This window comes from Rhinoderma darwinii, chromosome 13 (assembly GCF_050947455.1).
Source record: "Rhinoderma darwinii isolate aRhiDar2 chromosome 13, aRhiDar2.hap1, whole genome shotgun sequence".
Taxonomy (NCBI): Eukaryota; Metazoa; Chordata; class Amphibia; order Anura; family Rhinodermatidae; genus Rhinoderma; species Rhinoderma darwinii.
The window spans coordinates 46,912,894-47,057,072 of NC_134699.1; the positions used below are offsets into that span (position 1 = coordinate 46,912,894).

Consider the following 144,179-nt stretch of genomic DNA (forward strand, 5'->3'; position numbering starts at 1 on the left):
CTCCTGGCTTAGTTTTGCATCCTGTTACTTCTACAAAATTCTGATAGTCTTCCTGGTACTGACCCTTGGCTGTCCTGGAACCATTATCTTCAGGAATGACTTGTCTATTTTAGTAAAAACTTGTATTCCCTATAAAATAACAATTCGGGAACATATTTTCTTAGAACTCTGCTTTGTGCCATTACTCTGTTATTCCTCCTACAAATTCAGGAATAAATTCACAACGGGTGATACCATTCCTCTTTCAAAGGGTTGTGTCCTTACACAGTCTCACTCGGTCAGCATTGATTGGACATTATTGGCCTGTGTAGGGACACCTGCCCCAACTAGTAACACTCAGTTATCAATTTATTCATACATTTCTAGGAGGAATAACAGTGTAACAGTACAACATAGAGCTCTAAGAAAATATGGTCTCTCTCCCCACTGTTACTTACAATGGTTCCATAGTACACACTCTTCCTCTGCCTCTAAGGGTACCAGCATCGCGATTAGGAAATCCCTTCACTTTTCTCCCCCTCTAACCCACTCAGATCCCGAGGGCCATTTCATTTTTGTAAAGGGTTGTCTCTCAGGGACCATGGTTATGATTGCCAGGGGGGTGGACCCACTGGGCCGTACCACGTAGCGGGATGGCAGCTGGCCAAACAGGTAAAGTACAGAGTCTATAGTTCAGAGAGGATACCTGAGGCAATGTAGACAGTAGCAAGGCAGGCACGGCTGGGACCAGGCGGCAGGCAGATGTCAGGCATGGCGTAGCAGAACAGGCGTGGAACACAGCACAACACGGCAACAGCTCAGCACGGCACTAGACCAGGATTGCATGGGAACAGGATACAGGATCAGGGAACACTAGGAAGCTGGAAGACACTAGGGGACCATTAGCACGACAAAGTTTGGGTAACAACCAACGCTCTCGCAAGGAACAAGAGGGCAGAGCCCCTTTTATAGCCCAGAGCATTCTGGGCTAGATTGCAGACTTCCTGCAATTATGCGCACACTGGCCCTTCAAGGCCGTGTAGGCCCTCCGGAGACAGTCTCGATATCCGGAAGTGAGTGCCGGCGCCTCACAGGGGGACGACGCTGCAAGCAACTCGGATGTCCATGGCCACGGCCGTCGAGGGGTAAGTCAGAATGACGGGCCGTGGCCATAGACATTACAATAAGGACTACACCTTTCATTCTGCTGTCCACAACACTTACCATAGACTGGATTACCTGTTTATGTCTACAACCCATCTCCCTTTAGTTCACTCCACCGACATTGGCAATTTGACGCTCCCGGATTACGCCCCTATCCACATGAAACTTGCTATTGCTTCCCTTCCCTCTCGAAGCTGGTCATAGAAACTCAATGAAACGCTTCTAGAAATGATAAAGACATAGCGCAACTGGAAGAGGACCTAACGAAAAAATTTTTTTATAGAAATGAGACTCCTGATGTCTCTTCCCCTCTAGTGTGGGAAACCCACAAAGCATTTATTGGTGGATCTTAGGATCAAGATTAATAAAAACTTAAACAGTCCAAATTAAAAACTTATTACTAGCTCAGATTTCCTCCTTAGAATCAATAGGTAAGGGATCTCTGGCCCTTTCAACGCAAGATGACCTCAGTGAACTGAGACCTCAATTAAAAGATCTCCTCATAAAGGAGGAATTCTTGCGGCTATAAGGGCATTATACTCGAGTCCCTCAGCGAAGGTGTTCACCAATGGAGTCCTCTCGGACAGCTTTCTTATATCAAACGGCACCAGACAGGGATGTCCTCTCTCTCCCCTAGTGTTTATCCTATCAATGGAACCACTGGCACAACTCCTTAGAACACATCCTGACATTCATGGAATTGGAGTGGGAAATAGAACTCACACGATTTCTCTATATGCAGATGACATTATTCTTTCGTTACCTTCTCCGGAAGATTCTTTGGAAGCAGTTATGGAATGTATCCGAAAGTTTGGTCAGATTTCCCTATACAAACTCAACACACAGAAATCTCAAATACTTCCACTAAACATTTCAACCTCAACACTACATTTTCTCCAAAATAAACACCCGTTTGACTGGCAGGAGCGGCATATTAAATATTTAGGTATCTCTTTGACACCATCACACAAATCTTTATACCAAGCCAATTATGAACCCCTCTTACAAAGTATACAAGCAGAAATGACCAGACTACACAAAACAGAAGTTTCATGGATAGGTAGGATTGCAGCTTTCAAAATGCTGTTATTACCCAAGCTTCTATACCTGTTTCGAACGGTTCCAATCGTTATTCAAAAAAGTTTTTTCAAATGTATTCAAAAAGCCATGCTAGGATATATATGGTCGTACAATAAACCACGTATCACAGCACATACCCTGATCAGAGATAAGAGAATGGGAGGTCTGGGGATTCCAGGCATCTACAATTACTACGCATCCACGTTGATAGCCCTACTGGGCCCAAGTTGGAGGGAGGACCTCATGACTCATTGGGTTCAGATAGAATCGTCCTACGTCTACCCCTCCAGTCTGAAGGCACTTTTGTTTCTAGAGTTTTGGAATATTAACATACCCCACAACATTTCTCCCTTAACTAGAGCGGCTTTGGACTGCTGGTCCTATATCCATAAAAATGCGGTTGACTGTTGTCCTCTGCCAAAGTCATATATTCCTATTGACATCCTGGAACTAGCGATACCTGATCTAAACTTAACAAATTGGAAGATAGGAGGATTATCTAAGATGTCACAGATATATAGCAGCTCAGGCCTTGGATCCTTTGAATATTTGAAAAATATGTTTTCCCTTCCACAATCTGATTTTTTTAAATACCTACAGATCAGACACTTTCTAGCTACGTTACATGAGGTACATCCAATATGCAACCTCGCACTGTTTGCTACGATTAACAAATCCGCCAAGTTGCTGAAGGGGGTACTAAATACTTTGAGAGTTAATACAGAATTCTACAAAACGCGTAACATGCGAGCATGGGAAAGATCTCTAGATATAAACTTCAGCGAAACAGAATGGAAAAAAGCGTATAAACTAATTCACAGTACCTTGCAGTGTAGCTCGCAGGTGGAGGCCGCTATGAAAACTAACTTGCAATGGTATTACACCCCTGATAAGTTACACATAATGTTCCCAAACGTACAAGATACATGTTGGAGAGGATGTGATAACAAAGGTACGCTTCTTCATATACTATGGGAATGTCCTAGAATAACAAACTACTGGCAAGGTGTGTATAACCTGCTGGAATCACTGATTTATATTAGGATCCCGCAATCCCCTCACCTAGCTTTACTCTTTCTCCGTATGGATATTGTGCCTGCAAAATTTAGAGGGCTAACTTGCAAAATCTTGGCTATGGCTAAATTGGTAGTGACAAGATATTGGAAGAGTCCAGAATCACCAAGCCTAGAAGAATTAATAACTTTAATAAATACCTCTTATGCATTTGAAAAGATTATAGCGTATGGAAATTTCTCATATCCTAAATTTACTGAAATTTGGCAATGTTGGTTGATAAACCCTTTATGTATTAAAATATAGGCCTAATAACGATAACAAAGAAATAATACTAAAACGAATAAAAAGTAAATACAAAGTATATATTTGGTGATGAATAGATTTATTAATAAAACAAGTCTGCGGAAAAAGATATAAAATGTTATACTACTGCTTTTCTTTTCTGTAATGTTCCTTTTGTAATGTTGCTGTAAAGTTGTAATGTTGATGTAAATTCTTGTCTTCTTTTACCTTTGAAAACAATAAAAATGATTGAACCGAAAAGATCTCCTCAATGTTCGATCAGCCAAACTTTACCAACCTAGTCGATTCAAATTCTACGCACACGGAGACAAAGGCTCCAAAGTTATGTCCTCCCTTGTTAATAAACGTGCCGATGTGTCTCACATATCTGAGATTAAAACTAGATCTGGATCGAAGGTCATAGATATTAACAACATAATCCGTGAATTCCTGTCCTTTTAGAACTCCCTCTATAATCTCCCTGTGGATACCAATACACCTGCTCATATAGAGGATTTTCTAAAATCTCTGAGTTTGCCTTCCCTTTCCGAAGTTGACAACAGCACCCTAATGACTCAGTTCACTTTACAAGAATTGATTCTAACATTAAGTTCGGTGCCCAACGGCAAAAGCCTGAGACCAGGTGGCCTCCCTATTTCTTATTTTAAAAATTGTAAACGACTCCTTCACCCTAAATACCTAACGGTCTGTGACGATTTACTTCAGGGTTCCCGATTATTACCCCAGGCTTTCAAAGCTCACATCACTCTCATTCCTAAAGATGGAAAGTCCAAACTGATTGTGGTAGATATCAGCCTATTTAATTGTTAAATGCAGACCTGAAGTTATAGGCTAAACTAATCGCTAAAAGGATTAAACCCCTTTTGAAGCCCGGATAGGTCCCGAGCAGACTGGCTTAGCACCTGGAAGGGAAGGCAGACACAACTACTTGCTTAATACACCTTATACATTATGGAAAGAAAATTATCACACCCTTAGTGTTATTAAGTACAGACGTGAAAAAAGCTTTCAACCGTGTTAACTGGGACTATATGAGAGCGGTTCTGATAAAGTTTGATTTTCTTCCCAGTTTTGTTCAAGTTATCGTCTCGTTATACTCCTCCCCTAGAGCCAGACTAAAACTTAATGGTACCCTTTCACCCTCTTTTAACATCCTTAATGGCACTAGGCAGGGATGCCCCCTTCCCTTTTCATCTTAACAATGGAAACTCTAAGGCCCTGTTCACACAGAGTTTCTTTGCAAGCGGAAAAATATGCCTCAAAATACCTTGAGCGCCGCAGGAAAAAAACGCGATCTCTGCCTCCCATTGATGTCAATGGGAGTTCAGAGATGGAAATGCCCGAAGAAAGGGTATGTCGCTTCTTTTTCCCACAAACGTTTTTTACTGCTCAAGGGAAAAACTCCTCCGCCTCCCATTGGTTTCTGCATCAAAAACAGTACCAAAATACTCCATGTGAACTAGCCCGAATACAGAAAATCTGATGGAATCGCGGGTCTAAGGGTAGGATGTTTTACTCACCACAGTGATGCCTTTGCGGATGATCTGTTATTAACCATCAGCAAGCCTAGCCCTGCTTTCCCCAAAATTCTTCATATATTTCAGAGTTTTTTTTAATCTAATTTTAAAATTAACTTTAGCAAATCTGAAGTTCTCAATGTTTCCACCCCTTCCTCAGACATAGGCCCTCTAAAATACCTAGGAATCTTACTACCTAGTGACCCCTTCCTTTTATACTCTCTCAATTACCCTCCATTCCTGCTGAAAATCAAATCCCAATTATACAATATAAACCTTCCCTTCTTGGCTTGGATGGGTAGGAAAAACAACCTTAAAACATATTTATTACCCAAGTTTTTATATATAATTCAGACTGTGCCCATTTTCCTCCCTCAATCCTTCTTCATTAAACTGAGAAACTTCTTCACTTGCTTTTTATGATCAAAAAAACATCCCAGACTATAATATAAATTGTTAGCCCTAAAAAATCATCAAGGAGGAATGGGTCTGCCAGACCCTTATGATTACTATCTAGCCACTCATTTAAGTAGGTGGGTTTCTCTCTGCAGGAGAAATGAGACCCCCTCTCACATAGAAATTGAACGTTATCTCCTAGGGAATACACATTCCACGTTGTTATGGGGACTCTTCACACACCTCTCAGTCACAAAAGGCCTTAATCCACTCTCTAGGGTTACTAATTTGGATTTCCGCACATACCGTACCTAACTTTGTGATTCTGCATTGAAAATCATTCTTTCTATAAATAAGGAATTGGAAAAAAAATAAAAATAAATTCATTTTATCTAACACCATAAAATTCAAACACACACAATATCCTAATACTTAAACCTAGGGTCTTGCAAGACCTCTGGACGATTCCTTTATCTGAGTAACTGAGAATGGGACAAAAATCTATAATCCGAGATTATATCTTATTTGATGCTAAACATGAATTTACTGGCTCACTTTTTGAGTAGACCTAAAAAACCCTAAAACAGCTCATAAAAGTCACCTCTTTTTCAAGGAGCATTTCCTCTTAGAGCTAATTATGCCATGAACAACATTGTCGAAGGCTGGATATCATTTCCTACAGTGCACTCAAATAGACACTGAATAGCCTCTTTATTAAAAGGCACCTGCCCTTTCACGATAGGAGCTTTCCTCTATGAAAATTAGACATGTGACCCTGGACTGCAGCATAAGAATCTACCTTAGCATGGCAAAATCAAGCAATCCGATCGACTTCGAATGAAGCCTGGTCATCAGTGCCAGACTAGCCAGGGCCAGAATTTCCAAAAACTGCCAACTTTGTGGGGCTTTTTTTGTGCAACAGGGTATACAGAGAATGGTGTGATCGAGGAAAAACATCCAGCGAAAGGGGACCCTGTGGACGTCAACAACTCATCAAAGGAAGAGTCAGAGGAGGATGTCAAGAATCGTTCTGACGAACAGGCGACGCACAGTCAAGGAACTTGTAGCCGAATAAAATGCTGGTGCCCCAGGGATTGGCTATAACAGCAGATGACCAGTTTAAGTGCTATTGCTGTCCAAGGAAAACAGAAAGACAAGACTCCAGTGGGCAAGAAAGTGCAAAATTCAATCACTGAGCTGTGGAAAAACATCACCTGGTCAGATGAATTCAGATTTCTGTGGCACCATGCTGATGGGAGGGTCAGAACTTGGCATTTGCAGCATGAATTGATGAACCTTTCCTGTCAGGTGTCAATAGTTCAGGCTGGTGGAGTAACGGTATGGGGAATGTTTTTCTTGGCACACCCTCGGTTCTTTGATACCTGTGGATGGATGTTTGAACAGTAGAGCTTATCAAAGCATTGTTGCCACCAAGTTCATCCCTTCATGGCAGCTGTTTACCCTATGGCAGGACATTTTAGCAGCAACTTTGTGTGTTCTGCTACAGTATATAAGGGAACTTTAGAAAAACAAAGAGAACCCTATTAACAGACTGCTAGGAAAATCATCTGATACTAGCAGAACAGAATAGTCCTATAGTGGGATGTTAAAGGGCTGGAAGAATGGTGGATTTCACCTACTTGTGTCACCCACCATTGCTACCTCCTTTATATTCAGGGTCACTAGGGTTATGCCTAGTTCCCCTACCTTTTCCTTATGCTAACGTTAGTCTACTTGCTTTGCTGCTACTCAAGGGAATAAGACCGTACAATAAATACAATTGTATAGTGAATAAAGGTAATATTTATTACTAACAATAATACATCCCCAATTACCTCTCTGGCCCCTGCAGAGTAAGGAGACAGGCTTCTTTTGCATCTCACTCTCTGCTAATCCTATGACCAAGTCTGTGCTTGTACAGACCTGGCTCCTGGGACACATATATATATATATATATATATATAAAAAATCCCAAAAAAATGAAGAGGCAGCACTCCAAGGAAATTGGTGAAAAAAAGCGGTGTGTTTATTCACCCCAGGCAGGCAACGTTTCGATCCGTCTCTTTGACAAAGATCCCATAGAGACGGATCGAAACATTGCCTGCCTGGGGTGAATAAACACACCACTTTTTTTCACCAATTTCCTTGGAGTGCTGCCTCTTAATATTTTGGGGATGTCATTAACAAGGGTTCCTAGCCTCAACCTAGGAGGCCTGCACCCACTGCTGTTGCTGTGCGGCTTTATTCTTTTTCTCTATATATCTATATCTATAGATAGACAAATGGATCCAGCAGCACCGGTATAGTGTGGGTGCAAGCCCAAAGGGATAGACCAAGATCCCAATTTCATATAGAGCAAAAATCAGGCAGCACTCCGTTCGTGAAGGCGGGTACTTTTTTCACCTTCACAAACGGAGTGCTGCCTGATTTTTGCTCTATATACATATATATCTATATACATATATATATACATATATATCTATATATCTATATCTATATACACACACTACACATACCCCCCCCCCCCCCCACATTGAAAGGGAACACTTCCTTTTACATTCCCCCTGTTGTCGGGAACACGACAATGAAATTTGTGGAAGGGTTTGTTCTGTATTACCCCCTCAACCTTGTTGCTGGTAATGGTCGTAGATGGAGTAAAGTGTAATTTTGGATATAGGTACTCCAGACATCACTTATCGCCTCAAGGACACCTTCCTGCCAGTCCTCAAACTCAAAAGTCCATATAATCGCAAAGCCCATTGAACTAACCTCAATGTCCATAGACAGAACCTCAAAGAGTCCATAGAAACTCAAAGTCTATAACCAAACTCAAAGTCCTTGATCTTCTTCTTTCTTGGATCTTGATCTTTCTTATGAATCTTTTCCTCTTTAGCGGCGTCAGCAGGTCTTTACAACGGCCGATCCCATTTTAGCATGGCGACCAGTGTAAGGCTACTTGTGCTCTCACACGGTCAGCCTTGGAATGGCTTAGTCCTGCCTTACGACAACTGTCCTTCAACACCGTTCGTTAGTCGACCCTTGTGGCACCACCTTCAACTGGGTGTCTGGTCAACTTTACTTCTTCCAAATCTCCCAAGCACCTTGATTGAAGACGCAATCTTTGTGGGCATCCATGTATCTATCACGGCAGGTTAACATCTCTGAGGAGGAGGTGATGTCTTGGTACCTAGAAATCTAATTGTGGAGCGGAACATTGCCTTCCATTTCCCCTCTAACATTCAATCCATCATCGTATGGACCATACCAGTTCTAAGGTTGAGGTGGCAATTACCTACAAGGGTGTGTGTGTCCCTTACCTGTCCCTAAGGGTTCCTACACACTACCCAATCATACATACAAAATGTAAAATAATCAAACATACAAAATATATCTGTACAGACAGATATGGATGACTGCCCTTATAGGTTAGGATATCTGAGGAGGGCTGTAGATGAAGTACCATTTTGTGGTTCTTCACATTTCTCATGTTTGTGGAACTATATCCCCATCTTACCAAACCCATTATCTTAAAATCAAAACATGGGTGTAATGCCAGTGTTACCTCCTCTGTCAACCTTTCCTAAAGGACCACTCCAGTTAAACACAAAAGAATCAGCCATGCTTTTATTCGCTGCTTTTAATTGCACTTGCAGAAGGCCTCAGATGAAATTGTGTTAAATAACAATTCCAACGTTATTATCCCAAATAGAGAGCAATTAAAACATTTTGCTATTATAGATGTAAATGCGTTAACATCCTGAACTCCAAGGTCTATGTGCGCAGTATAACATAACACTATAAGTGAACTTTTGTTACCTGTCCGCACCACTATACCGAATAGAAGTTCACAGAACAAGCAAATACATCACTATTCATTGGCTGATTCTCCAGTGGTTTTCCTGGAGTGGCTTTCTTATGTATTATAAATACAGGCAACACCCATATAGTATAACTACATAGCTACTGATAACCAGGTATACACCACAATAGAATCTGTGAAGGAACCACATAAGAAAACAAATCACAACAAAATAACTGGGAACAAACACAACAAACCATAAACACACAGTACAGACATCAAAGAGAAAAACACCTAACTGTGAACATGTAAATTAAGGCCTACTTATAATTCACAGCTGAACTACATCCCAGTTGTGGTTCGTTATTCAGATCTTTGAACATATGGTTTAGCAAAGGTGTGAAGGAGATTCTCATGTAGCCATTTTGTCCTTTCCTAAATCCACCATTTGATGTAATGTGGCCATTTTCTATAGCTTCATTACTAGGCTTTCCACGGTTGCTTATGCTGTGGCAGTTCCTAGCAATATGTCCCATCTGACTACATTTAAAACATTAAACAGGACCACATTGCTTAGTACCCAAAGACTTGAAGTACTTCGCAATATGGCCTGAGCCGGAACATGCAAAACATTTAACAGTACATGCTCTGCTGGACTTAGGGCAGTCACCAGTGCATGATCTCTTAAAGTTCTGCATGGCTAGGGACGCACTGATTATCATATGCTTACATTTGCGTAACACTTTCGTAACAAAGTTACCATCAGGTTTCTGGATGGGATCACGATTTGTGACATCTGGTCCATCACTCTTTCTACTCCCCCCCCCCTTTTTGCCCTGTAGAGGGCAAACTTACAGCAGAATCAGGCCTTGAAAAAGACAAGGCCGGTAACATTTTTGAGAAATCTTTTATTATGTTTTGCATACTGGCAACCAATTGTGACCTAGTAGCAAGCTCATCATTCAACTTGGCAATGATGGCATCCATATATGCCGCCTTGTCCTTAAACGCATTGATCACATCATAAAACCCAGTCAGCTGTGCATCAATATCATCACCATGATTTTTCAAATCTATCACCTGCGATTCCAGCATGCAAATTTGCTTATCACTATCAATTTCACATTGGGCATTTTCTACCAGTTGTGTCTGCAAAGCACAAACCCGCTTCACATTTTTGACAACACTGGCAGTGAAGATTTGGGGACTTACTCTTCATTTCTGAGTTCTCAGGCTTGGACGTCTCCTCATACACACATATCAGTTTAGCAAGCATGTGGAGCCTTTTGGAGGTTTTGTTAAAAACACTCCTCTTGCTGATGCGCATCTTATCATGCGCATAAGCCTCGTCCAGCAGAGTGGACCACAACATTCCTAATGACTCATATGTAGTGGGTGTTACTGGGTTGAATGAACTATGTTTAGCAAGGTGTTTGAGTGTGGCGAAGTCCATACTTACTCTATCAGAAGTAATCTTGGTTAGTGTTGTCCTCCTTGTTCCTTGCTGCATGAAAAAGGTTCTTTTACGCCGGAACACTTTTTCCCGACCAGCTGGATTTCACACGAAGGACGCCGACGTCGATACTGCTGAAGACTCTAATGTGTTGCTCGATCGCCCGACGATTTGTCGCCGTCGAGCAGCACGCCGCAAAGAAAAATAAAAACGTTAATACCTTAGGGAAAAAAAAACAAAAAACAACTAGGTTTGCTGTTCTCAATTGTATCCTGTATTAAGCCTTAAATAAAATTGTGTTACTCGTCTAAACTTGAAGGTCTGGGCGCATAGTATAACACAACACTTCACCATGTACGTATGTTATCAGTCCACGCCTCTCCGCCTATCTTAGTTCACGTTTTAACACAATTGTATTGTACAAAACACAGAAATAAATTTAAAACAGTTTGGGCCTCGGCTCGCCATATGTTAAAGAGGAGATATATAACACACACACACATATAGCCTCCTGGCTGGCTCGCCATATATGGCTGGTAGAATGGTGGATTTTACCTACTTGTGTCACCCACCCTCTATATTCAGGGTCAGTAGGGTTATGCCTAGTTCTATTACCTTTTCCTTATGCTGACCTTAGTCTACCTGCTTTGCTGCTACTCAAGGGAATAAGACCGTACAATAAATACAATTGTATAGTGAATAAAAAGGTAATATTTATTACTAACAATAATCACACTTACACATATAAAATACACCAAACACAGAACACAGTAACTGTTCACTGTATAGTATCAGTATACCCCAATACACATAAGTTAATATATACTATGTACAGTATATATATATTATGTACAGTATAAACACGGTATCACAATCCTACATTATACCACCACCCACTTAAACATACATAGGAATTCAGTTACGTTACAATACAATGCACATGCTCACTGTTTCTGTCCCACTTCCACCTAGCAATAACTATCCCTGTACACTAAGGGTTAATCAGGGACAGCAAGGGTTAACTTAGGAACTCAGGAGGAAAAAGGGTTAACAAGGGGAATGGGTTGCTGTATACCAGGGGATATGCAGGTAACTCAAGGACAGCAAGTTACTGCAGGGGTTACTCAGGGGTGCAAGGGTTACTTAGGGATTACTCAGGGCTGCAAGGGTTAACAGGGAACTTGTGTTAGGGGGGAGAAGTTGCGTGTAGCTGCTGCTACACGTGGATACTTAGCGGTTCATCTGGTCCAAGGTTGGTGTGGTCTCAGGAGGGGAGAGCCATGAGGCAAGAGCAGACCAGGAGGGAAGGGGAGTCCGTTGGGAGCAGGAAACAAGAGCCAGAAGTGTGGGACCGTTTGTCCCTTTTAAACCCTCCCGTGCACATCTGTGTGACATCACATGCTCATGCATGTGCAGGGGGGCATGGGCTTATGGCTACCTCATGGAATCTCATTACCTGGTGAGGGGGATGGAAGCAGTTGGAACTTTCTGCTTCCTCCCCAGAATCTCGAGGGGGAAGGGAGGTAAGTTAATCAGTGGGGATGTCCTGTGGTACATGAGTGTATCACAAGATACATCCCCTATTACCTCTCCGGCCCCCTGCAGAGTAAGGAGATAGGCTTCTTTTGCATCTCACTCTCTGCTAATCCTATGACCAAGTCTGTGATTCTACAGACCTGGCTCCTGGGACATCAAGATATATATATATATATATATATATATATATATATATATATACACACACATACACACTCCCCCTCCATCTCCAATGAAAGGGGACACTTCCTATTACATGGGACAAAATAGTTAATTGGGAAATTGATCCTAAAAGTATGTATACTGTGAGCGCTCTAATGCCCCCCCCCCCCAAAAAAAGGACAAATTCCCATATGGTAAACTTGTTGCCGTTCTCCATCAAGTTAAATGTCAGAACATTTTCCATTGAAACTGTCTGACAGCAAAATGAAGGATTTTTGAAAGGTAGTTTGATTTTTCCACTACTTACTGGGCCAGTGCCACCTCCTTGTGTAGATATACCACTGCATCCGCTCTCATAGGGTTACCCTTATGCGGTATTCTCTGCATTAACTCTTAAACGAAGACTGGTGCTTTCATCTCTAACCCACAAGAGATTACCTTCTCTCTCCACACTTACGTTCTCTCTCCACACTTATAATTGTGAAGTATTTCAAACTCTCATAAATCAACATGATTGCAGCCTCTAACCTCAAAGGGAAAATGAGAGCTCATACGTCTTATACAGCTGGGAAAAGAAGATTCACTTACCACAACCGCTGCTTCAAGGAAACTGTAACCTACTTTAAGATCAAAATGATTACATATAGAGAACACGTTAATATTTACTTGCCCAAGTAGTGATACGGACATGTATAAGTGTTTATATTAAATTATTAAAGAACTTTCCCCTTACAAAATAAAACCCCATTAAATAAAGTATCTTTAGTCATCCTTTTCTGCCACCTTGTTAATAAATCTCAGCCTTTTTCTGCTGCATGATATCCAATACGACCACTACTACAGGGGTTGCCAACAATTTTTCAAAGGCTTTTAAGGCCTTATGCTCATGAGCACAATCAGGGGCGGATTGGCTATGTACTTCACCGGGAATTTTCCCGGTGGGCCGAACACTCCGGTGCCCAGGTGCTGGCTGGCTGGGCCGGGGAGGGCAGGGAGGCTGCCATTGCTGTAAAAAAGTGTATTACAAAGCTGGGGCAGCACAGGGGACAGGAACCACGTAATATGTTCTCCTCACAGGCATTATACGTCACATGTTATATAATATAATGCAGCCGGGCCACACTCTGCCTGTGAGGAGAACATCGTGGAATGTTTAGCGTTTACCTAGCAGACAGGCCGGGAGGATGGGGGAATAGGGGGCTGGGGAGGAGCAGTTACACACAGCTTTCCTCCTGCCTGCAACGTGTGACCGCTGACATGAAGATTCCCTCCTGGTGAGTATAGAGGTGTATATGCTGTGCAAGTAGTGTTATGTGGGAGGGATATTTTTACACATAGTTTTTGTTGGGAGGGGGACTTTACTGTAAGTGTTATATGTTCGGGGAGGGGATTTTGTATAAATCGTTTTTTTGTGGGGGAGGGGGGACTTGACTAAATATTATATTTGGCGAGTGGAGACTGTATAAATTGTTTCTGTAGGGGTGGGAGGATTTGACTGTAAATGCTATGCGTTGGGAGAGTGGGACTTCATAATACATTGTTCTGGTGTGGTGTGTGTGTGTGTGTGTGTGTGTGTGTGTGTGTGTGTGTGTGTGTGTGTGTGTGTGTGTGTGTTGTGATACTGAGTGCTGTGTGTGATACGCAGGGGCATAGCTGGGAGGGGACACAGGGGCTTTCAGAGACTAGGCTGCCTGCAAACAGTGGGGACAGGTAGTTAGTCCAAAACAGCTTATGTTTTTCAGTGCACCCTTAGGCCCTATTTACATGACAGGTTTTAACGACCGTGTGACTGCCATTTTTTTTATGGCTGTCACACGACTGTATTAAAATCTGTTAACCCCAATGGGGCTATTCACACGGCCTGAAGTCCCCAAGCAGAGCATCAGCTAGCACTCTGCCCGGTGCTCGAGCACTGCACCAGACGTCTCTATCCATAAATGTGCAATGATGTCAGGAGTTTCTCATCCAGCAATAGAGCCAGGAAATGCCAGAATAATAATTGTTTTGCTTTTTTATGTGTTGCTGATAATTTTTTTGTGTTTTTTGACAGGTCCGCTTGTTGGATTACTTCGGATTCAAGGACTACGATGACAGCGTTTTTTTTATTCTCAATAAAATGGTTAACGAGGGTTGTGTTGGTGTTTATTTCAATAAAATATTTTTTGTTAGGTCTGTGTTTTTTAACTTTTTTTTTTTTTACTACTGCCTCAGTAATGGCCGCTGTTTGATTGACAGCGTCCATTACTAGGGGGTAGGCTTAGTGTTAGCCGGTGAAAAGTCTAACACTAACCCCCCATTATTTCCCCGTTACCCACCGCCACCAGGGGTACTGGGAAGAGCTGGGTACAATCCAGTACCCGACCATCTGTAGTGATGGTGGTCGGGTACTGGGGTGCCGCATGCTGGTGTTAATAGGCTGGGAAAGGCCAAAAACAGTGGGCCTTTCCCACCCTGGTAATGCTAGGCTGTTGCTGCTTTGTTGTATCTGGCTGGTTATAAAAAATGGGGACCCCATGTCACTTTATTTTTTTTTAAACAATCAGAAACTACGTGGAGTCGCCCCCCCCCCATTTTTCATAACCAGCCAGATACAACATAGCAGCAGCAGGCTAGTAATCAGTTAGCGGTCATTACTAAGGCAGTAGTAATATAGTTTAGAAAACACAAAGACAAATATATTTTATTGAAATAAAAACCCTCACAATTAAAAAAACGCATTCAGTGAAGTAGTCCTCGAATCTGAAGTAGTCCAACAACCGAGCCTGTCAAAAAACACAAAACACATAAAAAAAGCAAAGCCATTATTATACTTACCTTTCCTGGGTCTTGCGCTGCTTCCGTAACTTCGAGAGTTATAGGGGGCTACAGAACTAAAAGTGCCTAGGATCCCATGAGATCCCCCTGCCACTTTGTTGCCCATAGTACCCCTACCATTTGCTACCCAGCATTTTACCGGACAATATTCACCGCATGCTGCACTATTTTGCGCACAATTTTTTTTTTTACCTGCAGTAGAAGCTTCTAAGGCTTCTTCTACAACATGGTATTTATAGCAGTTTACTGTATGTGGCCCCATACACCCAACAGAGGCGAAAAAATATTTTTTTGCTGCGTGGAATAGCTTCGAAGGCTGTGCTTTTCCATGCATATATATGTACTTTTTTTTAAATTTTTTTTTTTTTAAACATGGGCGCCTATGGAGGACGGATAGCAGAGACATCCATTTTTTAAACTGTTTAATGCATCTCCTGGGAGCTTTATCAGCACATACATTATATTAATAGAAATACTGTGGTGTGAAAGCATCCAATGCAGATGTGAACACAGCCCAATGCTGACAATAATAATAAGGCTGCATTATTACTTCTATCACCAATGTGGCTACAGCTAATGGTTTGCTGACTCCGCCTACTTGTGCTGGCCACACCCACAACATGGGGCCACTTTGATTTTTTCCAGGGCCACTAAGCTCCCAATCCGCCCCTGAGCACAATATCCAGTCTTAACTTTGTTTCAGACGTAATGGGGCCGCATTTTAGTGTCAGTATTTGGTTTGTAATAACCAGAAAAGTTTGGGTACCCCTTAAAAAATAAATTTGTGGTATTGATTTTCTAAGAGAAAAGTAATGAACATATGTCCGCAAATTTGAATGCACTCATAGCAGGCGTAAAAAGAAATTCAAACAGTCAGACAATTCCAAATGCATTAAATTTATTAATGGCTTTACGCCTTTTAATAAATTCTAACTTTAGACAACCCCTTTAATCACAAAGTTTTGAGCAATTTCTATGAAATTCTTTAAGGTCTTTGAAATTAACCATTCCTGAGGTCAGATTCATCTATTACATTTTAACATCAGTGACAAGGGCACACCTATTGGGGGTGCAGAGGTAGCAGTGTCCCCGAGGGGGGCCCAAAGGTCCCTCTCTGTGGCATAATCAATATTCTAAATAGCATATGGAAGTAACAGATCTTCAAGTTATGCCTCTGCCAGTGCCACAGAAGGGACATGTTGAACCAGCCTTAGGTACTTGGTGATTTGACGAGAATAAAACTATCTATATACACACACACACACACACACACACACACACACACACACACGCAATATCTTAGGCGTTATGGAAAAGTCTCAGGGGGTAATTTATCAACATTTCTACACCAGTTTTCTGGTGTAGAAAAGTAAAAAAGGGACCACTTTTTAGGAAAGGGGGTGTGTCTTCATATAAAGGGGCGAGGCCTTCACGGTCGGTCAACTTTTTTGTAATGTATGCCAGAAAACTGGCATAAGTTATAGTGAAAAAACTACGCCAGTTAGTGCCCTTCACTCTGTGTGGAGTGACAAGCTAAATGGCCAGTGCTGGGTCCCGACTTTGCTCCCTCCCGATTAGATTCCCCCATTGAATAGTTAAATGAACGTAAAAATACAATGCTTATACAACGTAATGATAGTGGGCAGCGTCAGGACGTTGTATGTGACACAGCACGGCTGGCATTGAAGTGCTGCAGCGTATACAAGGCCCTGACGCTGATGGGGGAATTTCTGGCGAATTTCGTTGCGCATGTTCCGGCTGGAAGATGCAGCACATTTATTAAGAGGTTGCTACTAAATAAAGTGGTTCCACCCCCTGCATCACCGCTAATAACTTTTGAATTGTGGAAGAACAGAAAATGTTAACTTGAAAGGACATTGATCATTAATAATTTATATTCTGCTGCTTCTCATGACCAATGTGTTCAGCAATGTAGGAAGCATATCTGCAGGTCTGAATAGCATTCCGGGTTTTAGCTCTGTATGTCTTGAATTAAGTTTTCCGCTTCCCAGGGTTTGGCGTTCTTTGTGTAGATTTATGAAAATCTTAGTAGTTTATCTAAAAAGACTCCCAGATGAACGGTGAAACGTGGGGGAATTATATATTTTTTTAAAAGCTGTATTTTATAGGAAAAGCCTACAAACTAGTCTAGAATGAAAGGAGCACAGACTATTTAAACCTGGAAGCTTTGGACGTGATTCTCTGTAACTCAGGATAAAAGATATTCAGACGTGATTGCTCTCAGAAATAGCTCCTGTAAAGTGGTCGCCAGTAACACTCCATCTGCAATGTGAAGACGTTCATGAATAGTAAGTATAACATCCTCCTCATGAACGCTGCTGGTAGAATCTGCAACTTAAATGCATTCTTTTAACTATTGTAGGATATTGATGCAAATAACTTGACCAGAATCTGTTCTAGAAATCATTTTTTAAGAAGTTTTTCACAATAAAGTTGGACGAACCCACTGTTCCTGGGATGGGACGACAATATAATGTGTATGGCCTACACAGGATCTCCCCTGCTAGCGGATGAGGCAAATTAAGATCAGGCATGTTAGATTTGAAGGTGTCCAATTATTTATTCCTGCGGCAGATAAATTGATGCCGCAGGGGTCTGGCAGTGGCATACTCCTCTGCTTCCCATTGAAATAAACACGTACACTCAGCTGAGCAGGCATGTTTCAGAGCGGTCCGCCAGATGAACGGTTATCTCGTGTATGGAAGGTCTAGTTTATATCTTGCCTAGTCTACTACCCTAAAATGCTAATTCTCCTTTTAGGTTGAGACTTGTGTAATTTAAGACAGACTGGTTGCCATGGGACGTGCTGCCTGACAACCCCATGGAATGGTCTGTAGTAGTTAGGAAATTATTGTGCCTTACTATTAAGTATCCTATACAGTTGTACTGTACCTGCATAAAGAGCGCAAATAATAGGGAATTATGCAGTACATTCCCCATTACCACTATTTTCCACTATTACCACTATTTTCCCTATACAGGTACACATCATAGATGGAACTGGTCTTAGTTTAATGATGCCGTGTGGCTGGAATGTATTTTAAAGGGGCCCTTTAAAATATATACATTTTTTCCAAAAACAGTGCCACGCTTGTCCATGGGTTATATCTGATATTCACTAGAATGGGGCTAAGCTGCAGATAGACATAGCTCATGGACAATAGTGGCACTATTTCTGATGGGAGCAAAGAATTCTATCTAAATATTTGTCTGTAGCCACTGTAATTGCAACAAAGGTCAAGGATCAACCTCTCAAGACAATTCAATCCTGGTTGTCATTAACCCAATCGTGGGGCGGATTGGGAACTTAAAGTGGCCGTGGAAACAAAATCTAAAAAGGCCTGGATATTGCAGGTAGGTCAAAATTGGTAGCAGACAGGGCAAACACAAGGGGGACGGCAAAAAAATCATTAGCCGTAGTCACATTAGTTGTAGGTTGACCCAATGCAAAAAAATTTTGTGCATTTACAGTAGGGGGGCGATCACAAAATTAAGCCAGGCCTTGCACTGGTAGACAAGGCGAATACTACACAACAGTAGGTGGAGCAAACAGCCGAATCACTAACCTCAGCAGTCCCGTGCCGCACATACTGGAATCATCGCTGAGGCCAGTGACTGTCTGCAGTGGTCATATGCCGAAACGGCACGTCATCAGTCCAGACAAATAAACTATGAACAAATATTACCACAACATAGTGACTGAATAATACTAATGTAACTGAACAAAAATCCCATACAAGGATCAATACACTAGAGAGTAGCGAATTTCCCAAAATTAATTTTGGGCCATCAGATTTAAGCAGAATAAATTTGTTGCTAATTGAGTATCAGCCATCGGCACCTTATCCGCACCAGGATTTACATTTTAATTCAAATCTATTTTGAAAAAAAAAATGAGCAATACGTGTGAGACATATCACAAAAGTTTTAGATTCGCTAAAATTCTAAACTTTTTGGAAATTCGCAACCGATTTGTGTTTAATCGATTCACCTATCTCGAATTAGCACTAAATGGAGACTAAATAATACCACCATGCAGTAGTGTATGTAGTCTGCAGAGTATTATCACACTGCAGACTATACAAGGGAATACGGGGCTGATTCAACACAGTGTCAGAGTAGATTACACGAAGGCCCAGTTCACACCGTTTTTGTTACACTGAACTTGACACGGAAACCGCGTCAGAATCAGCGCCAAAAACAAAAAAACAAAAACAAAAAAGGCCGCACCCGCCTCCCAATGATTTCAATGGGAGGCAGAGGAGTTTTTTCCCTTTTTTTTTTTTTTTAAATCAAGTTTTTAATAGAACACAATTTTTTTTCTCCACAATACATGCACACACAAGTACAAAAAAAGCAAGCAGTACAAAAGAAACACACATTAACAGATAACACCGCCCCACCTCCCTCCCCTCCAACCTAGTACACCTGGGAAAGAATCCACCCTAATCCACCAGAACAACATGTCATGTCATCAAGCAGTATACACCACCCAGCAGTCATAAACGTAGTGACATCCATCAGCAGTATGTTAAACCGTAACATATTCATACCGGTCTCATTATATCCCTATATTTCTCCAACAATGTTCCTAAATATCCCCCTATCTCTTACTAGCTCCACAGACGCTAGACCCGAGTCATCCAGCTATAATGCCCACATCTCCTCCAATTTTTTTTAAGGTACACCATTTCGAATATATAGGTTTTTCCATGGATACAAGCCAGTTCACTTTGGCAACATATTCTACCCTTGTAGGAGGAAGCTCTCGCAACCTTTTCTGAGCAATTAATTTCCTTTACCATGTATAGCAACCGAGCTACAGCAGTTTTAAATACCTCAGAACCCATTAGATCGGTCACAGCCCAACACACACACATATGGCGTCATTGTAAGATTAGCAGAATACACCCCATTAACTATCTCCACCACCTCCCTCCAGAATGTTTCCAGATGTGGGAACTACCACATCATATGCAAGAGATCCGCATTATGAACCCTGCACCGATTACATAAAGGATTATCCTCAGTCCAATGTAGAATAAGAACTGAGGCGTTTTATATACCCAGTGTAGAAGACACAAATGCGACAACCTATGTGCTTCACTCATAGACAATCTAGGGATGTACTCCACTATCGCCTGCCATTGCCCCTCCTCTATAGGACCCATATCTCTTTTCCACTTTTCTTTAACCCCAAGAGGTAGTATAGAGTACTCTCTATCCATGAGATATTTATACACCAATGAGATAAGTCCCTTAGATTTTGCCGTATCACCAACAAGAGTAACAATCGGATTCGTAGTGAACATGACTATCTCCTATATTGGCTTCTGTGCACAATGCATGTCTCAGTTGTAAGTATTCAAAAAAGGAATCATTAAACAAAGCAAAATCAGATTTCAAACCAAGAACAGTTTCAAAGCTCCTTCCTTATAAACCTGCGCCAACGAGAATATTCCCTTATATTTCCATCTCCCAAATCCTTCCAGGCTCGCAACCTCAGGTAAACAAGGGTTATTCCTTAGAGGAGTGATCTGGGTATGTCCTTCAATTCCCAAAAGATCTTTTACCTTCCCCCATACTCTATGTATTTGATATAACGTGGGCAATCTCTTAGTATGTGTCTTAAATTTACCAACCTCTAAAGCTTCAAAACCTCTCACACTGCGTGAAATGTCTTAGCATACCCTGCACAGAGTCTGACTCTTCAAACCCCCACCCCATAAGGTGTTGTACCTGTGCCACCACATAATATATCCCGGGATTAGGGGCCGCCAAACCACCATCCAACTTTCCTCTCTGCAATGTGTCTAGTTTTATACGTACATGCCCTTTCTTCCAGATAAGATCCCTAAACAGCCGATTAACCATCAAAAAGAATCGTTGGGGTATCCATACAGGTGAATTATGCAAAAAGTATAACAGCTGAGGCATCCACAGCAACTTAATCAGATTGGTACGCCCTATTAATGAGATAGGTAACCCACACCAGGCCACCAGTTTATGTCTAAAGTTTCAATCAAGGGGTCCAAATTCAGGCGTTCAAAATCAGTCAGCACTGTTGATATTTTTATTCCCAAATATTTGATAACAGTAGCACATTGCAGCGGGATATGTTCCCTATCCAACTCCATTAGAGGTTCATCTATCGGGAGCAAATCTGATTTAGTCCAATTGATGGGTAACCCAGAATATGAGCCATATCGTCTGATGACACCAATTGCTTAACCAAAGTATACCCCGTGTCTCCTAAGATGAGAAGCATGTCGTCAGCGTACTGGGCTATCCTTTCCTCTATCCTACCACAACGAAAAACCCACAATCCCCGAATGTTGTCGGATACTGGCCGCCAGGGGCTCTATAGCAATCGCAAATAGTAAGGGTATGTGCACACACACTAATTACGGACGTAATTCGGGCGTTTTTGCCCCGATTAACGTCCGAAAAAAGTGCCTCGATAGCGCTGACAAACATCTGCCCATTGAAAGCAATGGGCTGACGTTTGTCTGTTCACACGAGGCGTATATTTACGCGCCGCTGTCAAATGACGGCGCGTAAATAGACGCCCGCGTCAAAGAAGTGACCGGTCACATCTTGGGGTGTAATTGGAGCCGTTATTCATTGACTCCAATGAAAAGCAGCGCCAATTACGTCCGTAACTGACGCGGCGTTCAAGCGCCTGCACATGCCGTTACGGCTGAAATTACGGGGATGTTTCCTCCTGAAAACATCCCCGTAATTTCGGCCGTTACGGACGCTGCCGTGTGAACATACCCTAACGGTGATACAGGACATCCCTGCAGAGTACCCCTACCCAGCCCAAACGGTTCAGTTGAAGCACCATTTACCCGTATCCGAGCCACAGGAGCCGAACAGAAGCAATAAACTTCTCCCCAAACCCAATCTTCTCCAGAACTCTCCAAAGAAACTCCCACTTTATACTGTCAAAGGCATTGGCCGCATCTAAGGAGAAGACAGCTCGTTTCCCTGGATTATGCACTGGAATCTGCATGTTTAAATACAAGCGTCTAAGGTTAATGGCCGTAGACTTTGCAGGCATAAAGGCAGTCTGATCCGGATGTATCAGACTAGTGATAACCCTAGAAAGACGTACAGCCAAGGCCTTTGCAATAATTTTAACATCAACCGGTAGTAGAGAAATTGGCCTATATGAATCCGGCATAAGCGGATCTTTTCCAGGTTTCAGCAGTACGACTATTATGGCTTCTTGCATAGTGCTCGGTAGGGATCCTGATGTCAAGGCCTCTCCAAACACCGTCAGTTCCGGAAGCAAAACATCCCCAAATGGTTTATACAATTCCACTGGCAATCCATCTAGTCCTGGCGCCTTGTTATTGGCCAAAGATGCAGCAGCATTTTGTAACTCTTCCAGAGTCAACGGGGTCTCTAAGAAAACCCTATCCACATCTGACAGTACACTGAGACACGTTCCAGAAAGAAAGTGCTGAATCTCTTCATTTGTGACCGTAATTCTAGATTTATACAAATTCTGATAAAAAACAGGTGGAAAACCTAAAGTATCTGTGATGTTTCGGACACCAAGGCCAATTGAGAGGTAGAAATAGATGCCACATATGAAGACCCTTCCTGTGTTTTGACAATAGTAGCCAGCAAATGGCCAGCCCTATCCCCTTCCTCAAAATGAAACGGTCTAGAAAAGTACCTTTTATTTTCTGCCTCTGTCAAAAGATGCGACTGCAGAGCCTCCCTAGCTTCCCTCCAGTGTTTCTATTCCTACGCTCGGGCATTGAATAAATGCTGTTTCAGTTTCATCCACCCTGCGTCACAGAACTACCCCCAGCTTTCTAGTTTTCACAGACTAATAAGTTTAATAAGGATCCCCCTAACTGAAGCCTTCATGGCATCCCATACCACATTGCAAGATGCCGTATCACTATTAAATTGGAAATACTCTGTAATATGCTTATTGATATAATCTTTATTCAACAACGGGAGCCAAAATGCATTTCCTTTCCACATCTGGATACCCGGTCTAGCTGAACGCGAGAAATCCGTTCTCATAAGGATAGGGGAGTGATCCGACAACGTTCTAGTTAAGTATTCTACAGACCGGATCCTAGACAAAAATATGTCATTAATGAACATAATCAATCCTAGACATGGAATTAAATGCAGCAGAATGACAGGAAAACGCCCTAATCTGGGGATGTTTATTATGCCAAATATCTATTAACGAGGATTCCATTATCAGATGTCCGAACCGCGTTAGGTCATCCCTCCGCAATCGTACATCTGTATGCAATTTGTCCCAACATTCATTCATCAAGTTGTTAAAATCTCCCATCACAATTAGCGGGAGTCCTGTAAACCTACTAGTAAAGGCCAGAACTTTACTGAGAACCACTCTGGATTAAAGAGGTGGCACATACACCGCAGCTACAACACCGTAAATAGCACAATGTAGACATATCTACCTTGAGTATCTATGTCATCTTCCATACAGCTAAAAGGAATCAGTTTATGAATAAGAATACAAACCCCTTGGGAAGACCCAGTGAGAGTAGTATGATAGGCATGCCCAATCCACACTCTTTTTAACACTTGTATCGTATCTTTGGTTAAATGCGTTTCTTGAAGGCTGACAATAGATGGTTTATGATTCTTAACATATTAAAAAATGGCCCTTCCCTTAACCGGATCACCCATACCCCTGATATTCCACGATATAAATCGTTATTTGATCAGGCATCAGCAATACAGATTGAAAAATAATGCACATATCTATACATCCCACCTTTCCTTCTACGTCCCAATAGGAGAAATATACGATCTAGATAAGCAAACATAATAAAACAATAAAGCAGTAATCCATCCCAGGTGTACCCTTCCCTTCCCCGACAAATAGTATCATCAATACCATCAAGAAAAACATATACAATAATATGAAACCACCAGAGATAAAATCCCAGGCTAGAGCACGAGTCCACCTTACACCCTTCAAAAGAGCAACGTCGGCAAGGTGTCCACATAATAGAAGATGGAAATCCATCCCCACTCGGCGAAACATAGCAACTAGTAGTGAACTTTCAGCACATCAGTTCCAATGCACATAAACAATCTTCAAAAGCCAACGACGAGTGATCAGCTTCATCCATCATTCCCGTTGACTCCACGACCTTCTCGCCTTAATCTTTGCTCCCGTCCATCCATCCATTCCAAGGCCACCTTAGGAGTTTCAAAGAAGTGGGTAGAACCCATAGCCACCACACTCAGACGTGCAGGACACAGGCATTTGAAGAACACGAAGATGACGCTTGACATCCGTAAATTTAGCTCTCCTTTTTTGTATGTCCGTAGAATAATCAGGATAGAATGCAATCTTGCAGCCATTAACAGATATATTAGGCGTTTCTCTTGCCTTCCTCAGAATAACATCACAATCTCTGTAATGCAGCAGTTTGGATAATACTGTCATGGGCGGAGATCCTTCAGGCAGCGGCCTTGTTGGCACCCTGTGTGCACGTTCCACTGCATATAATGTTGACAGTTTCTTTGCCAAAGGTAGTCAAAAGCCAGGCTTCAAAATAAGTAGTGGGATCTGGTCCCTCCACCTTCTCCGGCATTCCCACTATACGCACATTATTCATACGAAGCCTGTTTTCAAGGTCATCAGCCTTAGCTACCAATCCTGCAATAGTGTGGTCATGGCGGCGTATGTCCTGTAATGCAGACGAGAGGGCATCCTCCATATCACTCACTCTGCCTTCCACCTCTGTCGTCCGGTCAGAGATTTTTTTTAACATCATGACTCAGAAATGTGATATCAGCGGTCACTTTCCCCATCTGTGAGACCAGCATAGAAACATTAGTGTTGCAGGTAGTAACCGCCAGCATAATATCCCTTAGAGTCGGTTCTGGGGCAGAATTCAACAGGGCATGTGCTGAAGGCCTAATAATGGCTGGGTCAGCATGCTCCAACAGGTCCGTCCCGGACCCCAATATATCCTAGTCATAGCCTGCCTCCTTCTCCTCCTCCAGACCAGTGTCGTCCGCTTCATCCACCAATATGTCAGCCACTGCCAGCACCTCTCTATTCCTGCATGCTGCAGAGAATTGAGAGAGAAAAGCACGGCGCCACATAGTGTGAGTAAGCCCAAGAAATAACAAACTTAGTTTGACAGATGGAGGCTTACCACAGGTGAAAATGTCAGGAGCGTGTAGTAGGTAGATAAGTAATGGATGAGTGCTGCTGCCGAGATCCCAGCCGGTCAATCTTGAAGGACCACCGCGATGTGAATGTATAATTTGTTTGAAAAAACGGGACCCCATACGGCGCTGCTACTCAGGAACGGATACAGTAGTAGTTTAGAATTGAAACTTTATTGTAGGCTACGCGTTTCAATGCCGCACCGGCATCTTCCTCAGGCCACAAACATTGTAGTCTGAACAACAGCCCTTTAAATACACCACGCGGGAGAAAAAAACCGCCAATGTAGACAGGGTTAAAGTGCAAGATGACGTAATCACTGTGAACAGTTCAAACATGACAGGTACAAGAAAGAAATCCAATTATATATAATGCTAATTTAAACTAAAATCGGCAGAGTGGAAATAAAATGCGGTATGGGATCTTGCCATAAGAAAAAAGGGGGGGGAGGGGGGACAATTGCAGACAATCTATAAAACATTAATATCCATATCGATGAATTTAAGCAGTTGCTAAAACACAATAAAATATACAGAAGTTTAGCGATGTATCGTACTTGCAATATTTCGCGGTAATTCACCATTTAATTAGGATGAAAACGAATTGAAAGAAAATAAACTGAATAAGTGAAAATCATAAAAACTGCTATTGAACCCATATAGCTGGGAACTCAACTGGACGTGGAAACCATAAAAATAATGAATATTTCAGTGAAAAAACAACAATCAACCAATAAGTTGATCTGAATGTCATTTATATTTTTATTTCTAGTAATTATCCTATGGAATAAAATAAGAACATTCCATCATATAAAGATGTAGGTGTCGAGTAATTAATTTGAATGAAAGGGAGGGCTATTTTAGACAATCTAAAATATGATTAAAGATAAAAGTTTAAAAGCTCAAGAAAAAATACAGAAGTTTGTGCTGTATCAAAACAGCGATATTTTGCGGTAATTCACCAATTACTTGCAATCAAAACGAATTTGTAAAAAAATGGATTCAGGAGGAGAAAATGATTAAAAATACTATAAACCCGTAGCGGCCAGACCCCAAAATAATCAGGGAAATTACACCCAATGATATTAATATTAATAGAACCATTGCTCATCCTTTACGATGATCATGATAGTATTAACAGTGATTACCCTGTGTAGTAAAATGTGGAAAATTCACTACAGATTCTACCAAAAAAATATATAAGTATTAAGTATACATATATAAGTCAGAATTGGGTCCTATATGCTAAAAAAACACAAATGTAACTGTGATAAAAAGGGGCATTAATCAAGATTAGTTTCCGAAATGTCATTCAAACCGTTTGGATGTAGGGTCAATAATTTAAATATCCAAAAATTTTCTCGTTGCTTGAGTTTTTGGAACCGGTTGGGAACGTCACAAGGAATTTGCTCAATAGGCGTAATGATAATTCTATTAAACTGGCAGTTATGGGATGAAGCACAGTGTCTCGAAACACTGTGTTTTAAAAACCCCTTAAGGACGCTATATCTATGTTTGTTGATTCTGCTTCTCAAACATTGGATGGTCCTCCCAATGTACTGTAAGTGGCACGAACACTCAAGGAGGTAAATTACAAAATTACTACCACAATTAAGGAAAGCCTTAATTGGGAAAATTTCTTTGGTTGTATTGGAACAGAAGGTCAGTTTTTTGTGTGAGATATTATTACAACACAGACAACGTACTTGGCTACACTTATAGGATCCATTCAAAACTGGTAAAACTCTGGGAATAGAAGGTTTAAGATTGTTAATACGACTAGGGGCCAATATATTCTTCAAATTAGCTGACCGTCTTTATTGACCCTACATCCAAACGGTTTGAATGACATTTCGGAAACTAATCTTGATTAATGCCCCTTTTTATCACAGTTAGGCCTCATGCACACGACCGTAGTGTTTTTCTGGTCCGCAAATTCCAGGACCGTGTTCCGTGAAATGTCATCCGCAGTTCATCCGTATGTCCTCCGCAGTTCATCCGTATGTAATCCGCAAAATGCGGATGAAAAATAAAAAGCCTAGGTAAAACATGATGACGACAGAACTCATTCCCGGTCGTCGCCTAGCAACACTTCCGCAAATCCGCAAAACTGCGGATGACACACGGCGGTGTATCCGCAATTTCCACGGGCCCATTGACTTCTATTGGCATGTCCGCACCGCATTTGCGGCCCATAATAGGACATGTCCGTAGTTTCTGCGGCACGGATGTGCGGACATGCGGAGAGCCGTGAAAACACGGATAGTGTGTATGGGCCCATAGAAATGAATGGGTCCGCAATTTACCCGTGGATTTGCGGTTGAATTGCGGACGCAAAAACACGGTCGTGTGCATGAGGCCTTACATTTGTGTTTTTTTAGCATATAGGACCCAATTCTGACTTATATATGTATACTTAATACTTATATTTTTTTTTGGTAGAATCTGTAGTGAATTTTCCACATTTTACTACACAGGGTAATCACTGTTAATACTATCATGATCATCGTAAAGGATGAGCAATGGTTCTATTAATATTAATATCATTGGGTGTAATTTCCCTGATTATTTTGGGGTCTGGCCGCTACGGGTTTATAGTATTTTTAATCATTTTCTCCTCCTAAATGCATTTTTTTACAAATTCGTTTTGATTGCAAGTAATTGGTGAATTACCGCAAAATATCGCTGTTTTGATACAGCACAAACTTCTGTATTTTTTCTTGAGCTTTTAAACTTTTATCTTTAATCATATTTTAGATTGTCTAAAATAGCCCTCCCTTTCATTCAAATTAATTACTCGACACCTACATCTTTATATGATGGAATGTTCTTATTTTATTCCATAGGATAATTACTAGAAATAAAAATATAAATGACATTCAGATCAACTTATTGGTTGATTGTTGTTTTTTCACTGAAATATACATTATTTTTATGGTTTCCACGTCCAGTTGAGTTCCCAGCTATATGGGTTCAATAGCAGTTTTTATGATTTTCACTTATTCAGTTTATTTTCTTTCAATTCGTTTTCATCCTAATTAAATGGTGAATTACCGCAAAATATTGCAAGTACGATACATCGCTAAACTTCTGTATATTTTATTGTGTTTTAGCAACTGCTTAAATTCATTGATATGGATATTAATGTTTTATAGATTGTCTGCAATTGTCCCCCCTCCCCCCCCCTTTTTTCTTATGGCAAGATCCCATACCGCATTTTATTTCCACTCTGCCGATTTTAGTTTAAATTAGCATTATATATAATTGGATTTCTTTTTTGTACCTGTCATGTTTGAACTGTTCACAGTGATTACGTCATCTTGCACTTTAACCCTGTCTACATTGGCGGTTTTTTTCTCCCGCGTGGTGTATTTAAAGGGCTGTTGTTCAGACTACAATGTTTGTGGCCTGAGGAAGATGCCGGTGCGGCATTGAAACGCGTAGCCTACAATAAAGTTTCAATTCTAAACTACTACTGTATCCGTTCCTGAGTAGCAGCGCCGTATGGGGTCCCGTTTTTTCAAACAAATTATATATGCATGCTGCAGAGGCAGACGGTCTAGCATACCGCTCCAGCCTCGCCACCGCATCCGCAGCTCTTTCATTTTGCCTCACCTGCCTTTGAGTGTTAGAGCCGGCGCCAGTGCCATTTTGAGCCATGCGGTCTCCCCTTCAAGAAGGGATTTCTTGGTGCGAGTCATCACGCCAACTCTCCAGAGTCACCCCAGCAGTCACTATGCCTTACTAGCACTGTGGGTGAAGTTTGTGTGCATAAACCGGCTGTTATGTACAGGATAAATGTGTTCAAACATATCGCCGAGCGGGAGCTCCTACTCCGTGCGACTGCTCACATCAAGGTCCAGGCCTCTGCAGCAGTTTTTGCCCGCAGCGTTCAATGGCAGCAGGCGACAAAATGGCACGAAAATCGCAGCAACAAATTGCTGGCAAGTCAAAATCTGCCTCAAAATTCCTGAAAGGCAAAAAAGAAGGACCAAAACTGCAGCTTGAAAAACACAGTCTGAGGCTAGGTTTTCCTGGCGCAGTCAAGTCAAAATGGTGCGTATTTGATGGGATTTTGGGGAAAATCCCAGCAAAATGGTGCAGTAAAATAAGCATTTTGATCGTGGCTTGTGAAACCAGCCTTATGAATGCGGCAAATTTTTTTGAACTTTTCTTCTCACCTGCCCCAGCACATTAAAGATAATCAGACATTGCCCCCCCCCCCCCAACATTACTCTTACTTTTAGTAGTACCTAGCAGCCTCGGCTCTTTCACTAGTTCCTGTAATGAGGCCGCCCTCTCGTCGTGGCTCTGCCCACGGTCACTCCATTGGTTCTCAAATAGCTGCAAGAGGACATGCGGATTCCAATTCCAAGTGGCACGTGCAGGGGAGCTGGCAATTGGAGGTATGGGGGTGCCCCACTGACTGACCGGCCCACCGGAAATCTTGCCAGTAGGTTATATTGCCAACAATTCCCCATGAACAAAGCATCACAGGCTCCTACGACAGATTATTAGACATTTCCTACAGAGACGGATCAAGTGTGGGGAAATCAAATGCATTTTACAAGCTGCAAATCCCCATAATCTGTAGAATTCTTCCTCTCCAGAAAATTTTAGGTAAATTATCTTTACTTTCATTTAGTTAAGAACTCTTAAAATCAAAAGCTGATGTTGTTGTGAAGTGGTCATCTTACTGCGCGGAGTAAATGATCTCAATGGAGAGGTTACAGAAGACAATAGTTTACTTCCGAGTCAATAAAAATATGTTTTAATTTTTACAATTGTGATAAAGATGTCAAAACAAGAATTTTGTTTAATATCGATTCATGGTAAGAAGAAACATAATTCAGCTGTAGATGATTTCTACATTTATGACGAAGTTTTATTTCCCTGTCACATCCCAGAGATGACGGCTTCCGCTTCAAGATTAATCTCCTCAGGTGTTGAGCGGTTTTCTATATTTTGCTCATGGCACTGATAGGAGATAAGCAGAGTTATAAAACCAGTACAGTTTTCAAAAGAACCACCTCCAGCAAGGAAAATGGACTATCACATGGCTTGAGCAGCCTACAGGGCATGATGAAGCTTATTCAGAGAATGAAAATGCTGCTATGCCTACTTGCGTGACCATGTCACTGACCATTGGAACCTGGGAGGCACACACAGCTCAACTGTGCGTAACAATGGAAACATGGTCTGATGCATAAATGGAGAGAAAACAACAACACCAGCAGTTTAAAAAGACCTGAGTACATAAAAAATGCTGGACATGTGGGTACCATGCCAATACTGTACTTTGGCGTGAAACTAAAATTTAAAGGGACACTCCAGGAAAAACCCGATACAATTGGTCATGCCTAGTGCAGGGACGGAGTATGGCATCTTTCTTTACCGGTCTTGGAATACATCAGTCATGTTCCGTTCCTGCACTAGGCACAACACATTGCATCAGTTTTGCCTGGAGTGTTCCATTGATAAGGTACATCAATTCATTTCATATAAAAGCCAGCTCCTGAAGCAAACAGCAAGCCTCTGCTTTTTTTGCTCTGATTTTTTTTTTCGTTTGGCAGAAGAGGACAAGGAGTGAAATGCTCTTTAAGGCTAGGGCTGCACGGTAACGTGTCGCACGACAAGTAAAATGTAACGTCGCTTGCAACATTGCAGCTAATGATTGCCAAGGTAGTCGCGTAGTGACAACTTACTGGATTTTGGGTCACAGGTCGCACGAGGCATAGTTTTCCATAGACAGCAATGTGTATTGCGTGCGACTTGTGTGTGGAAGGTCATGACAAAAACAAAATCGCACCCAAAAAAACATTGCACGACTTTAAGGCAACATCAAAATGGCATACAATTCGCATACCTTTTTTGTTGCACGACGCTCACGCGATTTGGCGTTGCTAGCCTAAGGGTTGTAAGCCGGGAATGTTGATGTAGCAGCGCTAATTTGGCACGAACAAAAATTCAAAAAACAGCAATCTTTTCTGTGCACAGTATTTTACCTATGTCACTAGTGAGTTATGCTATAGGCCCTTTATAATAATCCCCACAGTAAAAACTGCTACGTGTATTTTCTTAAAAACAGCAGGCTGGGAGTGTGTGAAGACGTGAATCGCATTCAGCAGCCAGAGAATTGTAAACCTCCCCGTCCAGTGAACCTCCCAGATTCTGTAATTGTCATGCAACAGTAATGTGAACAGAGGACAGCAGGCCAAGGAATTTAGCAGCTATTGTACTGGCAATGCCCAACAAGTCCTGCCACGATTGTATTTTTATTTTTTTTGGCCCAAATGTCACTTGGGAGAAAGTGCATTGTGGTCAAATTGTCCTAAATTTCATGATGAACACAGACTGGCTCTGGGGAATGCCCTGCGGCCAGCACAGATATCATTGTTCCTTTCTTAACCTCTGGTACCAGACAGATGTTGGTCCTGGCATCTTGTGAACCAGCAGCTGTGGAACGGAATTGGCATAATCAAATGCTGCCATAGCGAGTCTCCTGAGGATCCAAACTGACCACTCCCCATTCCACGAAGAAAAAGGAGATGGTGCCAAAGAACCCGAATATCACCATGATTAACAGCTGCCACTGCAGGAGGAGGTAGTTACAGTAGAAGAAGGCAACAGCTGCACTGATGGACTGAAAACAAGGAGAGAAGAGCGGATTATACACGCGGTGTGTTAACAGGCATCGGTTTGCCTTGAATCACTTAAAATGTCTATAAATACTTGCAGAAAAATCATTAGCAGATACACAGTCAGAATCAAATTGCTTATTACTAAGTCCATAACGTAAAATTACTATGGCGGCTTATGTACAAGTCAGCTATAGTCCATCTCTCAGCGTTACATTCAACTCTTGCAGCATATAGTGACGTCATACATGCGACAATCCGTATGCACTTTCACTTCTAAGGCTATGGATAACTGGGATTAAACTACTCAAATAACGGTCAGCGGATTCACCGACCATCTAATGCGCATGGAGTCAATTCGGTAGCCCCCCAGACATCTCCCTTTGGAGGGGAATGAAGATCGGATGGGTTGGATTTCTGTGTGTCAGAGATGTCCCTCTCTCCCTATTGAAACAGCATGTCCTCTTGGCCAAGCTAAATGAGCATGTTTATGGTTAATTTGGTAAAGATAGCCGTCGGCCAGCATGTGGTTATATTTAATTTTTTTTAATAATTCAGTAGTACATGTGAATATATGAAACTGTGCAATATATCTTATTAAGGGAAAGTGGAATTTTCCCCAAGTAATCCTAAATGATCCTGCAGTGTCCCTTTCCCTGCAGGCGCTCTGTACAGAAACCTCTTTAGTCAGTAAAAAGCTTGTGAGACGGAGAGGAGAGGGGGAGGAATCGCGCTGCACTTCTTGTCTCACTTACCAAAACGGTTATGTTCATTTAGCAAAACGGTTGCCTATAGCAACCAATCAGGGCTCAGCTTTTCCAGAGCAGTTTACGAAATGAAAGCAAAGCTCTGATTTGATGCTTTATTTAGGCGACCGTTTTAATAAATTAACTTATGCTGTGAGGGGAGGGCAGCGGATTGGTCAGCGCGGACGGCACAGGTCCACACGAATGACCGTTATAGAGAGAAAATGAACATTTGCAGAAAAAGGAAACAACATTTCTGGCTGCACTATATCTAATACACATCTACAGCTGCTTGGGATTTTTTTTTTTTTTTGTAACCATAGGAACCTGTCACATAAAAAAAAAATCAGTCTAATCTGCAGGCAGCGTGTTATAGAGCAGGAGAAGCTGAACAGATTGATATATAGTGTTGTGGGAAAAAAATTCAGTAAAGTTCATTTAAACCTCTGTTAATTCTGGGCTAAGGAGCCAAGTGGGCGGTCCTACACAGTGAGTGACAGCCTTCCCTGCATGTGTATAAATGCAGAGATAGCCGCAATCAGTGCTTCAGACCGCCCACTGGACTCCTAAGCCCAGAATGAGCAGAGGTTTAAATGAATAAATTACAAGTTTACAATCTTTTCCCACACTATATATCAATCTGTTCCGCTCCTCCTGCTTTATAACACGCTGCCTGCAGATTGGACTATATTTCCCATGTGACAGGTACCCTTTAAAGCTATCTACAGAGAACTGTGACATCAGAGGTTTAACCCATTCTCACCCTCATCCTTTCATACAACGTTATGGTAATATTTTCATTAACTTCAGAGTGTGACTGTCACACGAGACCTTACGAGAACCAAATACATTTGCAGAAACAAACAGGAACTGTCAAAGCTAGGAACATTCCGAGGGAAGCTTTGAGGTTAGGACGGCATATGTCATAGATATGCCCATTAGTCTAATAAATAATGCGAATGATCAGTTGAATCTGAATAGACTTTGAAATGCAAATATACGTGCCCTGACAGTCCCACATCTAGCTCTGCCAAGCCATGAATAACTAGACAGCAGGGGATCCATGATGCAGAACTGGGTCCTGGTCACCATCTATCTCCCCTGCCAAGGAGGACAAGATCTGTACCACGAGCCCTTCTACTGAATATTGAATTCCAGATCACGAATTAATAATTACAATGGGAAGATCCAGGCTTCCTACTAGGCTTCTTAAAAGGGAACCCGTCATCTTCTTTTTCCTCTCAAACCGCTCACACTGCCATATAGACACTGGGATCTGATATAATGATGTCCAATACCGCGACAATTATATTATAAAGTCTGGCATACTTATGAGCTTCTTATGGAACCCCCCCCACCCCCAGCCCGTTGATTGACGCGCCGGCTTCCCGGATGAAATCTCGAGTCAATCACTAATTGATTTTATTATTTTTTTTCATATTGTTACCTGCACAAATTTGAAGATTGCAAAAGCAGGTGCACTGTCATCTGCATATAAGGTCCCCAAGATGCTGAGGAGTTGGGTGTTGAAACAGCTATCTCCTAAGCCAAGTAGAAAACTGCAGAAGACGGCCAGGGCTTTACTGGAAGCAAAAATAAAAATCATATGATTACATACAAGTATCTGTTCACATCACGCTTGGCCGTAGGCTGTGACGGATGCCCTAACAGTGGCATTCACCATAGAAATAATAGTATACGTTAAACGGATACATCTTGAACGCTCATGACCCTTCTCATGACGTATCGATTAAACGGATACCATTATAGTCTATGGGTGACTGATGCCATTTTATGGACGGGAATGCGTAGTCTACCACGCTATTCTATCATTTAAAAAAAAAGAAGTTATACTTATACCATCCTGATGGAGGCCAAAAGGACACTATTTTGGCCTCCATCAGGCTAATGGAGCCCTATAGGCTTGCTTAGTGTATACGTCAATGAGCTTTCTTGACACACACGCTAAAAAGACATCACAAAACGTGATGTGAACAGGGCCTAACCTTGCTCATTCTCTTATCAAAAGGAAAAGGAACCTCTTCATGATATGATGTTTAAGGGTTTGTATAGTTTGGAGCTTTTATAGGTTCATTACAGACACGACTATAATAATGGTGTTTTGCAGCACATTCTACTTAGGGTTCTGGCTGATAGACTATGTTGTCATGGTCTTTCTAGAGCTGTCGAAGCAGAACATCTCTAGTCATCCCTTAATGTTTCTCAGTAAAGTGAAACAGTGACCCCTGCTGTCTGCATGATGGAGCTACACGGGGCCCTAAAATATCTTCATACGTTTATTACCTTAACTACTAAAATAGGATAAATATTCTTGAACATGTACTAATATTTTGGAGGATTCTGCTCTATGGCGTTCATATGCTCGATCAAGACATATGGACAGTGGTTGCCTTGGTGAGACAACCGCTTTAAATCAAAATAGGACAACATTCTAGGCAGCCGAGGGTCAATAGGGGGGTCTCTCTCTTTCTCTCAACCAAAAATAGAGACTGATGTATAAAACAATCATGAAAATATTTGGTTTAAACAGAGGCATATCTATATGTGGTGAATGTAATACCTAGGGTCTACAAAAGCCCGACTGTATGTTCCCTCCCGGGAAGCAATAGGGGCATCATTTGGTACGCTGAGAAATATCAAGTAGAAGGCCAAAAAATGAACCACAAGACCCAGGAGGAACACTGGATTTCTCCCAAAACGACTGTTCTTACTGAGTAATCCAAAGACCGCTCCACCTGAAAATAAATGAATAATGTTGATTAAGGGGGGGAACGAAGAGAGGAATACTGCGGTCAAACAACCAAAAAATATAAACTCAAGAACAAACCTAAAACTTCTCCAAGTCCAACAAATATTCCAGATAGTCCAATGAGGCTTTTGGCATCATCTCCAAACCAGTTAATAGCTCCTATGCATGTCCCATACACACCAGAATAAAAGGTGAGCTCGAAACCTGAAAAAGCGAGAGACGGAACTTGTTAAAAAAAAAATAAATGCTATACAATATATTTAGATAAAATAACTCATACGCATTTAGTGTTCCCATGACACCTCCAAAATGAAATATAAAAATGAAACGCTAATGTATACCAACACCAAAACGGTGAGAATATAGAATAGAGTTTGTCCTACAAACAGGGCCTCATTCAGCTGCATCAACTCAAAAATGAAAAAATCTGCATGAACCAGAATACGAAGATGAAATAATAGCTGGGTCCATAAGGGGGTTGCATGGCTTAGAAAACTCATTGTCAGATGCTCGGTTAGGGAATTCTGCGTTAATAGAGGTGGGTCCCTTCATTCAGGACCCACGTCTATTATCCAGAGCAGAAAGCAAATCCAAAAAGTGGCTCTGCTCTGAAGAAGTATTACATGGACAACACATGGGTTTTTATAGGCAACTTTGTAATACTTAATTTCCCCTGTGGTGGCGCTGCAGGCAAATTGAACACTAACTTGCAGGTTTCCTCACAGTTTACAGCTGATCAATGGGGTCCCAGCAGCAGGACAATCTGTGATCAGTTCATCATGAGGGAAACTTTTTAAAATAAAGGGACCGTCCAAAGAGAACAACCACTGTACGGGGTTAAACACAGATTTTTCAAAGTTATGTAATGCACTGGACACGGTGGAGAACGTATACAAAGAGCATCTCCCACTCTGGAGGACCTGTCCTGTATAACAGACAACCCATTAATTTAAATGGACACTTTGTAATGCTCAATTTCCGCTATGGGGGCGCTGCAGAGAACTTGAACACTTACTGCCAGGTTTTCCCACAGATTAAAGCTGATCTCTGGGGGGTTCCAGTATCGGGACATTTTGTGATCTGCTTATTGTCAAGGGACCCTTCTAACAAGTAGGGATTGTCCAAAGCGGAGAACCTCCCTTAAAGGGAATGTGTTGCCAGAAAAACATGTTTGTTTTTTTTTAATTAAACATTTAGTGTGTAGGTGATTAAACATTGTTCAAATTTTTTTTATTTTTTTCACGAGTCAGGAAATATTATAAATTAATTCTAATTTATAATATTTCCCATTGCTGGTCACTAGATGGAGCTATTCCCAAAATTGCAGCATTGCAAAATTGGGTAAAAAGCCCTCGCTCTAGTGAGCTCTCAGCATCCCCCCCCCTCCTTTATCCTGGCTAGTGCCGGGATAAACGAGGGGTTTGAACGGTCTAACCTCCTACACTGTGTGTCGCCATTTTTTGAGCTAACACACAGTGTAGAAGGTTAACATACAGTAGTAAACACACACAAACACGAACATACATTGAAATCTCTTACCTGCTCCTGCCGCCGCGGCTCCCTCCGGCCCGTCCGCTCCGTCTGCTGCCGCTGGTCCAAGTGCACAAGTCCGGAAGCCGCGACCGGAAGTAGTAATATTACTGTCCGGCCGCGACTTCCGGTCCACAGGAAAATGGCGCCGGACGGCGCCAATTTCAAGTTGGACTGTGTGGGAGCGGCGCATGCGCAGTTCTCACACAGACGGCGTACACAGAAGTGGATGGGACGGGACCCGTTCGCAGTCTCTATGGGACTGTGGCTGCCGTATTCCATGTCTGTATGTGTCGTTAATCGACACATACAGAAAGGGAACAAAAAATGGCAGCCCCCATAGAGAAGAAAAAGTGTAAAAATAAGAAAAAGTAAAACACAAACACACAAATAAATATAAACTTTTTTAATAAAGCACTAACATCTTTAACATATTAAAAAAAAAATTGTGATGACACTGTTCCTTTAAGAGCAGCCGGTCTCATACTTATTCTTGTACAATTAGGATACATAAATAGATCTACGAATCTATGTGTATAAATATATATCCATCTGTATCTATCTCATATCGATCTACCTATCTGTACCCGCCTATCTATCCATCTAACTATCTATATATCTTTTTATCTATCCATCCATCTTTATATCCATACATACAATAACTAGCTCTAATAAATGTAAAAAAAAAAAAAGTGATTCCGCTCTTTACTAAATTTGACAGAAAAAAATAAAAAGATGATAAAACCTATTATCCATAAAATCTGAATTCCCAGTCTTGCGTTCCGCCACACCAATAAAAGTGCCGCACAATATATTTTACAGCATCTACACAAAATTAAACGCATAACGCAAGAAGAGGTAGAGAGTAAAAAAAAATAAAAACTATGAAAAAAATCTCAAATTGTATCATTTCACATAATAAAAACATGAAAGGCAGTTGCTGACAGGGGCACTAGAGAAGATAAAAACACCAGTAACAAAAAATACGACTATTTGGGGGAGAAAACACAATTTCAGCCTGGCAGAATTTGACGCTTCAAAGGCAAGAACATTTCATGTCTTCCGTGTAACCTCCCTTCTCATTATAAGCAGTGAGTAATGGATTGTGAAGATGGCCGTTTACCGCAGAGAAGTCTGCCCTCCCATCCTACAGACTGCAAAGCTTTTTCTATTAGCCTACTGGCCTCTGTCTGTTACATTAAATGTCTAGTTAGCGGCTTGTCCTATGAAAAAGGTTACAGCTGAAACCGAACATAACCTCGCAGGTATTCATTAAGATATGACAACGTGAGAGAATCCTTTGCCATTTACCCGATGCTTCTTTCACTGGGAGCTAATCTCTACGCTGTCTTGCTGGTTGCAATCCGTGGGGCATTTCAGGTTAGTGAGGCTGCTTTGAAGGAGACTGTCCTGTAGGTGGCGATAATCAATAACCTGCCTCCTGCTGTGACTTTCTCCTCTACAATCATTTGTAGAAAAAAAAAAGAGCATTAAAATGTAATTGTACAGCAAGTCCGCGGTTTCTTTTTTTTCTTCTCACACAAAAAATAAATTAAAAAAAAGTCCAAGTGTAAATGCAGATATACAAACGATACATTCACATCCGATTACCGCCTTCCCTGTGTCAGCTGGAATTTATATTCAGACAGAATGAAAGGAGGCGTCGTGAATCGACACGAAGCAACAGAGAAAATTTATTGAACCCAGTTCAATGGAGAGCGGGAAAAAAAAGGAGATGCCAACAGAAACCAATCAGGTAGCTGCTTCTATTTTCCAAAATGCCTTTGAAAAATAAGATCCGGAATTTGATTGGTTGGAAAGGGCAATTTTCATTATCAAAAATTTTAATAAATCTCACCTAGTATTGGGTAGATGGCGATTGCCTCTCCAGAAGTCATGAAAACAGTGAAGGGATAGCACTAAAATGTTCCAGTGACAGGTAAAGCGGTCACAATGGTTGGGGTCCAGGTGGTGTTCTAATTTGCGGAGAGTTGGCTATGTATGTGCTGACACCTCTTTGGGAATTATGTTCTTGCTCCCCCTCATTTCTGCTAAAAGGTGGACAATACATGGGCAATAGTCACTGCTGTAAAGCGTTTGTCCGCCTTTGCATTGCCCCAATTCATCTAAAGTAAGAAATGAAGCAACTCTTCTGATCCAGGTGGTCATAGTCAATTTGTCCCCAACTTCTTAATAAACATGCATTCAGTAGGTTACCAAGAAATAGTCGACATGTGGAAGAGAGTAGGAATACAGGATGAGATTAAGAAGGGTTTGTCTGTAATGTGTTACCGTGGAGACACATAGCTCTGTATAGGAGCTGCAGACACGCAATGGTAGGAAATATTTAAAGGACAACATAAATATAATTATTTTGGCATAAGATACCCAACATTAGTGTCAGTGGAAGCGCTCCCTATGGTTTCTGCTTTCCCTGCAATCCATGTCCACCTTTTCCATCTGCCTGCGGTAGACACAAAGACGCTTCCTCTCTCTCTCTTCCGCCGCGTTCTGCGCCGCGCAGTGATCCATCAGTGAAGCAGTGCAGTGTCTTTTCTACTTGTGCATAGACAAGGGAGAGAAGAAAACCAGGACCGCACATCCGCTTGCTATACTTCATCTATTGTGGCTCAGCAAAATTATAAAAATTATAAAAATGTACGAACATGAAGTTTTGATCAAATTGTATAAACCCACCTGCCACTTCACGGCGACCACTTTCAAGTGAGTCCCTACTCTACCAAGTGTAGTATCCCATGGCAACAAATGCCACTGCAACCCCGCACCTGCAGAAGGAGCCACCCAGGAGACCAACAGCCCCCATGCTGCCGGTCTAAGCCACCTTGTAAACTAGGAACCATACACGAGCTGAGCAGCAATAGATCAAATATAGCCAGTGGATGTGCGGTCCAGGTTTTCTTCAGTCCCCTTAAGAATAATTAGGGACATGCTTGGATTATAGGATTACTCTGTACTTATTTTACAATTGTGATGCTTTATGTGAAACGCGTCTTCATATACCTTGTTTTTTATGAATGCTAAAGATTACATTGATGGAGACAGCGGGGAAAAGAAAATTGGGGAACACTCTCACCATATTGATTTTTATTGGGTCACTGGGGCTGTACATGCACTGGGACTATTTTCTTGACGGCCTGCGGTAGAAAACAGCACTACTGATCAATAGGAGGATGGAGAGCTACAGAAAGCCGGACTGTAAATGGGCCCGGAAAAAGTGGGAAAAAAAACAAACAAAAACATTTGTGAAAGCTGATTTGGTGGGCGATAATAGAATATTGCAAAATACTAGAGGTTTAGATTTTTTTTTTTGTTCATGGTTTTGTGGGATATAGCACTGATTGTGACATTTCATAGAGAAAAAGGGCTTTTGGCGAAACTCAGGGTTACGATCACCGGAAACATCGAAAATAACATTCTGAACAATTGGTAATTGAATCAATGTCGATTTGCTTAGAAATTTTTTGTTAGATATTTCCAGTTCTAGAAACTTCTGAGAAGTACGAAAGGGGTTCGGACAGGCTATAGAGCACGGTAGAAGCTGCTCCTTTCTGGATAGGAGTGGTGGTCCCAGGTCACACGACTTCTACGTGTGACATATTAGAAGAACAAGGTGTCTGGATTTCCCCTTTAAAAACATAACGTACCAGCATACAACTTTGTAATATCTGGTGAGATGTCTGCAGAGAGGCATCGCTGCGGTAATCATGACATGTCAATATACTAACTCTTTAACCTCCGGATAATTGTTCACGAACAAAAAGAGATTTTCAGCCTTATTACATTCTTTTGCTATTGTGAAAAACGGAAAAGCAGCTCCGGTAAATGTGGAGCTCAGCAGTATCCCCGCTAGAATGTCAAAACATCAAATCAAATTGGATGAGCAAACCGCTTTGTGCTTCTGCGCTATTGTTTTTCGTAATAGAAAAAAAATCCTTACACATTGTGGAAGAAAACATTACCTATTGTGTAAACTAAAATAACACTTTTCACCCACCCACGTACAGTAATCATTACAAATAAGCGGCCGTATATTGCACAGCTGCAGAGTACATTAACCAAACAACCAGGAAACCTTTTCTACAACATAAGAAAAACAAAAAACGTACTAAACATCAAGAACAATGCACACATTTACATACGGTCTTTCATCATTTCTGTAATCGGCACTCAAATCCGAAAAAATAACCAATAATCAATAACCACCTAAATATCCCAAGGCCCAGTGACATGTATGCAGGAAGCAGAGATATAAAAAGAGTCGTCTGTTGGGGCCATCATACTTTAGACTTGCTATATAGGGTTTTCGGATATTTTCACGATAGGCCATAATTTACTGCTTGGTAGGGGTCAGACAGTGTAACCCCCACAATCTCTAGAACGAAGTGGCCATAGCGCTAGTAAAGTGCAGCAGGAACTATGGATTTTTCCCTGCACAGCGCCACTCCTGGTGGCCTGGTGTTTTGCAGGTACTAAGACTCATTTTCTTCTGCTTAGCACTTGGTCTGGAGTGGCACTGTACTTAAAAAATGCCTTCTACTTCTCTCCAGGGAATTCACTGTGCCGGTCTCCCCTGAGATATGTGCTCACTAGTCATTTTTTTTTTTCCTGACTGTCAAGTTAGATGTTTTGTTGTTCTGCAAGATCAAGGACTCAGGATATATTTTCTTGATCCAGCAAAACCATTTCCAAAAATAAAAAATGGCAACATTAAACAGTAACCACAGCACCCCCTCTATGTCACAGGCAGTCACAGGGACAACTAAAGCAGCTCTGCAGTATGAGGTTGCATGGATAAATGCAACAGTGACATGGGAAGGGAGAGGTTAATGGGGTTTACAAGAGCCACAACTGAATTTTAGGATTCGGAGCAGCATTAGGTTTGAAGGCATTACGGACCATATAAAGCAGGGGTCTCAAACTCGGCCGGGTAAGTGGGCCGCATATAGAAAAAATGGGAAGTTGACAGGCCGCATTACTTTCAAATTTGTGCCCTCTGTGGGTGCTGCCACAGTGCCCTCTGTGGATGCTGCCGCAGTGCCCTCTGTGGATAATGCAACACACCCCTAGATAAGGCCACAGTGCCCTCTGCAGATAAGGCCACAGTGCCCTCTGCAGATAAGGCCACAGTGCCCTCTGCAGATAAGGCCACAGTGCCCTCTGCAGATAAGGCCACAGTGCCCTCTGCAGATAAGGCCACAGTGCCCTCTGTAGATAAGGCCACAGTGCCCTCTGTAGATAAGGCCACAGTGCCCTCTGTAGATAAGGCCACAGTGCCCTCTGTAGATAAGGCCACAGTGCCCTCTGTAGATAATGCAACACACCCCTAGATAATGCCAGTGTCCTCTTCAGATACTGTCACACACCCACTTGTAGATAACGCCACAGTGCCCTCTGTAGAGGCTGCCACAGTGCCCTCTGTAGAGGCTGCCAAACTGCCCTCTGTAGAGGCTGCCAAAGTGCCCTCTGTAGAGGCTGCCAAAGTGCCCTCTGTAGAGGCTGCCCCAGTGCCCTCTTTAGAGGCTGCCCCAGTGCCCTCTGTAGAGGCTGCCCCAGTGATGTCAGGGGCTTGCCCAGAGCTGGAGTCCCAGGCAGAGGCTAGTAGGCTCTTCCTGGGACTCCAGCTGTGCTGCTGACAACACTGGGACTCCTGCTCTGGGGAAGCCCCTGACATCATTGTCGATGTATGGACAGCAATGTCAGAGGCTTCCCCAGAGTCCCGGAGCAGAGCCGATAATAGCGCTCTGCCCGGGACTCCGCTCTGGGGAAGACCCTGACACACTGTCCATATATGGGCAGCGATGTCAGGGAATTACACAGAGTCCCGGAGCAGAGCCGACACCAGCGCTCTGCTCGGGACTCCGGCTCTGGGGAAGCCCCAGACATCGCTGTTCATATGTGGACAGCGATGTCAGGGAATTCCACAGAGTCCAGGAGCAGAGCCGACACCAGCGCTCTGCTCCGCTCTGGGCAAGACCCTGACACACTGTCCATATATGGGCAGCGTTGTCAGGGAATTCCACAGAGTCCCGGAGCAGAGCCGACAGCAGCGCTCTGCTCGGGACTCCGGCTCTGGGGAAGCCCCAGACATCGCTGTTCATATGTGGACAGCGATGTCAGGGAATTCCACAGAGTCCTGGAGAAGAGCCGACACCAGCGCTCTGCTCGGGACTCCGGCTCTGGGGAAGCCCCAGACATCGCTGTTCATATGTGGACAGTGATGTCAGGGAATTCCAGAGTCTCGGAGCAGAGCCGATACTAGCGGCTCTGTGTCCCACGGGCCGCAGATGACAGCCCCAGGGGCCACATGCGGCCCGCGTGCTTGAGACCCCTGATATAAAGGGTTGCATATGGGATTATAATCATTTTATGTGCATCTTCTTAGGGGTGTGTATCGTTTTGACAGGAAGGCAGCTGTTTTCCCATCTTAAGTTGGGCAAAGTTAAGGTCCAGCTGGCAACTCCAGCTGATTGGGTCAGGACACGTGACCCATGTGACTGGGTTGCGGAGAAAGATTTTATGCTCTGCCCAGTCACATGTGGGTCATTGGATTGGTAAATCCATGTGACCCACCTATCTTAATATTTAAAGAAGGGTCCTGAGGCTGGGAGCTGTCATCTCCCAACCTTTCAGGAATACTGCCTACTGTGCTCATCCCTTAGGACTTGAATTTAAAAAAACTGAAGAAAGATCTAAATTAATAATTGGTGTGACCACTCTTTGCCTGCAAAACAGCATCAATTCTTCTAGGTACACTTGCACACAGTTTTTGAAGGAACTCGGCAGGCAGGTTGATCCAAACATCTTGGAGGACTAACTACCGATCTTCTGTGGATGTAGACTTCCTCAAATCCCCTGGTCTCTTCATGTAATCCCAGAAAGAATCCATGATGTTGAGATCAGGGCTCTGTGGGTTCCATAAGATCACTTCCAGGGCTCCCTGTTGTTCTTTACGCTGAAGACAGTTCTTAATGACATTGGCTGATACGATTACAGTGATCCCATATGTATATATTTTTTTTATATGTTTTGCAGCTTTTGCACAATAAAATTATTATCATTTTTTTTGTCACCATATTCTGAGAGCCATACCTTTTTATTTTTCAATCAAAAAAAGGTGTGTAAGCGCTTGCTTTTTGCGGGACGGGTTGGGTTTTTTATTGGTACTATTTTGTGGTACATGCGACTTTGTATTCTATATTTTGGGAAGAGTGGTGACCAAAAATATATCCATTCAGGCATTGTTTTTTTTTTTTGCTGTGTTCACCGTGCAGGGAAAACAACATTATAGTTTGGGTCGTTACGAACGTGGTGATACCAAATATGTGTACTTTTTTTTAACGGTTACATTTTTTTCCTATAATAAAATACTTACAGTGAAGGAAATAAGTATTTGATCCCTTGCTGATTTTGTAAGTTTGCCCACTGTCAAAGTCATGAACAGTCTAGAATTTTTAGGCTAGGTTAATTTTACCAGTGAGAGATAGATTATATAAAAAAACAAAACAGAAAATCACAGTCAAAATTATATATATTTATTTGCATTGTGCACAGAGAAATAAGTATTTGATCCCTTTGGCAAACAACACTTAATACTTGGTGGCAAAACCCTTGTTGACAAGCACAGCAGTCAGACGTTTTTTTGTAGTTGATGATGAGGTTTGCACACATGTTAGATGGAATTTTGGCCCACTCCTCTTTGCAGATCATCTGTAAATCATTAAGATTTCGAGGCTGACGCTTGGCAACTCGGATCTTCAGCTTCCTCCATAAGTTTTCGATGGGATTAAGGTGTGGAGACTGGCTAAGCCACTCCATGACCTTAATGTGCTTCTTTTTGAGCCACTCCTTTGTTGCCTTGGCTGTATGTTTCGGTTAATTGTCGTGCTGGAAAACCCAGCCACGAGCCATTTTTAATGTCCTGGCGGAGGGAAGGAGGTTGTCACTCAGGATTTGACGGTACATGGCTCCATCCATTCTCCCATTGATGCGGTGAAGTAGTCCTGTGCCCTTAGCAGAGAAACACCCACAAAACATAATGTTTCCACCTCCATGCTTGACAGTGGGGACGGTGTTCTTTGGGCCATAGGCAGCATTTCTCTTCCGCCAAACACGGCGAGTTGAGTTAATGCCAAAGAGCTCAATTTTAGTCTCATCTGACCAAAGCACCTTCTCCCAATCACTCTCAGAATCATCCAGATGTTCATTTGCAAACTTCAGATGGGCCTGTACATGTGCCTTCTTGAGCAGGGGGACCTTGCGGGCACTGCAGGATTTTAATCCATTACGGCGTAATGTGTTACCAATGGTTTTCTTGGTGACTGTGGTCCCAGCTGCCTTGAGATCATTAACAAGTTCCCCCTGTGTAGTTTTCGGCTGAGCTCTCACCTTCCTCAGGATAAGGGATACCCCACGAGGTGAGATTTTGCATGGAGCCCCAGATCGATGTCGATTGACAGTCATTTTGTATGTCTTCCATTTTCTTACTATTGCACCAACAGTTGTCTCCTTCTCACCCAGCATCTTACTTATGGTTTTGTAGCCCATTCCAGCCTTTTCGGTTTTGTTTTTTTTTATATAATCTATCTCTCACTGGTGAAATTAACCTAGCCTAAAAATTCTAGACTGTTCATGACTTTGACAGTGGGCAAATTTACAAAATCAGCAAGGGATCAAATTCTTATTTCCTTCACTGTATATAAAACATTTTTATAAACATTTTTTTTTTGACCCACTAGGGGTCTTGAAGACCAGCAGCACAGATCGCTGCTAGAATACATTACACTACCTAGTAGTGTAATGTATTCTGTCATTGTGACGGTAACAGTCCCTCTGACAGGAAACCTATCAGAGCATCCGGCGGGTCCTGATAGGCTTCCATACATGGCAGACGGAGGCCGCGGTCTTGCCTCCAGTTGCCATGACAACCATCGGAAACCCCCCCACGATCGCATCATGTGGGCTGCCGATCTGCTGCAAACCCCTTAAATGCGGCGATCGCAATCGATCACCGCATTTAAGGGGTTGATTGCCAAAATCAGCAGCGATGGACCGCTGGCCGGCAACACTGTACCGCCAGGCTGCACCGGGAACCACTCAGTAACTGTACGTCCTGGTGCACGAAGTATCTACCCGCCAGCACGTACAGTTGTGTCCTGGTTCGCCTATGGGTTAAGACATGAAGGTTAGTCAATCTGGAAAATTTCAAAGAACTTTGATGGTTTTCTTGACCGCACTTGAGAATATCTTCAAACACTATGAATAAACTGGCTCTCATGAGGTCCTCCCCAGGAAGGGAAGACCAAGCATTACTTGCTGCAGAGGATAAGTTAATTAGGGTTTCCAGCCCCAGAAATCGCAAATTTACAACACCTCAGATTAGAGCCCACATAAACGCTTCCTAGAAATCAAGTACCAAACACATCTTAAAGGAACAGTGTCATCACAAATTATTTTTTTATATGCTAAAGATGTTAGTGCTTTATTAAAAACGTTTATATTCATTTGTGTGTTTGTGTTTTACTTTTTCTTATTTTTACACTTTTTCTTCCCTATGGGGGCTGCCATTTTTTGTTCCATTTCTGTGTGTGTCGATTAACGACACACACAGACATGGAATACGGCAGCCACAGTCCCATAGGGACGACGAACGGCTCCCGTCCCATTGACTGCCGTGTACGGCGTCTGTGTGGGAACTGCGCATGCGCCGCTCCCACACAGTCCTATTCGAAATTGGCGCCGTCCGGCGCCATTTTCCTGTGGACCGGAAGTCGCGGCCGGACAGTAATATTAATACTTCCGGTCGCGGCTTCCGGACAAGTGCACATGGAACAGTGGCAGCAAAGGGAGCGGACGGGCCGGAGGGAGCCGCGGCGGCAGGAGCAGGTAAGAGATTTCAATGTATGTTAGTGTTTGTGTGTGTTTACTACTGTATGTAAACCTACTACACTGTGGGTTACCTAAAAAAATGGCGACACACAGTGTAGGAGGTTAAACCTTTCAAACCCCTCGTTTATCCCGGCACTAGCCAGGATAAAGGAGGGGGGGATGCTGAGAGCTCACTAGAGCGAGGGCTTTTAACCCAATGTTGCAATGCTGCAATTTTGGGAACTAGCTCCATCTAGTGACCAAAAATGGGTAGTATTATAAATTAGAAAAAATTTATAATATTTCCTGACTCGCGAAAAAAATAAAAAAAATTTGAACAATGTTTAATCACCCACACACTAAATGTTTAATTTTTAAAAAAAAAAACATGTTTTTCTGGCGACACATTCCCTTTAACATCAACTGTTCAGAGGAGAATGCGAGAATCAGGCATTTATGGTCAAATTGGCCTAAAGAAGTCACTACTGAGGAACCAAAAAAGAGAATTGCTTGAGCCAAGAAACCTTGTGTAGACATTAGACCAGTGGAAATCTGTACTTTGGTCTGATGAGTCAAAATATGAGATTTTTTTATTCCAACCACCATGTCTTTTTGAGACACAGGAAAGGTGAGCAGATTGTTTCTACATCTGTGGTTTCCACCTTGAAGCATGGAGGAAGAGGTGTGATGGAGTGGGGGTGGCTTTACTGGTGACACTGTTGGTGATCTATTCAAAATTCAAGAAACACTTAACCAGAATGGCTACCATAGCATTCTGCAATGACATGCCATCCCACCTGGTTTGCGCTTCGTGAGACCATCATTTGTTTTTCAACAGGACAACGACCCCAAGCACACCTCCAGGCTATGAAGGACAGTGATGAAGTGCTGCGTCAGATGACATGGCCTCCACAATCACTCGACCCAAACCGAATTGCGATGGTTTGTGATGAGTTGTACCGCAGAGTGAAGGAAATGCAGCCAACAAGTGCTCAGCGCCTTTGGGAACTTCTTCAAGACTGTTGGCAAACCATTCCAGATGACTACTTCATAACGCTGATTGAGAGAATGCCAAGAGTGTGCAAAGCGGTCATCAAAACAAAAGGGGGCTACTTTGAAGAAACAAAACTATAAAACATACTCATAATTATTATGACTTAAATATGATTTTACAATGTAGAAAAAGAAACCAAGAAAGACCATGGAATGAAAAGGTGTGTCCAAACTTGACTAGCACTGTATAATTATATTATTACTGAGCGCATACTTAGAAACCACTGGAGACACTTTTTCCTTATATATAAGCCATGTTGTTACCTGTATATGCCATTGAAACGCTGAGCAGCAACATTTCTTTGGTTATAGATAACCTCAAAGACCTCGCTGTAAGATGAACATGAGAAAAGGATGAATAAAAGAAAGCTGGTGTGCTCAAGGAACTATTTTCAGGATCTGTAGATACTTACTGAAGGCATCTAGTGCTTTAGTCATGTAGCTTTGAGAAGATCTGTGTAAAAATAAAAATACATTATTTTTTCTTTATAGTTAATAAAACAGTATGAATATTAGGGTCAGCGTTGTTAGTCTAAGTTCACATATCGTTTTGGGCACACGTTTGTGGTATACGACGACTAATAGGTTTTTAAAGTTAGAAAAACATATGCATTTGTAACATACGCTTAAGTTTTTTTGTAGTATACGTCATATACGTTTGTGTCCATTCTTACTTCTAAAAATGTATACGTGTTTTGTTCTTGGGCTGAATAAAACTTTGTAAAGTCAGGATTTGTCAAAATATAAAGGAAGAAGTAGGGAGTGGCTGCATTGTTTATGGCACCAGAATTGAGGGGCTTGGCAGGGAAGGCACTGTTTTATCTCATAATCTGTTTTACATATGCAAACGTAGGGTTAAGATTGCATATGTCGTCCATACGTTGCCATTGACTTCAATACAAATAAAAACATACGTGTGGTATACGTTTTCGAAAAGTACTGAAAAGCATAGTAGACTACGCTTTCCAGGACATGGAAAAAAAAAAAAAAGAAAGAAAGAAGGATAGATACAAAACTTTCCTTTATTGCCTGTATAAACCACTGAATTAAGATGCACTCACGTGCTCCCTTCCAGGACATCTGAACTTCCATCATCCTCCTCATTGAGCTGTGATACATTTGCCTTTGGTGTCCTGATGAGAAAAAATAGGACGGTTCCAACTAAGCTGATCACGGTCAGAGCAATGAATACTGTCCGGCGGTCTCTTTCTAATTAAAAAAAAAAGCAAGAAAAAAAAAAATGCCATTAAATCCCTTTCTCGTTGAAGTCGCTGGGGGACACAGTACCATGGGAATAGACTGCTGTCCCTAGGAGGCTGACACTAGGTAAATCTAAAAAAAAAAAAAAAAAAAAAAGTGTGGTTCCGCCCAGTGGGCTACACTTTCTGCTGAGCGCTCAGCTTCTCAGTTTGCACCAAGAGCAGTAGGAGAGCAGAGAAGGTTTAACACAATATGTTTCCAATTAGAAAAGCAACCTCAAGAAGCCCAAAAAACATCATCAATTAAGAAATAGGGCAGGACCTGTGTCCCCCAATGAATTAAACGAGAAAAAAAATCCTGTTTTCTCGTTAAAGTATTCATTGGGGGGACACCGTACCATGGGACGTCCCTTAGGGTGGGAAAAAAAGAATCATAGCCGCGCGAGCAGCCTAAACCATGGCTGCTTGCAATACCATCTGACCCAAACTGGCATCGGCAGAAGCTAAAGGATGGATGCGGGAAAACCTCGAAAAAGTATGTAACAAGGAGCAGGTTGCGGCTTTACAGACATGAAGGGCAGAAGCCTGATGCCACACTGCCCAGGAGGCCCCAACTGCCCTAGTAGAATGAGCAGTGACCCGGAAGGGAGGTTCCCTATCCTTAGCAGAGTAGGCCTTTTTAACAGCCAAACAAACCCAGCTAGTAATGGTGGCCTTTGAGGCCGGGCCACCCTTACAAGGACCTCAGGAACAACAAATAGGGAGTCAGTCTTCCGAAAGGACTTCGTAGCTGCAATGTAGACCCTAAGGGCTCTAACAACATCCGAGCAATGTAAGGCACGTTCTCGTGGATGAGAGGGTTTAGGATAAATCGAAGGAAGGACAATGCCTTCATTAAGATGGAAGGAGGAAACCACCTTAGGAAGGAAAGATGGCACCGGACGTAGCACCACCTTGCCTCTATTAAAAACCCGGCAACGGAGGTTTGCAGAATAAAGCTGCCAGCTTAGAAACTCTACGGATAGAGGTGATCATCAGAAGGAAAACTACCTTCCAGGATATGTTTGTTTTTTTTACCAAGAAATGCCAAAGCAAGTCCCATAATCAATAACAATAATGATATACCAAAAAAAGAAAGAATACCTATAAATATATATCATATACACGAATAGAAGTACAAAGTATTGAATTTAATTATCTTTATTAGATAGAAGAATAACAAATCGGACAGAAGGCCGTCACCGTAAAAATATTAAAATCACTAAAACCACTGAGGTGGTGGTAAACAATCCTAATATTTGTGGTCTCAACAAATAGATGAAATACATAAATACAAACATAAACACAAAACTAGGGTATAGTTTATAAAAACTCAACACAAGGTGTAAAAACCCCAACCAAACAAATTGATATATATATATATATATATATTTGGGCCAATACAAATGTTAAACAGATCAGTTTTGGGAAGCACAGAATATTGAAGCCACCTGATACAAAATAAACTATTAAAGACATCCATGTAACTTACTGGGGCAAAGCGACGCCATGAGTCGCATCCGGCAGACACGGAGTGCGCATGTAGAGCGCCGTCCGCGTCTTCACATTAGCCCACACGTGACACAGGGCGTCACGATGCCACACACGCATGTGCACCATGGACATAAACGTATGCAGCGGCTATTTTAGAAATGGGAAACCCGTTAGACTGAACAGAACAATAATAACGGGTCAATTTTTGACGCAACAGCAAAACCTTGTCAGATATATATGTCATGCAAAAAGGACACAAGGCAAAGAAAATATAAAAAGAAATAAGGTGGTAAAGTGCAGGATATACAATAAATATTATATAATAAATAATGATATATTCGTAAAATCCAAAACATAATATATGATATTAATAAAGTGCAGATGTGCAAAAATACAAATCAGTGAAGAATATTAATATTCATAATCAGTCAATTATTATACTAAATGTGCAAAAAAAAATAATGTAACAAGCTCACCATAAATACATAAGGGTGAGAAGTGACAAAATTGATAATTGAATAATTAAACCCCAGGATAAGATCCTGAGAGAAACTTCCAGCAAAGACTCGAACGGTGCAGCCTGGAGAGCATCAAGGACCAGATTGAGGTCCCAAGGTTCCAGTAGAGACTGATAAGGAGGAGCACAATGTGCGACTCCCTGCAAAAAAGTCTTAGGGTATGTGCACACACAAACTAAAGAAACGTCTGAAATCCGGAGCGGTTTTCAAGGAAAAACAGCCCCTAATTTTCAGCCATTTAAGTCAATTAAAAACGGCGCCAAAAACGGCTCAAGAAGAGACATGCAGTTCTTTTTCGCGGCCGTTTTACAAATGCTTCCGATTTTTCTGCCTTTTACGGCCCGAAAAACGGCTGAAAATAAGCCGTGTAAACATACCCTGAGGTTATGTTCACATAACCTAATTTTCAGCCGTTTTTTGAGCCGTAAACGCGTAAAATGCAGGGGGCTGAACGCCTCCCAACATCTGCCCATTGATTTCAAATGGGAAAAATGACATTCCGTTCCCACGGGGCGTTTTTTACGCGCCCGTTTTTGGAGCCTTTTTTCATTGACTCAATAGAAAAACAGCTCCAAAAACGGCCGTAAAAAAACGCCGCAAAAATCAGAAAATCAGGAGCTGTTTTTCCTTGAAAACAGTTCCGTATTTTGAGACGTTTTTTTAGTAAACATGTGAACATACCCTTAATTGGAGCGTGGAAAATCAAAACGCGTTGGAAAAGAATAGAGCTGCAACCTGCCCTTTTAAAAGCAGCCAATCTAAGTCCCTGATCCAAACCAACCTGGAGGAAGACCAGAATACGCAGGATGGGAAAACCGAGGGGGGTAGCATTGATGGGATTCCCACCCCCTAAAATAAGCCAACCAAGTACAATAATAAATCATTTGGAATTGAGTCTTCTGGGCCTTAATCATGGTCTGAATGACCAGATCAGAGAAACCTTTACAACTTCAAAACCGCGGTTTCAATAGCCAAGCCGTCAAACGAAGCAGAGGTAAAGCAGAGTGGAACATTGGACCTTGGGAAAGGAGGTCGTGCCGCAAAGGAAGCGGCCATGGGTGTCTGCTGACAGGAGCAGGAGATCCGCGTACCAAGCTCTGCGAGGGCAGTCTGGGGCCGCCAGAACGACCGATTCCTGCGTCCTTGACCCTTTTCAACACTCGAGGCAGGAGTGGAAGGGAAGAAAAAAAGATAAAAGGAGGCTGAAGGACGACCTGGGGAGAACCAGTTAGTTAATCTACTTCTATGGCCCTGGGATCCCTGGTTCTGGTGATGTAGTCTGGGCACTTGTGATTGAGGTGAGAGGAAAAGAGATCCACGTCCGGGAAACCCCACCGAGTGAAAATGCAGTGAAAAATCTCTGGCTGAATTAACCATTCTCCGGGATCCAGGTGCTCCCAGCTTAGGTAATCCGCCTTCCAGTTGTCTACTCCTGGGATGTCCACTGCTGAGACATTTTGTTCCGCCCAGCGCAGATTATTGGCGGTTTCCTTCCATAAAGTCCTGCATCTTGTACCTCCCTGATGATTGATGTACGCCACTGCTGTAGAGTTGTCTGTTGGTATCCACAATGGAAGACCCCGGAGACAAGACGTCCAGTGAGACAGGGCCAGGAAGATGGCCCTCAGCTCCAAGATGTTGATCTGGAGCTGAGCTTCCGGATCGGACCAGGTGACCTGGACTGTGAGGCAGCCGAAGATCGCCCCCCCAGCCAGACAAACTTGCGTCCGTTGATGACTCGCCAGTGGAGAGTTGTGAAGGGTTTTCCCTGAGAGATGTTGGGAAAAAGACATCCACCACAGCAGCTCCTTCTTGACTGAAAGGGGCAGATCGAACATCAGATCCAAGGAGTCCCGACACTGGTCCCAACGAGATAGAAATCGCCAGTAGAGATCGTGGGTGAAATTGAGCAAATGGGACTGCCTTGAAGGTTTAGACTATCGTCCCCAGGACTTTCATGCAGAAGCGGATGGAGCAAGGAGGATTCTTGCGGAGTACTCTTATTCCCTGTATGAGAGTGGTGATATTGTCCTTGAGTAAGAATACCCTGGCCACCTGTGACCATCCCTAGAAACTCCCTTCTTTAAAAAGGAGAAATGACTTGGTGCTGTTGATCAGCCATCCAAATCTGCGAAGACAATCCAGTGTAATGTTGAGACTGTCCAAGTTGTCCTGTTTGAAAGGTGCCTTCACCAGAATTTCGTCCAAGTATGGGATAACCATTATCCCCCCTAGATCTGATGAGAGCAATAGGAACCGCCATGATCTTGGTGAAGACCCTTGAAGCCGTGGCCAGCCTGAAGGGGAGCACCACAAACGGAGTGCTGAGAACCTACTGCAGAGCACAGGAAACACTGATTTACTTGAACAATGGGAACATGAAGAGAAGCATCCTTGATGTCTATTGAAGAAAGGAACTCGTCGACCACCGATCGCAGAGACTCCACGCGAAACCTTCGAATCTTCACACATCGATTAAGACATTTTAGATCTATAATAGGATGAAGAGATCCGCTCTTCTTTTGTACTGTGAAAAGGTTTCAATAAAACCCCTTGAACAGCTCTGGTGGTGGTACTGGGTCAATAACTCGATTGAGGCTTTGAATGCCTTGAGAAAAAGGCTGGGCCCTGGAGGGGCACGGAGGGGGCATGGACAGGAAAAAAACACCCTGGAGGGTGAGAAGAAACCTATTTTGTAGGCTGTCGGCATAACCTCCTTCAGCCAAGGGTCTTGACATTTTCAAGCCATGTCTCCTGGAAAGAGATCAGCCGATCCCCCACCCGGGGGAGCAGCTCGGATGACGACAAATTTTAAGGCTGTGGAAGCCCGCTGTGCCAGAGCAGGTCTGTTGCGGGGATGCCAGGAGTTTCTGGGCCAAAGGAAGGCCACTGCACTCGGAAGGGACGGGCTTCATGCGAGTGATCCCTCGGACGTGGAGCAGAGTACCAAAACGGATGAAACCACCTTTGTCTTCTGACTGAGGGAACTGGGCGTAGCCTTTGACGACGTTGTGGAAGTAAAGTGTTCCTTCTTCTCGTAGCCTCAGAAGATAGTTGGACCAGGATAGGGCCATAAAGGAGATCCTGGGCAAATAGAAGGTCGAAAACCTTCTTCCTAGAGGCACTGTCCGTATCCCAGTTCCTAGTCCAAATGGCCCTGCGGACAACTACCACATTAGCCACGGCCTTAGACGACCGTTGGGCCACTTGGATGGAGATGTCACAGATATATTTACACCTCTGCAAAAGCTGGCAGGTAAGTATCCACTTGAGTCCCCTGAATCAATAGCGTCCTGTAGTTGAGTAGCTAGTTCAATACTAGCCATGCTAACCCTATATGCTGCAAAAAAGGGTCTGACTGAAGCCACGGCGGAGCTAAAAGTGGCTTTTGCAATAGACTCAACTTTGGTATCGACTAGATCCTTTAAGGCAAAAGCATCTGCAACCGGTAAGGTAGTATTTTCATAAAGCCGGGCCATCAGAGCATCTACCTTGGGGCCAGCTGAGCATTTGGCAATACACTCAGAGAAAGGAAACATATATTCCGCACTCTTGGACTCATGCACGTTCAGGGCATTACCATGCATCAGAAAACAATTTGTCAAAACCCTTATGATCTGGAAAGAACGGGGGGGGGGGTCACTTTCACCTCAAAAACATCCTGAATGCAGCAGCCAGGCTCATCTTTCTGACCAACCGCTACACCAATTCCTCTACCTTGTGCCAGTCATTCTACTGGTTGCCCATACCCTTCAGAATTAAATTCAAACTTATTCCTCTCACCCACAAAGCTCTCCACAGTGCTGCACCTCCTTACATCTCCTCCCTCATCTCAGTCTACCCCATTATCCGCGCTCTACGTTCTGCCAATGACTTAGATTAAAATACTCCATAATCTGAACCTCCCACTCCCGTCTCCAAGATTTTTCTCGTGCTGCACCAGTCCTCTGGAATGCGTTACCCCAGACAATCAGATTAATTCCCAACATCCACAGTTTTAAAACATCTTTTTAGGCAGGCCTATAACATTCCCTAATCTGACTACTTTAGCTGGCCCCCCTTTTACATTAGGAGAACTTGACCCCCTCATTCAGCAGTATCCCCCACACTCCTTGCACCTGAATACACTTCATGTCTGTCATACACAGATACTGGCTGTGACGGCTCATGCAGCTTTATGTTACTACCCCATATGTATAAAAGATGGCTGGACCATTGTACTTAAGCAATTTTTACGTTTTGTGTCTCCCTTATTGCCTCATAGATTGTAAGCTCTAGTGAGCAGGGTCCTCACTCCTCTTGTTTGAATTGTAAAATTAGTTTTGTCAATATGTAATGTCGGATATAGTCTGCACATGTTCCCTCTGAATAGTGAAGTGTTGCGGAATATGTTGGCGCTATATAAAGATTATTATTATTATCATTCTGACGGGATTCCGCAGGATCATCCGCAATAGGAAATATATCTCTCGCTGCCTGAATGAGATCCTTCACAGAAGAAGTGGATTCACTTCTAGTACACTCAAACTAGGAGTCGGAGAGAGGGACGTCTCCTGAAGAAGATAGTCCAGATAGATCTCTTGAATGAAAAGAATAAAGGGGTCAGACAATATAGATGCTAACTGCTGGGGAAGGCATTGCAAGACATCTGCCATGGTATCAGACAGGTGGGCGACATCAATCGCCTGGGTGAGGGAAGCCGCCTATTGGCGGGTAATATGCTCACTAACCATGGGAGCTGGGGAATCCTGTGGTGGTTTAGATGGAGGGCACTGAACAAAGACTGGGTCAGCCTGCCTGCATGGAAACTTTGTACTGCACTACGTACACGCAAAGTATTACAATAGCAGGGGGGGGGGGGGGGGTTGGGTCTTAGGAGCTTTGCCCTTTGAAGCCATATTATGAGCCTTTTACAAATAAACAGTATAGCCAAAGGCTATCCTACCAGACCCCCTAGGTGCTGTGTCCCCTGTGAAACAGGAAATGTTACCAGCACTTTATGACTTTAGTACACCAGCTCAGTGCCAGGTGATAGAATGAAGAGCATCAGACGGAAACAAAAAAACCCTCTCCTCAAGCAATACCCGTGCCGCACTGGTTGGACAGGGCAGGCATGTGATTCATGGTCCCGCCCAGCGACCAATCAGGACTTGACTAAAACAGTGCTGGCGGGGTGGAGAGCGGGCGGAAACCAAAGCCAGGGCCTAAATTAATGGCGCCATCGGCGGAACGCCGCGGCATGCAGTAAGAAACGTAAGATCATTTCTGCCAGCGCATAAGTGTTACTAAGGGGTTTCTAAGGACACAACACCTCAGAATAAGAAACCCTTCTATATATAATGCTGTAAAGTTCGCTGGTGAAGTATGAATTGCTCCTTCCCAATACACAGCAGCTCCCAATGGCACGAGGGGGGGGGTGACTTACCTGTTATTCGTATTCAGGCGCAGCCAGTCATCCCTTTGGAAAACGCACACACGAAGTGTGGCTGTCCGGCATCCTCAACCGCCGATGCGGTAATAATAGGGGACTGGGTGACCAAGGCGGAGAATATCTACCAGAGAGGTGGGCATCCACTGAGGTGGTAAGAACATCCACCAAAATGGCGGTCATCCACTGAAACAGCAGGGATTTCTTCCGCCCAGCACCCACTGGGGAGTCACCAAGTGGAACACACAAGGTACTCTCACCCTGCATCTGAAAAGGAAATCAAATGTAAAAAAAAAAAAAAAAAAAATCTAGAATTTCCTGCAGTGCAGGACATGCCTGTCTCCTACGGACACTAGGCTAAAACGGAGGAGCGGAGTGCTCAGCAAAGGGTATAGCCCAATGGGTGGAGCCACACATTTTTTTTTATATATACCTAGTGTCAGCCTCCTAGTGACAGCGGCCTATACCCATGGTACTGCGTCTCCCAGTGAATATTTTAACAAGAAACAATGTGATTGAGACTACCAACAAATCACCCATTATACAATACAAAAGTAGAGAAAATATTGATTGAATTAGGAATCTTTTAAAAGGCTTTATTCACATAGAGGAAAATTCATGCAGATTCTGATGCATATTGTGTCGGAATTCGTGGGAATTCCGCTTGTAAAATGATTCCCAATGTTTACAATAGGAAACGACACCGTTGTTCATGCATGTCAGACATGTCAATTCTTGACGCAGTTTCTGAGGTGTATTCTGTGTGAAAACAGCAATGGGTAGCCAAACGCAGATTAGCCCCATTTACACAGCAAATTTTACTGCAAAACGAGTGTCTGGCTGGAATTTCTGCCGCGGAATATAGGCCAAATCCACGTTGGAACTTTCTGCATTACTAAATCCTCCATGTGAACATGACGAAAGGGCTTGTCCCATCAGGTCGACGTCTGTCCATATGCCCTATTAGGAGGATCCCCCGCTTGCTCTGGCAGATGAATGGCCACCATGTAATACTGCATTTCCCCTGCAGCAGCCCCTGCAGGGGAAAAAATCTGGCAGGCCACAGCCTCCCTTGACTAAATGAGCTGTTTGCCGGGCGTCTCAAGAGCTGGACCCATGGCAGCTTCTAATTTAAAGGAGTTGTCTCTGACTGAATGTCAGACAAACTAGCACATTTAAAAAAGTTATCTTCACAGAGATCTGAATAATCTAGCAGCTAATATTCTTGGGCTCCCCCGCCCCCGAGGAGCGTGAACAAACATTTCTCTCTATTACTGTGCATTGGAAGAAACGTGTCAATCAACGGCTGGTGGGCAAGGGGAGCATGAATATATGAATATAACTGGACTCAAGCCCTGAATCGCCATACACGTGTCGTAAGTAAAACAGCTACATTTTTCTAAAGTGATAGACTGTGGAACTCAGCGTGTGTCTCTACTTTATGCTGCCCTCAGACAGGGCAGCATAAATGAGACAGATCTGCTTTAAGGTTTTCGGCATGCTCAGACACCCCGAACAATATGTACAAAATTTGTATACGTTTCCCATTTTATGGTATGCTGTAAAATGGGAAACGTATACAGATTTTGTACATATTGTGGTTTTAAGAAAAATAAAAAAAAAACATTCTTAAAAGAAGTGAATATACCATAAAACAGGGATTTCCAACCGGAGCACCACTATTGGTTATTAAGCTACAACTCCCAGTCTGTAGCGGTCAGAACATACTGCCAATTGTAGTTAAACAACTGCTGGGGACTGAATGCAAATGGACAATAACGGAGCAGTTTTGTGGGCAATGACATCACTTCCACAGATCTAAAACGGAAATATGACTTACCTGATATAATAATCTCTCCTTTCCAAGCAACGTATATATAGAGGTTTCCAAAAAGCATACTACAATAAAAGAGGGAAATAATCAGTGTAATTCATCACAGCTGCATAAAAAAGGATATAAGATAAATACACCAACAACATACCTGAACTGTAACAGTGCCCAGAATATGCCACTGTTCCTCCCAATGGACTTGTCATCAGAATTCACAGTCAAACATGTCCCTTGAGCAGTCCAAAGAACTGAAAGAAAACATAGGAAACATAGAAATATTAAAGGGAATGTGTCGCTAGAAATTATTTTATTTTTTTTCCAGTTAAACAATTGGTATTTGAGTGATTACACATTGTTTTAATTTTTTCACAAGCAGTTCCCAAAATTGCAGCATGGTCACTGGTAAACCTCATTAATTTATGCTGCAAATTTGGGGTGGACACACTCTCTTCTAGTGTCCTCACACAATCCCCTCTCCCTTTTTCTGGCTTGTGCCAGGAGAGGTTTGAATGTCTTAAAACCTCCTACACTGTGTGCTGCCATTTTCTGAGCGACTGCACAGTGTAGGAGGATTAGATACAGGGCTCAGCAGACAGTAATACATGAACATAATACACACATCAAACACGAACATAAATTACCTGCTCCTGCCGCTGGTCTATATTTAGGGGGGGGTCTGGTCTGGGGTCTGTATTAGTTTAAGGGGTTTGCGGTCTGTATTTAGGGGGTCTGTGTTTAGGAGGTCTGTATTAGTTTAGTGGGTCTGGTCTTTGTATTCAAGGGGTCTGTATTTAGGAGGTCTGGGGTCTTTATTAGTTTAAAGAGGCTCTGTCACCACATTATAAGTGCCCTATCTTGTACATAATGTGATCGGCGCTGTAATGTAGATTACAGCAGTGTTTTTATTTAGAAAAACGATCATTTTTGACGGAGTTATGACCTAGTTTAGCTTTATGCTAATGAGTTTCTCAATGGACAACTGGGCATGTTTTACTATATGACCAAGTGGGCGTTGTACAGAGGGGTGTATGATGCTGACCAATCAGTGACCAATCAGCGTCATGCACTTCTCTCCATTCATTTACACTGCAGATAGTGATATAGCTATATCGCTATTTGCAGTCACATAAAAACAGTATAACGCTACTCATGTGTCCTGACAATGAATATACATGATGAGCAATGATGAGTAATGTATGGGGACGAGTGATCGTTACTATGATCGCTCGTCCCCGTACATTTCTAATATGTCGGCAGCACATCTCCCTGGGAGACGGGCTGCCGACAACGATAATATATCTTGTTGCATAAACAATACAATCAACTAATGAACGAGCATTTGCTCCTTCATCGGCTGACCGTTGCCCTTTTTACACAGGGCAATGTTTGGGAACGATCGTTCATATGAATGCTCGTTTGCCCTATTATTGGCCTGTGTAAAAGGGCCCTAAATCTCTCCTAAAGCAGGAGACATAGTGGAATTAAGGTGGTATTAAACGGGCATAAATTGGCCTATGTTCACCAACTGTAACAAGCGGCAGTCGACATTACAGCTTGTTGATCGGCGCTCATTTACTCCCCTCAAATAGATCAATGACTGTTTAGTATAGGGACGAACAATTGTTACTATGATCATTCGTCCCCATGTATTTGCATTATGTCGGCAGCACATCTTCCTATTTGCACAGGGAGATGCGCTCCCGACTAGCGACCGTTTTTAACAGTAATAATGTAGGACAGAATTCTCTCACCAGCTGCAGCAATCCCGATTAAAACAGATAAAGTGTAAAATGACCAAGTGAACGGCTGGATGAACATTGCAATATAGGCGCTGAAAAGAGAAGAAAGCACAATGATTATATAATGACCTGTGTTACAGTAAATAAGATCCACTATGGTAAGACAATAGTCACGACACACTCCCCAGATAGGTGCTTTATTATAAAACCCCCTAGAATGAATGTCACTTACCTGTAAAATAGTCCACTCAGGAACATGGAGAGCTGAGTACCAATCAATGCGACCACAGACGGAGCTATAAGATTGGAGGCAGAGAACACTCCATATATAATAGCCATGCTGGAAAGAAAGAAGAAAACAGCTTTGTCATAAATGAATGCGGCTATTCCATAAGTTGCTATGAGCCGACATTTTGGGATCACTCGGTCTGTATGGAGGTATGCGAGATAAAGTAGGAAAACATTTTTCTGGACTGAAGGGTCATCTACATGGGCCAATTATTGGGAAAATGATTAACGATTATCCGGCACTCCCGATAATTGGCCTGTGTAAGCAGGGCAATGATCAGTCAATGAACGAGGAAACGCTAATTCATCGGCTGATCTGCTCGTTTATGCAGCACAAAATATTCTCGTTGTTGGCAGAGCTTCTCCATGTAGACATTAGTAACGACCGCTCGTCCCCATACATAACCAAGAATTGCTCCTTGTAAAACGACCAAGAGAGTGCCGATCAACGAGCGGTCTCATTGATTGGCGCTCGTTTTCATGGCCCATATAACGGCCGTGTAAAAGGACCTTGGCAGTCACTAATCCCATGGAAGAATATTATAGTCAGCTCCTCCCCAGCCCAAAATAGCTGTTCTGAGGAACCGATAAAACAACATTTAAAGGTAATGTGTCGCTAGAAACATTTTTTTTTTTTAGTTAAACAGTTAGTGTATAAGTAATTAAACATTGTTCTAATTTTTTTAATTTTTTCACGAGTCAGGAAATATTATAAATTAGATTCTAATTTATAACATTTCCCAGAGCTGGTCACTAGAGGGAGCAATTCCCAAAATTGCAGCATTGCATGTGGTAAAGCAACCACATTGCTTTATGCTGCAAAATTTGAGAATACACACTCGCTCTAGTGAGCTCACAGAATCCCCCCTCCTTTAACCTGGCTAGTGCCAGGAGAAAGGAGGGGATTGAACGGTCAAACCTCCTACACTGTGTGCCGCCATTTTTTGAGCGAATACACAGTGTAGTAGGTTTACATACAGTGTAATCACACACTAAAACACGTACATACGCAGACCTAACTTACCTGCTCCTGCCGCCGCCGCTCCCTCCGGTCCGTCCGCTCCGTCTGCTCCAAGTGCACAAGTCCGGAAGCCGCGACCGGAAGTAGTAATCTTACTGTCCGGCCGCGGCTTCCGGTCCACAAGAAAATGGCGCCGGACGTCGCTTGGCCGAAGACCTTCCATTTGGACTGTGTGGGAACGGCGCATGCGCCGTTCCCACACAGACAGCGTACAGCATAGTGGATGGAACGGGCCCCGTTCGCATTCACTATGGGGCTGTATGTGCCGTATTCCATGTCTGTATGTGTCGTTAATCGTCACATACAGAAATGGAAAAAAAAATGGCAGCCCCCATAGACAAGAAAAAGTAAAAAAATAAAAAAAAAGTAAAACAAACACACAAATAAATTTTTTTTTAATAAAACACTAAAAGCAAATTGATGTGAAAAAAATTATTTCCGCGACACTCGTCCTTTAAATGCACAATAGAGAGAAGACAAAATTATAAATGCGATAGGGTATATAGAGTAATATTACCTGGTGCCCTCCAGTTGTGCCCCTCTGTCGTGGATTCGCCGTTTTTGGGTCCTCTCTGTGTGGTTTTAAAATGGCCACTGCGCTTCTCAGACAATCTAAAACACTCCCTCCGTTCAGATTGGATAAAACTGCTCTAGAAAATCTGAGAACAGTGGGAGCGTCTCAGACCCGTAATCTAAGAAGCACTTAAGCCATTTAGGGACAGCACAGAAGGGACCATAAAACAGCGGATCCACTGCATAGGGGGGCAACTGAATGGCACCACGTAATATTACTCCAGATACACCATGATATTTAAAATGTTGTCCCGGGTCCAGAGGGCTACTTTAAAGGTTTAATGTTTCTTTAAAGGGAAGGTGTCACGGAAATTTTTCTTTTTATATAATATTGCTTTTAGTATGTCATTAAAATACATTTTATTTATTTGTGTTGTACTTTTTTCTTTCTTTTACTCCTCTATGGGGGCTGCCATTTTTTTTTTTCATCTCTGTATGTGTCGATTAACGACACAGAGATGGAATACGGCACATACATCCCCATAGAGAATGCGAACGGGAGCCGTTCCATTCACTATAGTGTACGCCATCTGTGTGGGAACGGCGCATGCGCCGCTCCCACACAGTCCAAAAGGAAGGTCTTCGGCAGAGCGACATCCGGCGCCATTTTCATGTGGACCGGAAGCCGCAGCCGGACAGTAAGAGGACTACTTCCGTCCATATGTTCAGAAGCAAGGACTAGGAGCGGAGGGAGCAGAGAGTGAAGAGGCAGCGGCGGAGGCAGGAGCAGGTAAGTTATGTTTGTGTATTGATGTGTGTGTATGTTCGTGTTATACTGTGCGATTATCACTGTATCTAATCCTCCTACACTGTGCATTCGCTCAAAAAATGGCGGCACACAGTGTAGGAGGTTTGAACATTCAACCCCCTCCTTTCTCCTGGCACTCGCCAGGATAAAGGAGGGGGGATTGTTTGAGGACACTAGAGCGAGTGTGTCTTCTCCAATTTTGCAGCATAAAGCAAGGAGGTTGCTTTACCACATGCCAATGCTGCAATTTTGGGAATTGCTCCCTCTAGTGACCAGCACATGGAAATGTTCTAAATTAGAATCTAATTTATAATATTTCCTGACTTGTGAAAAAATGTAAAAAAATTAGAACAATGTGTAATCATGTATATACTAACTGTTAAACTAAAAAAAATAAAAAATTCTAGCGACACATTCCCTTTAACCGATATGTAAAGTGACATTTTTTTTTAAATCTGGAATTCAATAATTCTGTACATCTGATAAAATTGCACTTGTTGCAGCAGAGAACTGTAAGGGTCCACTTACACAGCCTGGCGTGGGCCGTGTAAACGAGTGCTGATCGACGAGACAACTCATTAATCGCCTCTCACTTGCTCCTTTTCGAGAGCCATGTATGGGGTGAGCGCTTGTTACTACGATCGCTCGTTCCCATACATTTCTATTATGTACGCAGCACATCTCCCTGTTTACACAGGGAGATGTGCTGCCGACAACGAGAATATTTTCGGCTACATCAACGAAAAATGTTGATCCATTAAACATGTCCAACCTATAATCCTACCGTGTTAATCCAGAGGAAGGCAAAACCCCCATGAGGTTGATGCCAATTGCCTTATTAGGGAAAAAATTCATCCCTGACACCAAATAGGAAAATCAGAATAAATCCCTGGATCAACGTCCCATCTCCAGAATCTAGTACTCATAACCTGCAATATTATATTTTTCAAGAAAGGCCTCAAGTTGTTTGCCAAAAGAGTTTCCTTTTGGCCTCTGTGTCAGGCTGGTATATAACAAACTTTATTTTTTTTTGCTGTATAGAAAAACTTAGTTGTCTATGGTTTTCTATGCAGAGGCGTCCCGCAAAAAATGTACACGGCGCAGATGTGAAATGTTATTAGAAGTGGAAACACTTTTTAACATTACACTGTGAAACTAGAGAAAACATTTGTATATGAAGTATTGTACCTTGTATAACCGCTGCCATGGAATTCTGTATTATTTAGGTTGGAGATCACCGTTTGCTGTGGGGAAGAACATAACATACATTATACAGGATATGCCCATTATTCTGTTCTTGTCAATATCATGTAGATGTGAATGTAAAAACACAAACTTAGGCCCCATACACACGAACGTAAGAACTCCCATTATTATGGGCCCATAGACTTCTATTGGCCACGGGTATCTTCCCGTATGCTTACGCGAAGGTGCCCGTGCCGTTGAAAAAGATAGAACGTTTCCTATTTCAGGCCGTAATTACGGCACGGGCAGGCCCATAGAAGTCTATGGGGCTCCCGTAATTACGGGTGACTACGAGTGTGCACCCGTAATTACGGGAGCGTTGCTAGGCGACGTCAGTGGATAGTCACTGTCCAGGGTGCTGAAAGAGTTAAGCGATCGGCAGTAATTCTTTAGGCACCCTGGACAGTGACTACCGATCACAATATAGATCAACCTGTAAAAATAATATAAGTTCATACTTACACAGAACTCCCTGCTTCTTCCTCCAGTCCGGCCTCCTGGGATGATGTTTCAGCCCATGTGACCGCTGCAGCCAATCACAGGCTGCAGTGGTCACATGGACTGCCGCGTCATAAAGGGAGGTCGGGCTGGATGTCGAAAGAGGGACGCATTACCAAGACAACGGCCGGGTAAGTATGAATTTCTTTTACTACGGAAAAGGCAGCCCCTTCTCTTTTTCCTGCACTGAGAGAGAGAGAAGGGGCTGCCGATTAGTGCAGTGCAATTTTGCAGCGAAAACGTGCCCGTAAATACGGGTGACACCGGACCCGTATTTATGGGCACGGGTCCGTAAATACTGGTGCAATACGGGTCGAATACGTGTGACCAAGGACCCGTATTTACTCCAGTATTTACGGGAGGCAAAAAATACGTTCGTATGCATGAGGCCTAAACCTGAGGTACCTAAAGCAGAAGGACAGAGCATATCCAATCTGAAGCTTGGCACACAATTATTCGGATTAGATGGGTCAACACAATCATTTTCCATTTAATTGTAAGAGAGATGTAAAGCATCCCTTCAGTCCAAAGTAAAAATTTGACCATAAATCGCCAACGTATAGTACAGATACCTGGTGCCCTCCTCTTGAAAGCTGCTGCTGCCATTCCTCAGTTCTGAGGCCCCGTTTGCCTGCAAAATTGCCATCTCAGACTACCCTATGCACAGCGTGATTAGGAAGTCTGAGACACGTTTTCCTGCTCTTCAATGACATCAGCGTTGTGTCCATCCCATCTGTACCTTTCTCTGCAAGTCTCCTTACAGGGGTTCCGGCTGCAGCTGCATCAGCAGAGAAAGTGCGCGGCTGGATAGAGGAGCGGATTAGAAGACAGCGCATGCAGAGGAAGACCCCCTGAGAACGTCAGGAACAAGCATCTTGAACAAAGTATAATTCTTTCATTCTTGTAAGTCACACACAGAATGGGCACAGCGCCTGGTCCGTCGGAAGTAGGGCTAGCTCCACATTTATGTGGGCCCTTGGGTGACAGAGCCTTAAGTGGCCCCCTTTGCGGTGCCACTTACACGGCGGCGTGACAGTACACACACAATAATACACATAACAATAATATGCAAGGCAGCATCATATATGCACAAACTACTTTCTTACTGGTCTACACAGCACTAACAACGCCCCGTAGTCACCCAGCACACAGTATAATCCCCATAGTGCCTTCCCACACAATATAATGCCCCCATAGTGGCCCCCGACCAGTATCATGCCTTCACATTGCCTAAAAGAGAAAAAAACACTCACCTAGCCCCATTCCCACGATAACTGTATGAGATCCCTCAAAAACACTCCTTCTGTGCGTGGCTCTGCGCAGAGAGGTGTGGTGACGTCACTGCATCGCACCTGTCTGCAGCAAGCATTCACTGCTCCACCATTAGAATCAACTATATCTGCATCCTAATGATGCATATACAGTTGAAACCGTGTCATGTCACCGGTCGCCCAGAATCTAGGACTGTCCTGCTGAATCCGGGACAATTGAAACTTGGAAGCACCCGATGTTCGACTGGGCTTCCCCCAGGAGCAGTGGTCCCCAACACTTGCCCAGGTGGTGACGACTGCCCTCCAGCAGGGAGTGAGTCTTCCTAAGAATGATGTGAATATGGTAGTCTGAGACTGTGGCGGCCATTTTTCAGGAAAAGGAGCTCCAGGGGGTCATATATGAGAGGTCTCACGGTTGGGCTCCTTATGCACCCTTGGTACATCAGTGGTCTGACCTATCCTTTTTTGTGAAGAAAGATTCTGTAATTGGAGAGATTTTCTAAAATCGACCAAGTTAAAGTGTAGCTCCACTGATGAAGAACGCCAACTCCTCCAACCGAAGTATAAAGCGGACATCGGGTGACACAGGACGGGCCAGTTGCACAGGAGCTTTGCAGGTGAGGTTTCAACATCTGACGCAGACATTCTTCCTACATGGAGCTACAAGTCCAGGAGAACAATAGCAGTGAGGAGATCAGACAAATAATTTCATTTTAAAACAGTGTCCAGTAATCGAATAGAAAAACCCTGCAGTCATCCTCTGCCTGATTACAATTCTTTATGCTCATTTACACAGCAGATAGGAATAGGATATAAAGGATCTCAAATGTGGTCGTTTTATGGGAACCTTTTAATTGACTTTCCGTTCTGTTTAGAGGAATGATCTGCTCTGACCAACTGAGAGTGCCTGAAGAGACTAAAGGCCCTTTTACACCGGCCAATTATCGGGCAAACGAGCATTCACAAGACAGCGTAATGATTAGATTGTGTAAACAGGGCGACGATTAGCAAACGCTCGTTCATCGGCTGATTGTACAGTATCGGCAGCACATCACCCGGTGTAAACAAGACGACGCGCTGCCGACATGATAGAAATGTATGGGGACGTGCAACGGATTAACGAGCTCCTTGTGAAAGGAGCAAATGAGAGCCGATCAACGATCGCTCTCCATAAACGGTGCTCGTTTAGACGGCCCTCATCAGGCTGCGTGATAGGACCCTTGGCCGCTTTATGCTGCAAACTTCATCTCATAGCTGGCTGTAGAGGTTGGCCTGTGGATAAGATGCAAGTTTCCCGTGTGTGGCTTACATACCATATGTTCCAGGAACAACCTGTTTAACCAGCGGTGCTGCTGATTTTCCGCCTGTGAAAAGCACTCGCCCTACACAAATATTTCTGGTGTCTTTATACTGTTCATGGAGAAAGCAGAAGGATGTTCAAATGGAAGGAACACATTACTGTATATGTTGACTCTATTATTCTGCCTAATAATGGGGGGTGTATGCTACTAAATGTATTAATGCTAATAGCCACATTACAGCAAGACTCTGCTAATGATAGTCGAGTATTAGAAACAAAGTTAAAAGAAAAAGTCCACATTTTTTTTCCTATATTGCAACCCATTCTCTCCAGATATACTATATGGCCAAAAATATGTGGACTCCTATAGGAGTTTATTGGACATCGCATTCCAAAACTATTGGCGTTAATATGCAGATGGGTCCCTTTTTGCGGCTCTAATTCTCTACTTTTCTGGGGAGGCTTTCCACAAAATTTTGGAGTGTGTCTGTGTACATTTTTGCTAATTCAGCAACAATGGTAGTTGTGAAGTCGGACACGGATGTTCGACAAGAGAGCCTGTCTCACAATCTCAGTTCTAGTTTATCCCAAAGGCATTGGATGGGGTTGAGGTCAGGGCTCTGTGCGGGCCAGTCATGTTCTTCCACACCAAAAACTCATCCAACCATGCCTTTATGGACCTTGCTTCGTGCACCGGGGCAGTCATGCGGGTACAGAAAAGGGCCTTCAAAGTTGGGAGCATACAATGGTCCAAAATGGCTTGGTATGTTGAATCATTAAGATTTACTTTAAGTGGAACTAAGGGGCAAAGCCTTAAAAATAAAAAAAAATTAGACGGCTCCAACAGTGAAACATGATGGCAGAGAACATGTTTCCGCTGCTCCAGAGTTAAGTGTTGGCGCGATTTACACCACTCGAGCCATAAATTGGGATTGTGCTTGGTGATGTAAGGCTTGTGCAGCTGCTCAATCATGAAAAACCTATTTCATATACCTCCAATGCACAGTTCTTGTGGTGATGTCACTCCCAGAGGTAGTTTGGAACTGTAGTGAGTGATGTAACGGTTGAAAGGCGCTTCTGTGAGTTTGCCTGGTCTAGGGTTTTGTGGCCGAGATGTTTTTACTCCTAGATGATTCCATTTCACAATAATTGAATTTGCAGATTCACGGGGCAGATCTAGCAGATCAGAAATGTCACAAACTTTTGGCAAAGCTGGCATCTTATGACAATTCCACATTCAATTCTCACGTGCCAGATTTGCCAAAGGCGACAAAGATTGCTCAAAGAATCCGCAGCAGAAATCCAAGGCCAAACTCATATCATTGCAAGCAATTTAGTCCCATTTTTATTCAATGGGGCTAATCCGTGGCTTTTCTGTGCAGAATCCACGCAAATAATGAACATTCTGTGGATTATAAAATCTGTAGCACGTTAAATATTCCACTGTGATTTTTTTTCCACTGCACGTTAACGAGGGTCTAAAAACCCCATTCACTTGCAGAGGATGCAGATTTGGGGAGGAGTTACCCGGAATCCCTGTCTACTTCCTCATCAAATCCTCAACTTGTGATCACAAACTTAAAGGGGTTTTCCGGAACATCTATATTGATGGCCTATCTTTAGCAAACGCTGCGGCCTCTTCACAGTTTACCAGGCAGAGTGCCACGCACATCTGTTGCAGCCGTATCTGGGATTGCAGTTCAGGTTCCATGAAGAATGGCCATCAGAATAAATCCCTGGACCAGCGACCCATCTACAGTAATCTAATACTCATAACATAATTCCACTCAAGAAAGGAATCCAGGCCTCTTTTGAACTCATTCAGTGAATTCACCATAACAACTTCCTCTAGCAGAGAGTTATATAGTCTCCCTGCTCTTACAGTAAAGAATCTCCTTCTACGTTTGTGTAGAAACCTCCTTTCCTCTAGACAGAGGATGCCCCTTGTTATAGTTACAGTCTTCCATATAATTAGATCATGAGAGAGATCTCTGTATTGATCTTTGATATAATTATACATAGTTATTTGGTCACTCACTCAGCCGTCTTTTTTCTAAACGAAATAACCGTAATTTTGATTATCTTTCTGGCTACTGTAGTCCACCTATTCCATTTATTACTTTTAGTTGCCCGCTTTTAAACCCACTCAAGTTCTATGTCCTTCTTCTGTACTGGTGGCCAAAACTGTACACACTGTGGGGAATTTATTAACCTTTCTATGCCAGTTTTCTGATGTAGAAAAATGCCAAAAAGGCCTAAAAGACACAATTTGCGTTGATATAGAATCAGTTCTTACTGGTAATCCCTTTTCCGGGAATCCTCCATGACAGCACACAGGAGGTTGACTTTAGGTCTAAATAGGGACAGGAAACAGAGGTATCATTGTACACCTAACCTGGGAGGGATATAAGGGTGCGGTCATGGAGGATTATCAGAAAAGAATTAACTGGTAAAAGCGAATTCTATTTCCCCCAATCATCCTCCATTACAGCACACAGGAGGATACCAAAATAATCACCTTAGTGTGGGACCACAGCTTGTAATACTTTTCTCCCAAAGGAGAGGTCCCCGACTGATATGAGATCAAGGCGATATACCGTCTTCAGGCACGGAGGAGAGGACTAGGTTGCAGCTCTGCAAATCTGCTCAATAGAAGCATTGGCCCTTTCAGCCCAGGAGACCAATACTGCTCTGGTGGAGTGAGCTCTGACATTCACAGGAGAACGTATCTTTTGGGAAAAGTAAGCTTCAGCAATAGCTTTTTTTGATCCAGTCTGCTAGAGTACTCTTTCCCTTATTCGGGCCCTGGCACAGAATAAAAAGACTTTAGTCTAATCTCCATGGCTTCATGATGTTGAGGTGTGACATATGAAAACTAGTTACTACCTTTGGAAGAGAGGAGGGATCTAGACTGAATTTAATTCAGTCATCTAAAATTCTTAGGTAAGGCTCTATAACAGACAGAACTTGAATCTCACCTACTCTATTGGCTGAGGTGATAGCCACAAGTAAAGCAGTTTCCCAAGAAAGTTTCTTCTCTAGTTCAGATAGTGGTTCAAATGGAGTTTTAGAAAGACCACGAGTCAAATGAAGAAGTCCTGGTAAAAAAAAGGAACTGAATGCAGATATCTTACACTTTCAAGGTGCTTGGTTTGAGGCCTTTGTCTAGGACAGACTGTAGAAAATCTAAGATCTTCGCAATGTTAGAGTGAAAAGGATCTGGTTGATTATTGCCGCACCAAGATGAAAATGTCCTCCAGACTTTCAGGTAGATAGCCCTAGTAACAGGTTTTTCAACTGGCAAGAAGAGTCTTTATGACGGCACCAGCTAGGCCTCTGGCTTTTGAAATAGTCTCTTCAGAAGCCATGCTGCCAGACTGAGTTGATGGGGATCTGAATGATGAATAGGCCCCTGGTGAGAAGATCTTGAGACAATGGGAGATGCAGGGGACCCCTCAGTTTTAGTTTGTTTATGAGACCAAACCACCTGCATTTTGGCCAATGAGGGGCCAGTAGGATCAGTGTGACATCTTCTGAGTTGATCTTTTGAAGAATTTTCAGAAGAGTGATTAGAGGGAAAGCATATGCCAGTCGATAATCCCAATGAGGAGCTAGCGCATCCACTCCTACAGAAGAATCCCTTGGCTCCTCGCGGAAGTAGACAAAGGGGGGGGGCATAACCCTGTTCCTGGCTCCAGCACTGGGAGAGAGCATCTACTGCTACCGGATATTCCCTGGGGTCTAGGGAGAAGAATCTGGGCACTTTCCTGTTCTCCCTGGTAGCAAACATGGAAGGATTCCCCCAACTGGCCACAATCATCTGGAAGACTTCCTGGTTCAGGGACCATTCTGATTGTAGCATCTGCCTTCTGCTCAAGAAGTCTGCTACCGGATTGTCCCTTCCCCTTAGATGGACAGCTGAAAGGGACAATAGATGCAGCTCGGCTAGGGGAAAAAAAATCTCTGTGGCTAAATTCATCAGAAGTCCTGATCTTGAACCCCCCTGATGACTTATGTACGCCACTGCAGTCGTGTTGTCTGAAATAATTTTTACCCTCCTTCCTGAAAGTATAGGAATGGTGCCTTTTATAGCCTGAAGTACTGCCTCCAGATCCCTGTAGTTGGAAGATTTTATGGAGGTTTGAGGATCCCACTGACCCTGAAGGCAGGATTCACCATGGGCTCCCCTCCCCCAAGGACTGGCATCTATTGTAATGTTGAGGGTTAGAGACAGAGAGAGACAGAGAGAGAGAGACACACAGAGAGAGAGAGACACACAGAGAGACACACAGAGAGACACACAGAGAGAGAGACAGAGAGAGAGACAGAGAGAGAGACAGAGAGAGAGACAGAGAGAGAGACAGAGAGAGAGACAGAGTCTGGCTACAGAGGAAACGTGTAGGGAATAATTTAGTGAGAATTTTCTCTTGTCCCGCTTCTCCAATATGTCCTTCTCTAGAGGTCTGGACCTGAACTGTGCCCACATTATGTCCGGGATATAGGAGGTTAGAAGACCCAGGATGGACATAGCCCTTCTGAAAGAAGTCAAGTGATTCAAAAAGAGGCCCAAGACCCTCTCTATCAAAGGATGGATCTATCCCTGAGGGAGAAAAGACATGGAGGAGTCTAAAATGATTTAAAAAAAAATAAATGCATCTGTTGGATGGTGTTAACCCGTTAGTGACCGGCCCATCGTGTTTCTACGTCGGTCACTAATGGGCCTTATTCCGATGCCATAGACTTTTTACGTCGCGGCATCGGAATAAGTTTACAGAGCAGGGAGCTGTCAGATCTCCCTGCTCTCAGCTGCTAGAGGCAGCTGAGGGCTGGGAGCGTCCCTGCTCTGCCGGGTGAGATCGATATTCGTATCGATCTCACCTGTTTAACCCCTCAGATGCAGTGCTCAATAGCGAGCACCGCATCTGAGTGGTTTTGGAGAGAGGGAGGGAGCTCCCTCTCTCTCCCACGACACCCGGCGATACGATCGCCGAGTGTCTGTGTCTCTAATGGCAGCCGGGGGTCTAATAAAGGCCCCCAGGCTGCCTGGAGTGAATGCCTGCTAGATCATGCCGCAGGCATGACCTAGCAGATGCCTGTCCGTTTTAAACGGACAGGCAGTAATACACTGCAATACAAAAGTATTGCAGTGTATTATAAATGCGATCGCAGAATCGCATATTATAGTCCCCTAATGGGACTAGTAAAAAAGTGAAAAAAAAGTTTAATAAAGTTAATTTAAAAAAAAATGTGAAAAAAATGAAAAACCCAGCTTTTCCCCTTACAAACTGCTTTACTATTAAAAAAACAAAATAAAGTTAAAAAGTTACACATATTTGGTATTGCCGCGTCCGTAACGACCCCGACTATAAATATATTACATTATTTAACCCGCACGGTGAACGCCGTAAAAAAAATAATAAAAAACTATGGAAAAATTGCTGTTTTCTGTGAATACTGACTTTAAAATTTTTTTATAAAAAGTGATCAAAAAGTCGCATCTACTCCAAAATGGTACCAATAAAAACTACAAGTCGTCCCGCAAAAAAAAAGCCCTCATACAACCGCATCGGCGAAAAAATAAAAACGTTACGGCTCTTCAAATATGGAGACACAAAAACAAATCATTTAGAAAAAAAAGCGTTTTTACTGTGTAAAAGTAGTAAAACATACAAAAACTATACAAATTTGGTATCGTTGCAATCGTAACAACCCGCTGAATAAAGTTATTGTGTTATTTATACCACACGGTAAACGGCGTAGATTTAGGACGCAAAAAAGGGTGGCGAAATTTCAGATTTTTTTCTATTCCCCCCCCAAAAAAAAGTTAATAAAAGTTAATCAATAAATAATATGTACCTCAAAATGGTGCTATTAAAAAATACAACTTGTCCCGCAAAAAACAAGACCTTATACAGCTATGTCGACGCAAAAATAAAAAGGTTATAGCTCTTGGAATGCAACGATTGAAAAACGTAAAAAATAGCTTGGTCATTAAGGTCCAAAATAGGCTGGTCATTAAGGGGTTAAATTCAACTTGTTTATGTTTATATTCCATCCCAGATCATGTTATTAACTGGTTGCCGACACAGGACGAGTATGCTCGTCCTGAACGGCGAGCACTTCGCGCATTAGGACGAGCATACACGTCCTGTGTCACAGCCGTCTCTGCGCTTTTGTGCGCGCAATCGAGAGCGGGGGAACGGCTGTAATACACAGCCACGACCCCGCTCTGACAGCGGAGAGGAGAGAAACATCTTCTCTCCGCCGTTAACCCTTTAAACGCTGCAATGAAAGCTAATCGCGGTGTTCAAAGAGAGGGGACCGCACATTGATCGCGTCACAGAAAATAACTGACGCGATCAAAGCCCACAACTCGTATGGGCAAACAGCCCAGTGTCCATTGAAGGACCCCAGGGCTGTCTGACCATATTTCCTGTTGTTAGGGCATACTGAGGTATGCCCTAACAACTGCCTGTGTACAATCAGTAACAGGCTAATGTACTGGCATATAGATCTATGCCAGTACATTACAGTTACAAAATCAAAATGAAAATGATAAATCCCTTTATCGGATGAAAAAAAAAGTTAAATGAATGTAAAAAATAATTAATGATAAATAAATAAAAAGTAAAAAAAATACACAGAAACACACATTTTTTATAATAAATAAACTTTTTAAAATATAAGTCCCAAAACATGAAATAATATAGACATATTTGACATATATCGCCACGACCGTAACAACGTGTACAACAAATGTATAACATTATTTATGATGATCGGTGTATGGTGTAAAAAAAAAAATATTAAAACTGCAGCGAAACTGCTTTTTTTCTGCATTTTCGCCAAAATAAAAATTTATTGAAATTAAACGATAATGTATTTGTACCAAAAAATGGTACGTACATAAAGTACAACTCGTCCCGCAAAAAACTAAGTCTCATACAACTACGTCGTACAAAAAATAAAAGAGTTATGAGCGTCAGGATGCAAAGAGGGAAATATAAAAAAAATTGCTCTGTCCTCAAGGCCAAAATTGGCCGTGTCCTTAAAGAGGCTCTGTCACCAGATTTTGCAACCCCTATCTGCTATTGCAGCAGATCGGGCGGCGCTGCAATGTAGATAAGAGTAAGGTTTTTATTTTTAAAAAACGAGCATTTTTGGCCAAGTTATGACCATTTTTGTATTTATGCAAATGAGGCTTGCAAAAGTCCAAGTGGGCGTGTTTACAGTAAAAGTCCAACGAATCGGCATCATCCACTTCTCTTCAGAACGCCCTGCTTCTGGCAGTGCACAGACACACAGCGTGTTCTCGAGAGATCACGCTGTGACGTCACTCACTTCCTGCCCCAGGTCCTGCATCGTGTCGGACGAGCGAGGACACATCGGCACCAGAGGCTACAGTTGATTCTGCAGCAGCATCAGCGTTTGCAGGTAAGTAGCTACATCGACTTACCTGCTAACGCCGATGCTGCTGCAGAATCAACTGTAGCCTCTGGTGCCGATGTGTCCTCGCTCGTCTGACACGATGCAGGACCTGTGAGTGACGTCACAGCGTGATCTGGCAGAAGCTGGGCGTTCTGAAGAGAAGTGGATGATACTTCTCATCAGAACGCCCAGCTAGTAAAAGAAGTAAAAACGCCCCGATGTACGCACATAATACACGCCCACTTGGACTTTTACTTTAAACACGCCCAGTTGGACTTTTGCAAGCCTCATTTGCATAAATATAAAAATGGTCATAACTTGGCCAAAAATGCTCGTTTTTTAAAAATAAAAACGTTACTGTAATCTACATTGCAGCGCCGATCTGCTGCAATAGCAGATAGGGGTTGCAAAATCTGGTGACAGAGCCTCTTTAAGGGGTTAAAGTTGATTGTACTGACTGTAGATGGAGTGTCAAAGTCTGGGCTGTGTCTGCCACTATTAAAAAGTCATCTAGGTAGGGAATAATAAGAATGTCCTTCATACATAGTTACATACATAGTATGAGGTCATTTCTGATATAATCTTGGGAGGGCCCTGTATTGGAGGTGGATTAGGGAGTGGTTCAGAACTACTGCCACCCTCAGATACATTTGGTGAGTGGTGCAGACTGGGACATGGTAATAAGCATCCTCCACATCTATTGATGCCATCATACAATTCCTGAAGAGGAGCTTTAAAGTAGAGGGGATGCTCTCCATCCCAAATCTCTTGTAAACCAGGAAGGAGTTCAGCTGTTTTAGGTTTATTATAACCCTGAATCTGCCTTCCGGTTTCTTCACTAGAAGGGGGGGGGGGGGGGGGAATAGAGTAGCCCTTCCCTAGCTCTGGTCTCGGTACAGGTACTAGAACCCCCTTCCTGATCAGAGAAATAACCTCTGACTAGAGACGGCTGTTCCTCTGAATCTTTCTGCCTCATTGTGGGGAGGAATCTGTCTGGAAGAGGGGTGATGAATTCTAGTTTGTATCCTGTCTTTACAATATCTAGAACCCATTGGTTTGATGAGATCTTTTCCCATTCATGGAAGAATAGGGAGAAGCAACCTCCTACTCCACTTCTGGCGCCATTGTTGGTGATCCTTATTCTTGGGATCGTTCTGAGGCCTAAACAAGAAGCCCCTGTTCTTCTTCGGGAATTTAGAGGATCTAAAAACCTGTCCCTTGGGACTGGGTTTTTTTTTATTAAACTTCCTGGGACGAAAGGAGTCTGGTTTGTTCTGGGTAGAAAACCCTTTCCTCCTGTCAGATGCTTTTTCCAGGAGATCATCCAGTGGGGGACCAAATAAAAATCTCCTGAAGAAGGGATAGAACAAAGTGTCCCTTTTGAGCCTGCATCTCCCCTCCATGTATTCAGCCACATAGCTCCTCTGGCTGAGTTGGATGGAGCTACAGATCTAGCTGCCAGACGGGCCGAGTCCACTGAAGTGAATAGGAGAAAAGGCTGCTACACTGTGAATCGTCGCTACTGCACCCCCTTCAAAACAGCTGATCAGCGGGGGTCCCGGGAGTCGGACCCTGACCCATCAGCTATTGATGACCTATCCTGAGGATAGGACATCAATTTTTAGGAACTAAAAAAAAACCTTTAATGTCCAACAGTGTCATAAAGAAACAATCAGGGGTTTGCCGTTTTATAGTAAACTTTGTGCATATTTTTTTTTCTGTGATCTTCAAGATCTCTGCTTGGAGTCATTGAATGAAAATCCACACTATTACTTCCTGTGGAGAAAAATCTGCCTTGGTCATGTGATGCTTACACAGATCATTACAACACAGAGCTCTGACGGTGACCAGAAAAGATTTCTGAAAGTAAACAATGAAGCTTTCCATGGAATGGCAGCAAGCAAAGATTTTGAATACAATCACAAACTGATATACCAAAGTATATGCATATATTTAGACGATACAATGAATAACCTTTTTTTACTGGAACTGGAAAACCTCTTTAAGCAATTTTTTGCCTATACGCTGGAAAAACATTTGGCTTTTTAAATGAACAGAAAATAACAGTATATACAGGACTCATTGTATTCAGAGAGAGGATTGCAACAAATAGGGTCTTTGTGACTACAAGGAGAATTAGTATTTGTAGCTTTTCGCTTGTAAGGCTCCCTTCACATCACGATTATTGCGCTACATTTGACGTCTGAGCCAGGAAAAGCTCCCGACAAATACGTTAAACGTAGACGGTGACGGATGCCCCAACAGTAGCGGGCGTCTTATAGACACATTTAGCGCTTATGCCAGACTTTTCCCGACGTACATGCTAAATGTAAAGAATAAAAGTAATGTGAAGCGGACCCAATACATGCCACCATCTGTGAACCCACAAATAAAAATAACTTACCGCAACGTTTCCACATGTCTGAAAGGCGGTGAACATAAACATGAACGCAAAGCCTAGGATGAAGATGTTTAACAGTTTCTTCTGTTCCGGAGTCATTTTTCTTAGATTTATCGGATTCGATATATGAATAAAACTGGATGAGGCCTTGTCGCAAGCAGCTGAAGAAAAGAATATAACACAATAACCGTATAATATAACACACATACATATATATATATATATATATATATATATATATAGTAGACGTAGATTTGTAAAGTTGTAACAATTTACTTAAATGTTTCGTTTTAGGTTTCGCATATAAAACAGTGAAATATTTGTATACATTATAAAAAGAGCAGCACAGAGGCATTCAGCACTTTGATCTGTATTGAGGGGCTGTGATATATGCACAATAGCTTGTAATAAAGATTGTCAGAGAACAGTGTCATCCAAACACATACAACCCCCTCCCCCGCTGGCTAATAATAATCTCAATAATCAGATAAGGCAGGGGTCAGACAATGCTTGACTTGATATTGTATAGCAGCAATAGGACTACCCACCACTGGTTTGGGCTGTTTTGGCTGTGACTCTCTCTGCCATCTCTTCCCACTCAATAATGGTTGTCAACAGGCTAAACGCTATGCTACAAAAGTCGCCATCTAGCTCTGCCATGCAGCTCTTACACACGGTTGTATTACAGCTATGAGTGGTATGGATCTGGAATACAGCCACTATAGTCGGCTATAGGCCCATATACATCCGTGTGCCTCTAGTTTTATAAAAATATTTGTTTCTCACAAATAAGAACCTGCAAAAAAGAAAAATTGTATGTTCTATCCGATACTGTATTATAGAGATATTCTCCCCTGAAAGTATTGCTACTAGGAAAGGACACGGTGCCCATCTCGTATAACACATGGAACGCATACAGGTCAGTAATACAGAACAGGTAGGGACGCTATATGGTCCACGTACCCACCAACGAAGCGTGCATGAGACCCTGTCGTCAGACAATCTGCAATTGCTGGCCAACTAAAAACGTTCAATGGCCACATCGATAATCATGGCTAGCTCAGAACGAGAGCGGAGCAGCTGTCAGACACCTCAGTCGCTACGGATCTTACGGGGGTTGTACACAGGACGATTATCGGCCATTCATAGAACGTTCGTTGCTAATAATTACCCTGCGTAAACAGAGGAATGATCAGCAGATGAACGAGCTAACACTTGATCATCCGCTGATCGTGTTGTTTTAAAAAAAGTAAAACATTATCGTTGTCGGCAGCACATCTTGGTGTGTAAACAGGGAGACGAGCTGCCGACATGATGATAATGTATGGGGACGAGAGATCGGAGTAACAACCGCTCGTCCCCATCCATAGCTCCGTGTGACAGGAGCAAACGAGCGCCGATCAACAATGTCTTATTGATCGGCACTCACTGCACCGAAAGATTATCGGCTGGTGTAAAAGGCCCTTTAGGGGAGACAATGGAATTGGGCATATAATAACCAACCTGTCCTCTGTTCCCCAAAATCAAGAGAAGGTTTGGCAGCCGTGTACTGGCAGATCCCATATCCATGGTAATATATTTTCCTACAATGCATCCCCCATCCATATGTCCATCATATAGGGGGGAACCTCCACTCAGGAACCCCTTATTAGTCAGTGGAGAATGCAAAGGGTAGTGCCACCACGTCACCCATTGATACATTCTATAATGATTAGGGGATGGGGTGCTGCATTAGGAAATGCCCCTGATGTGAAAACCCATTTAAAAGGGTTCTCCCTGGGAAGATGACTTAAAAATCACTAATATTCCGATGGCACGTCCATGAACGAGAATAACAAATTGTAACCCCTCCGAGATCGGAGCACAGGAATAGGACGATTATGGAGACAATACTAGTAAATCACAGCACACCTGGCTATTATTTAGGCCAGCCATAATTATGTGCTCCAGACAACCATGGATGTCCAAAACACATATATACCTCTGGGGGAGGGGTGTTGTATAGGTTTAGTAGAAGGCACTGTGTGACTGATAAGGAGAATACAGTGTTGTGTATATTCCCCTCTCCCAGCTTATAACATGACCTGATTCACACACAATACAGAATAGGCTGTGCTGACAATGACAGTATCATCTGTGGACATTTTACGATATCATTGTGTTCCCACAGATGTTGTGAAACTACAGTTCCCGTCATGCCTAAACAGTACTGGAGCTGCGAAGGCATGCTGGGGGTTGTAGTTTCACATCAGCAGGAGACCCACAGGTTGTAGACAATTGTCATAGAGTGACAGCAGCAGACAGCTGACACACATAGTACAGGATAAACCGGGCGCCCCTTACCTTGCTGGCAGGACCACACTCCGGCAGCACCAGTGTGAGAAGTTTGCGGGGCAGAAGCAGACAAGGGAGGAGAGCTGGTCACCTGACCTATTCAGAAAGCATATGTTTCCCCACTTCTCTCAGGAGTCAGCTGACTAAGGTGGAGACGCGCTGGGCATGTTGGGAAATGAAGTACAATGCTGATCAAGCGTTTCCCAACGCGAGTAACGCTCGTACATGATCATTCACACTGCGTGTCTGTTCTAGTCTGTGCGTCTATACATAATCCCGTGTGTGGATATGAGAGGATTAACCCCGCACTGTACACAGCTTCACGTGCTGCAAGAGACCACGATGCAAAGGAGCAGCAGCACAGCTATCAGCTAATCAGGACGACAGCACAGGAAGTGGGGCTAGTACTACATATCCCAGCGTCCACTGCTGCATGCCACATCAGAGGCAGGACACGTGGGTTATCCGGTAGATCGTTGGGGGTCCTGCTCTTGGCACTCAATGGCCAGGCCTTTTTGCACATTAATGACCAAGCATTATTTTTAGTCTTCGCATTTCGCATTCTCGTCATAACTTTTTTTTTTATTCCGTTGACATAGCCATATGAGAACTTGTTTTTTGCGGGATGAGTTGTATTTTTCAATTGCACCACTTTTGGATGCATATAATATATTGATTAACTATTATTTACTTTATTTTAGGAGAGAATTGAAAATCAGTAGCTCTTATAGCATTGATTTTTGCGTTATAAATTTATGCGGTTCACGATGCGTCATAAATAACATGTTACCTTTACTCTATGGGTCGGCATGATTGGGATACCAAATATAAAAAGGTTTTGGGGCAGTTCACACTGAGAATTTTTACGCGGAAAACCGCGTCGGAAAACACGCCAAAAAACGGCCGAAAATGCATCCCATTAATCTCAATGGGAGGTGGGGGCGGTTTTTTCCCACGAGCGGTAAAATACGCTTCTGCCTCCCATTGATGTCAATGGTAGGTCAGAGGTGTAATCGCGCGAAGATAGGGCATGTCGCCTCTTTATCCCGCGCGTCGGTTTTACCGCTCGTGGGAGAAAACCTCCCCCACCTCCCATTGAGATCAATGGGAGGCACTTTCTGCCGTTTTTTGGCGAGTTTTGCGGAGCGGTTTCCACGTCAAAAAACTCTGTGTGAACATAGCCTTTATATGTTTTCCTAAGTTTGCACAATAAAAACCCTTTATTGCTAAACAAAAAATGGCTGTAAATACAGAGCTGTGTTCAAGGGAAAACAGCCCCGGATTTTCAGCCGTTTTTAAAGCATTGAGCGTTTTTTTACGGCCGTTTTTGGAGCTGTTTTTCTATTGACATAATGAAAAACGGCTCAAGAAGTAACATGCACTTCTTTTTTACGGGTTTTTTTTTACGCACCATATTTGCAAACGGCGCATAAAAAACACCCTGTAGGAACGAAACGCCGGTTTTCCAATTGAAATCAATGGGCAGATGTTTGGAGGCGTTCAGCCTCTGTATTTTCAGTCATTTTTTGGCGCGTTTATGGCCCGAAAAACATCTGAAAATAAGCCATGTGAACATAACCTTAGGGCTTATTCAGACGAACGTTACGCACGTCGCACGGACCTATATTAGTCTATGGGGCCGTGCAGACAGTTGCGTGATTTTTACGCAGCGTGAGTCCGCTGAGAAAAAGTCACGACATGTCCGTTCTTTGGGCGTATTTCGCGCATCACGCACCCATTGAAGTCAATGGGTGTGTGAAAACCACGCATGTCACACGGAAGCACTTCCGTGGGACGCGCGTGATTCGCGCAACAGTAGTGAAAAGGATGAATGAAAACCGAAAAGCACCACGTGCTTTTCTGTTTACAAACATCCAAACGGAGTGTCATAATGATGGCGGCTGCGCGAAAAACACGCAGCCGCGCATCATACGGGGCTGACACGCGGGGCTGTTAAGTGCCTTTTGCACATGCAAAACGCTGTGTGTTTTGCGCGTGCAAAACGCACATGCTCGTGTGAATCTGGCCTTAGAGTTAGGCCTCATTTACACGAGCGTGTGCGTTTTGCGCGCGCAAAAAACGCTGCGTTTTGCGCGCGCAAAAGGCACTTGGCAGCTCCGTGTGTCATCCGTGTATGATGCGCGGCTGCGTGATTTTCGCGCAGCCGCCATCATAGAGATGAGGCTAGTCGACGCCCGTCACTGTCCAAGGTGCTGAAAGAGCTAACTGATCGGCAGTAACTCTTTCAGCACCCTCGACAGTGAATGCCGAACACAATATACACCAACCTGTGAATAAAAAAAGACTTTCATACTTACCAAGAACTTCCTGCTTCCCCCAGTCCGGGCTCCCGGCCGTTGCCTTGGTGACGCGTCCCACTCTTGTCATCCGGCCCCACCTCCCAGGATGACGCCGCAGTCCATGAGACCGCTGCAGCCTGTGATTGGCTGCAGCCTGTGCTTGGCCTGTGATTGGCTGCAGCTGTCACTTGGACTTAACTGTCATCCCGGGAGGTCGGACCGGAGTTATCGGTAAGTCAGAACGTCTTTTTTTTTTTTTACAGGTTCATGGATTTTCGGAGCGGAAGTCACTGTCCATGGTGCTGAACCAGTTTAACACTTTCAGCACCGTGGACAGTGACTGTCTCCTGACGTCGCGTACCCGAACATTTTTTACCGGTTTCGGTCAAAACGAGTTTGGCCGAACCCGGTGAAGTTCGGGGCGCTCATCTCGAATTTGACACTCCGTTTGGATGTTTGTAAACAGAAAAGCACGTGGTGCTTTTCTGTTTACATTCAGGAGTTTGACAGCTCTTGCGCGAATCACGCAGTTCGCACGGAAGTGCTTCCGTGCGGCATGACTTCAATGGGTGCGTGAGTGCGCGAAAAACGCACGATTATAGAACATGTCGTGAGTTTTTTTCTGCGCACACGCGCTGAGCGCAATTCACGGATCGTCTAAACTGCCCCATTGACTAATATAGGTGCGTACGACATGCGTGCAAAGCACGCGCGTCGCACGCGCGTATATTACGTTCGTGTAAATGAGGCCTAAGGCTGTGTTCACACACCCTATTTACGGACGTAACTCGGGCGTTTTAGCCCTGAATTACGTCCGAAAATACGGCTCCAAAGCGGTAGCAAACATCTGCCCATTCATTTGAATGGGTCTTACTATGTTCTGTGCCGACGGTCATTTTCTTTACGCGCCGCTGTCAAAAGACGGCGTGTAAAAAAGACGCCCGTGTCAAAGAAGTGCCTGTCACTTCTTGGGACGTAATTGGAGCCGTTTTCCATTGACTCCATAGAAAAACAGCTCCAATTACGTCCGTAATGGACGCTGCGAAAAACGCCCGCACATGCCATTACGTCTGAAATTCCGGAGCTGTTTTCTCCTGAAAACAGCTCCGTGATTTCAGCCGTAACGGACGTGTACGTGTGACCATACCCTCAAGATCAGAAGTGCAGGTCTTCAAGTCTCCTAGTGGGACAAAACAAAATGTTAATAAAAATGTTGAATAAAAGTGTAAAAATAAAAGTTTCAATGTTAACAAAACCAAACGCTGCCTGTTTTCCTGTAAGGCCTCATGCACACGACCGTAGCCATGTGCACGCCCGTGATTTTCGGGTCGGCAGGTCGGGAGTGTCGCCCGCAAATCACGGGCCGTGCACATGGCTGCGTCCGTTATTTCCTTTGAGCCTGGACGGTCATGTGCATGGGCCCATAGAAATAAATGGGACCGCAATTCTCCCGTGGATTTTCGTGAGCCCGCTCCATACTTCCCCTTAACGGCTGTCATGTACTAGCACGTGACATGTCATTTAGGGGTTAAATAAATAAAAACACATAAAATAATAGTAAAAAACAAATTCATGACACCTTTCCTTTAAATGGAAGAAGTTTGGAACAACCCACTAAGTAATTGAGGGAGAAGGGTCTTGGTAAGAGAGGTGACCAAGAATCCAATGGTCACTCTAGCTGAGCTCCAATGATCCTGTGTGCAGATGGGAGAAGCTTCCAGAAGGTCAACCATCACTGCAGCACTCCACTAATCTGGGCTTTATGGCAGAGTGGTCAGAAAGAAGCCTCTCCTCCGTAAAAGACACATGAAATCCCACCTGGAGTTTGCTAAAAAAGCACCTAAAAGAATCTGATTGTGAGAAACAAGATTCCGTGTCTGATGATACCAAGGTTGAACTTTTTGGCCTCAATTCTAAGTGACATGTCTGGAGGAAACCAGGCACTGCTCATCACCTGCCCAATACCATCCCTACAGTGAAGCATGGTGGGGGCAGCATCATGGTGGGGGCAGCTGCATGCTGTGGGGGTGTTTTTCAATGGCTGGGACAGGGAGACTAGTCGATGGAAAGATGAATGAAGTAAAGTACACAGATATTCTTAAAGGGAATGTGTTGCTAGAATTTTTTTTTTTTTTTTGTTAAACAGTTAGTATATACATGATTACACATTGTTCTCATTTTTTTACAAGTCAGGAAATATTATAAATTAGATTCTAATTTATAACATTTCGCTGTGCTGGTCACTAGAGGGAGCAATTCCCAAAATTGCAGCATTGGCATGTGGTAAAGCAACCTCATTGCTTTATGCTGCAAAATTGGAGAAGACACACTCGCTCTAGTGAGCTCACAGAATCCCCCTCCTTTATCCTGGCTAGTGCCAGGAGAAAGAAGGGGGTTGAATGTTCAAACCTGCTACACTGTGTGCCGCCATTTTTTGAGCAACTGCACAGTGTAAAAGCCCTGACTTTAACCCAATCAGACATCCCTGGAGAGACCTGAAATTGGCTGTCCACCGACGGTCCCCATCCAACCTGACAGAGCTAGAGAGGATCTGCAGAAAATCCCCAAATCCAGGTGTGCAAACCTTGTGGCATCATACCCAAGAAGACTGGAGGCTGTTACCAAACCTTGTGGCGTCATACTCAAGAAGACTGGAGGCTGTTACCAAACCTTGTGGCATCATACCCAAGAAGACTGGAGGCTGTTATCAAACCTTGTGGCATCATACCCAAGAAGACTGGAGGCTGTTATCAAACCTTGTGGCATCATACTCAAGAAGACTGGAGGCTGTTACCAAACCTTGTGGCATCATACCCAAGAAGACTGGAGGCTGTTATCAAACCTTGTGGCATCATACCCAAGAAGACTGGAGGCTGTTATCAAACCTTGTGGCATCATACCCAAGAAGACTGGAGGCTGTTACCAAACCTTGTGGCATCATACCCAAGAAGACTGGAGGCTGTTACCAAACCTTGTGGCATCATACCCAAGAAGACTGGAGGCTGTTATCAAACCTTGTGGCATCATACCCAAGAAGACTGGAGGCTGTTATCAAACCTTGTGGCATCATACCCAAGAAGACTGGAGGCTGTTATCAAACCTTGTGGCATCATACCCAAGAAGACTGGAGGCTGTTACCAAACCTTGTGGAATCATACCCAAGAAGACCTGGAGGCTGTTATCAAACCTTGTGGCATCATACCCAAGAAGACTGGAGGCTGTTACCAAACCTTGTGGAATCATACCCAAGAAGACCTGGAGGCTGTTACCAAACCTTGTGGCATCATACCCAAGAAGACTGGAGGCTGTTATCAAACCTTGTGGCATCATACCCAAGAAGACTGGAGGCTGTTATCAAACCTTGTGGCATCATATCCAAGAAGACTGGAGGCTGTTATCAAACCTTGTGGCATCATACCCAAGAAGACTGGAGGCTGTTACCAAACCTTGTGGCATGATACCCAAGAAGACTGGAGGCTGTTACCAAACCTTGTGGCATCATACCCAAGAAGACTGGAGGCTGTTATCAAACCTTGTGGCATCATACCCAAGAAGACTGGAGGCTGTTATCAAACCTTGTGGCATCATACCCAAGAAGACTGGAGGCTGTTATCAAACCTTGTGGCATCATACCCAAGAAGACTGGAGGCTGTTACCAAACCTTGTGGAATCATACCCAAGAAGACCTGGAGGCTGTTATCAAACCTTGTGGCATCATACCCAAGAAGACTGGAGGCTGTTATCAAACCTTGTGGCATCATATCCAGGAAGACTGGAGGCTGTTACCAAACCTTGTGGAATCATACCCAAGAAGACCTGGAGGCTGTTACCAAACCTTGTGGCATGATACCCAAGAAGACTGGAGGCTGTTACCAAACCTTGTGGCATCATACCCAAGAAGACTGGAGGCTGTTACCAAACCTTGTGGCATCATACCCAAGAAGACTGGAGGCTGTTACCAAACCTTGTGGCATGATACCCAAGAAGACTGGAGGCTGTTACCAAACCTTGTGGCATCATACCCAAGAAGACTGGAGGCTGTTATCAAACCTTGTGGCATCATATCCAAGAAGACTGGAGGCTGTTATCAAACCTTGTGGCATCATACCCAAGAAGACTGGAGGCTGTTACCAAACCTTGTGGCATGATACCCAAGAAGACTGGAGGCTGTTACCAAACCTTGTGGCATCATACCCAAGAAGACTGGAGGCTGTTATCAAACCTTGTGGCATCATACCCAAGAAGACTGGAGGCTGTTATCAAACCTTGTGACATCATACCCAAGAAGACTGGAGGCTGTTACCAAACCTTGTGGAATCATACCCAAGAAGACCTGGAGGCTGTTATCAAACCTTCTGGCATCATACCCAAGAAGACCTGGAGGCTGTTACCAAACCTTGTGGCATGATACCTAAGAAGACTGGAGGCTGTTACCAAACCTTGTGGCATCATACCCAAGAAGACTGGAGGCTGTTACCAAACCTTGTGGCATCATACCCAAGAAGACCTGGAGGCTGTTACCAAACCTTGTGGCATCATACCCAAGAAGACTGGAGGCTGTTACCAAACCTTGTGGCATCATACCCAAGAAGACCTGGAGGCTGTTACCAAACCTTGTGGCATCATACCCAAGAAGACTGGAGGCTGTTACCAAACCTTGTGGCATCATACCCAAGAAGACTGGAAGCTATTACCAAACCTTGTGGCATCATACCCAAGAAGACCTGGAGGCTGTTACCAAACCTTGTGGCATCATACCCAAGAAGACTGGAGGCTGTTATCACTGCCAAAGGTGCTTCAACTAAGTCCTGAGTAAAGGGTCTGAATACTTATGGCAATGCAATATTTTAGTTTTTCCTTTTCAATAAATTAGCAAAGATTATTAACATTCTGTTTCACTTTGTCATTATGGGGTATTGTGTGCAGAATGATGGGGGAAACTTGATTTAAAGGGTCTAAAGACTTTCCGTATGCATTGTAGGCTCTCATGTTAAAAAAATATATAGTGACTATACCAGCCAAAAGGATAGCCTTTTGGCCTCTGTCGGGCTAATAGAGGCCTATGGACATGTTTAGCATGCCTTATAGGAGTATTCCCATCTTAGACATTTAAACTTTAAATGACTCATAGACAGCTCTGGGACCCACACTTCTCTGAAGAACAAGGGGTCCCCCGTACCCACCTAGATAGGTGGCCGCTGCAGTCAGGCGGAAAATCAGTGTTGAGCAGTATGGGATTCCGTAAACAGCCGAGCTCACTGTGTTTCCGTAAATCCCATTCCTACCACCTCTCCGCTGTGTTTGGCTGTCTCCATGATCCCGGATACCTTCTTACTGAGTCTCTGTCTGGATGTAGCGGCAGAGTCACTTGGTTTGGATGAGGAACTGGAATCTTGCAGGCATTTATGACATATCCTAAAGATGTGCCGTATATGTCTGAGATGGACACACTCTTATAATGACCCTTTATTGCAGGGTATTGTGCCGAGTTGCGCCGGAGCTTAGATGAAGTACACCTGGGTAGGCCCTAGACAAGTCAAGTGAACAGGGTTCAGTTGCAGACATACCATGGATAAGGTGCGTTCACGTTATTGGCTGTGCAGTAAAAACTGCATAAAAAAATCACAGTTTTACTGCGAATTGTCAGTTTTGCAAAGTGGTTTTCACTCGCACGTTTTTTACTGTTGAAACATATAAAATGTGTTTTACCTGTAAGAAGCGCACTGCAAAACCGCAACAAATCAATGTAAAACTGTGCTAGTTTTTTTTATGCATTTTTTACCATGTACCCTAGGGTGACGCCGTTTCTGGAACAAAAAAAGCATGCTCTTATTTCTAATCCAGGAAAACCCCTTTAACCCCTTCAGGACTGAGCCTGTTTTGGCCTTGAGGACGAAGCCGATTTTTTTTCAAATCTGACGTGTCACTTTATGTGGTAATAACTTGGGAATGCTTTTACCTATCCAAGTGATTCAAATTTATTTTTTTCATTTGGAATAAAAAAAATGTGTAACACAGAAGTTTTTACCAAAAAAACGCAACTCAATATTTATTGCCCAGATTCTGCAGATTTTAGAAATATCCCACATGGGGCCCTAGTGTGGTATTGGACCGAAACACAGGCCTCAGAAGCAAAGGAGCACCTGGTGGATTTTGGGGCCTCCTTTTTTTTAGAATATATTTTAGCCACCATGACAGGTTTGAAGAGGTCTTGTGGTACCAAAACAGTGGAAAAACCCCCCAAAAGTGACCCCATTTTGAAAACTATACCCCTCAAGGAATTTACCTAGGGGTATAGTTAGCATCTTTACCCCACAGGTTATTTTGCTATATTTATTGGACTTAGTCAAAGAATATCTACTTTTTTCTGAAAAAACTTAGAAATGTTTAATTTTTACAAGGAATAAAGAATAAAAAGCACCCAAAAATGTGTAAAGCAATTTCTCCCCTGATTATGGCACTACCCCATATGTGGTAATAAACTTCTGTTTGGACCCAGGGCAGGGCTCAGAAGGGAAGGAGCGCCATTTGGATTTTGGAGCGCAGATTTTGCTGGAATGGTTTTCGGGTGTCATGTCGGGTTTGCAACGCCCTGGAGAGACCAAAACAGGGGAAACCCCCCCCCCAAAAAAAGTGACCCCATTTTGGAAACTACACCCCTCAAGGAATTTTCTAGGGGTATGGTTAGCATTTTGATCCCACAGCTTTTTTGCTGAATTTAGAGGAATTAGGCCATGAAAATCGACTTTCTTTCTGAAAAAACATAGAAATTTTAAATTTTTACAAGGAATAAAGGAGAAAAAGCACCCCAACGTTTGTAATGCAATTTCTCACGATTACGGCAATATGCCATATGTGGTAATAAATTGCTGTATGGACCCACAGCAGGGCTTAGAAGGGAAGGAGCGCTTTTTGGCTTTTGGAGCTCAAATTTAGCTGAAATGGTTTTTCTGGTGTCATGTCGAATTTGCAAAGCCCCTAAGGGACCAAAACAGTGGAAACATCCTAAAAGTGACCCTATTTGGTAAACTACACCCCTAAAAGAATCTATCTAGGGGTATAGTGAGCACTTAGACCCTAATAACTTTATTTTACACATTTTATTAGTCCCCCTAGGTTCCTGTCCGTTAATCCCAGGTGTCAGCTGTAATACACAGCTGACCCTCGCAGTGTATGGAGCGGGCTCAGTGAGTGAGCCCTCTCCATACATCACACCCCACACCACACAATGACAGGCTATTAAGTTGTGGTGCGCGAAGGGGTTAATGCGCAGCAAATGGTGCAAAGTGAAAATTAGTTTTCTACAGATATGACATTTTAGTGAACAATATGATGTGCCCAGCTTGTGCCACTGAAGACAAATACCTCATAAACGGTTAAGCGGGTTCTCCCGGGTATGGCGATGCCATATATGTGGACGTAAACTGCTGTTTGGGCACAGTGTAGGGCTCAGAAGGGAGGGAGCGCCATTTTGCTTTTTGAGCGCAGATTTTGCTTGGTAGTTTTTATGGGGGTTTTACTGACATTTCAGTTTATAATGTGGGGACATATGTAAGCTGTGCGGAGAACATCAGGGCATAATAAGGGGGTAAATAAATAATTATCCACAGATGTGTGGCCCAGTGTCGCACTGATAAATGGTGCCCGATCTTATCCACTTTTGGACACTCTGCACATTTTGCATCGCCATAATCTGAAAGCCAGAACTTCTTTATTTTTTTCACCACCGGAGCTGTGTGAGGGCTTATTTGTTGCGGGACAATCTGTAGTTTTCATTGGTACAATTTTGGGGTACATTCAAACTAGCTAATTCCACATCCTGACCGAGATCCAGAAATAAAGAAGTTTGTTGAATATCCGGTGAGTGCCTCGATATCTTCTATCTCGTTTTATGGATGTAGTTTTTATTGGTACCATTTTGGGGTACATGCGACTTTTTGATCACTTTTTATTCTATATTTTGTCTGGGGTGGTGACCAAAAATAGGGATTCCGTTATTTTTTTCTACTTTTTTTTTTTGCGGTGTTCACCGAAAAAATAACATTATAGTTTTATAGATTGGGTTGTTACAAACGCGGTGATACCAAATATGTGTACTGTTTTTTAACGTTTCCATCTTTTTCCTATAATAAAAGTCTTAGGCCTCATGCACACAACCGTAGCCATGTGCACGGCCATGATTTTCGGGTCGGCCGGCTGCGGACTGTCACCCGCAGGCCATGCACATGGCCGCGTCCATTATTTCCTATGAGCCTGGACCGCAGAACACGGCCGTAATAAGACATGTCCGTTCTTTCTGCGGTGCGGGCTCCTGGGCCATGCATGGACCGTGGAAACCACGGTCGTGTGCATGGCCCCATAAGAATGAATGGGGCCGCAATTCACCCGTGGATTTTCGGGGGAATTGCGGCTGCAAAACCACGTTCATGTGCATGGGGCCTAAGTCTTTTATTATAGGAAAAAAAGGCTGGTTTTGTTTTTGTAACTTATAACTTTTATTTATACACTTGTATAAAACATTTTTATAAACTTTTTTTTTTGTCCCACTAGGAGACTTGAAGACTTGCAGCTCTGATCGCTGCTAGAATACGATACACTACCTAGGTAGCGTAATGTGTTCTGTCAGTTTGACACTGACAGAACGTAATAGGAAGCCTATCAGGACCAGCCAGAGGCTGGTCCTGATAGGCTTCCGTACATGGCAGACCCGGAGGCCATTGTCTGGCCTCTGATTGCCATGCCAACAATCGGCAGCCCACGAAATCGCATTGTGGGGGCTGCCGATGCAAACCCCCTACATGCGTCGATCGCATTCTATCGCCGCATCTAAGGGGTTAATTGCCTAAATCAGTGACGATAGGCCGCTGACCGGCAACAGGGCAGACACCCTGCACAGTAAGGCTGGGTTCACACAACCTATTTTCAGACGTAATGGAGACGTTTTACGCCTCAAATTACGTCTGAAAAGACGGCTCCAATACGTCGGGAAACATCTGCCCATTACTTTCAATGGGTTTGCCTACGTACTGTGCCGACGACCTGTCATTTTACAAGTCGCTGTCAAAATACGGCGCGTAAAATTACAGCCTCGTCAAAAGAAGTGCAGGACACTTCTTGGGACGTAATTGAAGCCGTTTTTCATTGACTCCAACGAAGAACAGCTCCAAATTACGGCCGTAATGGACGCCGCAAAACTCGAGTACGTGCAATTATGTCTGAAATGCAGGAGCCGTTTTCTCTTGAAAACAGCTCCGTAATTTCAGACGTAATTGCAGTTATCGTGTGCACATACCCTTAACCGCCACGCGGCAGTTAACTGTTAAAGTACAGATGCAACTGCTCGCCTGGACGTGCAGTTACGTCAAGGTGCGGGCAGGGGTTAATTAGACAGCCCCCATGTAGCGGAATTTCTCCGGAGTAAATGTTGTTGCATATTTGACAGGTAATTCAGACGTTGCAGATATCACAGCGGACTTGCCACAGATTTCAGTTTTTGCATAGCAAAGGCTGAAATACGCAGTGACATTCCGCTTCTTCTCCGCAACAGACAGCGCATGCTGCGGAGGGGAAATTCCGCACCGCAGCCTATGGTCCGCAGCCGAGTTTTCCGCAACGTCTTCACGAAGATAACTAAAATGGTGTGGAAAACAATGGACAGACTGTCTGCTAAGGATTTCCACTGCGGACTGCGGAATTCCACAGCAATTCCACCACGTCTGAATGTGCCCTAAAATAGAGTCACTGAGACACCCAAAAATGAAGAGCTGGAATTGGAACCCCCTCAATGAATCGAATTGGCTCCTCGCATTTATTTGCATGTGGCAAGCAGAACGTGCGTCTTCTCAATAGACGCTTTCTGATTAAAGCAAGGATCACACGCAACGTTTTGGTGCAGTATTAGGCATTGTTCACACAGTGTCGATTTTGAATGTATTTTTTTAAGCCAAAACCAGAAACAGAACCTAAACAAAATAAATATATAAAGTAAGGACTTAAAAAGGCTCCTCTACTGGACCCAATTCTGGCTTTGGCTTAAAACAATGCATGCAAAATCTGCACTATGTGAACGAGGTCTTAGTGTCTTTACTATTGAGCGGCCCTACATTTTCATGTCTTCAATACACTTGCACTTTTTATTGGGGATTTACCTTCTCCCTTCGAAGACGTTTTATAAACAAGAAATATATCAGAAACGGTTCAAAAAAAACACGACGGCGGGATAACGTACAAGATACACGGTAGCCGCCATCTTGTTAAGAGCAGCGCCGCTAAGGGGCGGGACTAGCTGGTTACTGACCAATGAGGCATTTTGTCGAGTGAGTATCTACGTTTGTGATTTGCTCCCGGGAAGGGGCGGGACAGCGAGCAGTCTATCAGCCTCGCCGCCGCCATTTTGAGGCAGACGGAAGTAGTTATAAGGCAAGTAAGACGGAGAGCCTGGTCTAGCGGTCGGTCAGTGTTGGAATCTGGTGTGAGGCGGAGACATCGTGCTCCGCGCTTTTTTCTCACCTTAGTACAGCTATTTAAATCCGCCACCACGGCAGAAATGAGCTATGGCCGTCCTCCACCTGATGTGGAGGGCATGACTTCGCTCAAAGTGGACAACCTGACGTACCGCACGTCCCCGGAGACCCTCCGCCGCGTGTTCGAGAAATATGGCCGGGTTGGAGACGTGTATATACCGCGGGACCGCTACACCAAAGAGAGCCGAGGCTTTGCCTTTGTTCGCTTCCACGACAAGCGTGATGCTGAAGATGCGATGGATGCCATGGACGGCGCCGTGCTGGATGGACGAGAGTTGCGGGTGCAGATGGCACGATACGGCCGCCCACCTGACTCCCACCATGGGCGTCGAGGACCCCCACCCCGGAGGTACGGAGATTATGGCCGCCGTAGCAGGAGGTAAGGGGGATATGAGGGTGTTAGAGCTCTGTAGAAACCCTTTCCTCTAAGGTCTACTGCATGACGTAGCTCTATAACGCCCACCGGGTCGTAATGTTTGGACTATATTTTAGTCGCATTACAGCGGCACGCAATGGGCTTTAGATTAGGCCTGCGGCTGTGCGCGCCAAACTCGGCACTAGGCCTCAAGTCTCCATGCGGATATCTCAAGATGGCGCCGCCGTTGTCCAAATGTGTCCTCCCGCCCCCTCACCATAGTACTGTATGGGCGGCAAAATACAGCGCGCCTCATAAGATCACGTGTCTGGGAGCCGTGACCACGTGTCTTCCAGTCATGTCTCCAGTTTGATAGGAAATAGTGACTCGGATAATTAATACGGGTGAGAATCTGTCGCACGTGCCGGTATATAGAAATGACTTCGGTGGTGACATCACTTCTATGATTTGTATTATATTCATTATGGGGTTAGTTTTTTTTTTTGTCAATCTCTGAGGTAATTTAAAAAGGCTGTCACCAGATTCTCAAATCCCTATCTACATTGCAGCGCCGATCACATGCAATAGGAGATAACAGTAACGTTTTTTTTAAAACGTTAATTTTTGGCCAAGTTATGAGCTATTTTATATATATATATGCAAATGAGCTTTGAAATGGACAACTGGGCGTGTATTGTGTTTTTAATTGGGCGTGTTTACTTGTTTTACTAACTGGGTGTTGTGAATAGAAGTGTATGACGCTGACCAATCAGCGTCATACACTCTTCTCCATTCATTTACACAGCACATGGTGTTCTTACTAGAACGATGTGCAGCCACACACAAGTGTCCTGATAATGAACACATGACCTCCAGCCTGGACGTCATGTGTACTCAGAATCCGGACACTTTACTTTGCGATTCCAGCAAGCCACGTGTAATCTCGCGAGATTACGAGGTAAATGAGATTTCATTTCCCTTGCTGGAATCTCACAGAAAGGATTCAGAAGTGTCAGGATTGTGAATACACGACGTCCAGGCTGGAGATCATGTGTATTCATTATCAGGACACTTGTGTGTGGCTGCACATCGTTCTAGTAAGAACACTATGTGCTGTGTAAATGAATGGAGAGGAGTGTATGATGCTGACTGGTCACTGATTGGTCAGCATCATACACTTCTATTCACAACGCCCAGTTAGTAAAACAAGTGAACACGCCCAATTAAAAACACAATACACGCCCAGTTGTCCATTTCAAAGCTCATTTGCATATATATCTAGATACATATAAAATAGCTCAAATCTTGGCCAAAAATAAAAATTCATTTTTTTTTTAAAAAAAACGCGTTACTGTTCTCTACATTGCAGCGCCGATCACATGCAATAGGAGATGGGGATTTGAGAATCTGGTGACAGCCTCTTTAAGACTACACTTCCCATCACGAAAATCACCAGAGCAAGCTCTAGGCAGGCATTGTGCAGGCCTGTAATAGTGAATGCAGCTCAAGGCAGTCATCTGGGCATAGGACAAGTTCACGTCATCTTGGCTCCCCAGTAGACGTCATGCTGGGGAGCAGTTTTATTTGTAATTTTTATTTATATATATATATATATTTATTTTTCAGTCCAAAACGAAGGAGACGCAGTCGGTCCAGAAGCAAGAGTCGATCGAGGTCTCGCAGCCGATCCCGTTACAGCCGCTCCAAGTCTCGGTCCCGCACCAGATCCCGCTCCAGTTCCAAATCTCGTTCTGCCCGGAGGTCAAAGTCTAAGTCCAAGTCCAAGTCTTCCTCTGTGTCCAGATCACGATCTCGCTCCAGGTCTCGCTCTAGATCCAAGACGTCACCCCCACCAAAGACCTCAAAATCCAGATCAAGAACACCAACTCCACCCCCTAAATCTCCAGAAGAAGTGGGGTCATCCTAGATTTGAGGTAATGTGCTGCCTGGCGTCAGGGGTGGGCTCTGTCATAGATTAGTTTGCTCGCCGCTGCTGCTATCGGGACAAGGTTTGTATGTTAACCAGGTCTCTGTAGGTTATTTCTGGCTTTTATATGTCTGTTTTTTGGGGGGGTAGGGGGTTATCCCTCTGACTGTTTAAACCAATATCTGCATTTTCCCCTCAAAGCTGCGGGCTCCAGTTGCTTAAGGAGTAGTGAGCTGTATTGCAGATATTAAGTGGTTTTTCCTGATCCTCCAGGGAGCAGTTTCTGTGGGCGTGTAATGGAGCAGGTTTGTGTCTATGTTAAAGATGCACTATCCTGGAATCTGTCAGACATCTCCCATACTGAGTCAGGCTCTAGTACCAGCAGGGTGAAGGGGCATAATCCGCTTAGCCGGCACCATTTCTTCACGTCACGTAGAAGCAGGTCGATTCTTCACACACCTCGTGGCAGGAGGACCCGTGACTTCCCTACATAAGGAAGATTTAGGGGCTGCCTCTTTCAAGGATAGTGAATCTTTTAACTGTTTGGTCTTTCAGCTGTGATTTCAAGTTAACTGACAAATGCTTTACCAAATCCCATCACCCACATATGGTGACACTTCATAACATGAGAACCTCCAGCCTACATTCACTTTACCAGAGAGTAAGATCAGACTTCTCTCCCCCCTGTCCAGATCAGATCTCGGATGTTTCTGGTAAAACAAATGTATGAGTGTTCTATTAAACGCAGAGGTTTCTAAAAAATCCTTCTCATAGATGTGTTTCTTCTCACAACCTCCAGAGTCGTCTTAAAGGAATCAACCCGCTGGATGTGTCTGGGATGATAACTGTACAGTAAATGTACGGCCGTCGGAATTAAACATGGAGCAAGCAAACAGCCTTCCGAAAAGGTGGTTATCTGTATGATGTTTCCCTTTTTTGTTTTTTTCCTTTCTATGTTTTTACCAGTGTAAGTTGCGCCTCGTGTGGCAGACTCTGATGTGCCATTTTGTTGCTATTCCAATTTCTTGTAATTTAGTGAACGACAACAGATTTCATTGACTTGGATGTTTGAGGTAAAATGTTGCTGTTTAATAAAATCGTTGGGGGCTGTCGGCTGGTTGGTCAATGTGTTTGATAAACTGTCAATGCCTCTGCTTGGGCTTCATTTAATGACCATTGATTTCATGTATGTAATTGCGTTTTAATGGGAGGTACCATAATGCAAATGTGTTTAGTATGACCTGTTGTTGTAACGATTTTTGCAAGGGAGTGTTTTAATTTGACCACAACTCTAATCTTTTCTCTTGTATATTTTTGTGCACTAGGCGCAGTTGTGTAGCAGTTGAGTATTGCTGGTTAGCTGTAAGGTGGCGTGTTGCAGTGCAGAGTGCTTGGCTGTTTCCTGTTTTCTCCTGATTGCTCCTGTGTAACGCAGAAAAACAAATGGCTGTCCAGTTTGTTAGAATTGCTGACAACTGCACGTCCAGTCGCCCGGGCCTTGCATAAAATAACGGAGCATACAGTGAGCACGTCTAACTGATGATAAACACCTTATTTTACAGAACACGGTAAATCTGAGCGTTTCTATGATGTCATGCAGGTGTCATTCCTTTTGTATGTACTGATCTCAATATCTGGCTCTGACATTCTGTACTATAACAACTGTTTATGTAGTTAATAAACATTTCTTTATAAAAGTCCAGAAAACCTTGTGTCTTAATGCTTTCCTAGTCTCACAGGACATGGCTGTAACACTTGTGCATGAGCCAGAACATCTAATGTACAAGTTGTGGACATCAAACAGAATTATTTCACATTGTTCCAGAAAACATGTCTCCATACTGTACCTGGTGTCACACCGCATTCCTAGAGACAATGTTCATCAAAAGTACAACTTCATTTTTATGTGATGTGCGTTCTTGAATACTTGAGTAATGTTGGGTTCAATGTGTATTTTTACACAGCAAGCTCCCCCTAGTGGTGTCTACTTTAAATGATAAATTAGAGGGGCCCCCACCCATTATTCCAAACAGTGCTCAGGTAAGAAGTCCATCTGTGCTGGTCGTACTTATCTCAGACAGCAGTGTGACTGCAGAGAGCCGCCACTGAAGGCTCTAGGTCATGGTGGAAGCCATGAATCTTGACTTAAGAGCCACGATCCTGGTCTTGTTTTAGTTTGTGCTAAAGCAGATGATGGGTTGTGAAGGATATGATCCTGTATGGCTTCAAATAAGCCCAGGGGGACCGAAGGAAAATTTTGTTCATGTTATCTATCACATGCCTTATCAATCTGCATAATTGCTTACTGAAGCCTTCAAAGGACTGTAGGGTCAGGTCCCCTAGTTGTTACGGTACAAAAGACAAATGTGAGAAAGTTTAGTGTTAAAAAAATATTTTATTTAAAAAAAAAAAATAAATATATATATATATATATATATATATATTACACCATATAGGAAACAACCCGTTCTATAATTAACACACATTCTCACATGGTAAATGCTGTAAAGAAGCAAAAACCTAAACTATGCCAGAATATTTTTCCCCTCATCCTGCTCTCAAAAAAGGGCATTAAAAGTCCTATATACCCCAAAATTGTACAATGAATGTTACAAGTCGACGCATGAAAAAGTGACCAACGGCTGTTAGCTGAAAAATAAAAAGCAGTAACACTTGTAAAGAAAATGGATCTGTTTTTCAGTCATTCAATACGTTTTATGATTCCTATAAATAAGAACTGAAGTAGTCCCGTAAAATACAAGGTCTCACAGCTTCACTGAAGATAAACAAAACCTACCCATTCCCTTACAGTCCAAATACAAAAGCATCATTTTTATTTAAGTGCAATGGTACATGGCATAATCTGCTAGGTATTGCCACTATCTAATGCTTCATTCTTAATGTAGAATTAAAATAGTGAATATCAAACAGATATTAACATAACTTCTTCCACAATTTAGGTAAAGTAAACTAGCCTAACGCATGAGCCAAAAAAATGTCAATTTTCCCTCAGCCCAGCGACCTCCAAGCCCTCTTAAAGACATGTAAGGCTATGTTCACAGAGGGCGGATACGCTGCGTAAAAGCACACCACGTATCCTCCCTGGGTGCCGCAGGGAATTCTGGCCAAAAAAACGCACTAAATTGTGCCGTCTTTCAGCCGGAATGTCCGCTGCGGAAAGCTGCACAGAAAAACAAAAAGAATGCTTACCATGGCGACTCATCCCATGTGAGCGCTTCAGCCTGTGATTGACTGCAGCAGTCATGTGGGATGAAACATCATCCCAGGAGGTCAGCCTGGATGTAGAAACAGAATTCTGGGTAAATATAAGATTGTAAAATTTCTGCGCTTTGTGATGGAACTGCTGCTTTTTCACTGCAAAAAACACAACTATTTGTTGTGGGTTTTATCTCCCCATTGAATTCAATGGGGGGGGAAACTCAGCAAATAAGAGTTTACGCAAATACGCCGTGCTGCGGATTATAAAAAACCATACTGCAGGTCAATTTCTGAGCATTTTTCTTCACTCTGCCTTTACGCAGCGTGTGGATGAGATTTGTTTTTTCATCCACTTTGCTGCTACTGTATCAGGCATCATGCACACAGCCGTGCCCATAACCAGGGCCTGCGATTGTGGGCATGGCCGATGGCTGCAGCCTGCATTTTCTGCCTCTGCTTCCATACGGAGTACAACCAGTTCCTGACAGAAGATGTCGATCAGCTACTTAAAACTAAGCGCAATGATGAATATTGAGGGCCCAAATTTGCCGTTCTGTACCGGACATTATGTTCGAAGGCTTAGGGCCCAAAAGACAGAGAACCTTTCCCCTTCATGAGAGCATAAGTTATCAAGAGGGAATGGAAAAACCCAGATAGAACCGAGGGGTGTTCCTTAAGAGGAAATATCCATTTGATTTCTGCAGTGATTGGGATAATTCCCATAGACTTGATGGCCCAGTGGCAAAAAATATCTAGGAAGAGAACTTTTCCCTTTGAGGGTCTAGGTTCCTTTTCCGATCCCATGGATAGCAAGACAGATTATTACCTCAATGGCCTGGGAAGGGCTGTGCCCCTCCCTGCAATGCCTGAGCATTGTTGTCTCCCTAGTTCGTCCCTTCAAATGGTCGTCTAGTGTCTTCCAGTTCCCAGTGTTCCCGTTCCTACTACCTGTATCCCGCGCTATCTTGGTCAAGTGCCGAGTTGAGCGGAAGTCGTGCTGTGCTCCACGCCTAGTCCCAGCCGAGCCGGTCTTGCTACTGTCTGAGCTACCACAGGTACACTATAGACTGTGTCCTGTCGGCCAGCTGCCATACCGTCAAGGTGGTACAGCCCAGTGGCTCCACATACCCAATGTGACATTATATAAGAAACACAAGTTTGAACAGCACAATGAAAGAAAACGAATGCTGGTTCCTACCAACCCCAAATATATGTAGGCTTAGTCCCAGTTCACGAAGAACCTCCCTATTGTAAGTAGATTTAGCAGTAATGGATATTTATTTATATTTAGTGGCTCAGATGGCATTAGTGTTCGCAGTGTGCTGTATACATGTGCAGTCCCAGGCATTCTTTCATCTGCATACACGCTTTGTTTTATTTTTCCAGAATGTGCTGTTTCACCTTTTGTGTTATGTATTGCATATATGTGGGGTTAGGGACTGCCTCCATTTTTTCATTTTGCACTTCTATTTTGCCCTGGGTTATTTTAATTAGTTTAAGGCCTCGTGCACACTTCCGCCACAGTTTTCACGGCCGTTTGTGACGGATCCGTGTGCCCATTTTAGCAGCCCTGTGCACTCCATGTTTCCGTGCGCCGAGCATGGTACTGTCCAGGGTGCTGAAAGAGTTAATGGGCTGCACTGATCGGCGGTAACTCTTTCAGCACCCTGGACAGTACCATGCTCAGCGCATGGAAAATACAATTTTAATGTAATAAAAAATAAGTTCATACTTACATTCCTCCTGTCCGGCCTCCAGCGATGACGTTTCATCCATGTCACTGCTGCAGCCAATCACAGGCTGTAGTGGCGGTCACGCACGTCAGGATGATGTCAGAAGGCCGGCCTCCAGGGATGATGCTTCATCCCACGTGACCGCCTCTGCAGCCAATCACAGGCTGCAGCGTCAGAGGAAGGTCGGACTGGAGGAAGAAGAGAGACTCGTCACCAAGACAACGACCGGGTACGTATGAAATGCTTTTTATTTTTAATCAGCAGCCTCTTCTCTCTATCAGTGATTGATAGAGACAAGTGGCTGCCGATTAGTGTAATATTTCTGTAATGTTTTTCTGCCCGCCCGGCCGTTGCCTTTTTAAGCTGTGTGTGCCATGTAATAGGCTCTGCTGCACAGACCTTGTCACTTTGAACTATGTTTGTAGCCGCCTCCTCCTACGGACAGTATCAGAGCGGCTTGTGCTGTGTGAGCGCTCTCGCGAGATCAAACAATCTTGTCGTCCTTGTCTGCCTAGAGCTGAAGAAGCATGAGAGCGTACGCCCGCGTTCTGTTTTCATCTATTTCTTTAATACATATACATGGCAATTTTGGCCATCATTTGACTAGTATATGGCATATTTCAGCTTTTTCCCTTCTGCAGGCTAAATATATCATTGTCAGTTTTCCCTGAACTCAGCTCCAGTGATATGAGACTAGCTGCTATGATGTCTCCCATACACAGCACATACAGAGAATAGGAATCCTGCTCTACTACCTCTGTCTCTCACACACACACAGAAAAGTAGCAGCATGGAGGAATGAGCAGAGATGCTGTGAATCCAAAACTGGAGTGAGATAGTAGTACATTGCTAGAACCTGCAGTGTCTGTGCCTCTCACGCTCTCTCTCTCTGTCCGCGGCAGCTAACACTCCCCTCTCCATAGACTTCTATGGCCAGCAGCTGTAACCCGATTCCTCAGTGAAGCTGAAAATCCATCTTAATTACTAAGTAAAACCGAATTTTAAAAGCATCACTTCTGAATGTAACAGCCTTCTCCGTGACTGTTCTCCAAGTTATCCGGCAAACTTCACTATGATACCTAGCAGGCGACCCCTAATCTGGGCAGACTCCATGCCTCCTCCACCTGACACCAGTATGATGTTCTTGACCTGCGCATGTTTTGAAACTGGTTTACCTGCAAAAACCATGTGGACATTAACAAGCATATGAAAACCACCCCGATTTGTGGTAAAAACGCATATCGGCTTTGTTTTTGTTCGCGATGCGCGTCTTTACTGTAACGTTACTTGATTAAGGTATTTTATTGGTTGGTTCCGCTGTAACACCTCATCCATTTCAATGATATATTTTTTTATCACTGTACCTTCTTGTATAGATTTAAGAGGATTTCTTTAAAAGTCCATTTAAAAAGGTATTGGAGCTGATGGTCAGTTTGAGAGATCTCTATTCAATGTGATGATTATCATCTGAATACTGTGTCTTCCGGGAAGGTTTGATCCTGCCAGGCATTCTCTGTCACCATTAAACATCTTCAGAGGAATGTTGGAACATCTAAGATCCCATTTGTGGAGAAGAGCCTCGATTGACCAGTTGGCACTGAGGGGTAAACATTGATATTATTACATCTTTCTAAGAGGATACGGCTATTACATCTAGTACTGAGGTCAATGACAGAATACTCCTTAGGGGCCAGCCAGCTTCACAGGGGTTGTCTGTTGTCTAGTATAACCAACACCTTTAAAAACAAACCCTACATTAAACCAGAGCAGAGGTCTAAGTTAAAGAGGTTGTCATCTTGGGAGAACCCCAGTCAATTTTACCTATTAGGGTATGTGCACACACACTAATTACGTCCGTAATTGACGGACGTATTTCGGCCGCAAGTCCCGGACCGAACACAGTGCAGGGAGCCGGGCTCCTACCATCATACTTATGTACGATGCTAGGAGTCCCTGCCTCGCTGCAGGACAACTGTCCCGTACTGAAAACATGATTATATTACGGGACAGTTGTCCTGCAGCAAGGCAGGGACTCCTAGCGTCGTACATAAGTATGATGCTAGGAGCCCGGCTCCCTGCACTGTGTTCAGTCCGGGACTTGCGGCCGAAATACGTCCGTCAATTACGGACGTAATTAGTGTGTGTGCACATACCCTTAGAGTCGGGGGACCACCAAACCAGAAAGCCACTGCAAAGACTATATATTGTATGATAGCCCAATGACCTAAATGTGGACGTGCCAGCTGTAAACCAGTGAAAATGTCCGATTGTCTTTGGAGGCAACCTCTTTAAAGAGGACTTGCATTTCTCATAAAATAACAATTTTGGAGCATCTTTTCCTGGTACTCTGCATTGCATCGTTGCGCTGATATTTCTCCTGGAATAAATTTGCAGCTGGGTGTTACCATTCCTTTTGTCAAAAGGGTGTGCCCCTATACAGTCTCTGTCCTAGTGACAAGATGAGTACACCCGGTAGTCAGTTTATTCATAAATTTCTAGGAGGAATAACATAGGAATGGCACAATGAAGAGTTCTAAGAAAAGATGCTCCAAAATTGTTATTTTATGGGGAACACAAGTATTTACTAAAACAGACATGTCAAGAGAGGTGACGGGTCCTCTCAGTATTCTGGGGAACTGCGAGTATCCATTGTTTTCAACGAGCACTGAGTTATCGCTTCCTCGGCAGTAACAGCTGGTCGACTTTTCTCCTGGGGACCCTCAATATAGGAGTAGTCCAAAAAGCCCAACTACATTGAATGAGAAATATTTCATTTGCTCCCATGTTAAAATGAATTCAGATTTGTGAATGTCACTCTACTAAAACTTTCTCGCTTTTCCCAATTAAAAAAAGTCCCTGCACTTGCATTACTTATCTTGTAGTGATTGCGAGTTACTGCCTGTATTTTAATCAATTGTAAAGGCTCCCGGCATTCCCTGCTTGTTCAGGGTTTGTACAGAAGTTACTCTGGTCATTTGGATTCTGGGTTACTGTAGTGTTTACACCAGACACTACAGTAATCTGATGTAGGAAGAAATTACTCTCCCGCAGCAGTATGGGAGGTCAGCTAAGCAGTTACAGGTCTGTTGTCAAGCTTGCTGGCTTTTCCCAGTGACAGCAAGCAGAATTGTGAATGAAGCTCTGGAGTATAGGCTGTAACTTAGCCTCAATAGGTAAAGCAATGTTCTTACAAAGACAGGGCAGCATAAATATCTGACCCATCCACTTTAAAAGTCATTTCCATAAAAAAAAGTTATTCACTGCATAAAGAAAAATAACTCTCTAAAGCACTTTTGTGTTTCATTTCTGCACAGTTCTCCAGATCTCTGCTTGCTGTCAGTGAATTCAGAGACTGAAAAGCTGTACTGATGATGTACAAGCGACACAGGTGAATGGTCTTTGCGGTTTATCAGATCTCTCTTGAAGAGCATCTATATCAGCAGCACATAAACACACACACACATATACATACACACACACACATATATATATATATATATATATATATATACACACATACACACACACACACACACACACACACACACACACACACACATATATATGATATATCAAATCAGGTCTAACTTTTTTTTAGAAACAGTGACACACTTGTTTGGTACTGCAACAGACCCATTTACTTGAATAAAGCTGAGATGCAATACCAGAAACAGCCCATGGATAAGAGTGGTGCTGTTTCTAGAAAAGAAAGTTCTGACCGTTATGTTCAACCTTAGACAACCCCTTTAATTTCTACATCTGTTCAAATTGTTTTTTATCAGTACAAATGATACCTTCTGACTTGATAAGTTGTCCAGAATTCTGCGTTGGGGTTTTTCTCCATTATGAAATGAACAGTTACCAAGACATCTTCAAAATCTGCAACAACAAAAAAAACAAAAACTGAATAAAGCATATGTTTTCATACACAGTGAATTCCTGCGTTATTTGTGGACTACATTACCTTTTGGCTCGTAGAAAACATCAGATCCCAAAATAATGTCGATAGGGGGGAGGGTAAGCAGATCTGGCGATATCTCACCCCATGTCAGCCCCATGATTGCTACTTCCATGAGGTTATTGCGTGCACAACTCCTGGAACAGTTTTCTAAACACTGTGGCAGCGCAGCTGAATCCGATAGTATGACATTGGCACCACACTTAGCAGCCACTATGCCCGGGAGACTCACGCCTGCGCCAACCTATGACAACAAGACAGACGTTCTCAGATTAGACGAAGAAACATTAGACAGACGGCAGGTTCTGGGAACCTCCAAAAACATTTACCCCTTAGGCGATCACGTTTTATTGAAGTGGAGTTCCCCTTTAAGGTTAGCTTCATTTATTAATGAACATTATAGTGAAATATTGCAGGTTCCTACACGATCGGTATCCCAGCACTAAAATTTGAGCTCCATCTGGTCACTCATTTTGCGTATTTGGCTAATGCGATAGATTCGATGGCATGTTGTAATGAACAAGATCTTAAAAAGTCCCAAACGCACAATGTGTGATCTTCGTTTTTCGCCCGCAGCCATTGAGCGTCACCTGCAAAAAACGCCGCAAAATAATTCTCTGCCTCCCATTGATGTCAATGTGAGGTCAGAGACGTAAATGCCCGAAGCTAGGGCATGTCGCTTCTTTTTCCCGTGAGACGGTTTTTCCGCTCACGGGAAAAAAAACACTTTCGCCTCCCATTGAAATCAATGGGAACCATTTTCAGCCATTTTTTTACGCGTCTTCCGCGTCAAAAAAACTCAGTGTGAACTGGGCTGAGTTCACACAGAGTTTTTTTGCAGGCAGAAAATTCTGGCTCGAAATTCCGTTTGTCGCATTTTTCGCTCGCACCCATTGAGCACCACGGGCAAAAACGCAGTGAAATACGCTTCTCTGCCTCCCATTGATGTCAATGGGAGGTCAAAGGCGTAAACGCCCAAAGATAGGGCATGTCGCTTCTTTTTTCTTGCTCATGGGAAAAAAAAAAAGCCTCTGCCTCCCGTTGAAATCAATGGGATGCATGTTCGGACGTTTTTTGGTGCGTTTTCCTACGCGGTTTACGCGTCAAAAAACTCTGTGTGAACAGGGCCCAAATGAAAACAGAACTGACCTCCAGCACTCTCTTTCCGGTCATTGATTCTCGGTGATACCAGATGTACTGGGCAAGGACTGGTGCACATGGCCAAACATACATCCCATACTCGGAATCCAGCACCTGAAAGATAACAGCAGAACAGATACATATTATTCCAAATCTTATACCAAGTCCTGAATGTTCCGTGCTAGAGCTCGTCTCGTGTCTGCTAAACAAGGGATATGTATATGACCCCTTCCAGATGCCCCCTATAGGGTACGGTCACATGTCTGTTTTACTAAATACTTCGATTATTGAGAAAATAAGAATTTTATTCTTAAGAAATGTGCCGTGTTATTCCTGCTGGAAATGTATGAATAAATGACAACTGGTTGTTACCATTCCCCTTGTCACTGGGGCATGTCCCTACAGTCTGAACTGTCCACTCCGCGCTCACTGTGTCAGAGTGTGTAGAGACACAAACTATTGAGAAGGGGAATGGCAATTCTTAGATGCCAATTTAATTTATTCACACATTTCCAGGAGGAATAACAGAGGACCACAATGCAAAGTTCTAAGGCCGGGTTCCCACGTAGCGTAAACGCTGCGGAATTTCCGCAACGGAATTCTGTGCGGAAATTCCACAGCGTTTACAGTAGCAGCAAAGTGAATGAGATTTAGAAAATCTCACGCCCACGCTGCGGAAAAACAACGCAGCGTAAATGTTAATAACTTCACCTGCGGTGCAGAATTTAATTCTGCAACATGTCAATGTTTTGTTCATTTTTCATTCCAGGTTTTCCCCCATTAAATTCAATGGGGATGCAAAACCCGCAACAGAAAGCCAAGCGTTGCGACCCTTGAACGTAGTCACGGCGTTTACGCCGCAAAAATCGCAACGCCAGAAGGCAAATAAAAAATCATACTTACCCAGAACACCCTCGTTCTTCCTGCAGTCCGGTCTCCTCGGATGATGTTGCAACCCATGTGACCGCTGCAGCCAATCACAGGCTGCAGCGTCACATGGCCTGAAACGTCACCCAGGGAGGCCGGAGCGGACGTCAGAGGAGGGAGGGGGTAAGTATGAACGGCTTTCCTCCGCAGCGGAATTTCCGTCCGCAAAATCGCACCGATTTTTCGGACAGAATGCCCTGCGGGTTCCAGGTCAAACACGCTGCGTGGAACTACACCGATTCCTAGAACAAAGCGGAACATTATATGCAAAATGTGGCCATATAGGACATGTTCTATATTTTTGCGGTCCAGTCTCCCGGGCAATGCACCGACCGTGGAAACCATGGGCCCATAGAAATGAATGGGACCGCAATTCAACCGTAAATTTGCGGCCACAAAAGCACGTTTGTGTGCACGAGGCCTTAGATGCAGTTTTAAGTATAAAGAAAAGGCTGATGCGTCTCCTTTTTTTTGTGTCCACTTCTGTGTTTGGCTCAAAAAACGGAGCCAAAAACGGCATCAAACCTATGTGTGTGATCATGGCCTTAAAGGGAACCTGTCTGTAGGTTTGGAGCCACTGGAACAGCAGCATGTTATTATGCGGCTGGGGTTTAGTGTTCCAAAACGGCATACTTTACTAACTAGTCCCGAAACGTCTGTTTTTAAAGCATATTGTAACTTACGGAGGGGAGCCCAGCAGAATCGTGCCTATGCTTCCCCTTCATGGAAGTGTCCTCTGCTTCAAGAGCGCAATGCATATAGGCCCGATTCCGCTGGACATGTTACCCAGACTCCTCCCCGCAAGTTATAATTTACTTTACTAAGGCCTTGTTCACACAGAGCAGATTTTCTACAGATTTCGCATGCATCTTTTTAAGCTAAAACGAGAATTGGATCCAGGATAGCAGAACTTGAAGGCCTTACTTTATATATTTCTAATGTTTAGGTTCTGTTCCTTGTTTAAGCTTTAAAAACTACACACAAAATCTGCACAGTGTGAACAAGGCATTCCTGAAACTTCCGTTTTTATGTGGACAGGTAATGAACACTAAGGTCTCATGCACGCGCCTGTGCCCGTTCTCCTGAAAATAGCTCCGTAATTGTCGATATCGTGTGCACATACCCTTACCGATCATGGTACCGTATAGCACACTTCTCAGAGGCAATACATATGACATGGCTTCATATACAGCCCAGCACACACCGGGTTAACCCGCTGCCTGCATTCTCGCACGTACGCCATGGCGCCCCATGCGGCCAGTATAAGAACAAGCACCTCGGGGATGCGGAGCCGGAGATCTCTGCACTGCTCCGCTCCTCCGTCCCCCTCATCCTGCAGGAACACGTATTCCCGAGGCTCTCTCCTGCTTCTCTCATCAGAGGACATCGCCGTGTGCTACACGTGGACGCCATACTGTCGCGCTGTGATGGCGTAACTGACAGCGGAAGGATACGGCAGCCATTTTGGCAGAGGCGCCCAAACTTGTAATTCATTCGCTTTTACACAACGGATAGTTCTCGACATTTATTCGCCTCGTATAGAGTCAGGATTTTTGATCCTTTGAAATTAAATAACCGAAAGGTATATAAAAACTAAGCGGCATCTGTTAGTCAAACGCCCGCAAACGCGTACTATCAGATTAAGTTACCATTGCCCTTCTCAATATGGCCACTTAGTAAAGGCGGCGCGGCAAGAGTACGCGTTACTTCCTGTTTCCTTGTCAGCCAATAGGAATAGCTTTTGGGGAAAGTGGGCGGAGCGTGAGAGGTGCGGGGATATCGGTGCTCGGAGCCGCGGGAGACGTTGGCGGAGACCCCGGAATGAACCACAAGAGTAAAAAGCGAATCAAGGAGGCGAAGCGCAGCGCCCGTCCGGAGCTCAAGGACTCTCAGGACTGGAGTCGGCATAACTACGCCGAGGTGTACCGGCAGAACCCCAGCAGCGTGCAGGTGAGCGCTCTCCCGCCTTATCGTGTATTGCGACACTGCCCACAAGTGCCACTGCTACGTTTACTATGCCCTGCGCTTGGATTGGAGCGCGTGAAGGGCACCTGTAATGGTGACACCAGGTCTACTTACCTGTCTGCTGGTGCCAGTGCAGACTGCATACCCTCCAATATTTGAAGATGGAAAAATAGGTGCCCCACATTCACCCCGAGACACAGGGCTAAAGTCATGTGCCTACCGCAAATTGTTATGCAACCCTTCCTTTATTGTCCCATGCGTTTCTGGAAGTAAATGACTAGTGCCCCCACAACAGGGTGCGCCCCATAACTGTAGAAACTACAGTTCACTGACTTCTAGTGCCTATTGCGGCACACGGGAAAAATCAGAAGTCGCTGTAGGTGAGTATAAGATTATTTATTCAAATTACTAACCTTATTTTTTTTGTTTTGCAGGTTCCGTCGGACTCATTGGACTGTCATAGTTTTTTTTTTTTACTACTTAGAAGATCTACGTCCTTCTTCTTTTTTTTTTTTGTAAAATATTTAATCAGGATTGTGTGGGGGAGTTTTTATTTCAATAAAAATATTATCTTATGTCTCTGTTTTTTTTTTTTTTAATACTCTATTATCGCCTTAGTAATGGCAGTTTTCTGTTCGATGTCCATTATGGAGGCGGGGCTTAGTGTTGGCTAGTCAAAAAACTAGCAGTTGCCCCACATTATTACCCCGGTACCCACCGCCAGCAGGGGTATCGGGAAGAGCCCGGTACAATCCAGTACCTAACTATCTGCGGTGATGGTTGAGCACTGGGGCGGCCGCATGCTGGTATTATGAGGCTAGGAAGTGCCAAAATCCGTGGCCCTTCTCATCCTTGTAATGCTAGGCTGTGGCTGATTATGAAAAATGGGCGGGGGACACTCACGTCGGTTTTTTAAAAAAAATTGACAAACTACGTGCGGTCCCCCCTATTTTTCTTAACCAGCCAGATACAATAAAGCAGCCACAGCCTAGCATTACAAGGATGAGAAGGGCCACGGTGTTTGGCACTTCCCAGCCTCATAATACCAACATGTGGCCGCCCCAGTGCCCAACCATCACCGCAGATAGTTAGGTACTGGATTGTACCCGGCTCTTCCCGATACCCCTGGTGACTGAGGTAATGAGTTCTAGCCTTTTTGCTGGTTAACACTAAGCCCAGCCTTAGAAATGGATGCTGACAAACGGACAACTGTCCTTACTAAGGCGCTAATAAAGTATTAAAAAAACGGGCAAAAGAAAATGTTTTTATTGAAATAACTGCCAACAAAGTCCTCCTTTAACCATTTTATATGAAAAAAACAAACGTAGATCATCGAAGTAGTCCACTGAATCTGCCACGTCCAATAGGTCCAGCGGAATCTGCGAAAAGAATAGTTAGTAATGTGAAAAATACACAATCTTATACTCGCCTACAGCAGACGTCTGTCTTCTCCCCGGCACCACTATAGACACTAGACATCAATGAAAAATAATTCCCTTAGGCCCCATGCACGCAACCGTATTTTTCATCCGTAGTTACAGACCGTAATTATGGACCCATTATTTCTATCCGTTCGGAAGAAATGATCCGTACAATATAGAATATTTCCAATTCTTGTTCGTTCTTACAGCTCGGACTCCCCATAGAAGTCTATAGGAGCTTCTGTAATTACGGACGGCTACCGATGTGTACAAGTCCGTAATTACGCAAGCGTTGCTAGCCGGCGCCAGGTTGGTAAATGTTGCACTTTTCTTAGTTTTGTGGATCTGTATATACGGATGCAGTATGGACCGTATTTGCGGATAAGTTGCGGATGACTTCGGATCCATATTTACGGCCAGTATATACGGATGGATGAAAATACGGTCGTGTGCATGGGGCCTTAGGGCATGTTTACACGACGCTAAAAAAAACGTGAATGTTTTGAATACACTAGCGTTTCTTGTGGAGCACCTTTTTAAAATACGGGCATTTTTTGTGTTTGGGCGTTTTTTTGGCGCATAATTAGGACTCCTGTGTTTTACGTGCTAAAGAATTGACTCGACACTTGGGAAGTTTAATCAAGTGTTTTGACGTGTAAAACAGAAGACACCTGACCTGTAGAGGTCATCAGTAGATCATCGGTGCGGGTCCGACAACCAGACCCCGCACCGTTAAGCCGCTCCAGCTATCTCTGGGCACCGGATGTTATGGCCCATTATGCTAGTGTGGTGGGGGCCCCAGATGAATCTGTGCTCCGGGTGCAGGAGAACCTAGCTACGCCTCTGTAGAAGGGGCCGTGGTGCTTGGACCCTTTGACTGCAGTACCTGACATGTATGTGTGGCAGTGTCTGGTACTGCAGCTCAGGCTCATTCTGTACCAGACATATCCACATGGACTAGAGTTGTTCTGTGTCCATTACCTATGTGATGGGGCTATGACCCTCCAGCAAGCTATGGATTGTGTAAAATTAAACGGACAAAATAAGGAGGGAATGTTTACAAGTTTAGATACATGACAAAATGTTCAGTAAACTTCCTTTAGTTCAGCATCTGACGGTCTGGAAACCCCAATGGTCTAGAACACTTATTGTTGAGATCTTGCTATAGCTCATGTATTCCCTCCGTTTGTTTTCCTAGGATAATGTAGAGCGCGTGGATGCCCTGCACCTCACCACAGAAGAATTCATTGAGCGCTATGAGAAACCTTACAAGCCGGTAGTGATTCACAATGGCACAATAGATTGGCCCGCTCAAGAGAAATGGAACCTAGAGAGACTCAAGCGCAAGTACCGCAACCAGAAGTTCAAGTGCGGAGAAGACAATGATGGTTATTCTGTGAAGATGAAGATGAAATATTACATTGAGTACATGGAAGGGACCCGGGATGACAGTCCCTTGTACATCTTTGATAGCAGCTATGGGGAGCATCCGAAAAGAGGGAAATTGCTGGAAGATTATGACGTTCCAAAATATTTTCGAGATGACCTTTTTCAGTTTGCAGGAGAGAAGCGGCGACCACCATACAGGTATGGGGTCACTATTGGTAAACACTGGGACTCTTGTATAAAGTGTCCTTGTCACCCAAAGCAACCAATCAGGCTTGATCTCTGGTACATGTTGTCCACTACAACTCCAAGTATTCTCTGGCAGCCTAATATTGGTGAAGAATCCTTTTCAGAGTGAAAATAAGACAGGTTGACTTTTTCCTGTTCCGGGTTGACTTCTCCTAAGACAGGTGCTCTGGAGGTGTCCCTATGAGCCGCTCTTTGTCCCTTTTGGGGGCATATGAAACAAAAAATGTGGTCCTGTTGGATAAAGTGCTGTTATGGGGAAAATAAAGCAGCCATGTTTTACTAATCCTGGACCACCTATTTTTTTGTATTTTATTTTTGTGATTGGTTATTAAAACGTACTTGTGCTTTTGTCTCACTACAGATGGTTTGTGATGGGGCCGCCTCGCTCTGGAACAGGGATTCACATTGATCCATTAGGGACCAGTGCATGGAATGCGCTGGTCCATGGACACAAGCGCTGGTGCCTCTTTCCCACCAATACTCCACGTGAGCTAATCAAAGTGACCCGAGAAGAAGGAGGTAACCAGCAGGATGAGGCCATCACTTGGTTTAATGTTATCTATCCCCGTACACTGCTGCCCACTTGGCCTGCTGAGTTTAAGCCATTAGAGATCTTGCAGAAGCCTGGAGAAACTGTGTTTGTACCAGGTAAATAAATAAATACATTTTTTCCAATACCTACAGATGTAGCAGGGTTGAGTTGTTTGATGCAGGAGATCAGAGTTTGTCATTTGATACAACGAAGGCCCCATGCACACGAACGTGCTTTTGCGGACGCAAATCCACGGGAGAATTGCAGCCCCATTCATTCTTATGGAGCCCGGACCGCAGAAAGAACGAGCATGTCTTATTATGGCCGTCTTCTGCAGTCCGGGCTCATTGAAAATAATGGCCGCGGCCATGTGCAGGGCCCGCAAATTTGCTCGCGGCTGACAGTCCTCTGCCAGCCGACCAGAAAATCACGGCCGTGCATGAGGCCTTATTGATAACCTGATATGTTATCAGTGGTTTTGGCAGGTTTATCATAGTATATGAAAGAAACTATTAAGCTACAAATTGAGCTCTGCTACATCTGTCACTTGGTGGTTACAAGGAAAGGATCTGTTTATTTTGTTTCTTACACTTTGTTTCAATTCCTCGACCGTTTCATAAATGTTTGCTGTCGGTGAACGAAAATTTGTGCTGATGTATATTGCTCGCCGTAGACATGATGGATTTTCAGCCTATAGATCAAAACAGACATTGAAAATGCTGAAATATTGATGCTACTATTTTGGTGTACATGAAAGGTTTTGATCACTTTCTATTCCATTTTTTTGTGGCGGATTAGGTGACCAAATAATAGAGATTCTGGCACTTACATTTTTTTTTTTTCTACGGCGTTCACCGTGCGGGTTAAATAATAATATATTGCAATAGTTCAGACTTTTACGGACGCGGCGATACCAATTATGTTTATTTTTTTTACAATGCTTTAGGGGAGAATTGGAAAAGGTTTTTTTTTTGGGACTTTTAATTTCATTATTTTTTTTTTTTTACATAAACAACTTTATTTTTACTAATTTTTTTATTAGTCCCCCTAGGGGTTTTCAACCAGCGATCGTTAAATCGCTTGCACTATATACTGCAATACTAATGTATTGCAGTATATCGTCTTTCTGACCGGCTTCTATTAAACTGTCAGACGCAGGGCTTAATAGGAGCAAAAAGATTGCAGAACTGGGGGGTCTTCATTAGGACCACAGGCTGCCATAGCAACCATCGCCATTGCGGGGGAGGCGCGATGAGCTGCTAGAGGGGGTCGCCCACCTCTTTCTAAAGTTTTAAATGCCGCGGTCGCTATTGTTCCCGCTCGTTACTGTGAAGTGTCGGCTGTAGCTACAGACGACATTCGCATTGTATGGAGCGGGTTCACTCTGTCAGCCCGCTCCATACTTCCCCCTACCCGGCTATGACTTAGCCATACGTCAAATGTTGGGTAGTGGTTAAATACAGGATGTACAGCCAACAGTTTATATAATACTTTTGCCGATTTGGTGCGTCAGAATCTCTTCCCTGATCAGCTTGCACCAGTTTGACCAACAGGGCACTTGCAGTAGGCTGAAAACAGTGGCAGCTTCACAACTGCCATAAGGCTATATACGTTTTAACAGCCGATGCCCCATGCAGTTGTCACGTTTATAAACGTCGGCAGCCTGGAACTGGGTTTAATGAGTGCAGTGCTGCTTTAATATGAGCAGCGCTGCACTCTTGTCTGCCGGGGCTTTAAGAGCCCCGGATTATCCCCCCCACTGTAGATAGCACCACACACAACCCCCGCAAAACATCCTGTAGATAGCGCTCTGGTCGCGGATTCCCCTCCTAGTGGGAGCACCTGACGTCTCAACATCCCCGCTGTAAATAGTGCCCCCCCCATTTAGATAGCAACCCCCCCCCATGTAGATACCATCGAATCCCCGTGTAGCACCACCTAAACCCCCACTAGGAGCAGAATCCCCGGTGTCAGATCGTTCTGTGCCGGGGATTCCGCTTCTAGAGAGAGCCCCTGACTTCACTGTCCACCGTCAGGGGCTCTCTCTAGGAATGACCGCCCGACGCTCCGACCGGGGATTCCGCTACTGGAGAAGCCACTGGCATCACTATCCATATATGGAAAGTGATGTCAGTGGCTACTCCTGGAGCGGCATCCCCGGCCACAGAGATATCAGGGGCTCCCCCCAGGAGCGGAATCCCCAGCCAGAGGGTTTCCGCTTCTACGGTGGTTCTATCTACAGCAAGGGGGTGCTATTTGCAGGGGGTGGTGCTATCTACACGGGGTCTAGTGCAGTCTACAGTGGTGCTATATATAGGGGGTGGGGCTCACTATCTACATGGGCACTGTGGAATTATATGGCCACTACCTACAGCGGACACTGGCGATATCTACATGGGCACTGTGTGTGGCACTATTTACAGTGGGCACTGGCACTATCTACAGTGGGCAATGTGGCACTATCTACAGTGTTATTGCGTCAATATCTACATGGGCAGTGTGTTGTTTTCAGGTGACTGGGACAAAAAAAACCCTAACATAAAATTCATCCATTTTTTTTAACGCCCATGAAAAACGGATGGCAAATGGCGGTGAAAACGGTCAGACGATCGGGAAATGGATTAAAATTTTGAGACACATTGATGCAAAACAGCCATGAAAAACTGATTGTTAACTGCCCTTTTTTTCACGTCGTGTGTATATTTCTAGCCCTCTTCACTCTCCCATCACAGTGATCCAGGGTGACAGAGAGAAGTCGTCTAATTGTTACAGAGCTCTACAGTGTATATCTATATACATATAATATATATAAAAAATTATTTCTATAGTCCACAAATGTAAAATCTATCTTTGTAATCTAATTTTTTTTTTTTTTTTTTTTTTTTTATGGGATTCACTTAGCACTCATGCACACGACCGTAGTGGTGTGCGCGGCTGTGATTTGCAGCTCGGCTGGGGGTGGAGTGTCGCCTGCGGGCCACCCGCAAATCGCGGGCCGTTCACATGGCCATGTGCGTTCAGCCACTCCTTTTTGTACATGTGAACATATCCTTAGATCAACATCCTATATAGAACTGTGCACTCAAAATACAAAATATAGACGTCTAATGAGAATAGATCTGTCAATAGCAGCTTGTTGACAGTTTCCAATTAGCAACAGTTTTCCTTGCAAATGCTAAATCAGAAACCAAAGCAATAATAAAGATATATTACAATGACTTGGTTTTAAATTTGTTTTAAGGAGGCTCTGTCACCAGATTTTGCAACCCCTATCTGCTATTGCAGCAGATCGGCGCTGCAATGTAGATTACAGTAACGTTTTTATTTTTAAAAAACGAGCATTTTTGGCCAAGTTATGACCATTTTTGTAGTTATGCAAATGAGGCTTGCAAAAGTCCAAGTGGGTGTGTTTAAAAGTAAAAGTACAACTGGGCGTGTATTATGTGCGTACATCGGGGCGTTTTTAATACTTTCACTAGCTGGGCGTTCTGACGAGAAGTATCATCCACTTCTCTTCAGAACGCCCAGCTTCTGCCAGATCACGCTGTGACGTCACTCACAGGTCCTGCATCGTGTCAGACGAGCGAGGACACATCGGCACCAGAGGGAGGCTACAGTTGATTCTGCAGCAGCATCAGCGTTTGCAGGTAAGTAGCTACATCGACTTACCTGCTAACGCTGATGCTGCTGCAGAATCAACTGTAGCCTCTGGTGCCGATGTGGCCGTCACGATGCAGGACCTGTGAGTGACGTCACAGATCTGCACTGTCAGATGCTGGGCGTTCTGAAGAGAAGAGGATGTTACTTCTCATCAGAGCGCCCAGCTAGTGAAAGTATTAAAAACGCCCCGATGTACGCACATAATACACGCCCACTTGGACTTTTACTTTTAAACACACCCACTTGGACTTTTGCAAGCCTCATTTGCATAACTACAAAAATGGTCATAACTTGGCCAAAAATGCTCGTTTTTAAAAATAAAAATGTTACTGTAATCTACATTGCAGCGCCGATCTGCTGCAATAGCAGATAGGGGCTGCAAAATCTGGTGACAGAGCCTCTTTAAGAATGTTAAAGTATATTTTTTTTTACAAGGTATCACTACCATGTTATGTAATGTATTATTGGCACACAAAAATGTATGTAGTAGTAAATTGGTCCACCTCCTGCCATGTTACCAGCCTCATAGACACATTAAATAAGGCTGTCGTATCATTGAGTCCAGTGAAGTGCTGAAAAATATACCATTATGTTCCCACAGGTGGTTGGTGGCACGTTGTACTGAACATAGACACTGCTATCGCTATTACACAAAACTTCGCCAGTTGCACCAACTTTCCGGTGGTTTGGCACAAGACTGTGAGGGGGAGACCGAAGCTATCCAGAAAGTGGTATAGGTGAGGAGCAGTAATGGTAAATAATATTGGACATGGGAGGGTTATGGTCTCTACTGTGGAGACTCCTATGGGTAATTGTGGGGGAGGGGGGGGGTCAGTGTTTTCCCTCCTAGAATACATCTCCACTCTAACATAGCCTTTCTTCTAAGTCCGAGAAGCTTATGTGGTATCTTCGAGTTTTGAGTCCTTTTGATCAGCAGCGCCAGCAATGAGAAGCATCCACTGATCTGATACAAGAGTTTAGCACCTCAATTATTACGTTTTTCCAAAGTTAACTTCCCTCTTCTAATAATGAGTTTTTAACATGACTTGGATTTACAAGTACGAAACCTTTCCAAGCATCTGCTGCAGCGGGAAGAGTAGAAAATAATTATTTGCCCTGTAATTAGCGATTTTGCCACCTTCATTCCATGGCATCAGGTACCAGAAGTGCTGGTAATGTACGTGTATATTTGCCACAAACACTTCAACACTATTACTAATGGAGAAATCTGGATTTCACTGAAGTTTCCTATTAAATTCCATATTTTTCATACATATAATTCGCTATATTCCTCATCTCCGCCCGCTATTCTCCTGAATGCTGCGATCAAAGCTGACCGCAGCATTCAGGGGAAAATGAGAACGGGAGATGCCCTTTGGATTGCGTCACAGGAATTCCCTCGAGGGACATACCATATATGGGCAGACAGCCCAGGGTCCATTGAAGTACCCCAGGACTGTCTGACCATATTTCCTGTTAGGGCATACTTAGGTACGTCCTAATAACTGCCTGTGTACTATCCGTACACAGGCTAATGTACTGGCATATAGATATATGCCAGTACATTAAAGTTGACTTTTATTTTTTTTACTTTTTTTATTTTTAATGTTAAGTAAAAAAGAAAACACACATTACAATAAAAATGTAAATAAGTATCGATATATAAAATATACACACATTCGGTATTGTCGCGAACGTAATAACACATTTACAGCGTCATTCATGTTTACGTTGTTATAAAATAAAAAAAACTGCTTTCTTTCACTTCATAATGTGAGGCACGTGGTGTGATGAATTTTGAACCTCCATGTGCACCACATTAATAGTTATTAACCCCATCATGTACCTCACACATTAACCCAATGTTGTCCATTATGACTGAGGAACATGATGGGGTTAATTACTGTTAATGTGAGGCACGCGGAGGTTCAAAATTCATCACACCTCGTGCCTCACATCAGAAAACTGAAGAACTTTTTTTTTTTATGGTTTGCAAAAATATCGTTTTGGTATCGAGTATCGCAATACTACTCGAAGTATCGGTATCGAAGTCCAAATTCTGGTATCGTGACATCCCTAGACTGCCCTACTGTTGGCGAACAGGCAGAATCACGCAATTTAAATTGCTTATGTAGGAAGTCCCATAACCAAAAATATGTTCTGAAGTAAGCGATCTTAGTTGCATGATCTCTCTAATAAGAATTTCCCATGTAGCTTAGGCCAGGTGTGTAACTAGTTTAGTGTTCCTCAGTTCTGCTCATCTTCGTAGTTCCTTCTTGTAAGGCGTGTTCGGTCCGTGATATACGGACCGTATGCCGGCAGTAATTCCCGGACCGAACACCGTGCAGGGAGAAACGCTACTAGCATCATAGTTATGTACGATGCCAGGAGTCGCTGCCTCCCTCGGGAAAACTCTCCCGTACTGTCATCATGTTTTCAGTACGGGACAGTACTCCGGCGGAGATGCAGCGACTCCTAGCGTCGTACATAACTATGATGCTAGGAGCTCGGCTCCCTGCACTGTGTTCGGTCCGGGAAATACGGCCGACATGCGGCTCGTATATCACGGACCCAACACGGTCGTGTGAATAAGGCCTAAAGGGAAGATGGGGCTGCAGTAATATTAGCTGCGTGGCTACTCTCTGATAGCATCATGACTGGGTTTAAACTATCGGTGACTGCAAGGAATCTGGGTGTCTAGTTTCAGCGCTTAGGTTGCTGCATATATGGGGTCACTAGGAGATATTGAAACAGCTGAGTGAATGTGAGTCTATATTAGAAAACCCGCTTTGTAGAACCCCATGAAATTCTGCTATAAAGTTTGGTTTTCTGTTGCATTAGACTTCTTTGTATCTTTCCTTTCTAGAATCTTGAAGCAGGAGCGTCCTGAGCTGGCGGCACTGGCTGATACAGTGGACTTGCAGGAATCGACCGGTATTGCATCTGACTCTTCGAGTGACTCGTCCAGCTCGTCGTCCTCCAGCTCCTCAGAATCTGGATCTGAGGTAAGGTTATAGAAGTGCACTCATAAGTAGCTGGAGTAGATTGCGGTTACTTGGCAGCCCATGGTAATAAGTATTAGCAGACTTGATGTCTCTACAAGTCCGTTTGTAGCAGTGGGTTGATTTGTTGTGACAGATCTCCAGTAAAGCTAAATCCTGCATCTAAAAACTGCAACATGCGGAAGTAATATGATTAGTCGTTTCCGCACAAAGCTTGTAGCTACAATATACATTTCATACATCTGTGGGTTTGTGTTTTAAGGAATGTTCATGCCACGATGTCCGTTTAAAACCAAAAATGACTACAAATGTAAGTACATGGCTTTTCCCTCATCATCTTCCATCTGTTACCTGTGTAGGAGACCAAGGTAGCCCAGAACGTCTCGTCTGTCTGCCTCTTTTTAAATACTCTATTCAGGATTTCTGAGTTAAAGGGGTTTTCTTATTACAAACCTTGGTGGCATATCACTGGATCTTATTTTACACTTTATTTTTATGGTTCATAATTGCGTGAAGGCGCCCGCGATAGTAATGCGCTGTGTAGCGTTTTTACAATGTGTAATGTGTCTACTTTTATAAAATGTACGGGTTTGGAGCTATAATAATATTTTAAATTTTTACAAGAAAAAACACCCCAACATTTGAGAAGCAATTTCTCCCGATTACGGCAATACCCCATACGTGATGATAAACTGTGCTGGTTGGCGATTCGGCAGGGCTCAGAAAAGCAGGAGTGCTATTTGGCATGTAGATTTTGCTGGATTAGTTTCTGGGTGCCATGTCGCATTTGCAGAGCTCCTGATGTACCAGTACAGGAGAAACCCTTTAAAAGTGACCCCATTTTGGAAACTAGACCCCTTGAGTAATTCATTGTAGTTTTTGTGGGGTGCATGCGACTTTTTGATCAGCTTTTATTCTATTTTTTTTTTATTTTTTAAGAGGTGTGGTGACTAAAAAAACTGCAATTCTACTATAGTGTTTTTATTCCTTTTTTTTTTTTTTTTTTTTTTTTTTACTGCGTGCGCTATAAATGACATTCACTTTATTCTGCGGTGCGATACCATGTTTATAGTTTTTTTTATGACGTTGGCACAATAAAATACTTTTTATAAAAAATTATTTACTTTAGTGTGTCCTTATTCTAAGAGGCAGAACTTTTTTAATTTTTCGATCAGGAAAGCCGCGCGAGGACTTTTTTTTTTGCGTGACTAACTCTAGTTTTGATCAGTACCAATTTTGGTACATTCAACTTTTTGATCTCTTTTTATTCAGTTTTTTGGCAGGTGAAGTGACCAAAAAATCCCTCTGCAGTCAGCCCTGGGGACCTACAAAGGACCCCAGGGCTATCTGTTCCGTTTGCCTGCTGTTTGGGCACACTATGTGCTGCCCGATCATCATAGTGACACAGTGTAATGTATTAGTATACAGGAGTATGCTAATACATTACAAGTAAAACAAAAAAAGTTACAAATAAAGTTAGCCCTTGATGGGATTTAAAAAAAAAAAAAGTAACAAAAATAAATAAATAAACAAAAGTCCCAAAAAGTAATTATTTTGCATAAAGTAAATTTTTATTGCCCCCTACACTAAATAAAAACAAAAAACCTACACATATTATGTATCTACACGACCGTAATAACCTGAAGAATTAATCTAATGGGTTATTTAGCGTGAAACGTGAATGGAATAAACAAGAAAAACTATGTCGAGAATCGCTTTTTCCTATATTCACGCCGTAAATTATTATTATTCCCCCCCCCCCCCCAATACTATTTCTCTTGCATAAAACAAGGCCACATCAATGAAAAAATAAAAAAAAGTTATGGCTGCTGAAAAGCAGAGAGGCAAAAACAGAAAAATTTAGCTGGTCATTAAGGTCTTTTCAGGCCCGGCCACTAAGGGGTTAAAGAGGCTCTGTCACCAGATTTTGCAACCCCTATCTCCTATTGCAGCAGATCGGCGCTGCAATGTAGATTACAGTAACGTTTTTATTTTTAAAAAACGAGCATTTTTGGCCAAGTTATGACCATTTTTGTAGTTATGCAAATGAGGCTTGCAAAAGTCCAAGTGGGCGTGTTTAAAAGTAAAAGTCCAACTGGGCGTGTATTATGTGCGTACATCGGGGCGTGTTTACTACTTTTACTAGCTGGGCGTTCTGATGAGAAGTATCATCCACTTCTCTTCACAACGCCCAGCTTCTGGCAGTGCAGACACAGCCGTGTTCTCAAGAGATCACGCTGTGACGTCACTCACAGGTCCTGCATCGTGTCAGACGAGCGAGGACACATCAGCACCAGAGGCTACAGATGATTCTGCAGCAGCATCAGCGTTTGCAGGTAAGTCGATGTAGCTACTTACCTGCAAATGCTGATGCTGCTGCAGAATCAACTGTAGCCTCTGGTGCCGACACGATGCAGGACCTGTGAGTGACGTCACAGATCTGCACTGCCAGAAGCTGGGCGTTGTGAAGAGAAGTGGATGACACTTCTATACACAACGCCCAGCTAGTAAAAGTAGTAAACACGCCCAGATGTAACGCACATAATACACGCCCACTTGGACTTTTACTTTTCAACACGCCCAGTTGTACTTTTGCAAGCCTCATTTGCATAAATACGAAAATGGTCATAACTTGGCCAAAAATGCTTGTTTTTTAAAAATAAAAACGTTACTGTAATCTACATTGCAGCGCCGATCTGCTGCAATAGCAGATAGGGGTTGCAAAATCTGGTGACAGAGCCTCTTTAAGTAATTGCAGTAATTCCTTATTCACGTCAATTACCGGATTCCCTATCTTTTTGTAGTTCCATATTGGAGATTTTCTGTAAACACATTCCTCTATTATACAAGCAAATGTTCTCTCTAAGACGAGGCGAGAACACAGACCTTTGTTCGTGTCATTTTTGCACATTAGTGGATGAGTTCTTTACATGTTCTCATTGAAATGTTCATAGGCTTGTCTCATATTCCCCTGTATTCTGCACACAGGACGACTCCAGCTCTGGAGCGGAGACTATGTCGCACCGAAAGAAGAAGAGGAGAACGTGCAGTGGAATGGGCAACGGAGACAGCACCACACAGGATGACTGTGTGAGCAAAGAGCGGAGCTCCTCCAGGTGACATCGGTGTCACACTCCTCCAACCAGAGACAGAAATGACTCCTACACACCATCTCAAAGGGACGGTTTCTTTGTTCTGATTTCCCTTAACTGCTGCTCGGAATCTGCAGAACAAGCCGCGTGCCACCGTTTTATATAATACATCGCACACACAGAGACATTACTAGTATGAATAATGGTGGAAAAGACCCAAATGGCCTTTACTGGATGAACAATGACATCAATGCTTCTTCTTGAGAAAATATCTGCATTGAGCGTGCTCAGAATTACAGGCTTTCATTTAAAGTAGAAGTTGATGGATTTCACAATGTCCATTTTCTGGGTGACTTCCGATGCGGAGTTCAGTGTCTGGTTTAACTCGAGCTCCTGCAGCAAATGAGGTCTGTGCAGGTTGTCGCTACCACTCGGCCGATCTCATTTACCTTTACACGGCACACTGGTTTAGAAGGGCATCTTTTCAGGTGTTTTCAACTCCATTTTAAAGTCCTATACAAAAGTACAGCAACCCCTTGACGTCCTAGAGCTCTGGCATAGTCACCCACTGATTGCAGCTAACGTTGCTAGGCAACAACCGTAAAACAAAAATTGGACACTGGCAATCAAATGGTATGCTTAAACAAATTATTTATTAGGGTGTCTGATAGACCCCTGAATATATAGCTACCATGAGAACCTGTTCCATTTTATTGGGTGTTGTTCTTTTTTTTTTGTTTTTTTTAAGCGGCATCCATTTCTAGGACCGTATATGCAGTTTCGATTTCGCCAATAATTCTTTTCCTGTCCCTGGTCTTTAGGATGGATTGTAAGACCTTACCCTATGCAATCCCCATGCCTTAATGTCCCTATAGGTGATAATTCTTCAGATGTAATACTATTGAATGGTCTCCCTGGGCTACGCCTTGTTTGGGATCAAGTTGAAGCAACACTGTGAAATGTATTTCCCCTTTATAGACTTTGTCAGTCATTAGGGTCACGTCGGTAATGATCCATATGCTGGGACTCCTAAAGATATAAAGAACAAATGACTCTCGGCAGTGACTTTAATGGGAAGAGCTTTCAGCGGAGAGGAGGTTTTGCACTTGTCGGTCTTTTAAAATCCGTACCAGAGCCAGTCCAGTCTCGATGTTCCAGCTCATGGACCTCCACTGATCCGACCTGTATGAGGATTTCCAGTTACAATTATTTCATCATAGAACCTTGCGGTTGCATCGGGCTAAACCCCTTTGGGAATCCTTTATTGCTCATTATAAGGCGATTACGTATTGGCAAACATATTCTTGGTTTGAAGAATTCATGGTGTAATTCTGTCTGTATGTTGGCGAAATAGATTTGCATTTTTATTTTGGAATTTAAAGATATTTTGATATTTTCCTTTATTCAATTTGTTAGTAAAATTTTTAGATGTCGCTCCATTGCTTGAGTTTGCATGTAATTGTTTTTACTCCATTGCCTCCGGCATTAGAATTCACAGAAACACGCAGTCTTGTGTGGCCAATCTATGCCAGAAGTATCTACGAGTTTAGACCAATGTCATATGGTGTGTAATGTTCCCTAGAGATCCCTGAGGACTCTCTATCTAGTTACCTAAATTCATCGTCTGCCTTGTCAGAGGGTGAATAATAGTAGAACAAAAAAAAAAAACAGCGCCAGTCTAGTCTATGGGCCGCGCCTGGTATTGCAGCTGAGCCCCATTCATTTGAATGGGGCTCGGCTTTAAACCATATTCAGCCCATGGACAAATATGCTGTGTCATATAATCAAGAGTGAGCTGGTCTATAGATCTGGCTCAGCACTTGATATGGATAATGTATCTTTTAATATATAGTTAACCCTTTACTTGTTGGACAGTCGAGACAGGACTATAAACACCTCTTACGCTTGGCAGTCAGTCGATTTTCATTCTCTGGCGGCAGCTTTGAAGTGATTTAATTAACATTTTCCCTAGAAATCTAGAACATTAAAAATACAACCGAAACCTACTACCCTTCAGGAGTGAGGAATGAAAAAATAATTTTGCTGTGATCACATAGTCCCAGAGATTTCCCTGAGCAAATGATCCCCTTCTAAATGAACCTCAGCCGCGGGTGTCTTCATTAATTATATTAACATATGAGAAATGTGTATGTTTTAACTACAGTCTGTGATCACGGTTAATTTAAACTTCCTTCCCTTTAATTTGTATTTCGTTTTTTAGTAATGTTTTCTAACAAAAAATAAAATTGAGTTTAAATCTATGTAATCTGTATGCCTTTTTTTATTTTTTTTTTGTCCAGGGGGTGGTGGGTGGGAGTTGCAAATGTATGGTTATATAGTTTGAAAAGGAAGACCCCATTGAAAATGTCCATTAACCCCTTCCCGCCACAGACACTTTTGGACTTCCTTTCAGCCCCATTTTTCAAATCTGACATGTCACTTTATGTGGTAATAACTTTGGAGTGCTTTCACCTATACAAGCGATTCTGAGATTTATTTGTGACAAATTGTACAGTCAGTGGTAAAATATGGTCGATTTTAGTTTCACTGCTTATTTGTAAAAAACACAAATTTAGAAAAAAAAATTAGAATTTTTCAAAGTTTGAATGTATCCGCTTGTAAGACACAGTTATACCACACAAAATAATTACTACATAATATTTCCGCGCCATTTGGCTTTTTGAGCGAATATTTTGCTGTATTGGCTTCTTGGTTGCCATGTCGCATGTGCAAAGCTTCCTGAGGTACCAGTACAGTAGAGATTCCCTAGATGTGACCCCATTTTCAAGACTTTACCCCCTCATAGAATTAAATTGGGGGTGTAATTAGCATTTTGACCTCACAGGTGTTTTATAGATTATATTAGAATTGGGCTGTGAAAATGTAAATCTTCATTTTTTCCAATAATATGTAGTTCTAGCTCAACATTTTTGCAAGGAATACAGGAGAAAAGACACCCCAAGATGTGTTACTCCATTTCTCCCGAGTAAGGCAATACCCTATGTGGTCGTAAACTGCTATTTGGAAACACAACAAGGCTCTAACCACTTATTGACCGCCAATAAGCCGTTTCACAGCGGCCGTTAAGGGTACTTATGCCAGAGCGCCGCCTCTTCACAGCTCTGTGTCATAAGTCCGGCACGGGTGTCCTGTGCAGGCTAAAGCGGGTGTCGGGCGGTCTAAAGACAGCCGGGCACCTGCTCTAACGGGCTGGATCGATTTCAACATTGATCTCACCCATTTAACCCCCTAGATGCGGCGCTCAATAGCAAGCACCGCATCCAAGTGGTTTTGGAGGGAGGGTGTTCCCTCTCTCACCTCATCGGCACCCTGCGATTGTAATAGCAGGCTGTCAGGGCCTGACAATGGCCCCCAGTTCTGCCTGTGGTGGATGCCTGAGGCATGACCTAGCAGCTGCCTGTCAGTTTTACACTGAGAGGCAATAATATGCTGCAATACAGAAGTATTGCAGTGCATTATAAGAGCGATCAGAAGATCGCATAGTGAAGTCCCCTAGAGGGACGAAACATAAAGTTAACAAAAAGTTTAATAAAGTTAATAAATAAATAAAAATCCCAAAAAATAAATAAATTAAAAACCCACTTTTTCTCCTATAAAATAGTTCTACTTATTTGGTATTGCCACGTCCGTAATGATCCCACCTATAAAGCGATTACGTTATTTAACCCGCATGGTGAACTCCGTAAAAAATAAACAATGCCAGAATTGCTATTTTCTGTTCATCCTGCCTTCCAAAAAATTAGCTAAAAAGTGATCAAAAAGTTGCATGTGCTCTAAAATGGCATGTATAAAAACTAGAAGTCGTCCCGCAAAAAACAAGCCCTCATACAGCTGCATCGGCGTAAAAATAAAACAATCGTGGCTCTTAAAACATGGAGACACAAAAACAAATAATTTTGATAAATGTTTTTGCTGTGTAAAAGAAGTAAAACATACAAAATCTATATAAATTGTGTATCGCCAAAATCGTAATGACCCAACTGAATAAAGTTTATCTTTTTACCGCACAGTAAAAGGCGTAAATCTAAGGGTATGTTCACACGGCAGCGTCCGTAACGGCTGAAATTACGGGGCTGGTTTCAGGAGAAAACAGCTCCGTAATTTCAGCCGTAATGGCATGTTGAGGTGCTGTTTGCTGCGTCCATTACGGACGTTAAATGGAGCTGGTTTTCCATGGAGTCCATGGAAAAACTGCTCCATTTACGTCTGAAGAAGTGACAGGCACTTATTTGACGCGGGCGTCAAAAAATGCCCGTGTGCACAGAACATCGTAAGACCCATTCTAATGAATGGGCAGATGTTTGCCAACGCTATCGAGGCGCATTTTCGGACGTAAATCGAGGCGTAAAACGCCCGAATTACGTCCGAAAATAAGCCGTGTGGACATACCCTAAGTGTATGTTCACACGCACTATTTACAGACGTAATTCAGGCGTTTTATGCCTGGAATTACGGCCGAAAATACAGCTTAAAAGCGTCGGCAAACATCTGCCCATTCATTTGAATGGGTTTTACGATGTTCTGTGCACACTGGCATTTTTTTTACGCGTCGATGTCAAAAGACGGCACGTAAAAATTATACCCGTGTCAAAGAAGTGCCTGTCACTTCTTGGGACGTAATTGGAGCCGTTTTCCATTGACTCCATAGAAAAACAGCTCCAATTACGTCCGTAATGGACGCAGCTAAAAACGCCTGCCCATGCCATTACGTCTGAAATTCAGGAGCTGTTTTCGCCTGAAAACGGCTCCGTAATTTCAGCCGTAACGGACGTGTACGTGTGAACAGACCCTAAGACGCAAAAAAGTTAACGTTTAATCAATAAATATGTACCCCAAAATGGCGCTATTAAAATGGCGCTATTAAAAAATACAACTTGTCCCGCAAAAAACAAGACCTTATACAGCTATGTAGACGCAAAAATAAAAAAGTTATAGATCTTGGAATAAGACGATCGAAAAACGTAAAAAATAGCTTGGTCATTAAGGGGTTAAAGAAAAAGCGCTATTTGGTTTTTAAAGACCAGATTTTGCAAGATTCGTTTTTGGACACCCATTGAGCTAAGGTACCAGTACAGTGAGAACCCCCGATAAATTACCCTGTTTTGGAAACGACATACTCATGTAGCGAGCATTTTGACCCCACAAGTGTTTTGAAGAAATTAGTACACAATAGATGTTGAAGATTGAAAATTTTCATTCTTCCACAGATATGCCATTTCAGTGCCCAATGTGTTGTGCCCAGCTTGTACCACTGGAGACAACCCCCCCCCCCCCCCCATAAACTGTTTAGCCGGTTCTCCAGAGCACAGTAATACCCCATATGTGGTCATAAACTGCTGTTTGGGTACACTGTCTGGCTCAGAAGGACCGCCATTTGTCTTTTGGAGCGCAGATTTTGCTTGGTAGTAGTTTTGCGGAGTGCATCAAGGTACATGTAAGCTGTGACTTGTCAGAAGTTTTGATCGGTGGGGGTCCGAGCACTGAGACCCCATCGATCACTGGAACGAAGCCGCAGAAGCGCTCGTGTGAGCGCTGAGCCGCTTTGTTTCTGTTCGGCTTTTCTCGGAAAGCCGATGTAGTTGAGTCCGGACTGTTGAGTCCGTACACTGCTACATCAGCTTTCAGAGAAAAGCCGAACAGAAACGAAGCGGCTCAGCGCTCACACGAGCGCTTCTGCTGTTTCCTTTTAGCGATTAGTGGGGGTCTCAGTGCTCGGAACCCCACCAATACAAACTTCTGATGTGTCACTATGACATGTCAGAAGTTTGTTGAATGTTTAGTTACACTTTAATCCTTTACAGAAAGTAAAGAAAAAGGAACATTAGGCTGTTCAGAAAAATAGCAGTGCCAGCATTTTTCTTTAAAAACTCAAAAATTTAATGTATAAACTGAAAAAATGTTTCAGAGTTCTGTTTACTGACCTAATATTTCTATTGGAGGAAAGGAAGGGGGCAATCTTGATGAAGCCCTTTTGAAAAGAGAAAGTCAGTGGATTTTTCAAATGAACTCTGTCAATCCACATGGTTTAAATGAAAATTTCAACTTTGGCTGTTTTTTATAGATATCTCCATATTTTACATCATGAAATGAATTTGATGTACCTTGTATAATTAAAGATATTTGAGTCTATGAACTAGACCACTTTCTTCATTAATATCCTGTCTTCCAAAACTTAGAATTTTACGAAAATACCTCCTTGGATATCCTATTACATTTTCATAGATCGTTTTTTGCAAAAGAAAAATATATATATAATTACTTATGTATTTTATACATTTGAACAATATATACAAATGGTTATCTTCGCAAATCCATGAAATAGATACTCTAAAAATGTATATGTATTTTATACAATTGAAGAAAATAAACATAAATAAATCTGGCCTAACAATCATCATTGACTAAAAGCTTTGATAATAAATGGTCTTTTTGAAAATATACAACATTGAGCATTTTTGACAGCCAATTGGAATCAATCCACCTGCCATTTACACACTTACAAATATAAAAATAATATTGGCCCTTATAGCTGTCAATCAGCACTTACCGTATTTAAGGGCGTCAAAACCGGCGGGTCACACCCCAAGAGAAAGCCGGAATGCTGGCGAAACGCGCGCTGGGTGTCTAGCCATACCAATGTATGAGGTCTAGCATCTATCAATAATATCTGTAATACAATCCAGTAGTCAAATCAACTTTGAGCCTAGCTGCTTCTCGCTGCTTCTCCCGGCTGGGAGAACGACGGTGATTCTCGGCGAACGCTGCCGAGTTAACTCACTGAAAGCGTCTGCTTAGTCCTCACAGCGGCACATAGAGACAGCTCAGCCCGTAATCTCGCCGGACGCTGACTGATGGATTCACTGCTAGCGTTCGCTGTGTCATCGTAACGGCACATAGAGATTGCTCAGCCCAAACATTTTACACATTCCTGCCCTACGTCTCTCCCATTTCTACGGTGCTAACGTTCTAGACACTGACATAGTGTCTTCAAACTTAAAACGTAGAAACGCAGGGCATTATACCTACATTTGAACTCTTGTAATACTGTCTGTCCTAGAAGCAGTTGTTAGCGATGGTTAGCGATGGTGCAAATGACACTGACTTGGTGTCTAATTTACTATAAGCATCCAACTATAAGTGCACTTCACAAAGTGCACCTCACCACTGGCAGCTACATCACTGTTAAAAAATTGCAGCGTTGGTGATTGACATATACCGTCTCGATCTGGACTGCCAGATTGACTAACTGGCACCCCACGTTGAGTATAACTAGCGGTGAACTCAAACTTCTCAGCATTGTATCTACTATGCTTTTGCCTGTCATCTCTCACATGGTGAGGACGTCAAGACACCTACTCAGTGTCTATCAATTCACAGCACAACATTGATACACTCAGTGCATATAAATACAGCACACTCGGAACAAGGACTACTGCCCTATGGCTACTAAACTCTGATATAATAGACTTAGCTTACATTAGAGCATACAATACAGCTCGTCATAGAGTAAGATACTCATTAACAAGCAAGTCTGATTATATTAGTGTATAACAGAAATAAATGATAGATAATTATTCCTAAGGCTAATTTTGCCCAATGGTGTATGACAGGGGTCATCTACACCGCAATACAATAGACCCACATTGGATAACTTTTTTAAATAAAATTTTTTAAAATCTCAAAGTTTTTTTTATTTTTTACTATTTACATTTCTTTAAAGGAACCATAATTCTTGTCCCTCTTTTCCTTTCCTCCAATATAAATTTGTATAACACTGGTGGTATACACCATTTTGGTTCCAACACTCACTCAATATAACATAAAAAGTGAGGGTATTTGCAAAACTCCCTATTTTTGACCTAATATTTCGTGGTGTAACCCTTGTTTCTGAGAACTGCTTGACATCTGTGTTGCGTGGAGTCGACCAACTTCTGGCACCTCTGAACAGGTATCCAGTCCAGGAAGATTGGACGACATTCACAGTTCTTCTGTATTTTTGGGTTTTGCTTCATGATGTCACCCCTCAAGTTCTCTGTGGGATTGAGGTCAGGGGATTGGGCTGCCACTCTATTACCTCAATCCTGTTTGTCTGTAAGAAGATGTTGGTCACTTACTGGTGTGTTTTGGGTCATTGTCGTGTTGAAACTCCCATTTCCAGGGCATTTCTTCTCTGGCATAGGGCAACATGATCTCCTCAAGTATTCAGATATATTCTAACTGATCCATGATCCCTTGTATGCGATAAATAGGCCCAACACCAGGTATGAGAAACTTCCCCATATCATGATTTTTGCAGCACCGTGCTTTACGGTCTTCAGTGTGGCTTCAATCCAGCGCTCGGGGGTCACCTGACATACCTCACAAGAACAATTTTGCTTTCGTCAGTCCACAAACTGTTGCGCCATTTCTCTTTGGGCCAGTGAATGTGTTCCTTGGCAAATTTTAACCTATTCAGGACATGTCTTTTTTTCAACAACGGGACTTTGTGGAGAGTTATTTCTGGTAACTTGGCTTCACTTAACCCGTTAGTGACCGCCAATACGCCTTTTCACGGCGGTCATTAGTGGGCTTTATTCTGATGCATAAGCCTTTTCACTGCGCTGCATCGGAATAAACAAACAGAGCAGGGTGCCGTTCAATCTCCATGCTCTCAGCTACCGGAGGTAGCTGAGGGCTGGGAGCTGCCCTGCTCGAACGGGCGAGATCGATATTAGTATCGATCTCGCCAGTTTAACCCCTCAGATGCGGCGCTCAAGGTTTCGGTGGTTTCTATGGCAGCCGGGGGCCTAATAAAGGCCCACAGGTCTGCCACTAGTTATGCCTGCTAGTAGCAGATGCCTGTCCGTTTTACACGGACAGGCAGTAATACACTGCATTACAAAATTATTGCAGTATATTATAAAAGCGATCAGAGGATTGCATAGTGAAGTTCCCTAGTAGGACTAGTAAAAAAAAGTTTAATAATGTTAATAAAACAAATAAGTGAAAAAAAATTTAAACCATTTTTTTCCCCTTATAAAATGCTTTATTATTAAAAAAACAAAAAAAAGTAAAAAGTTACACATATTCGGTATCACCGCGTTCGTAACGACACCAACTATAAAGTTATTACATTTTTTAACCCACACGGTGAACGCCGTAAAAATAAAATAAAAAACAATGCAAAAATTGCTGATGAAAAGTGATCACTCCAAAATGGTACCAATAAAAATTACAAGTCATCCCGCAAAAAAAAAAAAAAGCCCTCAAACAACTGCATCGGCGGAAATATAAAAAAAGTTATGGCTCTTCAAATATAGAGACACAAAAACAAATAATTTTGAAAAAAAAGTGTTTTTACTGTGTAAAAGTAGTAAAACATAAAAAATCTATATATATTTGACATCGTTGCAATCGTAACAACCCGCTGAATAAAGTTATTGTGATATTTATACCACACGGTAAACGGCGTAAATTTGGGACGGAAAAAAGTGTGGCATAATGTGGCAAAATTGCTGTTTTTATTTCTATACCCCCAAAAAAAAATTCATAGACGTTAATCAATACATTCTATGTACCCCAAAATGGTGCTATTAGAAAATACAACTTGTCCCGCAAAAACCAAGATGTAAAACCATCGTTCAGACTTACTCTCTGACGGCCCGGTAAGTATGAGCAAATTTATTAATTTCAAATAAAAAATACCTTTTTTCTTTGATTTTAACTCGATTCGATTTTTGCGGCCGAATCGCAGTTTCCGCTGCAAAAGTCGCAACACATAGCTCTTTGTTGCGCAGGTTTCACCTCACCATTGAATTCAATAGGGAAAACCCGCAACAGAAGAGCAGCGGTTCCACAGCATAAATTTACATGCTGCAACTTCAAAAACCGCATCATAGGTCAATTTATGAACGGTTTCTCGGCTGATTTTTTCCGCTGTGTGCGGCTGCAATTTGTTCAAATCTCACCCATATTGCTGCTACTTTATTATGCTGCGGATTTTCTGCAATATATTCCGTTGCGGAAAATCTGCAGTGTTTCCGACTAGTGTGTTCCTACCCTTAACTGGTTGCCGACAGAGGACAAGAATACTCGTCCTGAGTGGCGGGTGCTTGGCGCATTAGGACAAGTATTCTCGCCCTGTGTGAGATCCAGTGTCCGCGTGCCATGATGAGCGGGGTAACCGCTTTAATACACAGCAGGAGTCCCTTTCTAACGGCTGAGAGAAGAGAGATCACCTGAATGCCTAGATCAAAGCTGATTGCGCCATTTAAAGCAATAGTGAGAAGGGGGGACTACCCTTTGATCGCGTCACAGGAAATCTCTGTGACGCAATCAATGGCCATACCTTGTATGGGCAGACAGTCCAGGGTCCATTGAAGGACCCCAGGGCTGTCTGATCATATTTCGTGTTGTTAGGGGCATACTGAGTGTTGATGCAACAACTGAGCCAAAATATATTAGACTGAAATTAGTATTGGCTATGTCAACCGATACCCCCAGTGATTTATCCAGTTTCAAATCATAGGTCATCGATATATATCGGGGAGAAAGATGACACAGAGACCATGCTTTGTATGCTTAAAATAAAATCCTTCTGACGTTAATAAATTCATCTAACAGTTACAATAATATCTTTCGAAAAAGGAGTAGCTTGATTCCAGCCAATCGTTTACAATGTTTACAATATGTCGTTAATTTGAATTTGATTTAGCCAATAGCTTATAATGAAAATCTGTTTTCTCCTGAACCAATCATAGGCTCAGGAGGTGTTTTAAATGTAAAACCATGAGTTCCCAAAGTATACCACGTCATAGATGCTAGGAGTCTGACTACCCCCTCCCTTATAGTAAATGAAACTATTCTCCAAGACTAAGAGTCAGACTGACCCCCTCCCTTATAGTAATCATAGTCATTCTCCAAGACTCCCAAGGATGATCGGCTCCTTATCACACAAAAATAGGTAAGTATTCATCTGTATTCTCCATAGCAAGAGAGACTAAATAAAAAACATACAGCAGCGTACTAAAGAAAAACATAGAATTGTTTCAGACAATGCTGACATAGATATATTAGTCTTAAAGGAGTTTTCCACCTTCTGACAACTGATAACCTATCCACCGGATAGGTTATCAGTATATGATCTGTGGAGTCCGACATTCAGGCCCCGCACAGATCAGCTGGTTCGGTGCCTCCATGCACCGGACGTGCTTGCCGGAAGCAGTTAGCTCCGGCCACGGATTAGTACTGCAGCTCTGCTCCTATTCAAGTGAAAAGGAGCAGACCTGCAGTTCTGCAGCACGGCCACTATGCTATGTACGGAGCCAACTGCTTCCGGCTTCGTACATAGCATTATGTGCCATAACATCTGCTGCCTGCAGGCCATCAGAGCGGCTTATTGTTGCGGGGTCTGGGTGTCGGACCTGCACCGATGATATACTGATGACCTATCTGGTGGATAGGTCATCAGTTGTCAGAAGGTGGACAACCCCTTAAAGGCAACATGACTTATTAATTTCAAAATAGATCCTTCAGGCCACAAGATGGACTCCAGATAACCAAAATGGACGCCACCATACAAGATGGAGTCCACGCAAAATGTCATAATTTAAACATATTCAAATCACTTTCACACAGAGGTATGCCCTAACAAATGCTTGTGTACAATCAGTACACAGGCTAATGTACTACCGTGTTTCCCCGAAAGTAAGACAGTGTCTTACTTTCTTTTTATCCCCAAAAGCCCCACTATGTCTTACTTTCGGGGTATGTCTTATATTGGAAAAAAATTGTCGAATTTTTTGTTTTAACCATAAAATTAACATTTATTAACAACCTGAACAGTATTGTATTCACCACAAAACAGTTTTATAAAAGGAAGTGCCAAGAATGTCTTGTTACAACATTGCATAACATGTAAAACAATGAAAAATGGTAAGAACGAACAGTGGAATACTGGAAGATAAAACAGATTTATTCCATGACAACTGTTACAGGAGCATATTGTTCCCATCCAGACACTCTGTCTTATGACCACATAAAATATACCTGGTAAATAGATATAGTATATACTGATATTATTCAGTGGTGTTCACCCTTTGAGGTGGCAGTATGCTCAGAAGCCATTTGGTCATAGATTCTTATCTACTGCCTTATTAGCATTACAATGGACCTCAGTACAGGAAGGAGCCATTGTAAACTGGATGTAGAGACAGCTGAGTATACTGGGAATAGATTTACCTATACTGTACAGATGCACATTGGAAGGTGTATGGGTGGTCATAAGGCGGAGTCAATGGAATGGGTGGGTTCAACCCAGGGATAGGAACATATAGGTCATGGGAAGCTCTTGGTGCTGGCTCTTTCCTGCCAGCCCTGGACGCTCAGCACTTAACATCAGGAGCAAGCTAAGTTCTATTATATGTGTGCTTTCTGTGTATGTATATAAGTATAATTATATTACAGCAGACTTTATATGTGTACATAGAGATATTCTAGGAATCTTATGTGGTTATAGATGAGTAGATATATATATGCTGTTTATGCATGAGTCTCTATATGTACATGTACTAATGGTCAGGCGCTGTATGTGGCTTTGGTTATAGTTGTAGTACCAGGAGACCGTATAAGGTTGGGACCTGGATTTATATTATATATACATACACATTACTAGTCACATGTGCAAAGTGTTCAGGGAAGGTAGGAAGAGAGGCCGCTGTGTGTGGTTGTGTTGTCTATGTAATGTATTGTATCTTGATGTAGTGTATATTGGTTTGTCACGTCTATGTTATGAGTAAAGTATTTTTATATATTTAAGTATCTGCGAGGGTTGTATGTTACTCCTGTGGTGTGTGAAGGACTGGAGTGTGTGCACATTGTGAACAATACAAAGTAAGCGGACTATATAGGAAACAGAGGTAACGGACTAGGAACGGAGAAAAGGGAGATAATACAGATAGTCATTTGCCCCCTTTAACAATGGCGCCCGAACGTGGACTGTTTTAATTACTCTTTATTAGGATATAAGGTAGAAATCTTTGTTATACTGTGAACGTAGGTTATTATCCCTGAGAGGTTCGGACAGGTAGCACAGTTTCTTCTGAGGCCTATTGTGATCGATTAATTACAGCGAATCTAGTTAAGTTGAGTTCCTAGAATATTGGTGTCTTCCTGTGTTTTTTGTGTTGTTTTTTTTTTTTTTTGGGTTTTTGTGTTTCTTTGTTTTGTATTTTCAGTCCTTTGGTAGAATCTTGCTGGTCGGGGAAAGAAGTTCAAAAGAGGATCTTTCCCATGCAGCAACCACTAGACACCACTCATAGGAGTAGCACGGATCGCAGGGTAACAATGAGTGACAAAGCAGGACATGTAACTTTTGAAAAGTTAAGTAAATGCAGTACGTTTAACCCTGTAATACTGAACACGTATGAATCTACTAAGATTTTATGGGAATCACTGTTAGAACAGGCTGGTTCCTATGATAAGTTGCATATTGCCAAGCGTAGTGTGTTGAACCAAACCTCTAAACGCCTTCACATGCTTGCTAAGCTGGTGTGCATTTTTGAGGACAGCATTTGTAAGCTGGAGGTGGTTGACCAGCACAATAGGTGAGAGACAGTTATCTCTGGAAATTTACATTGCCATTGTTGTACAGAACGGGTTAAACAGGTTTGCAGTTTAGAGACACAACTAAAAGAAAAAAGCGAGGTAACTGTAGAGAAAGACAGCCAAATAATCATACTACAGTCTCAACTAGCTGAAAGAGAGAAATATTATGCAGATGTTGACAAGGTTTTTATACAGTTATATATGGAAATAACTGAATATAAGGAAAAAGCAGCATCTACTGATGTGACTATTGCTGACCTGAAAAGCGAGCTAGGTAAAAGGGATGAGACTATCAGTGATCTGCAAAAAACCATAGGTCAGTTATCACGTCAACAATATTTGCCCACAAAACAAATTTGTGTTTTGAGTGCAAACAGGGGGACTGAGGAGACTGCACCTATGGCTACTGCAGACTATACAAGGTCTGACCCAAAGGGGACTGCTTGTAATGCTGCCACAAGTATTGCTGGTGACACAGTTGGTGGATTGGGGGGGCACGTGGAGAATTTTCAGGCCACCTCCAACTCACAAATGTGCCACAGTAGTACTGGAGAATTGCAATCTTTCCATAACATGGAGAGGATGCAATTTCTGATGAAGATATACAAACTGATTCCTAGATATGATCCAAACGTAGATCCCTTCACTTCCTGTGACATTTTTGAGGGACATTGTAAGAAATTTTCTGTCCCTCAGGAATATCGCATGGAACTGTTTAAACTATGGTTGCCTACATGTCTTCATCAAAGATATGAGGTCATAGGGAAAACTTCCCCCAGGAATGGCCTATTTCATGATGAGGAAGACAGACTTTCCATCCTCATGAAATTGGTAACAGGGCATTTAGACGTCACCCCGGAAGTCCTAAGTAATTTCAGGCCTACCATCCATGATGAGCCCTTGTCTCTATGTGGGAGGTTTGAAGTTATGTATAGGAAAGTGACTAAGGATCATAGTATGGGAGTCCCACAAGGAATGGTACGCATGTTTGTGGAAAAGTTTCCATATCTTGACATCGCAATTCGTTTGTACGCGGCTAAAGCGCCATCACTCATTGAAGCATCATTAGTGATAGAGCAGTTAAGGCAGGATTTGCTGAAGAAAAGAAAGTCCATAAATATCAGGAGACAGGTAGCAGCTAATAGCAAACTGCAAGATGACCATGTGCTACAGGATACAGCTTCTAGCCAAATACCTGTGTATCCTAATGCATCCAAATTTGGGAAGTGGGGGAATGTCCGATGCTTCCATTGCCTACAATTTGGGCATATAAAGAGATTCTGTCCACGAAGAGTTCACAAGAATCATGTGAGCTTAGATAATAATGGTTTCACAATGAAATCTAATTATGTTAGGTGGGCAGGTACTCCAACACAGACACAGAGAGCACATGTGAGCACACAGGCTACAGATAAAGTTGGGCTGGTACAAGACACTGGTACAACAGATGCCCATATCGGGATACTGGTACAGTAAGACTTGTGGTTGGGGATCCCTAAACATCTGGCCCTAATATGTAATATTCAGGGATACCCCATAGAAAATTGGCCACAATTTATTCTTCATGTAAACCTAAATAACTCTCAGTTTGTGGTGATAAGACATGATCACCAACAAGAGGGGGGGGGGGGATTTGGTTTACTGTTACAGAACCTCTTTGTTGTATTGTTTTTCTTAGCAGAATGTAAATGTACTACAGTCCTGTTGTTTGTCCAGTGGATGGGGGTTGTCTACACAAGAGATATGGCGTTTTTACTGTAGAAGCCATTCTATTCACAGGTGTGCCCCTCAGGGGGTAAGGCCATGCAACTTTCACAGACATTGTGACTCTTGATTTCCCAGATACAACAGGAGTGGCAATGCGCATATAAACTTTGTGAGTTAAAGAAGGCCTAACTGGTTTATGCACATTCATTGTAGTACAATTTTGTTATACTGGCAAACATAGCATGAAAACCCTTACTTTACACACACATTTGGTGTTTTCTGTGAAAGGTATGCTCATGAATATCAATCTTTGACTTGTTAAAATGCAAAGTATTTTTATTACTTTGTTTGTCTCTTGGCATCCAATGGCAATAGTGGTGTTGATGGTTCTCAAACTATTGTAGTGCACAGAACTCCAAGCACTATAAGTTCTTGTAGAATTGGGCTGTTCAGTTCATGCTGGGAGTGCTAAAATGTTAATAACACCCCCAGATCATTGAAGAATGGTAAGGCAGATGCATAATGTAACTAAAAGACAAGAGTATGATGCAGAACACACCTAGCAGCAGAACTGCATGTGATACAGGCTGCGGTCTTGAAGATGGTGGTGTTGGGTCTTGATACACATTTTCCAAGGTCTATTGCTTATTCTCCTGTGTCTCTTACTAAGGTAAACCCTGTACGTAGGCGGTTGGTCAGGCCGACAATTGCCGACCAATTGTGTTACCGGTCCAAAGAAATGTAGCGGATAGCTTCCACTAGGACCCATGGAGGCGTGTGGGGCGATTTGGGCGCAAGCCTACAAAGTCTGCGGCGCAGCCAATAGGCCGTGGAGCATAGCTCTCGCTATTGGGGATTCTGTGAGGGAGTGGATAGCCCCACTGTAAATCACAGAGGCGCATTGAAGGAACAACGACCGCCCGGTCGGACGCAGGTCTTTGCCGCAGCCGGTCCAAGGGGGAACTCCAGAGGAGTCATGATCCCAAGCCTCTGTTCATACTGTAACTACTGTGGGTGCCAAGTGTTGTAGTCGGTTATAGATACCGTCCACAGGGGGAGCATCAAATCTCCTGATGGATTCTAATCATGTAAATGACAGATAACTGAGACATGACAGGTGAAGGAAAGCATGGACAACATGCAGAGATGAAATGTCTTGAACCTTGTGTTTGGTACTAACTGCAGCTATTGAGGAGACCTCCTCCGAGGAGCATACTGTTCTCTTAATATCATTTCAGGTACAGAAATGCACGAAGAAACAATGAATGCCTTGGACGGTAAAAGTGACCTAACATCCGCCCAAACAACCCATTTCTGATAGACTTCAAGATGGAGTGACAACCAGAACTGATGATGCCCAAGAAGATGAACCAACAGATTGACCAGAAATGCAAAATGAATAAACTTATACTATGTCTTATGTGCTTGCAAGAACATATGGACTGCCTCTAAGATACATGTTCTTGTGGACAATCTTCTTTCTCACATCCAAGGGAGAAGTGATTTTTATTTTTCCACTGTGGACTTCCTAGGTTTTTTTTCCTGCTGTGTGCCAATTACACAGATGTTTTTTTTATACCTCCTCCACAGTGCTTGAGAGAAGCTCTCACCTTTAATTGTTTTTGCAATGAAATGTAAGCACCCCACACACAAACGACCAGACTTCCAACATATTGTGTCGGTATACCGACAACAGGGGGAATGTTACAGGAGCATATTGTTCCCATCCAGACACTCTGTCTTATGACCACATAAAATATACCTGGTAAATAGATATAGTATATACTGATATTATTCAGTGGTGTTCACCCTTTGAGGTGGCAGTATGCTCAGAAGCCATTTGGTCATAGATTCTTATCTACTGCCTTATTAGCATTACAATGGACCTCAGTACAGGAAGGAGCCATTGTAAACTGGATGTAGAGACAGCTGAGTATACTGGGAATAGATTTACCTATACTGTACAGATGCACATTGGAAGGTGTATGGGTGGTCATAAGGCGGAGTCAATGGAATGGGTGGGTTCAACCCAGGGATAGGAACATATAGGTCATGGGAAGCTCTTGGTGCTGGCTCTTTCCTGCCAGCCCTGGACGCTCAGCACTTAACATCAGGAGCAAGCTAAGTTCTATTATATGTGTGCTTTCTGTGTATGTATATAAGTATAATTATATTACAGCAGACTTTATATGTGTGCATAGAGATATTCTAGGAATCTTATGTGGTTATAGATGAGTAGATATATATATGCTGTTTATGCATGAGTCTCTATATGTACATGTACTAATGGTCAGGCGCTGTATGTGGCTTTGGTTATAGTTGTAGTACCAGGAGACCGTATAAGGTTGGGACCTGGATTTATATTATATATACATACACATTACTAGTCACATGTGCAAAGTGTTCAGGGAAGGTAGGAAGAGAGGCCGCTGTGTGTGGTTGTGTTGTCTATGTAATGTATTGTATCTTGATGTAGTGTATATTGGTTTGTCACGTCTATGTTATGAGTAAAGTATTTTTATATATTTAAGTATCTGCGAGGGTTGTATGTTACTCCTGTGGGGTGTGAAGGACTGGAGTGTGTGCACATTGTGAACAATACAAAGTAAGCGGACTATATAGGAAACAGAGGTAACGGACTAGGAACGGAGAAAAGGGAGATAATACAGATAGTCATTTGCCCCCTTTAACAACAACCATGTCATCATCCTCAGGAATATCATCATAAACATCCACACTCTTAGGTTCCTGTGGATTTTCTTGGGACTCTCGGGACGACATTTCTTGCCGAATCATTGGCCCATATTTCTCATGGGTAGCAACGGCACTGTCCTGAAATGAGCAGGCTTTGTCCAGGTAGCCAGCCCGCAGTGCATTTGCAACGCAGGTGTTAGTGATCTTATTCCAAGAATTCTTCACCCAGTTAACAATCTCTGGCAGTCTGGGCTTCACAAAGTTCCCACGTACATTTCTCTCCATTCGGTTTTCAATGTAGTCATTGATTTCCACACGCAGATAGTCCTTGAACGGCTTGTTAATGGCGATATCGAGAGTCTGAAGATAAGCCGTCATCCCTGCAGGAATCATGATTTGGTCGATTCTCCGCTCATGAAGGAAGTTTTTCATGGTTTTGGCGCGGTGTGTGCTGGCTGCATCCCAGATCAGCATCCCTCTTTTGTTCCCGCGCATTACAAGCGGCAGCATTAAATCAAGCCACTTTCTTATAACATCTTGTGTGGCCCAGGCTTTTTCAGTTTCCAGCACATAAATGCCAGAAACCCGCTCAATCTTCTCCTTCTTGCCCTTTGCAATGAGTAGCGGTGTTGCTTTAGTGCCATCCAGACGAATCGTCAAAATGCAGGTGACACGTGCACTTTCATAAGCGGTGGAGGGAACGTACACTGAGGAGGCACCTTGTTGATCAATGGTGGTTTGAGCTGCTTGGCCCATGAACACGGCAGTTTCATCCATGGCGATCATGTTGCAAAGACTGTATTTAGAGAAGTCAATGTCATCCACAAACTTCTTGTAGGCTAATGCACGTTTAACAATCTCAGCATCTTCCAACCTAAAGAGGGTTGTGGATCTTCTCAAAGACAGGTCATTGCGTTCAAGAAAGTTATCCACCCAGTGCTGTGATGCCTTGAATTGTTCAGGGGAAATGTCACTGTGGCGACACTGCAAGTGCATATTCCTGAATCTGAGGTGGTAAAAAAAAATGAAGAAATGGTGTAAAAAAAAAAGAAGAAAACTGCAGCGAAACTGCTTCTTTTTCTCCATTTTTGAGAAAATAAAAATGAATATAAATTAAACACTAATGTATTTGTACCAAAAAATAGTACCTACATAAAGTACAACTTGTCCCGCAAAAAAACAAAGTCTCATACAGCTAGGTTGGACAAAAAATTAAAAAGTTATGAGCGCCGGGATGCAAAGAGGGAAATATAAAAAAAAGGTCTGTCCTCAAGGCCAATTGGCCCAGTCCTTAAAGGGCCAGTGTCACGAAAAAACATTTTTAACATCAGTTTGATTTTAGTCTTTTATTAAAAACGTTTATATTTATTTGCGTGTTTGTGTTTTACTTTTTTTTTTATTTTTACACTTTTTCTTCCCTATGGGGGCTGCCATTTTTTACTCCATTTCTGTATGTGTCGATTAACGACACATACAGACATGGAGTACGGCAGCCCCAGTCCCATAGTGAATGCAAACGGGGCCCGTTCCATCCACTATGGTGTACGCCGTCTGTGTGGGAACGGCGCATGCGCCGCTCCCACACAGTCCAAGTTGAACTGCGCGCCGTCCAGCGCCATTTTCCTGTGGACCAGAAGTCGCGGCCGGACAGTAAGATTACTACTTCAGGTCGCGGCTTCCGGACTTGTGCACTTGGAGCAGCGGCAGCAGACGGAGCGGACCGGAGGGAGCGGCGGCGACAGGAGCAGGTAAGTGATTTCTATGTATGTTCGTGTTTCAGTGTGTTTACTACTGTATGTTAACCTTCTACACTGTGTGTTAGCTCAAAAAATGGCGACACACAGTGTAGGAGGTTAGACCGTTCAATCCCCTCGTTTCTCCCGGCACTAGCCAGGATAAAGGAGGGGGGGATTCTGAGAGCTCACTAGAGCGAGGGATTTTTTTCCCAATTTTGCAGCATAAAGCAATGTGGTTGCTTTACCACATGCAATGCTGCAATTTTGGGAATTGCTCCATCTAGTGACCAGTGCTGGGAAATATTATAAATTAGAATCTAATTTATAATATTTCCTGACTCGTGAAAAAAAAAAAAAATTAGAACAATGTTTAATCACCTACACACTAATTGTTTAACTAAAAAAAAAATAAAATTTTTTGCTAACAACACATTCCCTTTAAGGAGTTAAAGCTCTTATTTGTAGCCACTTTGACACAGCGGAAAAACTGTGGATTTTCCGCAACGGATTCATTGTGGAAGTTCCGCAGCGTATTACAGTAGCAGCAGTGTGGGTGCGATTTCAACAAATCTCATCCCCACACGCTGTAAAAAATGCACAGAAATTGACTTGTGGCTCGGTTTCTTCAACCGCAGCATGTCTATTAATGCTGCGTATTCGCAGCTCTTCTGTTGCAGGTTTTCCCATTGAATTCAATGGGGTGCTTAAACCCGCAACAAAGCGGTGTGTGTTGCGATATCTGCGGTGGAATCACCATCGCAAGTAAGAAAAAATAAATAAAGTTATACTTACCCAGAGTTCACTGCTTCTCCTCCAGCCCGGCGTCCTGGGATGACGTTTCATCCCATGTGATAGCTTCAGCCAATCACAGGCTGCAGTGTCACATGGCCTGCAACGTCATCCCAGGAGGGGGTAAGTATGAAAGTTGACTTTTTTTTTCCGGCGCCGCTTTGCATCGGGAATTTTGATGCGATTTTCCGGACGGCATTCCCTGCGGTGTTCAGGGCGGATATGCTGCACAGCTTGACTCAGTGTATCCGTCCTGAATACGCCGTGTGTGTTCCTATCCTGAAGCAGATTTACATAAGAAAATGGTCAGTTAAGTATATACATAGGTACATTTTCCTATAAGCAGATGCACTTTGCGATGCATTTTTTCCTGCATGGCTTCTACGAATAAAACAAGTTGCTAAAACTTATTTCACCTGTAGAAGTCGTACAGCCAAAAACTATATTGCAAAACCGCGGTAGAATGCAAGAACATGAGAAAGCACCGAGGTCCATTGGGGGAAGGGGGGGATTTGCACGGCAATGATAGAATCTAAAACTCCCCCTAGGCTTGCCGTCAGATCTCTGCTGTTCCATGGAGCATTTCTGATTATAAATTTAATAAATGTAGGGAATTGGCAATTAACTAATTTCTGAATATATTCATCAAAGTGGCCACACACACACACACACACACACACACACACACACACACTCTAAACCTAATTTCTCTTCTTTCCAATTCCTTATTATTATTTCATTTTGACGATAGACGCAACAACAACAGATAAGTGTTACTGGACGTGGTGGACAATCGAGATGAAGCGTAGGATTTTCAGGTGGGAGTGGTGGACAATCAAGTTTGAGCATAGGATTTTCGGGTGGAAGTGGTCGAGTGGTGGATATTCGAGTTGAAGCGTAGGATTTTTGAGTGAGAGTGGTCGAGTGGTGGATATTCGAGTAGGAGTGGTCGAATTTTGGTTTCAACTGTGTTTTTATTGAAAATTTTTCAAAAATATACATATAACTTAGAGCAGCATGAAGGGCCATGCAATTCACATAGTAAGACAGTAACTTTCAATAGACAGACAAAACATCTGGGAAAAAACACAGGGGTTTAAGGGGGTGAGGGGGGGGGGGGATAGTCGGAGCTCCACCTACCACCTAATCTTGAGTTCCCTGTATCCAATACTTGTCCCACGGGTCCCACACCACTTTGAACCTGTCCAGTTCATTGTCAATAGAGGCCGTCATATGCTCCATTGTACGTATTTCCCTAATTCTAGTTACTAGGTCGATGTGGGAGGGAGGGGTTGTCTGTCTCCATTTCCACGCTATCAACGTCTTAGCGGCTGTGAGAAAGTGTCGAAAGAGTCGAGCTGGTGATTTCCCCAAAGACCTAGGGGGAACATTTAGGAGGTAATGAAGAGGATCTAAGGGAATATCCTGCTGCAACACCGCCAATGCCAAGTTCTTAACTTCCAACCAATACTGTTGTACCAGTGAACAGCTCCAGAAAATATGGAACAGATCACCTCTCTGACCTCTACAACGCCAGCATTCCGACGGAATACCCGGATTGAAGCTATGCAGAAAGGCAGGGGTGTGGTACCAAAACATAAGGATTTTATATTGGTTTTCCTTATATGCAGTGCAGATGGAGGTTTTAGCTGCTTGCGACCAAATAATCTGCCACAATGAGAGCGGGATGGATTTATTCAGTAAGGCCTCCCACTTCAACATGTATCTATGCCCAGGCGGAGGGGAACCCTCTGGGGATAGCAATAATGCATAAATGGCTGAGATAAGCCCCCTAGTGGTGGTAGCATACCGACATAACCTTTCGAAGCTTGTAGGTGCAGTAACCCGCGTGGATCTAAAAGTTTGCTGCATGTAATGTCTAACCTGAAGATAGTGAAAGAACGCAGGGGAGGGAATATTATGATGTTTTTGAAAGTATGAAAACGGGTGAAGCTCTTGCGTGTGGGGATCAACCATATCAGCCAGGTGAAATACCTCAATTCCCGTCCACAATCGGACTATTCGGGAGGTAGTGCCCCCCGGAATAGTGGGAGTGTAGAGTACCGAAGTCAAGGGCGGGCAACCCGATGCCAAATGGAAGCGGTTTTTACAGGTTTCCCACACCTCCCTTTGAAATCTCATGGGACCCAATAAAGATGCAGTCGGCATTACCAGTGGGTCACCCCATAACAGGGAGTTTGGGTGGACCGGGGCCATCCATAGCTTCTCTATTTCGGTCCATTTATTGTACGCCCTTAAAGACACCCAGCTGGGTATGCGACGGAGGTGTGCCGCCCAGTAGTACTTCACCACATCAGGGACCGATAGCCCACCCGCAGATCGACCCGATAATAAAACTGATTTCGGAATTCGATGTCTGCCGGAATGCCATATGAACCTGAGGATAGAAGACTGCATGGCCCGCAATTCCTTCATAGGTACTGCTACCGGCAAAGTCTCAAAGTAGTACAGTAATTTAGGGAGCAAGGTCATTTTGACCGCTGCTATGCGCCCAAAAAATGACATGGGAAGAGGATCCCACCTGGCCATTAGCTGACGTAACTCTACAAACAGAGAGGGGAAATTAGCCTTGTAAACCGACGTATAGGAGGGAGTGAGTTGAACTCCTAAGTAAGTCAGGGAGGTTTCCTTCCAGTTGTAGGTGTAGTTGTGTTTGAGTAGCTGGAGCTCCTGGTGTGGGACATTAAGAGGGAGCGCTTCCGTTTTAGATGTATTAGTTTTATATCCTGACAGCCTCCCATACCTACGGAGAACTGTAGTAAGGTTAGGGAGGGAAGTATGAGGTTTAGTGATAGTCAAGAGGACGTCATCTGCAAACAGGGAAACCTT

The 144,179-nt window shown here is 43.2% G+C and overlaps 4 protein-coding genes and 1 long non-coding RNA gene across 12 annotated transcripts; 2 read left to right on the forward strand and 3 right to left on the reverse strand.

Moving 5' to 3' along the window:
• Positions 1–3,649: 3,649 nt before the first annotated feature.
• Positions 3,650–10,793, reverse strand: LOC142666483 (uncharacterized). The gene is made up of 3 exons (XR_012851696.1): positions 10,715–10,793; positions 6,671–6,838; positions 3,650–3,750 (listed from the first exon to the last, which is right to left on the reverse strand). It is a non-coding gene; the product is annotated as an uncharacterized LOC142666483 (long non-coding RNA).
• Positions 10,794–30,187: 19,394 nt separating this feature from the next.
• Positions 30,188–91,948, reverse strand: MFSD11 (major facilitator superfamily domain containing 11). 2 transcript variants are annotated; one of them, XM_075845171.1, is made up of 14 exons: positions 91,858–91,948; positions 77,079–77,236; positions 64,121–64,176; positions 60,535–60,642; positions 60,315–60,394; positions 58,715–58,811; positions 58,573–58,631; positions 49,116–49,263; positions 48,468–48,508; positions 48,319–48,384; positions 35,665–35,790; positions 35,398–35,572; positions 34,264–34,399; positions 30,188–32,075 (listed from the first exon to the last, which is right to left on the reverse strand). In XM_075845171.1, exons 2-14 carry the CDS (start codon positions 77,172–77,174, stop codon positions 31,911–31,913), a joined length of 1,353 nt encoding a protein of 450 aa, XP_075701286.1. In that variant the 5' UTR covers positions 77,175–77,236; positions 91,858–91,948; the 3' UTR covers positions 30,188–31,910. The 2 variants fall into 2 exon arrangements, with proteins under 2 accessions (XP_075701286.1, XP_075701285.1); XM_075845170.1 differs by lacking the exon at positions 91,858–91,948 and adding an exon at positions 79,419–79,899.
• A 141-nt stretch (positions 91,949–92,089) lies between these two features.
• On the forward strand, positions 92,090–96,211 carry SRSF2 (serine and arginine rich splicing factor 2). 4 transcript variants are annotated; one of them, XR_012851714.1, is made up of 5 exons: positions 92,170–92,611; positions 94,214–94,521; positions 94,716–94,819; positions 95,314–95,422; positions 95,840–96,211. XR_012851714.1 is itself a non-coding variant. In XM_075846843.1 (3 exons), exons 1-2 carry the CDS (start codon positions 92,256–92,258, stop codon positions 94,512–94,514), a joined length of 657 nt encoding a protein of 218 aa, XP_075702958.1. In that variant the 5' UTR covers positions 92,170–92,255; the 3' UTR covers positions 94,515–94,521; positions 95,314–96,211. The 4 variants fall into 4 exon arrangements, 1 of the variants encoding a protein (XP_075702958.1); XR_012851716.1 differs by lacking the exon at positions 94,716–94,819 and having other exon boundaries at positions 92,090–92,611; XR_012851715.1 differs by lacking the exon at positions 94,716–94,819 and having other exon boundaries at positions 92,170–92,581.
• A 3,801-nt stretch (positions 96,212–100,012) lies between these two features.
• METTL23 (methyltransferase 23, arginine) lies at positions 100,013–107,223 on the reverse strand. 4 transcript variants are annotated; one of them, XM_075846361.1, is made up of 5 exons: positions 107,141–107,223; positions 104,574–104,678; positions 103,431–103,668; positions 103,261–103,345; positions 100,013–101,063 (listed from the first exon to the last, which is right to left on the reverse strand). In XM_075846361.1, exons 1-5 carry the CDS (start codon positions 107,141–107,143, stop codon positions 100,895–100,897), a joined length of 600 nt encoding a protein of 199 aa, XP_075702476.1. In that variant the 5' UTR covers positions 107,144–107,223; the 3' UTR covers positions 100,013–100,894. The 4 variants fall into 4 exon arrangements, with proteins under 4 accessions (XP_075702476.1, XP_075702475.1, XP_075702477.1 ...); XM_075846360.1 differs by lacking the exon at positions 107,141–107,223 and adding an exon at positions 106,768–106,924; XM_075846362.1 differs by lacking the exon at positions 107,141–107,223 and adding an exon at positions 106,621–106,721.
• On the forward strand, positions 107,215–123,059 carry JMJD6 (jumonji domain containing 6, arginine demethylase and lysine hydroxylase). Its single transcript, XM_075846359.1, has 6 exons — positions 107,215–107,441; positions 110,076–110,464; positions 110,874–111,160; positions 115,306–115,441; positions 117,571–117,709; positions 120,695–123,059. Exons 1-6 carry the CDS (start codon positions 107,313–107,315, stop codon positions 120,824–120,826), a joined length of 1,212 nt encoding a protein of 403 aa, XP_075702474.1. The 5' UTR covers positions 107,215–107,312; the 3' UTR covers positions 120,827–123,059.
• The last annotated feature ends 21,120 nt before the right edge of the window (positions 123,060–144,179 follow it).

What these genes read in the sequence shown, in the direction of transcription:
- MFSD11 (XM_075845171.1), bottom strand. Translation starts at nt 77,174, where the DNA reads ATGACTCCGGAACAGAAGAAACTGTTAAACATCTTCATCCTAGGCTTT. An exon ending in AGACATGTGGAAACGTTGCG is followed by an intron (nt 64,177 to 77,078) that starts GTAAGTTATTTT and finishes TCTTCCCCACAG; the next exon opens with CAAACGGTGATCTCCAACCT. An exon ending in CAATCTTCAAATTTGTGCAG is followed by an intron (nt 32,076 to 34,263) that starts GTAACAATATGA and finishes CCTTGTTTTCAG; the next exon opens with TCCATCAGTGCAGCTGTTGC.
- SRSF2 (XM_075846843.1), top strand. Translation starts at nt 92,256, where the DNA reads ATGAGCTATGGCCGTCCTCCACCTGATGTGGAGGGCATGACTTCGCTC. An exon ending in TATGGCCGCCGTAGCAGGAG is followed by an intron (nt 92,612 to 94,213) that starts GTAAGGGGGATA and finishes TTTATTTTTCAG; the next exon opens with TCCAAAACGAAGGAGACGCA.
- METTL23 (XM_075846360.1), bottom strand. Translation starts at nt 106,878, where the DNA reads ATGTCCTCTGATGAGAGAAGCAGGAGAGAGCCTCGGGAATACGTGTTC. An exon ending in TGTTTTCTACGAGCCAAAAG is followed by an intron (nt 103,346 to 103,430) that starts GTAATGTAGTCC and finishes TTGTTGTTGCAG; the next exon opens with ATTTTGAAGATGTCTTGGTA. An exon ending in ACAACTTATCAAGTCAGAAG is followed by an intron (nt 101,064 to 103,260) that starts GTATCATTTGTA and finishes TTTACCCCTCAG; the next exon opens with TGCCAACTGGTCAATCGAGG.
- JMJD6 (XM_075846359.1), top strand. Translation starts at nt 107,313, where the DNA reads ATGAACCACAAGAGTAAAAAGCGAATCAAGGAGGCGAAGCGCAGCGCC. An exon ending in AGAAACTGTGTTTGTACCAG is followed by an intron (nt 111,161 to 115,305) that starts GTAAATAAATAA and finishes ATGTTCCCACAG; the next exon opens with GTGGTTGGTGGCACGTTGTA. An exon ending in CCTCAGAATCTGGATCTGAG is followed by an intron (nt 117,710 to 120,694) that starts GTAAGGTTATAG and finishes TTCTGCACACAG; the next exon opens with GACGACTCCAGCTCTGGAGC.